At 49.2% G+C, this 126,877-nt stretch overlaps 2 protein-coding genes across 7 annotated transcripts; one reads left to right on the plus strand and one right to left on the minus strand.

Annotated features, from left to right (window-relative positions):
• Positions 1–289: 289 nt before the first annotated feature.
• Positions 290–90,719, plus strand: ZBTB47 (zinc finger and BTB domain containing 47). Of its 6 annotated transcripts, XM_075126047.1 has the most exons (7): positions 39,583–39,609; positions 63,432–64,805; positions 74,160–74,307; positions 76,634–76,749; positions 82,498–82,642; positions 84,290–84,459; positions 90,258–90,719. In XM_075126047.1, the coding sequence occupies exons 1-7, from the start codon at positions 39,598–39,600 to the stop codon at positions 90,315–90,317; spliced, it is 2,025 nt and encodes a 674-aa protein (XP_074982148.1). In that variant the 5' UTR covers positions 39,583–39,597; the 3' UTR covers positions 90,318–90,719. The 6 variants fall into 6 exon arrangements, with proteins under 6 accessions (XP_074982147.1, XP_048693369.2, XP_074982148.1 ...); XM_075126046.1 differs by lacking the exon at positions 39,583–39,609 and adding an exon at positions 290–344 and having other exon boundaries at positions 84,290–90,719; XM_048837412.2 differs by lacking the exon at positions 39,583–39,609 and adding an exon at positions 351–568 and having other exon boundaries at positions 84,290–90,719.
• A 13,655-nt stretch (positions 90,720–104,374) lies between these two features.
• Positions 104,375–117,129, minus strand: KLHL40 (kelch like family member 40). The gene is made up of 6 exons (XM_048837411.2): positions 115,743–117,129; positions 114,148–114,308; positions 111,229–111,336; positions 108,677–108,862; positions 107,476–107,622; positions 104,375–105,716 (listed from the first exon to the last, which is right to left on the minus strand). The coding sequence occupies exons 1-6, from the start codon at positions 116,886–116,888 to the stop codon at positions 105,605–105,607; spliced, it is 1,860 nt and encodes a 619-aa protein (XP_048693368.1). The 5' UTR covers positions 116,889–117,129; the 3' UTR covers positions 104,375–105,604.
• Positions 117,130–126,877: the final 9,748 nt, after the last annotated feature.

The raw sequence follows: 126,877 nt of genomic DNA on the forward strand, positions 1-126,877 counted from the left end.
GGGGTCTGTGACCTGACACATCTGTCAGAGGGGTGCGTACTTGGTGCGACTGGGCATTTGTGTCATACAGCCGATGTGTGCAGGGAGGGTAGGTCAGAGGGGGGTTGTGTGTCAGAGGCATAAGTGGCAGGCAGAGGAGAAAGAGAAGTGTGTGTGTGTGTGTGTTGGGGGGGGGGGTTAGTGAGTGTGACAGAGCCAGCAGAATAAGTGCCTGTCTCTTTAAAGGCCCAGACACAGCCCCATCTGATGCGGCGGCTCCAATCAGCAGCCCCTGGGCTCTGGCAGCAGCCTTGGCTCTGCATTCCTCCCTCTTCCTGAAGGGCTAACATGGCGATGGCAGGAGGGTGAGGTGAAGACGCAGGGGGATGTGAGAGCAGCAGCTGCCCAGACACACACGCGGGGCCGGACAGCGCAGCAGGGGGGACTGCAGCTGAGGAAAGGAGAAGGGGGAGGGAAAAAAAAATAAAACAAAAAAACACCCAACCCAACATTTTCATGGAGAGCAAAAATCCCATGCAAGCTGGGGAGGATCAGGACTCCTTTGAGCTGAGACCCTTGCATCAAAATGGTAGAGCTGCAAACCTTTCCTTTCTCTGATTCTTCCTCTTGTTGATTTCTCCCGGGCTTTGCAGACTTTGCAGGGGCCTCTGAAACTTGCCTAAATAATTGCAACCACGTTGGGGGAGGGGGTGGGGGAGGGCTGAAAAAGAGGTGCATGGTTTATTTTATGTGCATGCTGCAGCCACAGATTGTGTGAGGGGAAATACAGATCTATGCACACTATCTAGAGGCAGGGTTGGAGGGGAGTGCGCTCTTATTTCGTTGGGGGGGGGGGGGGGGGTTGGAAAAACGATGCCCAGAGAGGGGCATCTCTGGATTTTGAAAGTGGATTTGCAAAGTGGGAATGCAGCTGGAGCAACGATAGCTGTCTTGTTGCATGCAAAGAGTTAAATTCCTTCAGAGCAGGCTGATGCCTTTGCAAAGGGTTAGGTCACAATCCAAGCATTTTAATTATAAGTTGATTTTTTTTAATGCCCCGCTGCCCTCCTCCCCCCCCCCCAAAATGCAGCACTGAGAATTTTGCTTGTAGGTGGGTGCAATAAAGATAATGACACCACCACCCCATGCCCCCGAGGATCTTGAATTAGAAAGGGCAGCTGTTTGGGAATGAGACTTGGGCTGGGTTATTATTTTTTCGTTGGATTTATTTGCCCTCCCCTGTTTGTAACAAGGAGCAAGTTTGTACTGGGTCCCCCCCCCCCCCCCCTTGCAGGAGAGGGGAGGTGGAGGAACTTTGCATTGCAGATGTGAGCAAATGGAGGGTGTTGGGGCCTGGGGGGAAGGGGTCAGGTTTCTGCTCAAGGGCAGGAATCGAAACAGTTACTGTCTCTGGCTGTGGGGGGGTTTACTTTGCAAACGGGGGATCTTACCTGCAGGTGTCAGAGCTTGTTCTCTGGAATGTGGAAAATATTCAAGTTGGATTTATTTTGCCCCTTTGTGCTTAACACTCCAATAGAGAATTCATTCATCAGCAGCTTCCCCTGTGCCCCCACCCCTTCCAGATGACGCCCTCATTTAGACAACTTTCTTCCCTGCTTCATCCCCTTCATCTGCGGTTAGCATTTTTCCATCTGAGTCCTAAGTGCTGGGGAAAGTTCTCTTCTCTTTTCTCCCAGTGCATCTGTGGAGGTGTTTGAGATTTAAAGCCCTGACCGCCACAGGCTTGCTGCCCTGATCTGGATAGCAAGAGGGGCATGAACACTCTGCCATGGGTGGAATGTATGGAGTTGAATGTGGGTTTACATATATCCCGGTGTCATGCAGTGCATTTCACTGTCCATTAGTGTCTGATTTTTAAGTTGATGTGAGATTCGAATCTAATGTGTTGTTCCATAATGGCTGACTTAAGGGTTTCATTCTGACTTCACGCTGGTGCAAATCAGGAGTAAGCACAAGGAAGTTGGTGGGAGCACAATTGGAAATTGGAATCAAGTTGCAGATGTATATGAGTATGTATAGGCCAGGGGTAGGCAACCTATGGCACACGAGCTGATTTCCAGTGGCACTCATGCTGCCCGGGTCCAGGCCACCAGTCCGGGGGGCTCTGCATTTTAATTTCATTTTAAATGAAGCTTCTTAAACTTTTTAAAACCCTTATTTACTTTACATATAACAATAGTTTAGTTATATATTATCGACTTATAGAAAGAGACCTTCTGAAAACGTTAAACTGTATTACTGGCACAGGAAACCTTAAATTAGAGTGAATAAATGAAGACTTGGCACACCGCTTCTGAAAGGTTGCCGACCCCTGGTCTAGGCATTTATCACACAAGTGGTGCTGTATGGATCTGTGTCAATAGCTATATCGACTTGGCTGGGCCGTTTTGATTGGGGCTGCCAGGAATGCAGATTTGGGCCCAGTCCGAGCAGCAGTAAACTTCCTTTGGGGTTGGTGGGAGTTCAGGGTTTGCGAGGGGTGTAGGTCCTGGCCCCGTAGTGGTGACATGCTTGAGGTGCAGACTTTTACAGCTGGGTAGTTTATCCTTGCAGAAAGCAGGCCTTCAACTAAGTACTGAAACATGTAAACAGAAATCAAGTTCCCCTCATCTAACGACAGCTCAGCAGCGTATTCTCCGGGAAATCTGCTACGAATGAAGCCAATAATCCATGGATCTCACCAAACAAATACTCTCTAGCTCCTTTTTTCCTCTCTTTCAGTAAAAGTCTACTATTATGTTATTGCCAGAGCGATGGCATCATGCCCATAATAACACAGACGGCAATTTGAGTAGCTTTTAGGAAATAGCAATAAAGTGCTAGGTTTGAAAATAATAACAACTTGGGCATATGAGTGTGCCCTGCTCTGGTGTGTGTGAGATCATTATTGGGATGTGCCGAGTTCTTCCCTTAACAAGCCTGCTGTTGAACCGGCTCGGCAGTGCACTGACCCACACTACGGCCCTGATCCTGCAGTGGGGCCCACACAGAGAGGCTGTGTGGTCACTGGTGGGCTCCGTTGAAGTGGGTGGGTAGAAGGGTTGGTCCGTTATTAGTATTATAGTAGCACCTAGCAGTCAACCGAGAATGGGGCCCTATTGCGCTCAGCGCTGTACGGAGTAAGAGACAGTCCCTGAAGACACTGTCCTCTGTGTAGACAAGGCAAGAGTGTCAGAGCCTAATCGTAGTGCCTGATTCCTTGCTTACTAAAAATGACCACTGATGGTGCAGTGCAGGAGTGGCCTGGTGAGATTCAGTAGCTTCTTTAGGAGCAGCATTTAGAGGAACGCTGCCGGGTCCTTTCGTGCCCAAGGATAGAGTCCATGAGGTTTTACACAACAAATATGAATAATGTTTTACGACTTTTTTTAATAAACTGAAATGAGAGAAGCTGTTTTGGACCCTGATGCTGCAGTCTTGGCTTGAATGGGAGTCTTCGTGGGTCTTGGGCCCCGCCACACGGATCAGATTGCAGGCTTGGTTTGGATTGAAGCATTCCCCCTGCAGAGTCTGCCATCCAAACCCCAGGGATCCAGCTAAATCCCTGAGAACTGGGAAGTGAAACTGACCAGTTGCGTTTCACTGTCCGGCGGGAGTCAGAGTCAAAAAATAAGCAAATGGTGAAAAGTAAACCAGATTTAAAACACAAAATCTGCTTTATTCGCAAGATCATTAAGTAACGGGAAGGATTTTTTTCTAAAATCTTAATGTCCTTTTAATGTAATGTTTCTGGACCTGAAATAAAACTTTCTGCAATGCAAATACAATGCTAGCACTCCTACTGTTGCAATTTATCCAGTCAGTTGGATCTGGTTTTGAGCTGTAAGTAAATGCAGTGGCACAAGCTTGTGTTGGTGTGTTCCCAAAAGGTAACCTAGCAGACTTGTACAATCTTTTGCTTCCTTCTTAGAAACGCAGGTTATCTTTGTTCTCTTTGCAAGGACTTTATCACATATTTGAATGTTGTAAGGCAAATGCTAGAATAATAAAAGTCAAAGAGCCCAGTATTTCCATTCCCCTGTGTATAGGAAAGCCAGGTGATGTAGTTTACGAAAATAACATGGTGCTCTCTGTGAAATTTCTAGTGCATGAGAGATGGGGGAGATTGTTGCTTGTGAGTAGATTAAATATTGGTTATTTTTAAGATATGGAATTAATGTACAGGAGATCTGCTTAAGAAAAATAAGAATAAACCTTTTTGCATATGAACTGAATGTGTCAAAACATCAGCCGTTCTTTGAACATCTTGCATGAAACGCTTTCTGACTGCGTGTACGTGATCCACCGTATCTCACTAGACGATAAAACTGATCAGTCTTTGGGGCTGTTGCATTTCAGTTTGTCAGCTCAGAAGGGCATATGGGAAGGGTGCATCGCCTGGTCTCTCGCCTCTTTATGTATAAACTTTTTTCTTGTTTTTTTTTTTTTTTTAAATGCAGCCCAGAGGAAATGGGGAAGCTCCCACGTCTCTCCGTTACTTGTATTGCAAATTACCTGAGCCTGTGCGGTAGCCTCCTACCCTCTAGTAGTCCCTCTGAGGGCATGAGTGAAACTGAAGGATGGGCACGACAGCATAATGTTGTGGCTTTTAGGGTTTTTTCCTTCATCTGTCTTTGCCTGTGATAAAGCTCCTATTGACTTCCTTTGACGCTTGGAGATGAAATACTGTATGTGTGGGGAGAAGGGGTGCTGGGGAAACCAGGTATTGTCTGTAGGGTTTCCCCCCACCCCCCAACCTTGTGACCTATAGATTCTTCTCACCCCTTCTCCTGCCTGAACAACTTCAGTCTTGATCAGGCGTCTTCTGATGCCCACTTATATCCAGCAGTTAAGGGTCCATGAAGATGGGAACCCTGGGAAGGGTGATGTGTGTGAGTTGTGGGTGGAGCAAGGAAGATGTGAAAAGCCAAAAGCTCTGAGGGCTTGCATTTGCACTATTGAAATCGGAGAGAGTATTGCCCCTGGGCTCCATGGGAACAGGATTGGTCCTGGGAGAATCTGGCCCTAGCTCAGCAAGCTCTGAGCGCATGGAAACCCCCTTTGGAAAGAAAAGGTTTCCTTGGCATAGCTGGGCACCACTCGCTGTACTTACGTGTAAAATTCTCTTGTAGCAAAAATGACCAGCATCTGGTCTGAGCAGGGGGCAGGGTGAGTCGGGGACTCCCGAGATCAAATCCTGCCTTTAACTCCTTCAAGTCAGTAAGGTCTCGATCCAGCAAAACTCTTGAGCACGTGCTGAGTTCTAAGCATGTGAGTGATGCCACTGAAGTCAGTGCACTGCTCACAGACTTATAGCTAAGCCAGAGGTCCCCAAACTGTGGGGTGTGCCCCCCTTGGGGGGCGCTGAGGAACATTCAGGGGGGACACGGCTGGGGCATGGGCCAGCCCCCACAGGGGTAGGGAGGGAGCTCCACTCAGTTCTACTCCTGGCCCTGGCTGCCAGCCCGGGGCCCCAACTGCTGGCCTCAGCTCTGCTCCCGCCTCCGGCTGTGGCCCCAGCCTCAGCCCCCTTGCCCCTGTCCGTGACCCCCCTGCCCCTCCCCCTCCCCGGAGTTGCGGCCGTGCTCCCTGCTCGGGGGGAGGGGGCGTGCGAACCAGGGTAAGGTAAGGGGTGTGAGGTAAAAAGTTCGGGGACCACTGAGCTAAGCACATGCTTAAGTTCTTTGCTGGAGTGGAACCCTAGCTGCTCTGTGCCTCCATTCCCCCAGTCGTACAATGGGAGAGATGGTTTGTATTTGACTCGCAAAGGGGCTTGGAAGGTTAGTTCACGTCTCACAATGGAAGTACTTAGCGCTGGAAAGCATCACCGTTTATTATGCATTTGCTCTTTACAATGTGCAGCAGAAAACCCAGATGCTGAGGGATATGTAAAATGGTGAACAGCAGCTGGCTCACAGACACAGTGGCTGGAATAGAGAAATGACACCGAACCTTGAGGTGGGGGGGGCAAACTGGAGAGGGACGGGTTGGGGGAATGATGCTCCGGGGCAAATGCTCTTAACCAGCTGTGCAGAGTGGTTAATTGCAATCAGTAAGAGGCTTTTTTAAATTGTCTTTTCCAGTACCATGCGGCAGTCTGTCCTTTTCTGTGGAGCGAGGATTGTTAACCGATTTGATTAATGTCTCTCTTTCAGAGTTGCTGAATTTGCTGGACAGTGGCAATAAAAAATGTTACTCAATTTTTATGTGCCGTCATAAAATTGTTAAACCGTTGACTGGCAGGGGCTGGAGGGAGGACTGGATCATCTTCCAAATACTTCTGCATAGTGAAGGGAAATCTGATTTACATACCTTGGTAGAAAAGGGAGGCTGGATTTTGGATCCGAGCAGCTAGAGGTGGAAAATACCTATTAGGTTAACTCCATTCCACTCCAAGGGCACCTGCAGTCCCCATGTAAAGACGTATCCAATGTTAAATTAATACTCTGGTTGATCTTAGCAAACTGGTGAGTCAGTCCTCTGAGAAGCATCAGCCAAGGTGAAATTAAAATGATGATAAATGGTGTTAGTAGCTGAGACAGATTCCTGTTCTGGGATAGAAAGTTCTGAAGGAGACAAAAGGCCGTATGGAAACTGCAGGCAAGATACCTTTACCTGACACATTCTGTGCTGTAGCTGCGTGTCTGGGAAATTCTGCGCTCTGTCTTTTACCGCTGTAGCGATTTTGTGGCTCTTGAATAGTACATTTTAGACACCAGATAACAGATCTCGGCATTAACTGGCATCTAGCCCTAATCAGAGCCCTAATTAGGTTTGTCCAAACCTTTGATGAATGGAGACAAAATAAGAACATAAGAACGGCCATACTGGGTCAGACCAAAGGTCCATCTAGCCCAGGATCCTGTCTTCCGACAGTGGCCAGTGTCAGGTGCCCCAGAGGGAATGAACAGAACAGGTCATCATCAAGCTCATTCCCAGCTTCTGGCAAACAGAGGCTCGGGACACCATCCCTGCCCATCCTGGCTAATAGCCATCGATGGACCTATCCTCCATGAACTTATCTACTTTGATTTTTTTTTTAAATCTGTGGTTTAAACATATTTGTTTTAAAAGGACTGAATAATACAGACCATTCTTAGTTGTGATGATGATAAACAGCAATTTAAAACCAACCAACAATTGCGTCTCTGTACCCTGGGAGTGAAGGGAAGGGAGAGCTGTGTGTGTTAAAGAAACGTCTTTGTCTTGTTAAGGTTCTTGGATACAGAGTGACAAGCCCAGTATAACTCCTTAGCTAGAGGAGTAGTTAAGCCTCATTGCTAGTGGGGGTTAGGAATGAATTCCCTCTCCCTTGCCCCCGCAGCCCTGTGAATAGCAGCATGGTTTAGTGGATAGGGCATCTGGCTATGAGTCAGAAGATCCATAGTTTAGTCCCAGCAATGCCATTGTTCTGCTGTGACATTGGGCAAGTTAAGACCTTCTCTTTGCCTATCCTGTCTGTTTAACTTGTAAGTCCTTTGTGGGTAAGGACTGTCTTGTTACATCTCTGTACCCTTCCTGGCACTGTGGAGTCCTGGTCTTGCTCAGGGCTTATATAGACAATATCATAATACAAATTGACCTGGATCATTACACAGCAGGATGGGATTTCCTTCTTACCGTGCCTCACTGACGCCTCTTCCTGCTTCGTGTCTCATTCCTGTACTGAACAGGCTCAACCCTGCTTCGATTGAGATCCCGTTCCTAGACGGCCGGGCTACTGTGCTGTCAGAATTGGTGCCTTTGTCCGGTCCACTGGTGGTCAGCAGATCTGTAAGAAGACAGTGAGCACTGAGTCTTACCATGGCCTCTAGTTTTCTCCTTTACCTCCCATCCCTGGCATAAATTCCAACTTAAGCCACTGTAACGCCTTAGGCTGGTAACTAGAGGGGTTGGCATTTCTTTTTTCCGATTTCAGACCCTGACTAGCCAGTGGCTGATATGAAGAATGGAGCCCTTAATTGAGTACCCCGGGACAGCACTGTCCTCCTTCCCAGCAGGGAGAATTGTAAAATGAAGGCAGAGAGGGGATAGGATTTTGCTCTCTAAATATCACCGAGCAGGGCAGGGGAGCACCAGGGAGGGAGAAGAGATATGTAAGCTAAAGGACAGTGCTGGCACAAGAACAAATGGGGATAAACTGATTATGGGTACGCTGAGTCTGGCAGTCATAAGAAGGTTTCTAACTATCAGAGGAGTGAGGTTCCGTGAACGGCTTCCCTGTAGGAGCAGTGGGGATAAGAAACCTCGCTGGTTTTAAGATGGAGCTGGATCAGTTGTATGAACAGGATGATATGACAGAACTGCCTGTCAACTTGTGGAACTCATTGCCAGGGGATGTTGTGAGGCCAAAACTATAATGGGGTTGAAGAAAGAATTAGATAAATACATGGGGGGATAGGTTCATCAGTGGTTATTAGTCGAGACGGTTGCAACCCCATGGTTTGGGTGTCCCTAGCCTCTGACTGCCAGAAGCTTGGAGTGGACAGCAGGGGATGGATCCCTCTATGATTGCCTGTTCTGTTCATTCCATCTGAAGCACCTGGCATTGGCCACTGTCGGATGACCGGATTCTGGGATAGGTGAACCATTGATCTGACCCAGTATGGATGTTCTTGTAGCAGGGGACCTGATTCAGTGAGCCAGGAGGTCCCTTCCCGCCCTAGGGAGCTTTCAGCAAACCTAGTCTAGGCATGTCCTCAGAATTCATTGGCTAACGTATGCAGCAAACACCGCTGTGCAGCATTCGTCCAGCTTGATACCCTTAGTGGGCCCGCCAAGCTATGTTTACACTGCCAGTGACCATCTCACTGGAGCACAGGTAGGTTTTGATTTAGCTAGCACATGGAACAATTGTAGTGTAGACATGGCAGCATGGGCTAGCAACCAGAGTATGTTCCCAGATTGCTCGCCCATGCTGGATTCTAAATCCGCCTCTAGGCTACATTTGTTACCTGGCTCGTTAGATTAAAGCCAGCACAGGTGTGTCTACCTGTACTACAATCACCCCTTCCCTTGCAGTGTGGCCAGAGCCTACATGTTTGAATATATGGTTAGAAATACCAGTGATATTCAGCACACATTTTCAACAAATCTCCTTTCCTGCTTGTGGACGGTGGCTGGCCAGAAAAAAGGAATCATTAAAATTTTTTCCTCCAAAAACGTATATCTTTTCCCATTTTCTTTTAGCTGATTTTTTTGTTTTCATGGGTCTTTTCTAGCCAGCCCTGGAAAGAAGTTCCTCTTGATAAAAATGAAATAGAAAGTTTGATGCTAGTGTCTAATAATGAAGGCAAAGAACTTGGTTGAGTTTACAGAAGTGCCTAAGTGAGTTAGATGCACAAGTCACATTGACTTTCAATAGGGCTTGTGTGCCCAAATCACTTAGGTGCTCTTGGTAAACCTCACTCTTATGCGTTCGCTTAAGTGCATTGCTGAATCAGGGCTTCATGGTGAGACTCCCCCCTGGGCTGCTGGAGAGGACATTTTGTTTTAATCCCCTTTCTCTCTCACATCCCAGCCTTGGGGGAAAAGAGCCATTTCCCTGCTGACAGGTAGTGAGCTTATGAACTCTTCCCTCCTGTTTAGGGGGTGTGTGTGTGTGCACAGGGCTCTGGTTTCCCTCAGGAGAGGCTAGTGCTTCACACACACTCACAGGGTACGTCTACACTGCAATGTGGTGCCAGGTCTTTGAGCCTGGGGCAGCTGACTCGGGCTGGGGCTGCAGGGGACATCTAAGCTGGAGCCTGGCCACCCAATCTCCCTGCTCCTTGGTTTTCAGAGCCCAGGCTCCAGCCCAAGCCCGAATGTCTACACTGCTGTTATTAACCCCGCCCATTGACCTGGGCTCTGAGACTCAGCACTGTGTAGACATGTGTGCGCACACACACAGCCCTCATCCTCCCCAGCAGGGGGCAGTGCTGCTCACCTTGTTCCTGGCCGACTGACAGCAGGGAGGGTTTGATTTACCAAGGACAAGTCTACATTTAAGAAGTGTTTAGTTAGGGGTGCATGAGGCTTTTTACTGACACAGCTGTGCTGTCAAAACCCTCCAGTATAGACACAGTTATATCAGGATAGCTTAGGCCAGTCCATAAGCTATATTGGTGTAACCGTGCCCACACTAGAGGGTTTTGCTGGCACAGCAATACTGGTGAAAGCCACATAGATCAAGCCCTCCTTGTGTAGTCAGGATCTGCAGGGTTGCTCCCTCAAGCTACAGCCCCCGCGGGTGGCCCCATGACAGCCATGCTGCAGTACATCTCATGGTCCAGCCTGCTTTGCCCGGCTGGCTGGGCTGAGACCTGCACCGGGGTCTCTTCATCAAGTTGTCAGTGGTGAGGGAAGGCTGGTGTCCTGGTTCAATTTCTGGCTCGATTGACTGTGTGGTCAGAGTCTGCTCCTGTTCCCACTGAGACCAGTGGCCCAACTCCCCCTGACTGTGAGGGGACTGGGGATTAAATCCGATGTGCTCCCTGCACGCATTGCCTTTGCTGTACACACGTAGCCCCGCACTTGTACACGCAAGTCTGAGCAGCTTGTCTGCAGGGTAATGATGCTCACTTGGCCTGGCTGGGCTGGGGGCTTCTGGGGCCACTGGCCACGGGGATTTTCCCTGTCACCCTGAACTGCAGCCCCAGCTCCACTGACGTGAGGGAGCCATTCGTTTCAATGGGCCGCTGGTACAGCACAGGAGAGATTTGCTCTGCGGAGCCTGCCGAGGAGAGGGTAAAAGGACTGGGACGGACGACCAAGGGGGGGATATGATAGAGGTCTATACAATGACGGCTGGTGTGGAGAAAGTGAAAAAGGAAGTGTTATTTACTCCTTCACAGAACACAAGAACCAGGGTCATCCCTTGACATTCATAGGCAGCAGGCTGAAAACAAACAAAAGGCTTCTGTATTTCTTCACACCACGCGCTGTCAACCTATGGCACCCGGTGCCAGGGGATCTTGTGAAGACCAAAAGTGTAACTGGGTTCAAAAAAGAACTAGGTAAATTCATGGCGGAGAAAGGTCCATCAGTGGCTATTAGCCAACATGGTCAGGGATGCAACCCCCGTGCTCTGGGTGTCCCTAAACATTTGACTGCCAGAAGCAGGGACTGGATGACAGGGCATGGATCCAGGGGCACCGGAACAGGGGGCTAAGGGAACACAGCTGGGGTGGGGAGAGGGTGGAGAGGAGCGGATGAGGCCTCGGGAAGGGGTGGCATGGGGGTGGGGCCTTGAGGGGAATGGGCCATTCAATGGCGGAGACTCTGCGGGGAAGGGACGGTAGTTCGGGCACTAGTAGGACCTCCCACTTTTAGGGAGCTTCTGTCACTCCTGGATGGATGACTTGATAACTGCCCTGTTCTGTTCATTCCCTCTGGGGCACCTGGCACTGGCCGCTGTCGGAAGACAGGATCCTGGGCTAGACGGACCGTCGGCCTGACCCAGGATGGCCGTTCTTACGTTTTGATCCTTTTGATGCTTCCCTGTCCACTGTCTTGTTCTGCTGTCGCAGAGGCTACTTTGGTGCCTAATGGACCCTGCAGGGAGACTGTCACGGTTTGGGAAGCTCTAGGATGGCCAGGAGAAGGTTTGTCCCCTGTGGCGTAAGGAGGGAAAATGCTTGAATAGAAATAGCGAAGCCAAGAAATGCAGCTAGGAGAAAGGGGGAGGGAGGATCGCCAGCCGCTGAGCAGCCCAGCATGGTTTTGATTACAGCCCAGCCAGCGAGTGCTGCTCCCCTGTTCTCCACAAGCGCTAAGTGTAAGTTGGATGCAGCTTTTAAGTCACTGCAATAAATGGACCCCTCTCCAACTCTGGGCAGAGGGCCCAGGATCTTCCTTTGTCTGCCAGCAGCTCTGTAGATTAGACGATGCTTATCTCGGTGTGCGCTGTTAGTGCCCTTTTTAATGTGACTTCTTTGGTTTGGCCTTGGTGAGGGAGGATGTCGCACGCTGCCCCTTGCCTCGCTCTCAGATGCGTCGGGGCTCGGTAACGCTGCGCTGACCTGCTGGAAGAGCTGGGTGCTCAATACAGCTGTTGCAATCTTCCTGTAGTGAAATGAACGTGTTGGAATTCGTCCGGGCGCCAGGTTAAAGGCAGAGTCACGTGGACCTCATCGACTGAGGACTTTGTTGATTGCACGACGTGACAGATGCTACTTAGGCGGCTTCCAGGAATCCATTCAATTCCTCAGTGATGGGCGCAGTAGGAGAACCATAAATCTGTAAAAGCCACGGCGTTCTCCTCCTTTTAAATCCTTCCTTAAAATCTTCCTCGGCTCTGGTGCCTACGATTGCATCTGTTTAGCTACTGGTCAGGCAAGTGGTGAGCTGGGACTTACTTTGTTTGTTTCATTAGCTCACCCGCTTGCCTGTCTCTGCCCCCTTTGCCTTCTTGTCCCCCCTGTCATGTGCTGTCTGACCGAGGGTGACCAGATGTCCTGATTTTTATAGGGACAATCCCGATATTTGGGGCTTTTTCTCATGTAGGCGCCTATTTACCCCCCTGCCCCCGTCCCAATTTTTCACATATGCTATCTGGTCACCCTAGTCTGACCCCTCCATGGTGAACGTTCTGGGGTGGGGACTGGCATCTTTATTACATGTCTGTACAGCGCCAAGCACAAGCTAAGTTATCCTTGATGGGGATTCCTAGGTGCTACCCTACTACAAATAATAAGACCCTGAACAGAAAGGGGGTTTGCAAGAATGGGCCTTGGGTTTCGCTGCACAAGGGTTTGCAGCCTCTAGCCCCACATCCTCTTCCCCTGACTGTGAATTCACAGATCTCGCAGTAAAATTCGGTCTGGCTCTCAGAGTTCCCATCTGATTCTTGAGCTGAAACCATGTGGATCTGCGGACACAAGTGTTGTTTTGCTGCAAAACCCCGTCCGTTGGCTCCAGAGTCAGGAGCCTTTTGCTTGAAGCCGGCCTGCGGTTCGTGTGGCTAATGAAAGCAGGCAGGCTCTGTGTGATCTTCGCTTTCTTGGAGAGAGGAGAGCGCAGCTTTAGGTAATGTCCCTAACGGGACAACACGTCTCCAGGGTTCTCAGTTGGGCACCGTCCAGCGTTTGCTCACTAACAGCTGATCAGCACGGGGGTCATTGATAGGGTGATGGGCTGGGGATGGCGGTGAGCATCAGGCATGGACATCGCCTCAGCGTGCTGCTGTCTGGGCCCTCGTTACAAGGTACCCAGCTGGAGCCTGGGAAGGATTCTCCTCTGCTGGGGTGCACAGGCTCTGTAAAAACCCCACAGGGGATTCCCCAGAGCAGGCCCTTTGGCCAGCTCCTCCAGGGCTGCATGTGCTGTGACTGCTGCCAGCAGACCCAGAAATTCTGCCTCTGTAATGTGATGGGGGTGAGGAATGGGGTGGTGGTTAAACTGGTTGTGACTTTCAGAGACTTTCCTGACTTTGCCCAGGCTGCGAGAGAGCTGTGAGAGGCCTGGCCCCGCGTCCCTTCCTGGCCCATCGCTTTCCAGCATGGCCCCGGGCCAGCAGGGAGGGGCTGGCCTCCTGCCGCCTCTCCCCCGCTGGCCTTGGCCCGCCTTCTGTCAGGGATGGCTGGTGAGCCGGCCTCTCGCTCAGACACCTGGCCCACGGCCCAGGTGGGGGAAGTGCGTGTTGGGTTTTGTCCGCGTTTCCCCCCTTGAACTCCCTCTGCTGCTAAACCTGGTTTTTCTTGGTCCGTTAGGGACTGGCCTTTTTGCCATGGAAGGCAAAACGTCCGCTGCCCTTTGTGGGGGCAGGATCTGGGCCTCTAATGCAACAGAGCGGAGGGGGTTGCTTGGGGAAAGGGAGCACTGATTACCAGAAAGCCTGTGGTTCTCAACCCCCCCCCAGCCAGCAGTAGGGGAGAGCAGGATGATCATGATTCCGCCCCCCAGACTGAGCACCCCTGAATAAGTGGGTTAAACAGGAGGGATCGCTGCACCTTTAGGGCTCTGTCTGTACTGGCCTCCTCCCTTAAAATGTCCCGCGTATGGTAGCAGTGGGGCAGCTCCTGTGTAGACGGAGAGTCGCTCGTGTGTTCACCCTGTGTCGCTTAGCTTCCTTCAGCACCCAGCTGCGCTCCAGCGGCCAGATCCAAAACCCACGGAAGCCAGCCAGGTTCCTCCAATATCTGGAAGCAAATGCAGCTTCTTAATAGCAGCCATATTTAGCACTCCCATAACCGACTGAGTTCAGGGCCCTTCCTTGCCCCCTCCATTTGGCTCCTTACGTTCTGGGGACAAAAGCGTTGGCTGTTGAGGTCTGTCCTCTGTGTGCCACCCCGTGAAAGCTGGGTGGCGGCTTCAGGGGCCCTTTGCTGTCCAAGGGTTGTATACAGGAGCCGAAGCTAATGGGAGCGCTGCTGCAGATTCAAGTGGCATCTGGGTCGGACCCATGGTGGCGACTGCTCCCAAAACGGGGAATCTCTGCCCACAGCCGAGCTTACTGCACTGGACACAGGAGCATTCGCTGGCTTCCCCCCAAGGATACGGAGACCAGCGGCAGTTGGCATCCACGCCTGCTGATGGGTTCTGAACCCCACCGCAAGGGGATGGAAAGCCGCGCTGGTGCACACGGGACGTGAGGCAGCGATTTGGTACTGACTTTTGAGCCTGTTTCAGTGCCCTCAAGTAGAACTGTGAACCCTTCTTGTCTGCAGAGGGAGGGTAGCTCACTGGCTAGGGTGCTCACCTGGCACTGGTGAGATTGGGTACAAGTCCCTGCTCTGCCACAGGCTTCCTGTGTGAACTTGGGCAAGTCACTTAGCCTCTCTGTGCCTTAGTTCCCCATCTACACAATGGGGACAGTAACACTGCCCTGCCTTATAGGGGTGCGGTGAGGATAAATGCATTAAAGAGTGTGAGGGGCTCAATCCCATGCAATACGTACCAGCAATTTGTGTGTGTGTGTGGAATGGCTAAGCTGCCTGTTCTCAGGCATGGAGAATTCCCTTGGGATGCCAAAGGGGATTTGGGTTGCCTGTTCCAGAACGGAACAAATTCTTATTTCTTGTACACTCTCTGTGACAAGCGAGGAGTCCCAGCTAGAGCCAGCTACAGGCCCGATCCAGAGCCCAGTCAGGTCCGTGGGAGCCTTTCCATAGGGCTCGGTGGGTCTGGCTCAGGCCCTCAGTCAGAGTTCCTGGAGGATGGGCAGAAACGTGTAGCCCTGGACATGAGGAGCAGTTTCTTGTGTGGGGAGCATCTCTGTTGCTGACGAGACGGGGTGTTTCTCGGCTGCTGTGGCTTAAGGTTAATGTCACTTTGGCGACCTTTACAAAATACATTGCAGGCACCTGTAGCTTAGGGCTGATGTTGGACTCCCTGGCGCCTGGATTTCCCTTTCTCGGGGCTTTGGAAACTCTTCCTGCTGGCTCAGTCCTGGGCAGATCCTGCCAGTCAGGTACTTGTCACTGCTCCTTGTAGGGCTTATTTTGGGATCTGCACTGCAGGAGCTGCAGTTTTGGTCGGAGCTAGAATTCCGCCCCGACCGCTTCTCAGGGCCCTGCTCTTTGCATTGATCGTACTCCTAGCCCTCCCAAGAGCGGCGTAATCACAGCCCCCTGGAGGAAAGTCCCCGGGGGGGGCCTCTGGACACTGACCCATCCTCCCTCTCCTGTATGTGGCTCCCAGCCACGACAGGGCTTTAGCTGGGCACCACACTGGCTCTGCCCTGCTAGGGTGGGGTGGGTGCGTAGCCAGCATGTGCATGGTTCCGTGAATTCATTGCTTACAAACTCCCGTGTCTGGGGGGGTAAACGGGGGTCACAGCCCCGATTCCAGCAGGGGGCCCAGAGGGGTGGCAGGAGAGGGGCTGCAGAGCACTGCAGTACCTGGGGTGCAGCCCCCTCTTCCAGCTTGCGCAGGCCTGGAGCAGAGGGAGGGTCCTATATCCCTCCACGTTCCTATAGCGAAATTACAAAACTTGCCAGAGCTCGTGCTCTGTGTGCCGACCCCCAGCCGGTGCAGCTCTTTCCTCCACTGCTCGCCGGGGGCCGGCCCCCCCCAAGATGACTCTGGCCTCTCACCTTTCTGCTCTCGCTGCGTGGAGGCCACCTCTGAGCTCAGTCTCTCCCCCCCACCGGTCTCAGTCTCTCCTTACCTCTGGCCTCTCCAAGAGGGGGACCTGCAGGATCAGTTTATGGGCAGGGTTGGGGAGCCATGCAGCTTGCAGCCATGCAGCCATGCAGGCGGAGGGAGGGAGGGAAACAGCACCTCCGTGTAAAGCCTAAAAAGCCTGGGGGGAAAACAGGTTTCAGAGGAACAGCCGTGTTAGTCTGTATTCGCAAAAAGAAAAGGAGTACTTGTGGCACCTTAGAGACTAACCAATTTATTTGAGCATGAGCTTTCATGAGCTACAGCTCACTTCATCAGATGCATACCGTGGAAACTGCAGCAGACTTTATATATACACAGAGTATATGAAACAATACCTCCTCCCACCCCACTGTCCTGCTGGTAATAGCTTATCTAAAGTGATCAACAGGTGGGCCATTTCCAGCACAAATCCAGGTTTTCTCACCCTCCACCGCCCCCACACAAATTCACTCTCCTGCTGGTGCTAGCCCATCCAAAGTGACAACTCTTTACATAATCAAGTCGGGCTATTTCCTGCATAGATCCAGGTTTTCTCACATCCCCCCCACCCCCATACACACACAAACTCACTCTCCTGCTGGTAATAGCTCATCTAAACTGACCACTCTCCAAGTTTAAATCCAAGTTAAACCAGAACATCTGGGGGGGGGTAGGAAAAAACAAGAGGAAACAGGCTACCTTGCATAATGACTTAGCCACTCCCAGTCTCTATTTAAGCCTAAATTAATAGTATCCAATTTGCAAATGAATTCCAATTCAGCAGTTTCTCGCTGGAGTCTGGATTTGAAGTTTTTTTGTTTTAAGATAGCGACCTTCATGTCTGTGATTGCGTGACCAGAGAGATTGAAGTGTTCTCCGACTGGCTTTTAGGCCTGTCTTGCTCCCTTCCCAGGGCTTTCAGCTCCCAGTAACATTGTCAAGTGCTGCCCACCCACAGCCACCTCATTAGCAAGGGGAGTGTTACTGGATCAAACTGGAAAAGTCTCCCACCCCAGATGTCTCCCCCTGGGATATGAACTGTGATTGGGGAGGGGAACTTAATCGGGTCTCTGAGCTCTGGCTTGGCTTGAGCAGAGAAGTCGGAGCTCAAAGCTGGCCCTGCATTTGCAGCCTGAGAAATAACTTAGGGGCTTGTGAGATGAGAGGGTTTATCCCCATGAGTCCCAAGCCTTCAGAAATCCCGTGGTGTTGGCCGCTGGAGGGACGTTTTGTCCAGCTTTACGTGGATCCTGGCCTTGCGACAGGATCTCCCAAACGATTCTGTGGAGGGAGCTAATGTTGTTCCAGCAGCACCTAAAGGCCTCCGTTGTGCCGGGTGCTGCACACATGCAGAGCAAGTGACAGGCCCTTGTTTTTTATTACTGTAGCACCTAGGAGTCTAGACATGGGCTGGGACCCCACTGTGCTCGGCGCTGCACAAATGCAGGACTAAAAGATGGTCCTTGCCCCAAGGAGCTGACAACTCAAGATAGATGAAGGTTAGGAGACAGGAAGTATTAGCCCCATTTACAGATGGGGAAACTGAGGCCCAGGTTGCTGGACTGGTGACCTGTCCCCATCTCCAGAGAGTTTGAGGGAGTCTCATTCAGTCTGCAGAACCCAGACTGGTCTATCCTCTTGTTACTGCAGCCCCTCAGTATTGTACTGCCCTGCCTGGGTGTGTTCTGAATAACATACACAGACGGATAACTGTGGCTTGGTTGACAGCGGCCTCTGTTCTAGAACTTTCCTATGGGAGGAGGAAGGGAGAGGGAAACAAGTTTGTGGCGTGGTTTAGATGCTCTCCTGCATCCGGGAACTTTGAGGCCAGGGATCCCATGAGCAGAGATGGGCTTGTATGTGCCAGTCCATTCCTACTTGTGACCCACTGGTCCACAGTCCCTTTGAAAACAGAATTTAAACAAACCCACTCCGTGGGTTGAGGTGTTTCCCCCCCGCATCCCTGCACCCACATCAGCCATCGCCGCCTCCACCCCACACTTCCCCCAGCTACTTGTGTGCCTGACACACCATTATAATAACACCCATCCTGTTCACCTGGCAGTATCCAGAACCTAGGTTCAGCAGCACATTGGCCATCCGCACTTGGGAGCCTGCACGGCCCTCATAATTCTCCACAGGGCAGAAATGTGTGTGGTAATTAGTGTAGTGGGTGTGGTAGGACAGACTTCTCATGAGGCTGGGACTGCTGCATGCATGAATGAGTTATGCAGGTCACCCCAAATGAGTGTGAATGACACCTTTCGTACCACACCACGCTGCCATGGGGAGAGGTGGCAAACTGACAGAGCTGGAGACGGAAACCTCTCCACAAAACGAGTCCGGATGGACAACTGCGGTGTCTCCCGGATGCCATTGTGTTTCAGCACTGATCTGGAGGGACCACGTCTGTGGCTAAGCTGGATCAGACTCGGTGGCTCATTGAGTCTTTGGTCTCTGCTCCTTAGATGCAGCCTCCTGTACAGTAACCCAAACCGGGCATATTCGTTCAGCCCAGAACGGAGGGTTGGAAGGCTGGGAATTTCTGGATATAGGGAGGAAGGTTCATGTTTGGGTGGAGAGTGGCTGTTACGATGGTGGTGGATAAATATTGGGACAGGAGTCTTTATTGTCAGATTTCAGTGCTGAAAGCACCTGCTTTCCCAACTATACATATAAAATGATGGGGTCTAAAGTAGCTGTTATCACTCAGGAAAGAGATCTTGGAGTCATTGTGGATAGTTCTCCGAAAACAGCCACTCAACGTGCAGCGGCAGTCAAAGAAGCGAACAGAATGTTGGGACTTATTAGGAAAGGGCTAGATAATAAGACAGAAAATATCATATCACCTCTATGTAAATCCATGGTATGCCCACATCTTGAATACTGCGTGCAGATGTGGTCGCCCCATCTTAAAAAAGATATACTGGAAAAGGTTCAGAAAAAGGCAACAAAAATGATTAGGGGTATGGAACAGCAGCCATATGAGGAGAGATTAATAAGACTGGGACTTTTCAGATCACGGGGGATATGATAGAGGTCTATAAAATCATGACTGGTGTGGAGAAAGTAAATAAGGAAGTGTTATTTACTCCTTCTCATAACACAAGAAGTAGGGATCACCTGATGAAATTAATAGGCAGCAGGTTTAAGACAAACAAAAGGAAGTATTTTTTCACACAACGCACAGTCAACCTGTGGAATGTCTTTCCAGAGGATGTTGTGAAGGCCAAGACTATAACAGGGTTCAAAAGAGAACTAGATAAGTTCATGGAGGACAGGTCCATCAATGGCTATTGGCCAGGATGGGTAGGGTTGATGTCCCGAGCCTCTGTTTGCCAGAATCTGGGAATGGGTGACAGGAGATGGTTCACTTGATGATGACCTGTTCTGTTCATTCCCTCTGGGGCACCCAGCATTGGCCACTGTTGGAAGACAGGATACTGGGCTAGATGGACCTTTGGTCTGACCCAGTATGGCCGTTCTTATGTTTTCCATATGTACCTGGGGTGCTAAAAAGGAGTTTAATATAAAGAAGCAAATCTGCCAGCACCTATTTACAATATGAAACCACCTAGAATGACAAGCATTGAATCGACTGCTGTAAGCTCTTTGGGACAGGGAACATCCTTTTGTTCTGTGTCTGTTCGGCACCTAGTGTAATGGTCCCCTGGCCAGGACTGGGGATCCCAGGCACTGTGGAAATACAAATAACTATGTAGAGGTGCCGTCCTGCATTCTGCAGACTTGGGTGCAGGACTGGGCCCCACTGCTGACCGGTCTTTGCTCTGGCTCCCAAGAGGAATGGCTGGGGCAGTTAGATTTGGGGAGGGGAACTTAATCGGGTCTCTGAGCTCTGGCTTGGCTTGAGCAGAGAAGTCGGAGCTCAAAGCTGTCCCTGCCAGCCTGGATTGTTTCTCTGGCTCCTACCACAACAAAGCGTTACTGTGGCTCGGGTGCCCTGGGCTGTCCATGCAGAACAAAAGGAGAAAGATACACAGAAGAGCTGGCAAGGAAACGGGGCTTTAAAAAAAAAATGTAACCGACCCTAGTTAACCCTGTGCAGATCACACTGCTGCGAGATCTCAGTGTTCCTGCGGGCACTCCCAGCTGGAGTGAAGGGGTAAAGTTCCTTCCTCTAAAACCTTCACCCCCTGCTGTGCCTGCAGTTCTAGGGATGGACAAGCTGGCTTAGATAAATTAGCCCCACCGCAACTCCAGCTGTGTGTGAACCTTTCCCCATTTGGATCAGCAGCTCTGGCTCCCCCTCTCCCAGCCCCCCGAACAGGCCTCCTTGCTTTGTTGAGATGCCAAGCTAGATTGCAGCAGGGCTGTCAGCCTCTGCTGGGCTGGCAGATCTTGTGTGTCCTGGGGCTGCATGGCTCGGAGTGCTTGGCAGGAGCTCTCTGACTCACTGCGCAGGAGGGGAGGAGGGGGAGCATGTGTCCTAGAAAGGCCTCGCTTCTCAGGGCCTGCCCCGTGACCCTGTCAAAAGAGGGGAGGGGGCTTCTCCTGGAGGGTCCGACCTGAAGAGCCGGTGGAGCCGAGCCTGCCGGAGCACAGCGTTCTCTTCCCGTTCCCCTCGTGTCGCCGGTGCCCTTGTGCACATGCTGGCGGGGTGGCACTTTACACCCCCACCTTGCACGGGGGTAAGCGACTGTACCGGGCGAACAGCAGTGGAGGACTGGGCCCGCCGCGCCACTGTCCTGTCCTCCTTCACACAGCTTTGGGAGCTGGTTGATGCTGCACGAAAACGGCTTCCTTGGGGGGTTCGAATTCCAACCCTGTTCCCCTCCGTCTCTTTCCTGCTCCAGAGCTGCTCCAAGCCCTGCCAGGTTGCTTCGGAGAGAGCTCGGCCACCCAACTCCCCCTTCTGCACCCTTCCCACTCTCCCTGCCAGGCACCTGCTCACCCTCGATGGCAGGGGAGGTCGGCAGCTGTGCTTTGACTAGCGCCCCCCCCACTCCCCCCAAGCTGTGTGGGGAGGAGAACAGGGACCTGTCCAGGTTTTGCAGGAGACAGAACTCAATGGGCTGAGGCCAAGGGCAGAAAGATGGGACCAGTGACGAGCGACCCTCTTCTAGGAGCTAGATGGACGTGTTGAGGTTTTGGGGGTGGTAGGGTTAATCAGCCAAAATCCTTTTGAAGTTGGAGAACAGACTTGTCATGGCCAGACCCCAGCAGCCTATCTCCTCCTCTTCCCCTCTCCATGACTGGCGGGTGAGAGCCACAGAGTCCCCAGGCAAGGTGATCTCTGCAGTCCGGTTGTCCGGTTGTGGCTGCCCTGCGGCTGATCTCTCGGTGAAGAGAGCTCAGTGGAGGCAAGGTCCCTCCCAGCCAGCGGGGTGGGGAAGATCAGGGCTTCCAGCCTTCCGCAGTCCCACCTCTGGAAGCTGGGCAAGCCCCAAAGGCGCTTCAGTCTTTCTTGATCCCTGTGTGGGGTTCCCAGTGACACCTTCAGCCTTGGAACTCCCTAGCCACAGGGATCTGAACCCCTTCCTCAAGCATACCTTGAGCAGTGGCTCGCCACCTTGCCAGATTACGGTACCTCTTTCAGGAGTCTGGATGTGTCTTGCATACTCCCAAGTTGCACCTCACTTAAAAACTACTTGCTTATGAAATCAGACACAGCAATACGAGAGTGTCACAGCCATGCTATTACTGAACAGTTGCTGACTTTCTCATTTTTCTCATGTAGTTATAAAATAAATCAATTGGAATATCAATATTGCACTTACATTTCAGTGTATAGCTGAGGTGAAAGTGAGGGTACGCTCTGGTACGGCGTACCGGTAAGAGCCGGTGCGCCGTACCGGGACCGGCTTTCCGAGAAGGCAATTTAAAGCCCTGGGGTAGCGGCGATGGGGCTCCGGTGGGGATTTAAAGGGCCCCGGAGCTCCGGCCACTGCTACCACCCTTTAAATCCCCCCCAGAGCCCTGCCCCCGCTACTGCCCCGGCCCTTTAAATCCCCGCCGCCGCTACCCCAGGGCCCTTTAAATCTACCCCCCCCAGGGCCCTTTAAATCTCCACCTGAGCCCTGCTGCCCAAGCCCTGGGGTAGTGGTGGCGGGGCTCCGGAGTGGATTTAAAGGGCTGGAGCCCTGGGGCCCTTTATATCCCCGATGGAGCCCGGCCGCCGCTACCCCAGGGCTCAGGTGGGGATTTAAAGGGCTCGGGGCTCCAGCAGCCGCTAGCACAGCAGAGCCCCAGGCCCTTTAAAGCCCTGCCAGAGCCCAGAGTCCCGGGGTAGCGGTGCCAGCCGGGAGCCCCCAGGGCTCCTCAGTGATTTAAAGGGCCCGGGGCTCCGCTGCAGTAGCGGCAGCTGGAGCCCTGGGCCCTTTAAATCGCCCCTGAGCCCTGGGGTTCCCAGCCGCCTCTGCAGCTGGTAGCTCGGGGGTGATTTAAAGGGCTCCAGGCCGCCACTAACGTAGCTGGAGCCCTGGCCCTTTAAATCAAGATTTAAAGGGCCTGGGGATTTAAGGCCCTGCCTCTTCCGGTTGAGGCCACGCCTCCTGCTCAGGACTCCAGGGTACTGGTAAGTCCTCTAACTTACTTTCAGCCCTGGTGTATAGTATATAGAGCAGCATAAACAAGCCATTGTCTGTCTGAAATTTTAGTTTGCACTGACTTTGCTAGTGCTTTTTTATGTAGCCTGTTGTAATACTAGGTGAATATCTAGATGAGTTGATGTATCCCCTGGAAGACCTCTGCATACCCCCTGGGTGAGAACCACTGATCTAGAGTACTCAAATGGCACTGATCAAATCACTTTACCTGTTCCCATAGAACTGATATGGGGAGAGAGAGGTGTTCTCTGAGTAGTTTGCGCAAATAGGGGTGCTGATACCTGGCACTGATTAATGCAGGCTCAGATTTTCAAGCGTGCACGCCTATGCACCCGGTCAGCGTGCAAATGAGATCTGTGCATCGGGCATTGCAAAAGTACAGGCGGGCTGCGAATTGTGTCTCGTCCCAAAGTGCTCTGCCATGCCAAGCAGCCTGGCTTGTGTCAAGTGTGCTTACTTGCACGCATTGACTGCTGTGGCTCTGTGCTGGAAGGCTGAGACCACCTGGGTGAGCAGAGGTTGCAGGATTGTTCCCGTAACTTTCACAGCAATGACACAATGCAGCCAGTTTTGATGCAGGGCATGGCAGCGGCTTAGAAGCCCATAGCAATGCTGCGCAGTTTGAGAGGACTGAGAAGCACCTGAAACTGCAGTGAGGGATTTTGGGAAGCAAAGTGTAATTCCCCGAGTTGGGCGCAGGATCCTGAAGCAGCTAACCTCCTTTGCCCAACCCACAAAGGGATCTTCCAAGCGTCACCTCCAGCTGCAGCACCATGTTCCCGACCTGGAATGTCCTTGAAGAAACACTCCATGCTCAGTTCTCACACACCGCCTGGCGCCGTGATCCCCGAGCATGCGGGCGCATCACTAGACCTGGAGAGCGATCCTGTGCTTTGCTGACTCCTCCTTTGTGCTCTCCTGTGGGTAAGGTCTGGGATAGCCACTGCTGGCCCCTTCCAGGGGACGGATGGACAGACAGACAGCTGCTGTCATGCAGGGTCTGTGCTACACTGAGGAGGGAGTTCTCTCCTTTCTTCCTCCAAGCTGTACGTGGAGGGAAGTGGCCAGACCACTCAAGCCTAGCCCAGCTTGGGTGGGGGAGGAGGAAGGGACCAGCTTGCCGGAGGACGGTGCTGCTGTCACAGGAGACGGTCAGGCCGTCGTACCGCTCTGCTCTACAGAGGGCGAGGGCTGGTGCGGTTCAACTTCTCCGGCCATAGCGGGGCTCCGGCTCCTAGCCCATTCCCTGCCCTAGGGCCGGCTCTGGGCTGGAGGAGATCCTGGAAGGCACAGCCCCCGCTCACTCCAGTCCCACTTTACGACCTAAAGTAGCTTGACAGTTCTGCCCCAGCAGAGCTGTGTTTGCCAAACCAGGGGGTAGCCAAGAGCCACACCCGCCCCTTTCCATGCCATGTCCCCCGCTAAGAGGCCAGCAGGCTCCTCGCCTGGCTGGGGAATGCTAGACCCTGCTCCCTCTGGAACCCCGGGGGTTCCTTGAGTGGACTGGCCCCAGGGAATGGGGCTGCTGAGAGGCCAAGATGAGGTGTTTCCCCCACCCTGAGAGCCTAGGGTGAAGTCTGACCCCACTGGCCCCAGCTCTCTCCCTCCCTTCGCAGCTTCCTCTGTCACTGGAGTGAGCAGAACTGGAAGCGCTAGCGTAGGGCCGGCCATAGTGTCATCCAGGCACGTCACCTGCCCTCCTTGTACCTCAGTTTCCCCATCCGCAATACCTCGCTCCCCCACCGCAGGGGAGTGGTGATTCATTGACGCTTGCTGAGTGCTTGGAGATCTCCAGCTGGCAGGCTCTCTTAGGAGGGCCCAGAGTGTCACAGGAGAGGCACCCGCGCCCCGTCAGACCGTCCTGCCCCGGCCAAGTCACCCTGTCCGCTCGGCCAGATGAACTTTGTGCTGCACAAGAGGGAGAATGCCTCGGATTGGCTGCCAGGCTCGGCTGAGGCGGGCTGGCTGAACAGGCCACTTGGACCTCTCTCCCACTCCAGAGCCAGCCCTGCTCTCCAAAGGCTGTTTATTTTCACACCTGGGACCTGGCTGGAAAAGTTCCTGCTGCAGGATAGCTGGCCCGGGTCGAGTAAACAGCAAACCTGCTGGACTCGGCTTTTGCCTGGGGGTCGGGGGGAGGAGGAGGTTTCTCTTGGCGTGAGAGCAGGTGTCTGTTTCCAATCCGCTTACTGGAAAGACGTGTCTTCAGCTGAGCCCAGGGCTCTATAAATATTGAATTCTGGGAAGTAGTGTCCAGCCTCGCCCTGGCCAGCCGGGGTAAACCCAGCTTTCTGTAAAGCAAGGACGAGAGGTTGAGAATTGTTTCTTGTCGTTGTGCTATTCACGGTCAGCAGGCCCTCAATAGCCTTCCCTTCTCCTGCCTCTTATCCCCTTTAGCCATTCATGGCCAAAGGCAGGCTGGCTGAAACCTCCCTTCTGAGCCACTTGGCTTGGCCGCCGGGGGGTCACTGCAGAGCCTCCCAAAGGGTTCCTTCTCCCTGCTCGCCTGGGAGTGGAGCGAGAGGACCCCGGGGAGTGAAATAGCTCCAGGGTCTTCCACGTTCTCCAGAGGGCCAGCAGCTCTGCTTGGATCTTCCATGGAATCCAGCCCCAAAAGCTCGTACTGCCCGTAACTCACGCTGGCTTCGTTGCATCCCGTGTGAAGCAGCTGATGGCCTCCTCCCCAGACGCAGAACCTTGTAGGCACAGAAGTGGGGTGGGGAAGCACATGAAGGGGTGCTCATTCCCAGCACAATCTCTCACTCTGAGCCATTGCTCCTCCCCTGCTATCCCAGATCCACCTATGCTGTTCCCCATAACTTCCCACAGCCGACCTGCCCTTGGACCCCCAGGTCTAAGCCTGGACTGTGCCTGTCTGTGGGCAGCCGTGTCTGCGGGCAAGACCTGTGAGTGTGGAACGTCCTGCACTAGGTGCTGAGTGCCCCCCACTCCCCTTGATTTCCTTGGGACTCTGCAGGTGCTCAGCACTCCGCAGGATTGGGTCCAAGGTGGGTGCAAGTTAGGGGCGAAGGAGCAGTGTGTTACGTGGCTCAACGGGCTAATTGGTTTCCTGCTCTGAGATGCGAGCAGACCCCATTAATGGGGCTGAGGGGAATGGGGCATAAGGCAGCTCGGAAGGTTATGGCTGAGCTGCCTTCTGTATATCCCCTTTTTAAATCCAGTTTTTCTGGAAGGCCTCCATTGGTTTGTCTCCCCCCTCCCGTGTCCTCCCGTTCCCATCGATTCTGTCCCTTCCCTTCTATCACAGCCTCTGCAGGGGAACCCCGGCTCCCTGTATGCCCGTGCCAGCCCACACGAGATATAGGGTCCCAAACGGGCTGAGTGCCCTTAGCTCCCACTGGCTGCGTGGGCTGAGTGCCGCTGAACATCAAGCCCGTAGCTTGAAGCCCTGATACTTGTTAAAAGACGCCCCCAGCAAAACCCATAGCCAGCCATAGCTAGTCCGTAACGTGCTCCACTGTGTGTCCGCTGCCTCTTTTCCGACCGCCAAAAGTGGCTGACCTTGGCGTGACTGCAGAAGCGCTGAGCTGTCCCGTTTTAACGAGCAGCCCGTTGGTATTCAATCAAACTCCAGTGCTAGCTGCGTTAATGCCTTTCCCAATCGCCATCTATATGATTTACTTGTGGACCCATCAATCCACTCCTAAAACTTCCTGATTTTGATTTTCATGTTCAGCCCAGCTAGGATCCGATTCCAGCACACAGACAGGCTTGCACGCACTCCATAGCAGCTCTCTGTGGCATAAGAAATTCCCTTCAGCTTCCTATGAGGTGGTTGAAGAACATTTCACATTGAATGTTTTGCTGGTTCTGCATACTCTGTGGGGATGTGAGGGGTGGAAGCTGGGGTCCTTGCCTTGAATCCATGGCATAGTCAACCGGGGGGGTTGGTAGTCGCTGCTCCGAGGAGTTTTGATCACCTCTCATGTCTAGAGAACAGCTTCGGCTAGTCATTTAAGACTTAGGCCTCCAGCGCTTTGACTTATTTGATCGGTGAATCTGAATAGAAATTAGGAGTGGAAAAGGCCTATCATGGGGAGGATTGTTACCTGCAGTCTGTACTGAGGGCTAACAGAATTGTGGCGTATTCCCCAGGCTCTGCACCCCAGCAGGTGATGGGGACAGGGCAGGAGTTTCCCCTGTGGTGGATTGTCCAGTGTTTTGTCCAGTTTGGTTTTCAAGTGCTCTATGCTCTGGAAAATGACTGTGTCAGAGGCCCCTGGGCTCCATGCCTAGTGTCTCTCCGGGACTCCAGAGCCCGGGGTGTTCAGCTCCCATGTTTAATCAAACCAATCAGTCGTCCCCCTCCCCCTGCCAGCTCTGCTGGGCTGAGCTGAGTGCAGCCCCGTCCATCAACCATGGGTACCGGAGGGCAGGCTCTTCCGCAGGCTTCACTAACATGGGGCTGGAGCTGCCAGAGCCTTGTCTACACTAGAGCTTTCACACTACTGCTGCTGGTTGATTGGATGCAGGCCCAACAGGGAAATAACGCTCCACTCCCTTGCTGCCTAAACCCTTCCGTGATGAATGTGTGCAGCCCTCTGCATTGCACCAGCCTTCTTTGAGGTGGTGTCTCACTGAAAGCCCTGGCTGCGTGTCTCTAATGTACCCTTCACACGGCTGTCAGGATTGAAAAAGGATAGTCTTGTGGTTAAGACACTGGACTGAGTTCACGGTGTCGCTCTGTGTCTCAGTTTCCCCAGCTGTGAAATGGGGTGTTGTGTCTCACATGTCTCATATCCTTGTCTCCGGGGGTGTTGTGAGGATAAGTCCATACACACTTGGCAGGTATTTGGATCTTACGGTGATGAAGGGGCCTGGGCAGGACGTAGGTAGAACAATATAAAATTAGGGCTTGCTTCTGTCCACAAAGAATCCAGATTTGCACGTAGTGTGTTGAGCTATCAGAAATTACACTGGGCTGGTCTCTAGCCCTTGTCTCTGAGGGAGGGGGCTTGTGGGAATCTGTCGCATGTCACAAGCTATAGTGGCCTCTTCTGATCCTTCGCAGTCAGAGGCCCCTCTCCCTGCGTCCCAGCGGTTTCACCGGTGGCTCAATCACCCTCGGCATCCCCGCTAATGGTCTCGCAGATGATGCATATGACCCGTGAGGCATGTTGTTGCTGTGTCCTTAGACACTAGACACCCAGAGACTCCAGCTGAAATCAGGGTCCCATTGTGCAAGGCTAAATAGACTAGATGGAGGGTAAGGAGAAAGGGGAGCTGAGGTACGGAGGATAAGTGATGTGCCCATGGTTTGCCGCGGAGTGTGTAGCAGAGCTAGAAATCAAACCCAGCACTCCCGAGTCCCGTTGCTGTGATATAACCCCAAGACGACCCTTCGCCTCGGAACGCGGCTTGTGCCCCATGCACTGTTCCTACCCCCTGGGACAGCACGAGCTGGTTCAAGTCTGAAGACACTGTTGCTGCATTTGTGAGACTGAGACGAGAGCAACTTGGGCAGCCTTTAAAACGGCTGCAAATTTTGGCCTCTTGTCTGTGTGGACTTCCCTAATGTGAGCTCCAGCTCTTCCCTGAAAAGCAAAGGGCAGAATAAGCCAGCAGCCGCCGCGGCAGCTAGACTGGGGAGGGATTGAGAGTTACTAACTGTGAGCCACCTGCACGCGGGGGTGGGTGGGAACAGTTCACATCCTAGCAATAGAGACCACAGTAATTAGCAGACTTTCCACTGCTCTTCACGCTGGGTGCCTGTTCAGTCATGACAATAGCGTTCCCCTCGGAGCAGAGCTGGAGGGAGGCCGGGGTGGAAGTGACCTTGAATGCCACCAGGGGCTCGGCTGGAGCCGACTTTCAGCAGCCATCACCCCATCGCTGCTGTTACTCAGGGCTCTGAGGGGTGGAAGAAAGGCCTCAGAATCACTGAGAGGGTTTGCAGAATTTTACCCCCAGCGCTCTGTGGCCAGCACCTCCCACCTCAGCATCCGGAAGCGCTTTCCCACTGTTCATCAATGCTCCTCACCCTGCTTATGGAGGAGAAGGGCCGGAATCGTTATCCCTGTTTGACGGATGGGGGAAACTGAGGCCCAGCGAGGGGGAGTGACTTGCTGGCGATCACACAGCAGTTCTGTGGTAGCGTGGAACCCAGCAGTCAGAGGCGATCCTGGGTGGGTGGTACATGGCGTCACATGCCCCCCCAGATTTTTGCCAGGGTTTGCTGGCCCCGCTTAGTCACATGGTGCAGTGAGCCGGTCTCAGCAGGCACCATCATCTTTGCCAGGAGTCCTGCTGTGGTCTCCCTTTAGAATTGTTGTTTCCCTGTGTACTCAGTACCTGGTGCAGCTCTTGCTGCTCAGCCATTGGTTTTAAACCCTCTGTCCATCACTGTCCATCAACCTATGAGGCTGTGATGTTCCCCTCTGGTGTTATCTGGACCGGTGATCTGCTTGGTCACTCCAATCCTTGACTCTGGAAGCCAGCCTTACCCTGCTCTGCTGTGAGAACCCCCACTCCTGGGCTGGTCACACACAGCCTCTGGCATGTAAGCTGCTCCTTGGATCATTTTGTGCAACTGAATGACACTAGCCAATATCTCCCGTCCCAGACCCAACCCTGGGAACCTCCATCTTGCAGTGTCCAGTTAGGCCCCCTGGACGCTGCAAGCTTATATTTAACAAAGAAATTGATATGCACCAGGCTTCTTATCCCAGGGGAGTCTCTGACACACTTCAAACCAAACGCACTGCTTCAGGTACAATAAACAAACAGATTTATTAACTATAAAGACAGATTTTAAGTGATTATAAGTCAAAACATAGCAAGTCAGATTTGGTCAAATGAAATAAAAGCAAAACGCATTCTAAGCTGATCTTAACACTTTCAGTGCCCTTACAAACTTAGATGCTTCTCACCACAGGCTGGCTGGTTGCTCTTCAGCCAGGCTCTCCCCTTTGATCAGCACTTCAGTCGCTTGGTGTGGTGTCTGTAGATGTAGGTGGAAGAGAGAGAAAGAGCATGGCAAATGTCTCCCTTTTATCGTGTCCTTTCTTCCCTCTTGGCTTTGCCCCCGCCCTCGGCCCCGGCTGCAAAGTCATAGAATCATAGAATATCAGGGTTGGAAGGAACCTCAGGAGGTCATCTAGTCCAACCCCCTGCTCAAAGCAGGACCGATCCCCAACTAAATCATCCCAGCCAGGGCTTTGTCAAGCCTGACCTTAAAAACCTCAAAGGAAGGCAATTCCACCACCTCCCTAGGTAACCCATTCCAGTGCTTCACCACCCTCCTAGTGAAAAAGTTTTTCCTAATATCCAACCTAAACCTCCCCTACTGCAAGTTGAGACCATTACTCCTTGTTCTGTCATCTGCTACCACTGAGAACAGTCTAGATCCATCCTCTTTGGAACCCCCTTTCAGGTAGTTGAAAGCAGCTATCAAATCCCCCCTCATTCTTCTCTTCCGCAGACTAAACAATCCCAGTTCCCTCAGCCTCTCCTCATAAGTTGTGTGTTCCAGTCCCCTAATCATTTTCGTTGCCCTCCGCTGGATGCTTTCCAATTTTTCCACATCCTTCTTGTAGTGTGGGTCCCAAAACTGGACACAGTATTCCAGATGAGGCCTCACCAATGTGGAATAGAGGGGAAAGATCACATCCCTTGATCTGCTGGAAATGCCCATACTTATACAGCCCCAAATGCCGTTGGCCTTCTTGGCAACAAGGGCACACTGTTGACTCATATCCAGCTTCTCGTCCACTGTAACCCCTAGGTCCTTTTCCGCAGAACTGCTGCCTAGCCATTCGGTCCCTAGTCTGTAGCGGTGCATGGGATTCTTCCGTCCTAAGTGCAGGACTCTGCACTTGTCCTTGTTGAACCTCATCAGATTTTTTTTGGCCTAGTCCTCTAATTTGTCTAGGTCCCTCTGTATCCTATCCCTACCCTCCAGCGTATCTACCTCTCCTCCCAGTTTAGTGTCATCTGCAAACTTGCTGAGGGTGCAATCCACACCATCCTCCAGATCATTAATGAAGATATTGAACAAAACTGGCCCCAGGACTGACCCTTGGGGCACTCCACTTGATACCGGCTGCCAACTAGACATGGAGCCATTGATCATTACCTGTTGAGCCCAACGATCTAGCCAGCTTTCTATCCATCTTATAGTCCATTCATCCAGCCCATATTTCTTTAACTTGCTGGCAAGAATACTGTGGGAGACTGTGTCAAAAGCTTTGCTAAAGTCAAGGAACAATACGTCCACGGCTTTCCCCTCATTCACAGAGCCAGTTATCTTGTCATAGAAAGCAATTAGATTAGTCAGGCATGACTTGCCCTTGGTGAATCAATGATGACTGTTCCTGATCACTTTCCTCTCCTCTAAGTGCTTCAGAATTGATTCCTTGAGGACCCGCTCCATGATTTTTCCAGGGCCTGAGGTAAGGCTGACTGGTCTGTAGTTCCCCGGATCCTCCTCCTTCCCTTTTTTAAAGATGGGCACTACATTAGCCTTTTTCCAGTCGTCTGGGACCTCCCCCGCCAAAGAGTCAGGTGAGCATTACCTCATCGCAGTCCCAAACTGATCAAAGGAAGGGGGGTGACTCACTCGAGAGTCCAACAGATCCTTTTGTTGCTGCCTAGGCCAGCATCCTTTGTTCCTGTGAGACCGGGCTGGGTTTGTCCCATACATGCCCTGATGAGGTGTGAACTGCCTCTCTGTTCTTGGAGAGTTTTTGCCTGGACTTATTTTAAGCCATGAAGACACATTTTCAGCCTCATAACTATATTCATGAAATTATAACCTATAACATTACTGTAACAACAATGCTCAGTGCATCATGAGCCTTCCAAAGACTCCCGACATGACAAACTTTGCATTGGATACCACACAGTCATTTTACAAAGATGAACATGGGGGTGCTGGGTGTTCCCCTCTGGTTCAGAGCGTATCAGAGGCCCAGTGCCTCTCTCAATGCCTGGCTTGGATTGAGTTCATTCAGTTTCTTCCAGCCATTTGGATGACTGGGTTTAATGTTCACTAACTTTGCCCCTTAGTCGTTAGGGGGATTTGGGCTGGGGTGGCAGAACAGCCAGTGGCTGCTGGGAGTTGAGAAAGTGGCAGCATGGGTAGGCATTGGCTTGGAAGGTGGGAGAGCTGGGTTCTAACTGCAGCTCTGCCACTGGGCTGCTGGGTGGTCTTGAACAAGTTGCTTCATGGCTCTGTGCCTCAGTTTTCCCATCTGACGATGATGCTGACCTCCTTTTGTAAAGTTCTTTGAGATCTACTGATGAAAAGTGCTACCTAAGAGCTAATATGATCATCTGTGCTCAGGGTGGGGGGCTGCCTCTTGCTGTATATTTGTACAGCACCTAGCACAATGGGGCCTTGATCTCGGTTGGAGCCTCTGGGCACAGAGTCCAGAGGCAGGTGGTGTGCCTGGCTGAGCAGTGTTGACTCGGCTGGGGTGGTGGGCTGGCCCTGTGCTCGTCCTGAAGGCATCGAGGCTCTCGGCAATGACCCCCTCAGGGTGAGGAGCCTGGTTCTAAGCCACCAGTTGAAATTCCCAACCCCACGGAGCTTGTTGTGTGAGCAGAGCTGATTTTGTTCTGGCCTCCTCAGGCGACCCTGGCCTTGGCTTTCCCTGGGCGGCCCTGAGACTTGAACTGGGGGCGTGGAGAAGCACTCGATGCAGGGAGCAAAGAGGCAGCCCCTCAGCTGGGGCTTCCTTCCCTTGGATGCCATCCTGCTGCGGCCCCCTTTTCTAATCCCCATGCTCCCCGTTAGCCTGGGGATGCTTTTGTATTAAACATGGGGCAGGCACAGGCAGAGTCTCCGGGAGGTGGGATCTAGCTCACACCATGTCCTGGTGATTTACCCTGCACAGCTAATTGAGCGCAGGGAAAACCACCCGCTGCTCTGTTGTGCTACACGGCTTCCTTCAGGTTTCAGGCCTCCCACTGTGGCTGCCCAGGCCCTGGATTTCGCTGTAGACACAGAGCCCTGCCCTGCCCTCAGGATCCCATCAGACAATATTGGAAGGGCTCAGGCGTAAATCCCCCTTGTATTTTTTTTTCCCCATCCAACTTTTCTTCCTTTCCCTTTAAGCTCTCGGCCGCTCTGAGTGTTGTTGGTAAACATTTACCTGAGCGAGATCTGAAGCGAAGCAGCAACAGGTGTGACAATAGGGCGCACAGTTGAGCGGGGATGCCCTTGAACAAGATTGCTCTGGAGTGCTGCAGAGGAATCCTAGCTGAAGAGAGACTGATTGCTGACGGAAGCCGATCTCTCACTCCTTAATGAGACAGCTGGCTGTTTTGTAGGGGCACAGGCACCCAGTGTGGGATTTCCACCCCAGGATCTGCTCCCATGTGAAGCAAACTCACCCCCATTGTGCCCCTCCACATTCTGCTTTCCAGTTTCCCTTGCGCCGGTTCGCTTGTGAATTCATTGTGACTGTCCGGTGCAAACGTAATTCTTGCTCGGAGCAAGGCAAAGAAAGCCTTCATATGTAGGAAAGCTTGGGATGCTGGGAAATCCCAGCAAAGATATTCAGTCAGCTGGGCTCCTGACTTGCAATCTCAGCCCTGATGCTGGTCTCCCTCTGCCTCAAAACATACAGTTCCTTAAGAAGAAGGAAAATCCATAAGGGGGCGTTTTCCTTTGATTTCATTATCACAGGGAGAGAACAGGGTGAGCCAAGGCTGGGAGCCGGGAACTCCGCAACCCTGAGTGTCAAGTGCTGACCTTGGCCAAGTGACTTTTCTTGGCCCTGTCTCTGTTTCTCCCCCACCCTCCGTGCAGACAATGCTGATGAGGCCCGACTTCGGTTCTGAATCACTGTAGTGCTGGGAAGGTGCTTGGAGGAGGGAAAGATGCTGAAGAGGTACAAAGAGATGCTGCTTGAAACAAACCCTGTGACTGTGGAGTGAGCCTTGGGGGCCTTTGACCCTCAGGCCAGGAGTTTTTTTTACTACCATGGCAGCTAGTTACATGTGTCTTGTTTAGAAAGGCACTGATTTTGTTTTTGCGGTAGGTTCTAGCTGTAAGGTGTGGGTGGGAGGTGATCCAGGAGTGGGCAGGGGATTTTAACTTCTAAGTAGGATACTTTAGACTGTCTCCTCTTAATACATGCACAAAGCTTTCTGCAACCTTGGTTGCATGAGTCACGCTTCCTAAGCTTGAAATCCTGTGGAGTAAGCAGTAAAGAGCAGCAGGCCTGCAGGGGCCTGAGGTGAATCTGGGCCTTGCGGGACCCTGTGCGAAGGAATTCCAGCGAGGATTTTTGCTGGCTTTCCATTCCCTCTCCGTACCGGCCGTGCCGCACCATCCCCTCTCTTTGTCGTAAGCAGTCAGGTTGTTCCTTCCTGTGCTGAGCAGCTAAGCACAATTCAGGGTCCCCTGTAGCCTCCTCACTTCTCATCTGCTCCTTCTCCCACCGCGGCTTGTTCAAGTGCTGAACGCTGAGAAACCCGCCACCTGTGACCGGAACTCCCTGTCCTTTGTACAGCTGCGCTCTTTGTGCAAGGAGGAGGGTAGTTTTGTGGCGACAGCCCTGGCCTGGGACTCAGGAACTCTGGGTTCAAGTCCCAGGTCTGCTACAGATTTTCTGTGTGTTCTGGGGCAAGTCACTTAATTTCTCTGTGCCTCAGTTTTCCATGTGTCAAATGGGGATAGTACTACTTCCTTTGTCTTGTCGAGACTACAGCATGGACCAAATTAATCCCTGACAGCCGATTGCAAGCAGTGGGGTTATTATACCAGGAATGAATTTGGCCTCAAATCTTTAAAGTCTCTCTCTAACCAAACATCAGCTCCTCCCATAGCCAGAGCTATTAGGTGAGTGAATGACCAGGTTAACTAGCTGCCTCCTTCCGCTCATGGACTGTCCTATGGTCAGATCCTAATGATCTCAAAACTAGTTGCTGCCTCAGTCTGAACAAATGCTTGACACAACTCTTCCTCCCAGGATGGATCTTAGACAGTGTCCTGGTTCACTGGACTCAAAATTTCAGCTCTGCTGGTTAGCACTCCTTGGTGACATAAGTCATGTGCTGCTGTTTCGTTCTGTTTCGATCTTGAGAGCTGCCAAACTGCAGAATGCTACTAGGTCAGTGTCCACGACCCATTAAATCCTTGCTCTCCTCCCTAAGGATGGGGTGGGAATTTGGTCCTATTTGTGATCATGACTCTTAATATATGAGGCTGACATCTGCCCCACTGAGGGTTGGGACCGAGACCACCAAGCTAGTTTCGTTTAGGTGCGGGTGTATCATGGTGGTGGGTGCCTTGGAGACCGTCAGCATGGGCACCAGGTGCTGCTGTGTTGTCTTAAATTAAACCTGGTAGTTCACTTGGAAATATTGACTGCAACGGTGCTTGTGTTCCTGTCTCTTAGGTAATTGAATGGCCCCCGTTGCTTGAGTGCCTCGGTGTTTAATGTAACACCCCTGTGATGCAGGGCAGTGCTGTTACCCCCATTTTACAGATGGGGAACTGAGACACACAGAGATTAAGTGACTCACCCAAGGGCATACAGGAAGTTGGTAGCAGAGGAAGGAACAGACCCCAGATCTCCAGCTAGAACCCTACCCCTTGGAACGTTCTTGCTGTGTCAGCTGCCTCTTAGCCTTTCATGTTGTGGAGCTGTAGATCCAAAGGTCAGTAAGAGATGGGAAGGGACCTTTCAGCTCTGGGGTATCTGGTTTTCTCCATCACATTGAAACAGCCAAAAAGCTTCAGTGTCGCTCTCACTGCTGGCAGCAGGACAACAAAACCTGCCCTTGTCATGGGCAGCCTCTGTCTAAACGAGCCAGTGGCCTCACCTCTGACTTTCCCCTCCGCTTCCTTTGGTTTGTAGCTTCTGTATTTTGAGATCCCCTTGTCCTGGGAAGGCTTAAAAAAAAATCATCCCACGCACTGTGCTGCAGCAGCACTTACTAAGCTCTTAAAAGTTACTGAAGACCTAATGCTTTGCTTGTCGAATCCTGGCCTTGTTTGCCGGGTGTTCCAGAGCCAGCGCTGAAAGCAGCCTGCTGTGGGCGCTCTTCACCGGGAGCTCTGAGAGAACAAGGGTGAGCATGCCTCTGAGAGAAGGCAGGGCGATGCAGCTCTTGTGGTTGCTAGGAGATGGCGGGCCTAAGTGAAATGTGCCTCTGTGTTCCCACCTGTTTGCACCTGTCTATAATGTGTAAGGGGAAAACAATCTAAACTGCATGATCATCGGGGATTTCAATTTGAGAGACACATGCTGGAGGTCTCCTCGTGTCAGTGCTAAAACGTCCTTGGAATGTCTAAATATTAAAGATGACAATTTTCTACTGCAAAAAATTTTTACAGCCAATATGAGGACAGAGGTGATGCGTGGGAGGGGCCATGCGGGCTGGATGGCCTAGTGGCTAGAGCCAGAGTCAGAAATGAGAGTCATGGGGCAATCCGGGGTCAGGGTCTTTTCATGTACTTGTGTATATATACCTGCTACTGTATTTTCCACTCCATGCATCTGATGAAGTGGGTTTTAGCCCATGAAAGCTTATGCCCAAATAAATTTAAGGACTCCTCGTTGTTTTTGCTGATACAGGCTAACATGGCTACCACTCTGAAACCTGTTGGAAGACAGGATACTGGGCTAGATGGACCATTGGTCTGACCTGGTTTGGCCGTTCTAATGTTGTAATAAGCATTAGGAAAACATTTTCCTTGTGGCAGGTTATTCCATGACCACCTTATTCAGGATTTCTTGCACCATCCTCTGAGGCATTAGGTACTGGCCACAGTTGGAAATGGGCTGCTGGTCTGATCTGGTGGAGCACTTCTTAAGTCCCAGTGATATATATTTCAGATTAGGAGTCACTTAACTTTTACGTGCCTCAGTTTCTCCAGGGTCACATGTAAGTCAGTGGCAGGTGAAGTGTTTTCAGCTTTCTTGATATTTTGTAGGGTTCATTTTTTTTTTAATTTGTTTTGTTTTGGAGCCTGGGGCCATGTGAACATGTAAGAATCTCAGCTTTCATTTAAAAAAAGAAAAGTTAGTCTTTTGCCTTCATAGTTGTGACAAAATGCCTCATAACATGACCTAAAGGCTCAGAAAGGAGAGGACAAATAAAAAGAACCCCACGCTTATTGTTTTTTTAAAAGGTTCGTGGTTTTTTTTTTTTTTTTTAAATCCAATCTAATTTTTCAGGGCCTGACTCACGATTTTTGAATGCTGGGGGGTTGACAGTACTGTAGATGGTGCATGGATTTCCTTGCCTGAGGCCAGCTATGTAGTGGAGTGGCTTTTTATGCACATGCATCATACCAGGGAGAAATAAACTGCAACAGGAAATTGTATTTCTATTAATAAAAGTCCTGCTTATAGCACTAACAACTTGAGCCAGTTGAAAAATGTTGCTGGAACAGTTTTCTACTGAAAAATGCAGCTTTTGTTGAAATCAAAGTGTTTTGGCAGGAACATGGTCATTTCTATGACATTTTAGAAGAGGGGGGGAATCAAAATGTTTTGTTTAAATGTTCATGCTGTACATATTCATAATATATATAATTATAACATATTCAAGTAATAGTTTCATGTAATATAAAAGTCTAAATGAAGTATTTTGATGTGCCTGAATCGAAGTTTTTAGGATTTCTGTTCTGCGGGAAATTCTGAATTTCGGCTTTTCATTCCAATTCTGAATGGATTATTCTTCCCCTCCCCAGTAGGCAGAACTTCCTGGGGAACAGGAATTCTGGTTCCCGACCACCTCTGCTAGCAATTGTATTAAGAACAGAAAGTGCAAGTTCCGCAGCAGCCTACCCCTGTCTGTGGCACGGTGTTAAAGCCATAGCTGCACTAATTTTGCCAGGAGAGGCAAATTAATGTTACTCTTGGGTCCTAACTAGTGTATCCCTTTATTTTACCGTTTAATCCAATCATTTCATTTACCAAGTGGGGTATAATCTGGGCACCCTCTTTACAGGCAGTGTTGAAGCTTGTACCCCATTTAGTAACTTCTGATGTGACTCATGAACTCCATGTCAAGGGGTATTCATGATCTCAGCTGCCATGGTGATGAGTGCAATAGTCTCGGCTATAAATAAATAAATATGCAAGCAATGGAGATGTTTCATGGAGTTGCTCCACCTTTCATGGAGGTAGTATACCTGCTCTTATGTCTTGCTTTGTTCCTGCTGTTGAGATTCAATGATACTTGGGTTTGAGGAGGTTTTCTCGGGGTCACAGTATTTACCACTGGTCACAGACTCCTGTAAGGAGCAACCACAGGTGCTGGGTAAGCACGGTGGACCCACAGGGTATGATAACCCTTCATGTATTAGAGTGCAGTTTTTCAAAAGGGCCCACAATTGGCCTATCTCACGCACCTCCCATTGGATTCCCTGGGATTTTTACCACCATGGGAGAGGTTTGAAGCCGGGGCTGAGTGGTTTTGAAAATCCTGAAGTGTGAGCAGCACTTAATGTTTGCAAACTACTTTGTTGATACTTGCAGTGCTCCTGTGAAATGGGTAGGTGTCAGTATGTCCATTTGACAGATGGAAAAACTGAGGCACAGAGAGTGACATTTCCAGGTGACGTTTTCCAAGGGTGGAGAGGAAGCTGGTGTTAGAGCTGGGACTATAACTCAAGAGATCCTGGTTCCCAGTCCTGTGTTCAGACTGCTAAACCAGGCCTGTCTCCTGTGAAAGAATAAAATCCTTTAGGAGAATGTATCAGTTTGTGTTTAAATTTCAACTCTTCTCAATGCTCTAAAATCTGCATGGTTGCTTGGATTGCCTTGAAATTTAGTGCGAATCATAGAGCTGCAGGGTTCTGTTAGCGATCCAACTTTGGGGCTATTTAACTAAGGGGTTCCTGAGATACAAACCCCTGAAAAAAAACAGCTTTTCTTTAAATGTATATAATGTGCCAGTCGGGTCACACCTGGGCTTTGCTTTCTCTGCACCACTAGCAGGGGTAGCTTAGGTCTGTCAGTGCTGGAGGGGCAGCCCCTGCCCAGGGCAGGCTCCGATCACAAGAACTCAGTTGTGGTTTCAGAGCTCGCCTGTCCCCTTGGCAAAGCGTTGTCTAGTGCATCCCCTGCGGCCACTGCAAGAGCGTTTCCTGCAGTGCATTGCCTCCTGCTCCCAATGCCCTAGCATGGTGGAAGCACTGGGGTGACTTCTGCTTCCCCAGGAGAGACTCTTCCAGGATCAAATACGTGTCTCTGGTAGCAAACATTTCCCGATATTCAGCTTTTGCTTTTTCCCTTGTCATCCTGTCGCTCCTGGGTTTTTCTCCCTGTAAGATTAATAGGAACCAGCCTCCTCAGGCCTCCAAGAGAAGGAAGGAAATCTGGGACTGTCTGTACATAAAAAAATGAAGGGCAAGAGAAATGTGAGTCAGAGCCTGCTCAGCAGTCTGTCCGTAAGTTCACAAGGAGGGTATGACCTTAGCTAACCCCTGGTTGGCGCCCCTCTGCCACCCGAACGCTCTGAGGTTACCCCGAACGTGCAGCAATATTTGGCTTGGCGTACTCTTTCCCTCCACCCTTCTGTGTGTTTCCCGTCTCTCTCACCCTGCCACGCTTACATAACGCACATGCATGCATGGAGCTATGGATTGTTTCTCTGCCGTTGGGTAGCATGAATGTGGAAGGATGGTTATTGCTGGCTCTGATCTGGGTCCCCTCAGTTTCCCCATCTGCAATTAAACCCCCCCCTCCGCCTCCCACCGCAGGGTGCAGGCGGTATGTGATCCAGGCTCTGCAACGCTGCAGCTTGGGACTCAGAAAGCAAAATGCAAGCAGCTGGACTCACTCAGCTGCCTGCTGATCCAGGGGCTTCAGGCTCCCTTCTCATCAGTTGGCTTTGTCCACGCTTCCTCTGGGTCCTAGAGACTGTCGTTTTTCCAGGTTTGACCTGCTGGGTGTTCTCTGGGTGTTAGCGTCCATGTGGTAAGGAGAGGAAGAGTCGGAGATGGTCTGGGACAGACAGTCAAAGAAGGTTGCACAGATTTGAGTGGGAGGATGGCTTGGAAATGCTCTCACAGGTAAAACTAGAGCTGCAAAGCAGAGGTAAATGGATCTTGAGAAAGAGCGCTTGAGGGTCACTGGGTCGGTGCCCTTCCCCTCCGCCCTTCCCTTTGGATCCAGGCTTCTATAGTTTGTTTATTATTGGCTGCCCCTGGGCACGGCGCTGACAGTCCCTTTCAGGGGACTTCCATGGTGCTGTCACTTTGGAGACGGAAGCTGGAAGTACTCGTCACCTTTGACAATCCAGCCTCCAGTTTTGCTGAATTGGGGTTAAATTCCCACTGATTCCAGTAGTGCAGGGTTGCTAGTGAGTTGGAGGGGAGAGCAGGATTTAAACGAACAGTGCTGGCTGCCCATTTCAGCCTGGTTGGCGTGGAAGTGCTGGGTCTGTCGGTGCAGATCAGGGAATCTGGAATCTATGCCAAGCTGCCGGGGTTTTCAGAGAGTTTGTTTGGTTCATGCTAGTGTGATGGACTGGGAACAGCTCTGTAATAAAGCGTGGGTTTGACATGTTCTGTCTGTCATTGCGGTGTTTACTACATGCATAGAGCGAGTGAATTCAATAGCAGGTTCAGCAGAAAATGCAGGCAGGTAGCCCAGATAACATCATCTTTGCAAACACCCATGTCATTCGTCTTGATGCCCTGGTGCAACCATGTGGGAAGCTCGCCAAACTGGTTTTGGGTCCCCAGGCCAAGCGTGGGAGCTCTGGCTGGATTTGAAGAGGCCACAAGGATTTGTGGGGCGGAAGCAGGTTGTTGGGGAACAGACTGATGCCCTGTGGTCAGGGCCTGGGGTAGGATATCCTTGCTCTTATGTCTTGCTTTGTTCCTGCTGTTGAGATTCAATGATACTTGGGTTTGAGGCTCGGGGTTACAGTATTTACCACTGGTCACAGACTCCTGTAAGGAGCAACCACAGGTGCGCAGGCCTGCTGGGTAAGCACGGTGGACCCAGAGGGCGTGATAACGTGCAACATGGCCTCAGAGTGGGAGATGCAGGACTCCACTGAGGGGCACAGAAGCATGAAGCCTCTGACTGTGTGTGGGGTGGACTCAGAGAGACCAGGGAAGGGGTCAGAGGTGCAGCTAGCCCGGTAACCATGATGTCAACAGTAGGCCTGGCACCACACAAGCACAGTATGGAGAGAGAGTCCCTGGCCTCAAGAGCTTGCCACTTGAGGCAGGTGTGACGTTATCTGGTTAAAATATGACCATGCAAATCAGCCTGTAACGATCCACTCCCACTCTCAGCCGGGGGCCCCTTGTGACTTGCCATTTCTAGAGCTCACAAGAAAATAAGACCCAAGATTCTCTCAAGTACCTAGTGATTTTTGGGTGCCTCATTTGAGATGCCTTTAAAGGGGACTGGCTATCCAAGGGGGGTACTAAGCACTTTCTGGAAATCAGGCCCTTTTAAGGTGTCTCATGTTGGGCACCCGAAATGATTAGTCCCTTGAGAAAACCTTATATACACTGGCATGGTGAATCTGCTTGTCTTGCTGTGTATTTCCTAGTCGCTACCATGCACGGACACCGAACAGCTCCCCTCTTTGTTCTGTATTCAAGAAAAACTCCCACTTGTTCAGTGTGTGCTCTTGAATGTGGCTTTGCCTTTGATTCTTTAGCAAATGTATTTTTCCACTCTGTAGGTTTCCATTAGTAAATGTACTTTGGCCCCATGTCAGGCTGATATTCAGTAACTGGGCCTTTGCACACTTTTTGTGCACCTGTTTTCATGCACGCTGCTGTACGTGCATTTGCAAATTGGGAATTTGGGGAGGCCAGGCAGGCATCAGTCCAGGCTTCTGCAAACCCATTTCCTTTGCAGGCTCGGGAGTGTTGGTGTGCAATCCACAGAAACAAAGCATTTTTCTCTCTCTCTAATGACTGGTCTGTGTTAGTCCTTTTGCTCAAACAGGGAAGGCTGATGCTGTTAGCTCTGAAGGATCTGGGTTCAAATCCTGTTGTCAACTAAGCATGGTCAATTACACATGCAACTTCAAGGGAAAGCAAAATCAAATAGAAATGTTTTCATTTATTTAATTTCTTAGTCCAATAATATTTTAAACCGTCTCCCTCCAGCACTGGCTACAAACAAAACGACTACCACAGGACATGGCTACAAACAAAATGAAACTGCCGAGTCTTGTTTCACTCTCCAGTGCACAAAGAAAACTGCCTCTGATAAGTAAATTGTCCAGTGCAGTTCCACTCTGAAAAGCGACCTGGGGAAAAGGTATCAGGGGAATCCACATTGACTGGACCAGATCGTCACCTCGTGTCTGTTGGCACAGTGCAGTGGGAATCACTGGCGCTACGCTGGTTTTTTGCACCAGCTGAAAATCTGGTTCATTACGTCTCTGTAACTCCACATCAGACGTGTTTAGTTTACAAGTGAAGCCATGCTTTGTGATAGGGTTTAAATCGCCAGGCCTGGAAGATGTGAACGCCGAACTGTGCTCTCTCTAGCATGTAGGTAGCAAAGATTCTGCAAGCCAGATGCTCTGTTACTCCCGTGCAGACCACACAACCACACAAAATATGGGCTGGGTGCCTCACCGTGACAAGTGCTGTCACGGCCCTACCCGAAAGAGCGTGCTAACGAAATTAAACATTGCCGGTGAGGATCAAAGACAGGCACGTGAGTGCCGAAGTGAGACGGAGGTGGCACTCCCTAGCGGTTAGGACGTTAGATCAGGGCTTGGAAGACCTATACCTATATCATACCAATATTAGATAATACCAAGGATACAGTGGCAGTCAGACCACATGGTTACTGGGTCAGGCATGTGCCCATGGTGACAATTCAGTTCTTTGTTCCCTGTCCTCCCCTTCTCATAGGGTTAGCCACAGATGTGAGTTTTCAGCAGGGATCTGAATGACACAAAGGAGGTGGCTTGACCTAAAGGCTTCGTTGAAAGCCTTCCAGTCATAAGGGGGTGGTGTGGAAGTGGGTATGGTGATCCCTACATGAGGCCAAGATGTAGGGTAATGAGGCTGGCTTGCTTGGGGAAGGGAGGAAAGACTCCATGGAAGACCAGGTGGGAGCTGGAGGCAGGGGCCACGTGACATAGGGCAAGGACAGGAAGAGTGAAGCTGAGTGCCATACAACAGGGAGCCAATGCAGTGACTCCTCATTGATGGGACGTATGCCATGGTCTATGTGACGCACAAGGAAGCAGCAGCATTATGGATTGTCTGGAGAGGCAGTCAGCCAGGTATCAATGACCCGAAAGAGGGAGCTGTGGCTGTGGATGAGCGATTTGGCCGTCAGGACAGGGAGGAAGAGGCAGAGTTTAGCAGTGTGGAAATCAGTGACCTGATTTGTGAGTGGGCCAGGAGAGGAAGGAGTTGACGATAACACTGAGGTGCTGAGCCTGGGTGGCAGGTAGGACACCGGCATGTTCAACTGGGAGGGAGGCTGGAGGAAGTGGAGAAGGCATGGGAGGAAAGCTGATGAGCTTGGCTTGAGCCACGTTGAACTTGAGATGATGATGAGCTAGGTGAGGAGAGGTAGGGACAGAGGGATCTGGAGGCGAGAGGTATATTTGAGGGTCAGCACAAAAGTGCAAGCAGGTGAGGTCACCCACGGGTAGGGAACAGACGGGGGCTGAGAACCAAGACCTCTGGGATTACTGCAGCACGGGGGAAGAGGAGGAGGAGGAGCCGCTGAAAGGATGAAGGGCTTAACACACGGGAGCCTCCCATCCACCCCCATCGTGCCCTCTAAAGTCCCCTGGAGCAGATCTTCAGCTGCTCTTCATGACCATAGCCCTACTGACTTCAGTGGCGCTGTGGCCAATTTGCACTAGCTGAGGCTCTGGCCCTCTGGCTTTAGAAATGTTCCCTTGTAACAGTCTGCTCTTGAATCTCTCCTGACTTGCAAAGTAGCCTCCTCTTCCCATGGATCCAGCTTGATGCAAACTGCCGCCTCTCCCCTCCCAAGCCAGCGCAGTCTGGCTCCCTGTGCTCCAGGAGAGAGAGTTCTAGCCTTGTCCTCTTTCACCCCTCTTGATGTTAGTGCTCCATGCCTGTTACTTCAGCTGTGCGAATTAGTGAAATCTGGTGTTTCCAGTGAGGGAGTCCAGATGCCTAGATTGGGTGATTGGTTACAGTTTTCATATCATTGCCTGCCACAGTAAAGCTACCTGTGCAGTGGTCAGTAGTAAGACTGCTTAGGGCTTGTATTGTTCATCTCCGAGTGCTGCATGGAGATGAATGCCCCCCAGCGATAGGTAAGGAAGCAGCATGACAGATATTTTACAGATAAGAGACCTGAGGAAGGCAGGTTGAGGGCCTTACAGAGGCTCCAACGGTGATGTGTATCGGAGCTGGGGCTGGGAGTTCCTGGATCCCCGTTTCCTGTGCTTGGATCACATCAGATCCTCTGAGGGGAGGGAAGAAGAGTTGGGGAACCCCTCAAAACCAAGGTGTAGTAATGCAGGGCTGCCACGAGCATGTCTGTTGGCCAAAGTTGTCACAGCCCATCAGCCCGCTTGTGGCCCAGCCACCACGGGAGGCTGAAGGCGCTACACCGAGCGGGTTATGCTCACTGATCAGAGGGTGGCGTGGGTGATAGCTAGGGCTGCTGATTTGGCAGAAATCACAGCGCCCGCATGGAAAATTCAGTCAGAGTCACGGGGTCTGTGACTGCTTGATAAAAAATACCCTGACAGAGGAGGAGGGACTGACTGCTTCAGCAGTGCCCTCTTCCCCAGCAACCTTAATCCCAGCCCCATGCTGAGGGGAGAGGTGGCCCCGGAGTGGAGAGGGCTGGATTGTGAGCCTGTCCCGCACTCACTCAAGGCATGGGCAGCAGCAGCTCCTGTGTTCCCCCCGGCTTGGGTCCAGCTCCCCACTCTGGGTGTTGCGACCCTGGGCCCTTCATGGTAGGGGGCAGCTGGGCCAAACTTGAGATGGGCTGCGACCCTGAGTGCCAAGTCACAGTGCCTGGAGTGGGGAGCCGGCAGGACCCCTGCAGGACAGGAGCTGCAGAAGCCACTGCTGTGGGGTGAGTCATGCAAAAAGGTCACAACCAAATGGGAAAATCTCACTATATGTGACTCTCTTCCCCACCGTGACATACTTGCAGACCTAATGATATCTCTGGTGTCCCTCAGCACCAGACACGCAGGTCTCTAATCCACTGGGATAACAGAGCTGCTTGTCCTACCCATCATGGTGATATCATCACAGATGTTGGGCTGAAGTTTTATTCATATACCAGGCTGCACCTAACTCCTGTTGATTTCAGTGGGAGCTAGGCACCTAAATACCTTTGAGGATTTGGGCCTTCTCTATCTGAGACATCTTAATAACTTTCCCAACCCTGCAGAAGGAGTTAAAGGCAGGGTTAGAACTTGGGATGCTCCCAGTACCTAAGAGCTGTTTCCAGCTACATTAGTGAAATCTGGTGTTTCCAGTGAGGGAGTCCAGATGCCTAGATTGGGTGATTGGTTACAGATTCTGTCCACGCCCGTGCAAATGTATCATGTTTCCAGGATTTTCATGATCCTTTCAAGGTTAGATCGAACTGGCATCAGGAAAGGCCTGCTCAGCAAGTTTGACATAATCCAGGGGCGGGGGATGAATATACAGATCAAGAGTTAAGAACAAAAATTATATGGTATTTTTTTCTTTTATAAGGCACAGTGTGAAAAAAAAATATCTTTCTCTAACCACAAATGTTCATTGGACATCCCATCAGTGCAGACAGAGTCACCTAGGCTGCTTCGGGAACAAATTTCTCCTGGAAGGAGAAAGTAATTTACTGTCAGAGGTGATTCCTTGGTTGAATCCCTCAGTCCTGACTGTTCCTTGATACATATTCATAGGGCACCAGTTGCCATGCTGTCTGTTTGCTAATGAGGAGCTCATTGTTTTCTACTGAGTGCAGCGAGTGATGGTTTGATCTGATTGTGCGTATAATAATTTTTTCCCCTTTTATTTTTATATTGTTCTGTCAAAACCTGATTGCAGATTCTTTTCTGTTGTATCCAGCGCTGCCTGAGGCAAACTGGCCATAGATCCTGCTGTGTGGTTCTTGTTTGGAAAAACAGAATAAAAATTCTTCTTAATCTAAAGAGAAAAAGAGGAATAGATTTGTGGTCTGGGGTTGCCGTTGGCCGCTATTGGCCATTTGATCTGTTAGAATCCATGTGATCGCTTACCGGATAAATAATTATAGTTCCTTTATCTACACAGAAATATGTTGTAAAGAAATGTTCTGTAGTGACATGGAAGTGGTCAAACTCAGTGTGAGCTTATGTTTTAACTAGAGCTAGTCGGAAAATCATTTGGGGTGTTTTTCAGTGAAAATATGAAAGCTGAAAAATTTCAATTTGGAATTGCTTCTGCAGTACCTAGTGATTTCCTTCCCCTCTCTAGGCTGAGCTGCCTGGTCTGACTGCATTTCCCAGGATGTAACTCAGTGCACCCTTTTAGAGAGAAGAGGTGGTGCATCATGGGAGTCCCCAGTTGTGGTGCATCATGGGAGATCTAGTCCAGCTAGGGAGCCTGGCAAATCGAGGAAAATGGGGCCACGAGACAAACAAACTACAATACCCATGAGTGACTAGCAACATATCCAAATAAAAATATTTTGGATGTTGGCTGCATTATTTAGGTTTTCAGGCTTCGATTTATTTCAAATGTATTTTTCTGGTGGAAAGCAGACACTTTGCACAAAAAATACTTAGTTTAGTCGAAAACCTAATTTTCCATCAAAAAATGGTTTGGTCAAAAATTTTCAACCAGCTCTAGTTTTCACTTAAAAATGGCAGAGAGCATCCTTGGAGGTGAGTGAAACAGTAAAGCAAGGTATTGCTGAGCCCAGATCTCAAACGCGCTCGAGCGTCTTTCTGGGCAGCACAGAATGCTGGGAAAGCTGCTCCAGTTTTCATCCTGTGCCAGAACACCTCTTGCGGATGGTCCCTTGTCACTGGACTTACCGGGGATTTGTGAGGCGTCCATTCAAACAAAGTCAGGGTCTGAGCCTGACTTTCTGAGCACCCCGCAGCTACCCCGGGACGCTGATGAGAGCTCTGAGGGCTCTAACCTTCCCGGGATCAGGACCACTTCTGCATTTCAGGTCCCGGAACTGTGCCCCGTGACTATAATAAACACAAATGTCCCTTGGCTGAAGGATGTCCAGAGGGGCACATATTCTGTGATGCAATGGGACTGGCCAGGAGGAGTTAGGGCCTGTGGCTGTGAGCTTATCTCCTCCATTTTCAGGTGCTGGCGAGCTACAGTTATGCCGCTGCTCTTTCTTGTGGCTCGTTTCATAACACATGCTGGCGGCGGCTCTTTCTTTCTGCAGATGGCTTTAATAATTCCCTCCCGTCTCTCCGGGTTGAATGTATTCAACCCTTCCCTCCTGCCCAATATTTAACGTATAACATCGGTTCCCAGCAGAACAGAGTTATTAGGGCTCCTGGGAATAGCGCTGCAGATCTGGGCAAGTCATAAAGTTTTGACGGTGAAGTTAAGTCAGGCCAAGGGGGGAAAACTGGCCCAGCTCCCTCCAAATAAATTGCCAGCAAAGCTCTTAGCTCCAATGCAGGAGGCATAGTGAGCTCAGAGGTCGCTAACTGCCAGTGAGAGATGCCAAAAAACTGCTTGCCCCGGCTCTTCCTTGCTTTGCCTTTTATTCATAGAATATCAGGGTTGGAAGGGACCTCAGGAGGTATCTAGTCCAACCCCTGCTCAAAGCAGGACCAATCCCCAACTAAATCATCCACATTTTTTTTCTTTTTGCCCCAGATTCCTAAATGGCCCCCTCAAGGATTGAACTCCTTGAGCAGGCTAGTGCTCAAACCACTGAGCTATCCCTCCTCCCCTGCCCCCCATAGACTCAAGCCAACGCCAAGCACTGGGCTCAGACCCTGATTTAGTTTGGTCTGTCCTGCACCTACTGGCAAAACCTGCCTTTTCAATTCGTTTGAAGCTAGTTGGGCTTGAGTTGGTGGCACTGGATTGGGAGTGCCCCAGGACGAGGGAGGGTGAGTCGACAATAAAAATAGCAGCACTGGTATTTTGGGATGAATTAAGCGGAGCTGCACCGGTTGTATCTCCTAACAATAAATAAGTTAAAAGTAGCTTCTCCCCTCCCATTGTTTCCATGACCTGTATGGGTCCTGGAGATTGGAATCAGTGTCTCTCCAGGTCATGGTGTGGGGGGGATTTGTGGATTGATCGTAACACTGCCCCAGTCCATGATGTACTTGCTCTGTGGATAGAGAGCTCTTTGGTCTCTGGGGCTATCAATCCAGGCACTGATTTTTTGTTGGTATTGCCAGAGGCTGGCGAAGTCCATTGCATAGAACACAGGTATATTCCCTCACCTGTGAAAGTGACGGGAGGGTGCTCCAGCCAGCTTCCACCGCTTCACCAGGGTTGTTGCTTCTCTCGAGTCAGTTGTTTGGTTTATGGACCGGATGGAGGTTCCCTTCTGCCAGGGTCACCGTGTTCCTGCCAAACTGAAAGACGAATCAAAAGCAGGAGACGGAGGCATAACAAGATCAGTGGCCAGAAAATGAAGTCAGTAAATGCCAAACTAGAAACAGGACCCATGATTTTTTAACGGTGAGTGTCATTACCCGTTGGAACAGGTTATCGGATTGTCCCTCACGTGGGTGTATTCCAAATGGAGTGCAATGTCACAGAGACCATGAAAGCATCTGATATTAATAACGAGCAAATCTGTTGCTGAAAAGCAAAGCTTAGGTCAGTGGCAGGACGCAGCTAAGATGTGCGTTGTCATCGCTGATTCTGGGACTGTTTAGAGCGGCCTGGTGGGATAAAATACGAGCGGGGGTTGCGGATTTCACGTGTGCAGAATGAATTTGTTACGAGGAACAAGGCAGCACCAAGATGGCTGCAACTGTGGAGGTCGACTTATATCGGCATCACTTGCTTGTTAGTTTCATCCTCACTCAACAGGAGGTTGGCTTATATGTGGGGTGAGTTTTACACAGGTCCATTCAGTAAGGTAGGGTCCCCCTCCACAACTCACATAGCATTCCAAGTGTTTCCCTGGCAAGCAGTCTGCATTCTAGATTCTAGTGAATTCCTGTTTTAGTAATGACACAGCGCCTTGCACACGCACAGTGCTATCCAAATAACGATCCTTTTTTTAAAAAAAATACAGTTTATCATCATAGATAGATCCACAGATCTCACCGTGGGTCTGCAGCCTGGTTGCAGCTTTGCGGGCAAAAACCAGAGCTGTCAGGCACTGTCAGTGAGACCTGTCGCTCTCCTAAAGAGCCTGCCCATCTGCTTCTGCCTTCATAAGCTGCAGTGGGGTGGATGATGGATGCCACCCTGGCCCTTTCCCTGCTCCCCCACAGGGCCCTCGGGTCTTTCTTTAAATCCACCCCAATATTTTCAAAACAATTTCTTAGTGCGGTTGGGCTCGGATTGTTTTTAGTTTCTGGGAGATTTAATCAGACTCAGGTATTTTGCTTCCGTCGGTAAGAGCCTGCTGCTTCACGTTTCTGGCACCTCTTCCACGCCCGAAGCCGCTAAAGGAAAACGGGCAAGAAAAGCTTTGTTCTTCTCCACTAACTGAGAGTACTGGTCTGCCGCATGGACACCCCCTAGATCTTCTTTGTACGGGTCAGAGTGGAGCCAAGCAGACGTGGAATGGGTCGGCCTGTCCTGTCCCCGCTTGCTGGCCTTCACGCTCGAGCTGCTCAAGAGATGATTTTTATTCCCACCAAAAATGTTGATGAAAAAGTTCGAGTCGTGGAGTTTAAGGCCAGAAGGGACCTCCAGTTCTTCTAGCCTGACCTCCTGTAGATCACAGGCCACCACTGCCACCCAGCACCCGCACACTGAACCCAACAACCAGAATGAGACCCAAGTGTTATAGCCCACAGAAGGCTATTATGTGCCACAGGAAGGACTGAAGTGCCTGAGGCCCCCGCAGTGGCAGGGGAATCCTTAAATGAGATGTACCCAGATAATCCTGGCAGGCAACACGCACCCACACGCTGCAAAAGTGTTTCATTGAAAACCCGACAATTTTTCTGCCCCAAAATCGGAATTTTTCAGGTTTGTGGTTTTTTTTCAGTCAACACTCCCTCCCCCCACCCAAATTCGCACTGAAATGTCTGTTTTGACCAAAAAGCCATTTCTTTTGTAACCCCCTTCCTGCTCCAAACATTTCAAATGAAACCTCTGCTTCATATGTTCTTCTGTCAAATACGGGAGACAGTGCTGTCTAGTGGATAGACACTGGCCTAGAGGGAGAGGGGTGTTTCTATTCCCAACTCTTAAACTGCACTGCAGTGTGATCTTGGGCTGTTTCCCCCCGACCCGTTACCTGTCCTAACTATTTATGTCGTGCACTGTTTGGGGCAGGGACTGTGTCTTATTACGTGCTTCGCAGAGCACCAAGCAGGAGTACTTCTAGGCATTACTGTAATGCAAATGAGTCGTAAAGGGCCTCAGAGCAGGCCCACCCAGAACAACTGTCCTTTTATTGGCATATGAGAGGGTCTCGCACTCTGCAGTAGGCAGCGCTGGTTGTCAGTAGCAGATTTGAAGGTGATAAGGAAAAGGCATAATGAGATTCTTTGGCTGGAAGCTGAAGCTTCAGACTAGAAATAAGGTGCAGATTTTTAACAGCGAGGGAAATGAACCATTACATAAGAATAGGAGCATAAGAACGGCCAATATGGGTCAGACCCATCGTCCATCTAGCCCAGGATCCTGTCTTGCGACAGTGGCCAATGCCAGGTGCCCCAGAGGGAATGAACAGAACAGGTAATCATCAAGTGATCCATCCCCTGTCATCTGGCAGTCAGAGGTTTAGGGACATCCAGAGCATGGGGTTGCGAACCTGAACATCTTGACTAATGGCCATTGATAGATCTATCCTCCGTGAACTTATCTAGTTCTTTTTTGAACCCAGTTACACTTTTGGCCTTTACAACATCCCCCGGCAACGAGTTCCACAGGTTGACAGTGTGTGGTGTGAAGAAATACTTCTTTCTGTTTGTTTTAAACCTGTTGCCTGTTAATTTCATTCAGTGACCCCTGGTTTGTGTGTTATGTGAAGGGGTAAATAACACTTCCTTAATCACTTTCTCTCCACCAGTCATGATTTTTCCTCTGTTTTTTTTCTGCGCCTCCCCTTTCTTTCTTTTCCTTCCCCGTATATCCTCCCAAGTCCATCGTTAGCCCAGTGATCACCATTGAGTTGCTCACAATCCCCCAGCAGAAAGTGTTCAATTGCTCATAGCTGAGCCTGCAGCCTTCTTCATGCTGCAGCAAGGTCAGGGACCAGGGCGCTACAGTTAGTGCCCTGTCTCGGCCTCTGACAGCCTCTTTTACTTGGCTGCTTAGCCAGGGTGGCATGTTTGGCTCCCTTACTGGTTTTGTTGATTTGGTTTGAGCCTCTATTTTGGTGTATTTAAAGTTTCCATGCAGCTCGCAGGCATTTCACTCTTGTAACTGTTCCTTTTAATTTCCGTTTATCTGGCTTCCTCATTTTAATGGAGTTCCCCTTTTTGAAGTTAAATTCGACTGTGCTGGGTTTCTTTGGTATTTTCCCTCCTACAAGGATGCTAAATGTAATTACATCGTGTTCACCTTTACCGAGCAGTTCAGTATCTTGGACCAGATCCCGTGCGCCACTTAGGACTAAATCAAGAATTGCCTCTCCCCTTGTGTGTTCAAGGACTCGGAGCTGCAAGAAGCAGTCACTCATGGTGTCTAGAAACTTTATCTCTGCATGCCATCCTGAGGTGACACGTACCCAGTCAGTATAGGGATAGCTGAAATCCCCCATTATTATGGAGTTTTCTGTTTTTGTAGCATCTGTAATCACCCTGAGCATTTCACAGTCACCATCGCCATCCTGGTCAGGTGGTCAGAAGTATATTCCTGCTGCTACAGTCTTATTATTCAAGCATGGAATTTCTATCCATAAAGATTCTATGGTACAGTTTGGTTCATTTGGGATTTTTGCTATATTTTACTCTATGCTTTCTTTCATATATAGTGCCATTCCCCCACCAGATCGATCTACCCTGCCATTCCTGTATATGTATTTTGTACCCTGATATTTCTGTGTCCCATTGATTCTCATCATTCCACCAAGTTTCTGTGATGCCTGTTATATCTATATACTCATGTAAGATCAGAAACTCAAGTTCACTCATCTGAGTATTTAGATGTCTAGCATTTGTATACAAGCACTTATAAAATGTGTCAGTATTTAGTTCTCTGCCTTCATGTGATGTAATTGAATGGGACTGTTTTTCATTTGATTGTTTCTCTTCAGTTCCCACCTTTACATTACCAATGTCTATCCTCTCCTCTTTACTAGAATACAGAGTATCCTTTTAATAAATCCTCCCCAAAGGGATGTCTTTGTCCAAACCATGTGATCCTCTGCACCTGTCAGCATTCCCTAGGGTTGCCAATTTTGATTGGGTGTATTCCCAAAGGTTTCATCATATGACACCATCTTTAATTAAAGATTAATCTTTAATTCCTGAAGACTCCAGGGCAATCCTGGAGGATTGGCAACCGGGCTTTTTAATTTTACATGTCAGGAATCTGTTGTTTTAGTTTAGGTGGTGCCCATTGTTCCAGAGAGACTCCTCCTTTCCTAAAATGTTCTCCAGTTCCTAACAAACCTAAATCCCTCCTCCCAACACCATCATCTCTTCCACATGCTGAGACTCTGCAGTTCTGCCTAATAGGCCCTGCGTGTTTCACTGGAAGCATTTCAGAGAATGCTACTATGGAAGTCCTGGACTTTGCTCTCTTACCTAGCAGCCTAAATTTGGCCTCCAGGACCTCTCTGTCCTACTTTAGGGTTGCCAACTTTCTACTCACACCAAACTGAACACCCTTGTCCTGCCCCTCCTCCTAGGCCCCGCCCCTTCTCCAGGGCCCCGCCCTCTGCTCACTCCATGCCCCCTCCCCCCCATCGCTCACTTTCCCGATCCTCATTCACTCGCTCATTTTCACCGGGCTGGTTCGGGGGCTGGGGTGCAGGAGGGGGTGAGGGCTCCGGCTGTGGGTGCGGGCCCTGGGGTGGGACTGGAAATGACGAGTTCAAGGTGTGGGAGGGGGCTCCGGGCTGAGGCAGTAGGTTGGGATGCAGGGGGGGGTGAGAGCTCTGTTCGGGGATGCAGGCTCTGGGGTGGGGCAAGGGATGAGAGGTTTGGGGTGCAGGAGGGGGCTCCAGGCTGGGGGGGGGTGGAGCCAAGGGTTTTGTAGTATGGGAGGGGGCTCTGGCCTGAGGCAGTGAGTTGGGATGCGGGAGGGGGTGTGGGCTCTGGGCTGGGGGTGTGGGTTCCAGGGTGGGCCCAGAAATGAGGGTTTTAGGGTGCAGAAGGATGCTCCAGGCTGGGACTGAGGGGCTTGGGGGGCAGGAGGAGGATCAGGACTGGGGCAGGGGGTTGGGGTGCGGCGGGATGAGGGCTCTGGCTGGGGGTGTGGGCTCTGGTGTGAGGCCAAGGATGAAGGGTTTGGGGTGCAGGAGGGTGTTCCAGGCTGGGACCGAGGAGTTCGGAGGGCTGGAGGGGGATCAGGGCTGTGCCACTGACAGGACTTTTAACGCCAGGGTCAGCTATGCTGACCGGAGCCTCCAGGGTCCCTTTTCAACCGGGTGTTCTGGTCGAAAACCGGACGTCTGGCAACCCTACATGTAGCATGACCACTGGATCCTCTGCAGCACTGCACATAAGTCTGTCTAGATGTCTCAAGAGGGCTGCAACCTTGGCACCCAGCAGGCAATTCACCATGCGGTTCTCCCCACCATCACAAACCCAACGACCCCATAACTATTACCAGTCTCTTCCTAATAATGGGGGTCCCTTCCCCAGGAGGGGTATCCTCAGTGCGAGGGGATACCATGACATCATCTGGAAGGAGAGTCCCAGCTGTGGGATCCTTTCCTCCACTCCAGCTTGATGTTCTTCCTCAAGACTTTTATCCTCCCAAACAAGCACAGAGGCTGTCAGTCTGGGGGTCGGACCACTCAACAGCGTCCCAGAAAGTCTCCTCGGTGTACCTCTCTGTCTCCCGTAGCTCCTCCAGTTTAGCCACTCTGGTCTCCAGAGCCTGTGCTCGGTCTCTGGGGGCCATGAGTTACCTGCACCAAATGCACACACCTGCTGCCTGCCCACAAGACAGGTAATCACACATGCTGCATTTGGTGCAATAAACTGGACTGCCCCCACTCTGCTGCGGGACTTCTGCCTGCATTATTTTTACGCTGGCAGGGGTCTTCTTTGTTTGTTTGTTCTTTGTTTTGGGGGGCGATTATTGGCCTAAGTTGAGAATTTGTTTGTTAGGTGTATCTGCCTCCCTCGCAGAACTCCCCTGTTTGCTGCTCCTGTTCGCTAGCCATTGGAATAACTTATCTAGGAACACCAGGGAGTCTCCATGGCTTGCAGTCTTTAAGTCAAGACTGGTCTCTCTCTAAAAGAGTTCCTGTAGCTCAAACAGGGCTGGATGCAGAAATTGGGTGAGGTTCTATGGCCTGGGTGACGCAGGAGGTCAGACTAGATGATTGTCGTGGTCCTGTCTGGCCTTAGGCTGCATGAACGTATTCCTAGAGTTGCTGCTTAAATACCCTGTGCTGTGCTAGCTGTGGACAGTCGCAGGTGGCGGACGCCTAAGATGGAGGGGTTTCTCTCTCGCTGGGGGTGATTAGATCCCTGTCTGGCAGTGCCCCAGAGCTGCAAGACACATTGTAGGATCTAGGGACCTTGACCTTCAAAAGAAAAGCAAAGTACAGCTCGAGAGGGAGCAACCAATTACACTGTTCTCCAGCCTCGGGCTGCTACTAAACAGCTCCAGCCTGGCTTTAAATTTTTCCAGGTGATGCCTTGCCTTAGGCAACAAGAAATACAACAGCTTAAATCCTCCTAACCAGGGCTGATAATTAGTTAAATAATGGGAGTTGGAGTGTTGTGTCCTGTAATTGCGTAATTGCCTTTAACAGGTGTGTGGGTTTGGCAGGCAGAATGCAGCACCTTTTGAGAGACCGCTGCGGGAACTTTTGCTGCGCCCTGTTCTCTGTCCAAGAACATAGAGGAAGCTAGGCCAGCTGCTCTTCAAGTGAGCAGTAAAACCCCCACTGACTTCAATAAATCCATCCTGGGGCTGACCTAGGAGCCCTGAGTGAAAATGTTCCCAGGCAGGTGGCTAAAGAAACCAGACTTGACTCATGAGGCTGAGCAACATCGGCCGTATTTTCCATTATTTTCCATTAGCTTGAGAAGTCGCTATTGATTTGTTCCGATGGTTTGCTGACCCTGCTGGGCAGAGGAGCGGGGGACGAGGGGATGAGTTATCCCAGTTGCTTAACAGCACAGCTTTCATTCCCTGCTTACAGCTTTTTTTCTTTTGAGTCTTCATTTAATGGATGTGAAAAAGACCAACCTTTTGGTTTTGAACTCTTCACCGTGCCGGGGCCCTCTCATTCTGCAAGGTATGTACTTACGGCTAGGGGGTCAAGAAGAGAATGCCATCTTCCATAACAGTGAGAGAAACCGTGTTGGATAGAGTAGCTACATAACTTAGCACTGAAGTGAAGGGGCGGGGGAGGGAAATGGGAAACATAGCCTAGTAAAAATTAGAAGCTAGTATACATTGTGATGTACTAGCGTTGGGTGTATGAGCAAGTGACGTTATCCTGTGGGCTCGTTGTAGACAAGGGATGTATAACTTCTGTCTGAGGTAGCACAGTGCAGTGGTTAGGGGGCTAGACTGGGACTTGGGAGATCTGCATTCAACTTCCTGCTTTATCACAGATTTGCTGAGTGACCTTGGGCAAGTCGCTTTGTCTTTCTATGTCTCAATTCCCCACCTCTAAATAGAGAAGGCGATTAACCATTGGCACAATTTACTAAGGGTCACGGTGGATTCTCCATCACGGGCAATTTTTAAGTCAAGATAGGATGTTTTTCTGAAAGATCTGCTCTAGGAATTTTTTTGTGGGGGGGTGGGGGCGTTCTCTGGCCTCTGGGATGCAGGAGGTAAGACCAGGTGATCACAGTGGATCATCTTCCGGCCTTGGAATTGACGAAAGTGAGGATGTCATGGTTACAGGGCAAGCTGCACTTCTGGCCCCCCTGAGGGCAGCCCCTCAGGTTCTGGGCCTCTTGCCCTTTTCCTGTCCCCGGGTGGAGTTCCCCGTTCTTCCCCTCGCAGACCATGATCTGGTGACACCACCTCTTCCTTTGCAGGTCCAGCTGGGTGCAGGCACCTGATTTTCTTCCTATGGAGAGCCAGTGACCTTCTTAAAACCTTGTGATTTTTATTTAACAGTAGGAACAAGCACTAGACAAAAAATGATTTTACATTACCAAACAGCATATACACGTCTATCTTACCTAAAGGTCTACCATCCCAGAAGGGCTGCCTGGCCTAGAATCTCCAGACACGCCCAGTGGGTTCCTGGGTCTGATTCTAGTTGCCGTCTGGTTTCCCCTGCACTCCCCAAGACTCTGTCTGTCCTGTTAAATCTTGCCAGCCTTCTTCGTCCTACAGGAGGCTTATTCAAGTCTTGGTGAGCTTTGACCCGTGCTGGTCCATCCAGTCAGGTAGGCTCAGTGTGGGATTGAGCTAGCATCACTGGACTAATAGTCCTTGCATTGTCCCTTTAACAGTCTTCAGTGTCAGCTGGTAGTTGTCTAGGTCATCTTCTCCATCTTCCCTCTACTCTCGGCTGAGTAAGAATTACTTAAACCCAAACACGGAAAACACCATCCTGATAGCCAGACCCAACATGCAGCAGTAATAAATTCTCACAGGGCCGTTCCATATTCACTAGAGGGGATAATATGTTCCCTACCTTACAGGGGTGTTGTGAGCAGAAATACAGTAAATAGTGCGAGGTTCTCAGATACCCCAATGATGAGAGCTGCATAAGTGCCTTAAGGGCTTTTCTATGTGGGAAAGTTTTAGCAGTTATCCGGGTATCGTGATACTGGTAATAGAACATCATCTTCAGTGTATAATTGCTCTATTATTCTGCTATATAAAAGGGTTGTTCTCAGTTTAACTTACACGCTGTCCCAAGCAGCGTGAGCTAAACTGAAAAAAAAAAAAAAAAAAAAAAGTACTCTTACACCAGAATAAGTGAATGCCCACACAGGGGGTTACACCAGGATGGCTATTTCTGGTTAAATTCACACCTTAGGTTATATAGAAAAAACTTTCCCATGTAGACTGGCCATGGATGGATGAAGTGAGCTGTAGCTCACGAAAGCTCATGCTCAAATAAATTGGTTAGTCTCTAAGGTGCCACAAGTCCTCCTGTTCTTATTGTCACCTGTGGGCGCTCTGAAGTAATAAAGGCCTGTAATTTTTATCCCCTAGAACTCTAGCCCCAGCTCCCCACGTGTGTGTGTTTTAGACCATCATTGTTTCTTGTCTGCAGCCTTTGGGTTTATCTCACTGTAACCTGTGTGGGTGTGTGTACGGTGCAGTACTTCGCCGCAGGATGCAGGCTGACTTGCCGTATGGAACGCTGAGCGCCGCTGAGGTCTGATCGTGCTAAGCTCAGAGACGCTAAGTAGTAGCAGGGGAGGGAAGCAGCTGAAATCACTACAAGCCTACATGCTTGTCTGGTTCCTTTTGTGGTTTGAGGAAAGAAGCCAAATTGACCCTCAGGACTTTTTACTATAAATTCCAGCTCTTGGGTTGAGCAGGAACGCTGTGTCTGCTGCAGCCCGCGGTGATGGATGCCGAGGGCACGCTGGCTCTCTTGTGACTTTCCCCAGACTTAGTGTGAGAGGTGTGTGTTGTGTGTGCCCGGTGATGCCTTTCCCCCAGATCCCGCTTTGTCACAGCCCAGGTGAAGCAGGAAGGAACATAGCACTTGCATGCTGCCACTCTTGTCGAGTAAATTCTCATTTACGCCAATGCCCCTTGGCATCGCTCTGGCAGTGTATAGGAGCTTTCAGGTGGATGTAAGCTTACTCTCCTTGTAAGGCCCCGTTTACACTGCCAGTGTGGGGCCAAGGGGACGTTCGTGTAGAGGAGAATCGCGCCTTTGGTCTTCAGAGCTGCTTCTGAAACAGACAAGGCTTGTGTGAAATGTGGTCTCCCCTCTCCATACACCCACATAACACCCGTTAATTCCCAGCTGGAGGGGCTGTGCTCTCGCAGCTGGAAAATCACGCTGCCCCCCTGCTCAAGCGATTTAATTGGGGATTGGTCCTGCTTTGAGCAGGGGGTTGGACTAGATGACCACCTCCTGAGGTCCCTTCCAATCCTGATATTCTATGATTCTATGATTACCGAGTCGGGGGGAAAAAATTCCCGTCTGTCCATCATCAGAACCATTTATAACCTTGCTTATAAATGTACCCTCCAGGAGCTGTGTGGAAGGCCCTGCAGTGGGAGTTCTTTCAGCTGGCCACAGACCAGGAATGGCGGAATGCAGAACAAACTGCACCCACGCTGCCCTGCCAGCCAACATGCTCTCGAAAAGCCAGGGGCTTTTCACGAGCCGGGAGGGGAGTTCAGTCCTCTGGGCCGATTCAGCTCTTGGAGGCTTTGCTAAGACTGCTGACAAGGGTCGGTGCTCTGGATGACTCTTTCTGTGCAGGAAGGGTCTTGCTTACCTGGGCACTCCATATACCTGGGAATGTGGCCACATCCTGTGCTGCTCTCCAATTTTAATTCCTTTTAGCCTCCCAATGCAATTGATGCGTCACTGAGCTAGTGGCTGAAAAACTTCTAGCTCTTAGAAGAGCTCAGCAGGTGCCGTGGCGGATGATCTACTACTTGGAGTCTTGGTCGGTGCTGCCTTGTGGATAGACTATTGACCTGAGAATCAAGAGACCTGGGTTTCAATTCTTGGCTCTGCGGCTGGCTTGCTAGTGACTTTGGGCAAGTCACTTTACCTCCATCCGTCTCAGTTTCCCCATCTGTAAAAGGGGGATATTGATACTGACCTCCTTTGCAAAGGGCTTTGAGATCCACTGATGACAAGCACTGTGTCAGCGCTGAGGATTGTTACTATTTGATTTAAATCCGGATAGGAGGTCTCTCTAAAAGTAAAGCTTTAGCAGCTACTGGGCTTGATTCAGGAATTACTGGGCGAACTATGGTGGCCTGTGTTACGCAGGAGGTGAACCTAGATGATCACAAAGATCCCTTCTGGCCTTTCCACCATGAACGTGAGCCATTGGCTTGCTCTGGATCTCCTTGTGGTTTGGTTTTGTTCTCCCCTGGCATTACGGCCAACTTGCCTCAATTTTGATCTGATGGCACTTTCCCTGTGTCCGTTCATTCAGTCTCTGCTGTTCTACATAGGTTCTTATACTGCGCTCATCACTGTAGTATCTGAATGTCTTCCAGTCATGCATTAAGCGACTAACATCTGCCACGTGTTGTTTGTTCTCTCAGCCTCTCCCCGGGGGAGAAGCGTATGCAGTTTGTGTAATTTTTTTTTTTTTTACTATCGATACCTGTTGCTCTGTGTTTTATATTACAGAAGGCCAGGTCTAAGAAATGCTCCTCGCACTGGAAGCAGAAGGTGGTGAGGTTTGTAACGGCCCTTAGTTCCTGGGGGAGTTCATTTCACAGTCTCGAACTAGCCCCTCAGAAAGCTGTCTCCTGCAGACGAGCTTTACCCTGATCATAGAGAGTTCCATTATGCCAGAGGAGCAGCGTTGTCGACCACGGTCTTCATTGTGGAGCTTTAGACAGACTTCTAGCTATCCTGGGTCCAGGCCATTGAGCGCCTTGAAGATAAGGACAGAGACTTTGAGCTTGAGTTGCTCTTCTCCCGGTGTAGAGAGCAGAGGACAGGCTGGATGGTTCATGGTAGTCTGTGTTGCAGCGTTCTGTACTAGTTGGAGTTTCCAAAGCACTGAAGTTTTCATGCCCAGGTATATCCCATTGCTCTCGACCAGCTGAGAGGTGATGGAAGGGTGAATAACTGAGGCTAGGTCACCGTCTGCTAGGATAGGACCGAGTCTCAGCACCAACCAGAAGTGATTGAAAGCATTACTCATGGATGCTGCTCTGTGAGAGCTCAGCATCAGCCAGGATTTCAGGAGTACTCCTAAACCACAGTCTGAATTGACCAATTGTGGGGATGTACTTTTAACCAAAGGAGACTGCACCGTGCTGGCAGCAGACTCTTCAGAATGCTTTCCTCTGCCCACCAGCATGACCATTGTCTTGCTCGGGTTCAGCTTCAGACAGCTGTTCTTCATCCATGAACTGACCTTGTCCAAGCACTGGGCCATCTTGGTGGCAGTGGTGTGGTCATAGGTGGTGAAGGATGAGGTAGAGCTGTGTGCTTCTCCAAAAGCAAGAACACTGCATGAGGCACCTAGCCAGCTGTGCAATGCTGTGCTCCGGGGTGGTGAAATATTTTCTTCCTGACCCTGGTGGTCAGCCCTGAAGCATGAAATCTGATCACCTTGATCTTCTCCTGCATGCTTGTAAAACTTGTGGGTCATAAGAATGACTTAGCCCTTCTTAAAACAAGCTAGCTGTAGTATTTGACTTGCTCTCCTGCAACAGTGAGTTCCACAGGGTGAGTAGGTGGCACACATGTGTGTATGTTTGCTTTCCTTTATTTGTCCTAAGGCTAACGAGTAAAATTTGAAAATGTCTATTGGACTTAGGTTTCTGCATCACTTTGGAAAGTGGGACTTAGAGGCTCCTTTGGAAATTTTACCCAAAATGTTCAGATTTGGGTATTTAAAGTTAGGTTCCTAAATTCTTATTTAGACACCTGATTTTCAGAGACTCGGCTCCTCATGTGTGTGACTTAGTCCTCATCATCTCAGAAAATCAGGTGTCTGCAATAAGAATTTAGGTGCCTAACTTCAGACCACCCAGGTTAGAAATTTTTGTTAGGCTTAAAGTCACCAGTTCTTAATTGAATTGAGTATTTAGGCTGTTTCCCACACACACACACACACACACACGTACCTGGGTACCAGGAAGATCAATGCCTTAGTGATACCTTGTACCTGGGGCAGGGAAAGGGTTAATCTTTCGAGCATCTGAAATCTTCATCCAGAGTTCTAGGTTACTTACACATTCTGACTAAATCTCTCCCCCACTGCCCCTCTGCCAGGACCACAAGAGCCTGGAAGGTAATTGCCGCTCACAGATACGGCTGGAATTACTTTCGCTGGGAGCCCATTGCTGCTTGCGTTTCTCAGAGCAGTTGTTAGGAGGCATCTTTAATCCACGGGTTGCGAATAAAAAGCACAACAGTTCTAATAACGGAGATTAGTTAATGCTGCATGTTGGGGTGGGGGAGGCCAGCAATCCGGCATGCATGCCTCTCTAGTAGCTAGGCCTAGATTCTCCTGGGCACGCTCTTATCTCATGACTTTATTATGGTGGATTTTTGATCGGCTGAAACAGAGAACCAAGGGGCTAAAGCTATAAAGTGCTCTGAAGACAGCAGGCCTGACTTATGCTAAAGATGCTTTAAGCCACTCTAGTAGCATAGAGGGAGCCTTAAAGTGGTTGGAACAAGCTCTCCTGTGCAGCGAGGCTGCCTGGCTGGTATGTAGTAGCTCTCCGACAGCCTAGCTCACAGCCCCAGCATCGGAGGACTGGGCTGGTGGAAAATTTTCCATCAGAACTGTTTAGATGGAAAATTGGGTTTTCAGCTGAATTCAGTTTTTCACAGAAATTGTCTGCTTTCTACACACACGCTTTTGGGGGGGGGGGGGGGTCAAAAACTCGCAGACCCAAAAATTGAAATATTTTGACTGAAAGCCACAAATGGCATCATGGGAATCATAGAATCATAGAATATCAGGGTTGGGAGGGACCTCAGGAGGTCGTCTAGTCCAACCCCCTGCTTGAAGCAGGACCAATCCCCAACTAAATCATCCCAGCCAGGGCTTTGTCAAGCGGGGCCTTAAAAACCTCTAAGGAAGGAGATTCCACCACCTCCCTAGGTAACGCATTCCAGTGCTTCACCGTTAGACCAGGCAGGCCGGCCTAGGGAGGAGAAATAAGAGCATGCGGTACCTGAACTACAACTCCCATGAGGCACCAGGGCAGTGTATCCAAAGTGGAATATTTCTGTTTTTCGTTAAAATATTTTGAGTTGTTGCTTTTTTGCCAAGGAGTCAAATTTTTCTGTTGAAAATGTGGGGTTTGGGAGAAAATTATTCTTTTTTTCATCAAAATTTTCTGTAGAAAAAAGCCCATTTTCTGACCAGCTCTTAACTAGGAAGCAGTTTGGAGGCGTGATCAGAGAGCACTGCCCCAGGACTATTCTGTTTTTTGTACAGCCCCGAGGCTGCTCTGCCATACGGTGGGAGCTCGGCAGGTCCCTGAGCAGCCCCACAACACAGGCAGCAGAGCAGGTTGGGAAATGGTCTTTTGTTTCTGCAAAAATTATGGTGAAAATAACTCTTGTTTCGTTTTTTCGTTGAAATTTTTCTGCAAAAGAACTTTTTCCCCAAATTTTCATCAAAAAACTGGAAAATCCTAATTTTTTGGCCAAAATCTGGATTTTTTTTGTTTTGTTTTCAGATGTTTTACAGAAATACTTTGATTTTGGGGCTGAAAACTTTCAGGTTTTGTTTTGACATTTGAGAACCTGAAGAATGTTGTTGGCAACCGATACATCCCATGGAGGTTTCTGTGTTGACAACAAAGCCATTTTTCATAGGAGGGGAAAAAAAAGTTTTGAATGAAAAACGTTGACCAGCCATAATGGGGAGTGCAAAGGTAGCTTAAAGTCCTCTTTACCCCCTATCTGCATTCTCTGTCCCTCCCTCAAGTGCCGCAAGAGAGCAATTGGGAATTGGGCCCATTCCTTCTGGGCATTTGGGGCATATCAGGGATGAAGATACTCGTATCTAATGTGCTATAGTGGAGATGGACCTCAATCCGAACCCAAATCCCCCCCCACCAGTTGGGGGCATTCTGATCTGTGTCTGAACCAGGCAGCTCTGGCCACGTCTCTGCAGTCATAGTCCAAGTGACTTTGCCCCTTTGCTTAGTGGCTCAGGTGCGCCTTCGTCTCCATTTCAAATGATCATTTAAGCCTGTTCAGGGCTGCGTTGGAATGGTAATGACTGAAAGTTGATGGAGTGAGGGTGGGGAGGGCGTTTTGCCATTCGTGGTGGCCTAGGTTTGGTGTTCTCAATCCAGTTCCTAGGGAACAGGCATCCGTTGAGCCGCAAATTGCGTTTGTCACAAATCGTTGACAGTTTCCGCAGACGGACGAACGGTTGAACTGGCCTGAACTCCCCTTTCACACTGTGGATGAGACTGTGTAGCCAAATTCTTGAAGAACTCATATTAACATCAACCTGGGGCTTTGTCTCCCTCTAGTGGCTGGACCTTGTAAGGAGGTTTGAGTCAGCTATTGCATTTATGGACCTGGGCTTTCAGCTCAGGTAGCAGAGCTTCATGCTTTTGAATCCGGAGGTCCCAAGTTCAGACTGCACAGATAACCAGAGCAGGGTGGGTGGGTAAGGAGATGGGGACAACCCATTCTCTCAGGTCAAAGACCCACGGCAGCGGATCATAATAAAGCCTGACACTTGCAATGTGCTTGTCATCCAGGGATCTCAAAGCACTTTATGGAAGTGGGCAGATATTATTGTTCCCTCTTCACAATTGTGAGGGGACAGACGGGGGAGGTGGTGGAGCCCAGGGCCATGTTACGGAGAAGTTATCAGTCATGGAGTAGAGCCAGGTGTATTTGTTATCAGTGTGGTGGTCTGACTACTAGGTTAAGCTGCCTCCCTTGGCATCTAGCTTCTGTTGAGGGAAGGGAAAGGAGGGACCATTTAAAGGGAAAGGTTTTTTTCAGTCTTGAATTCTTGCATCTCCTTTCTTCTCTCTCCCTGCAGCTGATAGTTGAAAAGACAACTGACTACCCTTCCGCTGAATACTCTCTGGTGGAGGATGTAGCCCTCCACTTCACGTGTTTGATGGACAGACTGAACGAGCAGCGCCTGTTTCAGCCGGACCTGTGCGACGTGGACATCGTCCTAGTTCAGCAGAAGAGCATCTTCCCCGCCCACAAGGGTGTCCTTGCCGCCTACAGCCCGTTCTTCCACTCTCTCTTCACCCAGAATAAGCAGCTGCAGCGGGTAGAGCTTTCCCTGGAGGCCTTGACTTCCCAAGGCCTCCAGCAGATCCTCAACTTCATCTACACCTCCAAGCTGCTGGTGAACGCCTGCAATGTGCAGGACGTCCTGAGCGCCGCCACCGTGCTGCAGATGAGCAACATCGCCTCCTCCTGCCAGGAGCTCATCAACACCAGGTCCCTCAGCCTGGCCATGGCCAGCGACATGGCCCTGCCCCCCGACGCCTGCGGCAACGCCGTCCCCCCGCGGTACTACTGCGAGATTAAGCAAGAGGTGGACTCTCCGCACCCCAAGATCTATGCCCGGGAAGGTACCGATCCCTACTCGGTGCGAGTAGAGGACAGGGTGGGTGGAGGCGCCAACCAGCACCTCCCGACTGTGGCTGCCAAGCAGTATTACAAGGAGGAGAAGGACGGTGGCCTGGCCACCATGTGTAAAATAGAGGGTGGGGAGTCGGAGGAGGATCTGGACAGCCAGGGCTCTTACAACCGGGAGCAGATCATTGTGGAGGTGAACCTCAACAACCAAACCCTCAATGTCTCCAAGGGGACGGAAGGGAAGCCCACCGCCAATGAAGCTGCCGCCATGATCACCCGACCAGACGGGGATGGATGTGACACTGAGGAGGAAGGGGAGGAGGAGAATGAGGAAGTGGGGGAGGAGGAGGAGGATGCTGAGGTGGGGGAGGAGGAAGAGGAGGAGCACAGCGAAGAGGAAGACCTGGAGGAGACCACCGAGGAGGAGGAGGAAGAGGAGGACGACGAAGAGGCGTCTGAAGTGAAAAGGGAAAAATCTGGGCAGCCCCACAGGGGGAGCAGGTCGTCCAAGGCCACCAAGTCCACCATGTCCACCAGGTCCCAGGATCTAGCCAAGGTGGTGGAGGAAGAGGAGGGCCAGCGTGGGAGGAAGAGGAAAAAGGAGCAGGATGGGCTGGGCCCGAAAGTCAAGCTGGAGGAGAAACAGCAATACCCCTGCAAGAAGTGCCCCCGCGTCTTCAACAACCGCTGGTACTTGGAGAAGCACATGAACGTCACCCACAGCCGCATGCAGATCTGCGACAAGTGCGGCAAACGCTTCCTGCTGGAGAGCGAGCTCCTGCTGCACCACCAGACGGACTGCGAGAAGAACATCCAGGTGAGCCGCCGTCATGCCCCGCCTGGCCCCAGAGTGCTGCAGAGGGGCCTGGGCGCTCTGTGCCACCGCCTGGTGACATGCCAGAAGTATGCGGGGACTGGGCATGGTACCCTCCCAACAGAGCCTCAAGTGATGCTCCAAGTACTCTGAGGTTGCGGCTGGTGGGGTTTGTGTGTGTTGTCCTGGGGCTCTAGTGGTACCAGATCTCACTTTAGCTCCCAGTTACCCAGCACAGCCCGATCCCTAGTGGGTGCGGAGGAGAGGCAATAAGTGATCTACACTGCATGGCTCTGACCACCTTATAACAGGAACAAAAACACTGAGGTAAAGTAGAGGCGTGGCCCAGGATACTGCTGTGTCCTGTGGGGTTACTATAGCCTTCTGAGCTATTGCTGGAGAGCTTTGTATTTTAAACAAGGGCCGGCAGAGGTGGGGCTCTGTCCAGTTTTCCTGACTGAAAGACTTGGAGGGCTGGGGGGTGGGGATGTCCCTAAATAACAGGGTCTTTGAGTGGCAGGAATAAAAATATAAACATGGGGGTGAGGGTAGCGGGTAGGGAATTGAAAGAATCCTGGAAGCTACATGCCCTGAAATGCTGTTAGAGGGGCTCATAATGAGCATTAAAGGATTGGCCTAGTGTCAGAGAGCACTGGTGTGGCATCTTATAGAGGGCAGGCTGTGGGCACAGAGAGAATATGGCATAGAAATCTAGGAGACTTAAGGCTGTGATGAATGGCTGGCGCCAGTGTGTTTGAAGCCCGTGTTAACAGTGGCATTGCAGATCCATAGCTCTGACACCAGAAAAGTTCCCACCAGAAAACATCCCACCACTCCGACATCAGACCCACGGGAGTTCTCTTACTTTAGGGCAGTGGTTCTCAACCAGGAGCACACGTACCCTGGGGGTACCCAGTGATCTTCCAGGGGGTACATCAACTCATCTAGACATTTGCCTAGTTTTGCAACAGGCTACATAAAAAGCACGACCGAAGTCAATGCAAACTAAAATTTCCTACAGACAATGACCTATTTATACTGCTCTATATAGTATACACTGACATGTAAGTAATTTTTATATTCCAATTGACTTATTTTATAATGATATGGTAAAAATTAGAGAGTAAGCAATTTTCAGTAATAGTGTGCTGTCACGCTTTTGTATTTTTACGTCTGATTTTGTAAGCAAATAGTTTTTAAGTGAGGTGAAATTTGGGGTACACATGACAAAGCAGGCTCCTGAAAAGGGGACAGTACTTTGGAAAGGTTGAGCATCCGATGAAGTGAGCTGTAGCTCATGAGAGCTTATGCTCAAATAAATTGGTTAGTCTCTAAGATGCCACAAGTCCTCCTTTTCTTTTTGCGAATACAGACTAACACGGCTGTTACTCTGAAAACTGCTTTAGGGTGTTGACAAATGTCAGTTGTAGAACTGCAGTGCCAACTTCTGGAAAGAAACTAAATTGCAGCACTGCAGCGAGTGGACAGTGGTGTGCATCCTCATGTTATTGTGTAAACGTGAAATATGAGCAACAGGGAATCAAGGAAAACGCTGGGTTTCTGTTACCCCAAACCACTCAAGCATTTCTCTCCTGTTCTGCAGTCACTGCCCCCTGACCCCCAGAGTGTTACACTGAGACACAAGGAAATTCCTTATCTACCGGTGTGAGTGTCTGGGCAGCAATGGGTTTGTCTGGTACAATTGGAACCTCGAGCAGTAATGACCAAGGATTTTATCAGGGTTGTTTAGTATGTAGACGTGAGGAAAAAGTAAAGCTGATTTCTTTGTGTATACATACGTGTGTACACACACACACAGCATAACCCCACAAACAGAGCACAGCCCCCTCCCAACACACACACAGCACAACCCTTGTATCCAAATGCCCTGATCCAAGGAACTGCTAGCAGGTCTGTTTCCGATATTCCCTCCCAATTTACCCAAATACATGCAGTGTCACTCAATCAGTTCGGATAATCCATGATGCTACTGTATATAGGTACTTATCTAACGTTTCTTGTCATTTTTATACGTGTACTTTTATGTACTTAGGCCTTGTCTATAGTAGAAACGTTGCACCAGTTTATTCAAATTGATTTTAAACATCGGTCAATCAATCCAGTTACGTTGACACAAACTCCTAACATAGACACACGTCAGCCAATTTAACCCTGTCTTAAATTGATTTAGCTTAATTTGGAAATTTGCTGCGTGACATAAAACAGCTTTAATTCTTGCTGTACATCGGTTTAGCTTTTGTGTCGACGCATTTCTGAATTCAGCTAACCTAGTTTAATCCTTTTTGAAATCACTTTAAGTATGTCTGCTTTAGAGGTTTGTACCAATTTAACTAGATTTAATGGATTCTTAAAATAGATTCAGTTAAACCAATGCAACTTTTCTAATGTAGACCAACTCTTCTTTAAGACAGGTTTCAGAATAGAAGCCGTGTTAGTCTGTATTTGCAAAAAGAAAAGGAGGACTTGTGGCACCTCAGAGACTAACACATTTATTTGAGCATAAGCTTTTGTGAGCTACAGCTCAAGTTTAAGCTCAAATAAATTTGTTAGTCTCTAAGGTGCCACAAGTACTCCTTTTTTTTTCTTCTTTAAGAGTAATTTATTGGCTGGCTGCTACATTGGAACGTTACAGGTGACATGAACCAATCAGAATCCAGGAAAAGTTTAATAATACTGAATGCTGCAGCTTCATTGGTTAAGCATTTTTAAAAAATTCTCCAGTGAATCTTCTAATCCATGTTGAACTGACATCATCTTACAAATGTCATTTTTTTTAATATAGATAAGAAAACCCTAGACGGTCCCATGTTATCCTTCCAGTGCTTGAGTGATTTCTTTTTAAATTAATCCAGGTCTGATTTTGTGTGGGTTATCCCTAAAACTGTAGCTATGGGCCATGAGGTTGGTGAAGCTGCCTAAAATTCAAACTCTTGCCCTTCCACTACCCACGTGTGAGGGATACTGAGGGATAAGGACTTGGCGTAAAAGATGCAGGAAGTATAGGAGTGCAGAAGGCTTAAAATAAGATAGGTTCACTCCAAGCATAAATAACATTGCTTATAACCAACTTCTTGTGTCAATATTTCTGGGGGAAATAGGGAGGCTCAGTATAGGCCCACCATGGTTGCGAACCTCCCACAATGGAGAAGCCACATCAGAAGGAGAAAAAATAAATGGTCCATAGTTATGGGTAAGGCTGCGATTTAGTCACAGGTATTTTTAGTAAAATCATGGACAGGTCATAGGCAATAAACAAAAATTCACGACCCTGACCTGTCCATGACTTAGACTATAAATATCCTTGACTAAATTGTGGCGGGGGGGCAGGCGCACTGGGGAGTCGCTGCTGGGGGGAGAGGCGGGGCCAGCCATGACACCGGTGGCCGGGGCTGCCAGGGTAGCGCTATTCTGGCCACCCTGGAGATCGCTGCTCAGGTGGTCCCCAGAGCCTGCTGCTTGGGTTCAGCCGCACTGGCCGCAACAGAAGTCACAGAGGTCGCAGAAAGTCACAGAATCCGTGACTTCCCGCAACCTCCATGACAGACACGGAGCCCTAGTTATGGGCCACGTTCTGGTATCCTTACTCAGGTTGAAGAGTAGTTTATCCCAAGCGTTCCTATTGAAGTCAGCAGGCCAGATTGTCACCTGTTATAAGTCAACATCGCTCCACTGAAGTCAATAGCTACATCAGCTCCACCAGCTAAGGTTCACACCCATTTGCATCCACTCGTGGAGTAAGGCACTGCTCAATGTGAGTTTGAATATCCGAACCTGGTCCTAAGGTCCTGAAACTGAACTTAAAGCAGAATTTAAACTTCAGTGTACTGTATGAATTACACACACAAAAATCTAAAATATTAATATTAAAATATTAATATTAAATTATTAATTAAAATATTAATATTAAAATATTACAGTTGCAATCTCCATCATTTGAAAATGTCAGAATTAAGGTTGCCTGTGCAACCTTAATTCAGCCCCTTGCATGTATGCATTATGGTACAATCTTTTTAGATGATCAGATACCATTTTTTTTCCACAGGACCTTTGCCTCATTCCGTGCACAGGATAGTTATTCAATATTTGGTTTTCTCCTCATTGTTCAGAGTGCACCCCTGTGTTATTTTACTGCACACTATTCAAACCCTGCTATGAAGATGAAATCATTAATGCCCTTATGGGCTTTTCTGTGGCCCGCATCACTGTCTATCCAAGTGCTTCACAGACAGTCACCAGTCTATCTTTCCATCACCCCTGGGAGGTGAAGGGATGGTATTATTCCCATTTTACAGATGGGGCATTGAGGCAGAGCGAGATTAAGGTTAAAAGTTTTCAGTGATTTTGAGCAACCAGACTGAGGCAGCTAGGACCTGATTTTTCAGAGTACTTTGCATTAAATAGCAATTTATGTGTTTAGGGCACAGCTCCCACTGACTTCACTGGCAACTGTGGGCGCTCAACACTTCTGCCAATCTGAAGATGAACCCAGAAAATGAGGACACGCAATTAGTGGCTGCCTGTGAAAAGTTTGATTGAAGTGATTTGTTCAGCATCACATAGGAACTGTGCAGGGATAGAATCCAATTTCCAGGGCAGCATTCAGCTGCCTTAATATTGTAACCCCGGGTATGTCTACACTGCAGTTAAACTCCCGTAGCTGGCCTGTGTCAGCTGACTCAGGCTCCTAGGGCTTGGGTGGCGGGGCTGTAAAATTGCAGTGTTGATATTTGGGCTCAGGCTGGAGCCTGAGCCCTGGGACCCTACGAGAGGGAAGAGTCCCAGAGCCCAGACTCCAGCCTGAACCGGAATGTCTACACAGCAATTTTTAGGCCCACAGCCTGAGCCCTGAGCATGAGTCACCTGACACGGGCCAGCAGCGGCCATGCTGCTCGTCTTTTGTTCCAGTGTAGACATACTCAATAAGGCAGAAGTCCCATGGAAAAATGGTAGATGATCATGTAATTAAAGATTGTATCATAATGCATACGCACAAGGGAACAGAATTAAAATTGTACAGACAACCTTAATTCTGGCATTTCCTAACATTTGAGTGCTGGACTTCAACCAAAATTGCCACTTTTCTGAGAATTTTCAGGCAAATATTTTGATTAGTTTGAATTTAAACTAATCTATTTTATAAATCTACGTACAAACTATTGTGCATGTGAAGGATTTTGCCTGGTACTGTTTTCTTGTACAGTTGAGCCATTATTTTAAAATCTTAGTGAAAATCTATAGAAGTTTTTGTGCATTTTTGTGGTAAAATAAGTATTTTGAGCGAATTTATGTTCTTTCTGTGTCTGACAGTGATGCAAAGCTTGTACAGCAGTGAGACGTTCAGTTCTTTGATCTGTGGATTGAGGGGAATAGCATTGTGGAATATGAAGAGTGTTGTGACGTTGTGCCAGGTTGGGGAAAGTACAAGTATCTAACAGGAAGGAGGTTAGAGAGTAGGGCTGATTGAAAACATGCGGGTGACATTTTTTTTCAACAAGAAAATGGCTTTCTGAATAATACGAATCTGCTGGACAGTGCTCGGAGCATAACTGGGATTGTGTAGTTAATGAGGTTGTTCTCTGTGGGCCATCCGGAAGCTGCAGAAGTTGTGTAGTGAATGAGGTAGGGGACTGCAGGAAGAGAAAGGAGGGTCTTGTGGCTAAGGCAGATGCTGCCCTGAAGAATTGGAATCAGTCCCTGCCTCTGCTACTGAGTTACTACTTGATGCTGGGCAAGTCACTTAAACCAAACTTCCCAGGTGGCCATTGTGTTGTCTTTAGTTCTTTCTTTCTGGGTTGTCCACCTTCAGACACTTGGGGCGTGACTTGCCGAAGTGCTGAGCACGCCCAGTCTGAAGTCAGTGGGAACTTTGCTTTGGACGTATACAGTGCTGCTAGCTAATGTAGGGGAAGGAAAGCTCGTTCTCGGGAAGGGCTGAGCTACGCCTTGTGGCTAGAGCGCAGAACTGCTGAAGATGAGCTGTGAAGGCACTCGGGTAGCGTGCAGGCCTGTTGAAGATCCTGGGAGAAATATGGGGAACTGAAGCAGCAGACACATCTGATACCAGCCCTGAACGGATCCCACAACACTTTACACACATGGCTAACGGATGTCGAGCGAGTTGGGCAGGAAAGGGAGAACAGTTTTCCCTCCACACTGAGAATGCAGATACACTGGGATTGACAGAATAAAATGGCCAAAACTGGAGTGAAGCCCGGATGCTAGATTTACCACATCGGTGATTACACAAAGTGCCCTGGGGGTCTTCAGTGACCACATATGTTTGATTTTACAAGCCCCATCCAAATTACAGCATGTGCCCCCTCTGCTGGGGCTTTGATTACCTTGGTGAGTCAGTACTTTGTCACGTCTTTCAGCAGTCTCCAGACCTTGGGGTTTGGGGATTTCCCATCCAAAACCTTGGGGGTTTCCCATCCAAATGCTGGCCACGTCCAACCCCGTTTAGCTTCTGTTCTCACCAGCCCTGGCGGCCAGAGGTGGCGTGGCAGCGGAAGCGGACTGAGCTGGTACCGTGAGAAGCAGAGAGTGGGTTAATCCCTGCAGTTTTGGCCGTGCGTTGAGCTGTGCTTGTTAAACGGGTCTTGAAACCAAATTTGCAGTCAGTCTCCTCGTGGAATGTGACGGATACAAGCTTAGGGGACGAGATAGGGGTGGGGATTAGCAAAAGGAGAGGGACTTGGGAGGCCAATAAAAGAGAACTGCTGCCTGTGAAATGTGAAGGGGCGCTGTGTTCTTGTGTCTCAGTAAATCATTGCTGCTGGGTAAACACAGCGAAGGGATTATAGCAAGCGGCACTATCCTGTTTCTAACTCCTTCCTGGTAAAGGTGTGTACAGGACACTGGGATGCTTGATCATCCGAAGTCAGCGATTCCTTAGCAGTCCTGTGACTTGCCTATTCCAAGGGGTAGCTCTTTCCCCCTGGAAAGTTTATCGCCTGGAAACGGAGCAGAGAGAACTAGAGCCAGGTTATGGCTCTGTGAGCCACTGACTGTTGGGTAGGGCTAGTGGGGAAATGCACGTCGTTCCTGAGCAGGGTGGAGCAGGGTGATGTGTGTGTGCTCAGCACCCTGAGCAGCTGATGCGGTGGGGCAGCTCGTATCTTCGCTCTTCCCTGTTGAGCAGCAGTAGATCTCCAAGAGACAGAGGAGCCGCAGGGAGTGGTGTGGTAATCCAAGAGGGGCAATCTTCTCTGGGCGGTTGGTGCTGAGCCAGCGCCCAAGCATGGCAGTAGGGGCATTGTGCTGAGAGAGGCCCTCGTCTGAATGTGACATAAAACTGAAGCTGTAGCCGACTGGCCATTAATGATCCCAAGGCAGCTTTTTGGTCAGATTCCCCTGAGCTAACTATATTCAGCCTCCGTAAATCCCTCCTCCAGTGACAAGTGGGATCGGTATTCTGGTGTTATACTGTGTTAAACGTCTCATCCCCCAACCCAGAGAAGGCTGCAATTCAGCGTGGGGGCGAAGTGCTCCCTGCGTGTCCTGTAGCAACGAGTGGGGCTTGTCATGAAAAAGTTTGGTGAAGCTGTGTCAACTCCTGCCCTGCTCGCTCTTGCCCTCAGCGACGGTGCTGCTCATTCACACTGTCATTCCCCTTCGCAGCGATGGCTCCTCGTGAAAGCATTCAGGGGTGCGGTGAAGGTGAAGCCTTGCTCATGGGGCCTGACAGGTCAGTTCCAGCCGAGTCCCGTAGTGAATGAACTCTGGAGCTGCAATGCCTGCTCCTGCAGGAGGGCTGTAATAAGAGGCAGATTTAGGACTTTGTGGGGTTCTTCGTGATCCAATGCTAGCTGGAAAGGCAGCGAAGGAAACCTGGGCGTGTGCTGGGCTCTGATTGCGAGGCTATAGGCGGTTATGCCATGTGAGCGTTATTAGTTACATTACGGTCGTGCCTTGGAACCCCAGTCAAGGATCAGGGCCCGCATTGTGTTAGGTGCTGTATGGGCAGGTAACACAGACAGTCCCTGCCCCAGAGAATCCATGGTCTTGGCGATTCTGCGCCCAGCTGATGCTGATGTCTGGCTGGACTCCTTTGGGATGGCTGCTGCTTTCATGCTAGGTCTGAGCCAGCATGGGAGCTGGTAGGGCCTCAGGGGAATACAAGGAGCTTGCATGCAGCAGGAGACTAGCACTCATTGCATGCTGGGATACCACCATCCCCAGCTGGCAGGCAGCCCCAGGGAATCTAGTTCCCAAGGACAAGCTGGTCCTGGTGCAAGTCCCACACTGTAGTGCAGCTAGCAGCTGGAAGGGTGTCTCCAGGCTCTCTCCGTCCTCTGCCTTCCCCCTCCCTAGAGTATGTACAGCCAGGGCACTAGCCTGAAGCTGAAGAGGAAAGAGAGGCTGAGTCAGGCCAGTCTAAGAGGTTCTGGCTGAGGTTTGCTCCGTCTTTCGGTTCATTTGAATCCAAAGCGAAGCTCAGGAGGGTCCTAATCAATCCTGCAAACACCACTGGGTTTTGCGTCGATTCCCCCCAGCATTGCTGATGGTTTGAAGACACATAGCCTATGGCTTACGTTCAGAACGACACCCCAGGCTTGCTGTGGTCTAGGATATCCATCCCCCTACCCACATGCTGCTGCTTAGTCTGTTCACCGTAACTCTGTTTCCCTCTCTGCTTGCTAAAGTAAAGATGGTAGCGTCCTCTGCCCAAGGGAGGAAAGGGAGGATCCACACAACAGCAGATGCCCAGCCCCACCACCACGCATGTCCCACTCCCTGGGATCCAGCCTGCATGCATCAGGATCTGGATCTACAGCACAGGCCCTCAGCTGCACCCTGTAAACGAGGGCCAGTCAAGAATTTTCCATCAAAACTTTTCTGACCGTAGATTGGATGTTCCGCTCAAGCCGAACGAATACTTCTGGGTTTTTCAACCAAAGGTCACCGTTTTCTGAGAGAAAATTTCAAGAAACTCATTTGTTTTCATTTTTGTCAAAAATGTTCCGCGGTTATCCCATTTCCCGAACTGCTCTGCTACAACCACATCGCCCCCAGTGTGGTAGCCATCCCCATTGGCTGGTGCAGAACGGCTGGGCTGAGGTGTTGCTCTTCCATGCATTCTCCTTCTCCGTTGGAGCACGGTTGACCTTGTATCACACAAGTGGGCAAGAGGAGTGCGATTGTTAGGAGTGCACAGGGGAGGTGCATAGAGTGAAAAAATTCTGTCCGCACCCCCTATTGTACCACCCACTGTAAGGCGACAGTTTGTCCCATGATGCTACATTTAATTTTGTAAGCTGGGGCTGTATATTTTCCCTGTATATTTTCCCCTTCTGGCATATTTCAGCCCCGTCTTATTCCTCTCTTCCCTTGCAGTGTGTGACATGCGGGAAAGCGTTTAAGAAACTCTGGTCTCTCCACGAACACAATAAAATTGTCCATGGCTATGCAGAGAAGAAGTTCTCCTGTGAAATCTGTGAGAAGAAATTCTACACCATGGCACATGTGCGGAAACACATGGTTGGTGAGTGGATGGGTGTTTGTGCTTAGGCCGCAGGGGCATCACGCTTAATGGAGATGCAGTTTAACCCTACCCCCATACTGCGCTGAAGAGGTTTCCCACGTATCTCTTAAAAAACTGAAATTAGAGCTGGGCAAATGACAGATTTTTCAGTTCAGTGGCAGTTCTGAAAAGTCGGGAAAAAATAGATTCCGGTTGAATTAAATGTTTCATTGGACAAAATCAAGCCATTTCAATTCTGACCATTCTTAATGTACTTGAAATTTTTAAATAAAATTTGTTTCAAGACAAAACATTGAAACCGTTTGGTTAAAAAATGTCTAAACAAAACGTTTTCATTTTTCTGAATTGCTTTCAAATGAACAGTTCAGCAAAACTGACACCTGAATTCGTGAAACGTTTGGGTCTTGTCAAACCTGCGTTTTTGCTTGAAAAAAAAGAATGGCCAAAAAATTTCTCCCTGCCCTGCACTAAATGAAATGTAAGTGTTCTCCAGAACTAGTTTATGGAGGAGATGAGAGACGGGCATTTTAGAGACAGTGCTGTTTTCCTTATGCTAATAAAGTTCCTCATTTAGTGTTAAAAGAAAGCAACTCTTACGGTGAATCTTTAGTACTGGCAGGTTGTCACACTTTCAGGGTAACTGCACCTGTACTTTCCCTCTGAGATCCACTTCAGAAGTGCCCAGTCTGGTCTCTGGCCTCCAGTCATCACCTGTCTCTGGGCAGGGACCCTGGTCCCACTCCCTTCTGACTGGCGGTTTATGGCTGCACAGCCCCCTGGCACACCCTATGATATCTCCAGCGGATCTGACAAACTCCTTGTCCCCCGGTGTTTAGTTTCTCTCCAAAGATAATGACAGGGTTGTTGTTTTTTTACCGGTGACCACACAGCTCTTCCAAAGCAAAGTACATTTATTCTTAGGGCAAAAGCATCACTAAGAAAACATATACCAACCAATAAAAAGATTTAAACACTCACCAGACATACCAGGAATCACCCGCGTTCCACATGGAGGGAGCGGTAGTTTTTCCAGTCCTTCCACCAGGTTTGGGGCTGCCCTAAGACCAAAGGTCCTGTCTGTCTGCTGAATCAAAAGGAAGCCTCTTTAAACTCAACCTTTTATACCCGAAGTCTTGCTTTGTCTCCAGCCTCCTGAAAATGGGTAAAATCAGTCGCTCCCCCAGTGCCCCAGGAGCTCAAGCTTCAAAGGCTGGGAATCTACATAGCCAGTTTTGAGATTTTGCATAAATCACTCTCTGGTGAGTCCGTATTCTGCAGGAATCCAACTCAACAGGCCAAGAACACTCAAATACACGTTGCCTGTATCAGTGCAGAGGGCTATGAATAGTCTATAGTTCATACTGTTTGGTCCGTCTCAAAAGAATGCCTTTTTGAGGTTTTCCTGATTTAATCATAAAATACAATATGTCCGCCCCAAAGATGATGCATGTAGTTGTAATATCTGTCACAGGTCTCAAGTGGCTTATACAGAATTCAAGTGGGGGTCTGCTCAGAAAGGTGACTATATAAATGTGACCCTTTCTTTCCAATGGCTCTCAGTCAGAGTCAGAGGAAACTGAGGCAGGACGAGCTTTTGGTGCTTGTTAGCCCTGCAGAGCCAACACAGCTATGGGAGGGTGAGCTAGGGTCTCTTCCTCCTCGTGCATGATCAACAGGATTGTTAATTAAGTTACATGGTCAAAGGCTGCTCTTCAGTCATTGAGGGCAGTGGTGCATGAAAGGAAGTAGGGCAGGCAAAATTTGGCCCGTTCGTTATATGCATGAGAAGGAAAGAATCCAGCTGGACTCTGAGATCCCAGGAAGAGTTTTCAGGGCTGTTGGTTAGGAAAAAACCTCTTTACTGAGCAAGTTTGATCTGGATTTATTGAAAGACAGTAGTTATTACTCTTTATTAAAAAGAAACAAAATAGGAGACAGCATAATTTTTTGTTTCATAAATATTGAAAGAGGGTGATGAATACAAATGTTCAGAGAATACAGTGGCGGCTAGGCAGCACGGCCAGTGAGTTATGGGAGGTGTGCGTATTGTTTCATAAAAGTTATCACTGTTTTTTAAAAATTACTTCATGCCATTTGCCCCATCTTTCTGAGCTAGCTCAGCTATTAATCTTACACAGACGTTAAGTAGCTCCATTTCACGTACATTCACATGGCAGCCCTCGGAGGCACGAAGTCCAGATCGCCTTGCTTTGGCGTGCCAGCAATAGGCTCCATCTGGCGGGAGCACCAGCGCGTTCTCACTATTACGGTCATGATGTAACACCTCCCCCGTCAGGCCTTATTGCCTTTTTGTCTTCATTTGTAGCTCACACCAAGGATATGCCGTTCACATGTGAGACGTGTGGGAAGTCATTCAAACGCAGCATGTCCCTGAAAGTCCATTCTCTTCAGCACTCTGGAGAGAAGCCTTTTAAATGTGAGGTAAGAGAAGAAATTCTGCAGGCACCCCCTCCGCAAAAAAAAATCCCTCCCCTCACACCCTCAACATGGTGAGTCACCTGCTTTCTGCTGGAGACTTCCAGTCTGAAATTAGCACACACTCATGCCTGGCCCCCACCAGAAGCCCTTCTGCATCTGAACCCTTTCGTACTAATCTCTTCCATTTCTTGTAACCCAGAGGATCTTTCTGTCATCCAAGCCTCGCCATATGCTTAACAAAGGCTAATTTAGCCTTCCATAAGGCCCCTGGGAAAGATATAATACCTAATGAACCGGCTAGTCATCACCAGGGATCCTAGTTTTCCGTGATAAAAAACCCAAAATTCTCTAATTAAAAAAAACTAGGGCTGTCAAGCAATGAAAAAAAATTAATCGCACTGTTAAACAATAATAGAATACCATTTATTTAAATATTTTGGGATGTTTTCTACGTTTTCAAATATATTGATTTCAATTACAACACAGAATACCAAGTGTACAGTGCTCACTTTATATTTATTTTTGATTACAAATATTTGCACTGTAAAAAGCAAAAGAAATAGTATATTTCAATTCACCTAGTAGAAGTACTGTAGTGCAGTCTCTTTATAATGAAAGTTGAACTTACAAATGGAGAATTATGTACAAGAAATAACATCATTCAAAAATAAAACAATGTAAAACTTTAGAACCTACAAGTCCACTCAGTCCTACTTCAGTCAATCGCTCAGACAAACAAGAATGGTTACAATTTGCAGGAGATAATGCTGCCCACGTCTTGTTTACAATGTCACCTGAAAGTGAGAAGGAGGCGTTCGCATTGCACTGTTGTAGCTGGTGTTGCAAGATATTTACATGCCAGATGCAATAAAGATTCATGTGTCCCTTCATGCTTCAACCACCATTCGAGAGGACAGGCGTCCATGCTGATGATGGGTTCTACTTGATAACAATCCAAAGCAGTGCGGACCGACGCATGTTCATTTTCATCATCTGAGTCAGATGCCACCAGCAGAAGGTTGATTTTCTTTTTTGGTAGTTCGGTTTCTGAGGTTTCTGCATCGGAGTGTTGCTCTTTTAAGACTTCTGAAAGCATTCTCCACACTTTCTCCCTCTCAGATTTTGGAAGGCACTTCAGATTCTTAAACCTTGGGTCGAGTGCTATATCTATCCTTTGAAATCTCACATTGGTACCTTCTTTATGTTTTGTCAAATCTGCTGTGAAAGTGTTCTTAAAACGAATATGTGCTGGGTCATTATCCGAGACTGCTGTAACATGAATATATGGCAGAATGCGGGTAAAACAGAACAGGAGACATACAATTCTCCCACAAGGAGTCCAGTCACAAATTTAATTAATGCATTATTTTTTTAACAAGCATCATCAGCATGGAAGCATGTCCTCTGGAATGGTGGCTGAAGCATGAAGGGGCATACGAATGTTTACCATATCTGGCACATAAATACCTTGCAATGCCAGCTACAAAAGTGCCATGCGAATGCCTGTTTTCACTTTCAGATGACATTGTAAATAAGCAATCAGCAGTATCTCCCGTAAATGTAAACAAACTTGTTAGTCTTAGCTATTGGCTAAACAAGATGTAGGACTGAGTGGACTTTTAGGCTCTAAAGTTTTACATTGTTTTGTTTTTGAGTGCAGTTATGTAACCAAAAAAAAATCTACATTTGTAAGTTACACTTTCACGATAAAGAGATTGCACTTCAGTACTTGAATGAGGTGAATTGAAAAATACTATTATTTTGTTTATCATTTTTACAGTGGAAATATTTATAATAATATAAAGTGAGCACTGTACACTTTGTATTCTGTGTTGTAATAGAAATCAGTATATTTTAAAATGTAGAAAAACATCCAAAAATATTTTAAAAATTTCAGTTGGTATTCTATTGTTTAACAGTGCAATTAATCGCAGTTAATTTTTTTGAGTTAATTGCATGAGTTAACTGCGATTAATCGACAGCCCTAAAAAAACCCCATACGTATCCGGGTTTTTCTGTGATTAAAATGAAATCTGATGGCCTGAGCCCTGCCGTCCGGGGCTGATGGCCTGAGCCCCTCCAGATTCTCTGTAAAAATTCAAATTCCGTGTTTTTCCGGAGCAAACGGATTTTGAGGATCCCTGCTCATCACTAGTGTGAGTGTTCATCACTGCCCCATTTTGGGTGTAAATTGAATAGCCAACAGTCTCCTTCTAGCCCAGGTAAGCTATGGTCTATGTGGATGGCTACTCTTGCCATCAGTAGCCATAGCAGGCAGCAGACTAGTTACATTAGTACTGTGCTTATTTTACAGGCAGGGAAACTGAGGTTTTAGAGGTTCTAACTTGCCCAGACTCTCATGAGTAAGTAGCCAGGCTGGGGAAGGAACCCAGGAGTCCTAGCTCTCAGTACTGCATCTTACTCACAATCCCATTACTTCTGTCTGCTACCAGCTTTCACTCATTGTCCTGTGGAGCAAATTAAGGGCTTAAGCCAACCTGTAACTATTGGGGGTCAGGAAGAAACTTTCCCAGGAGGGCAGGTTATCCCATAAAGTACCTACCTGATGTACCCTCTGAAGCAGCTAGTGCTGATCACTGTTGGAGACAGGATACTGGACTAGATGGACCGTGAGACTGATCCAGCTTGGCAATTCCTGTGTTTCGTGGAGGAAAGCAGCGGGATGTTTTGGGGATTGGTATTGAGATACAGAGGTTTACACCTCCCAGGTCACCAGTCCACAACCACTGGCTGTTTTATGAGGGATCTTTGCCCAGTTCTTATTGGACAGGCATCCATGCCACAAAATCAGCACCACAACTGGCACTAGTCGCTACCCTCAGTGGATATAGTGTATTTAGGTTTTCAGAAAGCCTTTGTCAAGGTCCCTCACCAAAGGCTCGTCAGCAAAGTAAGCTGTCATGGGATAAGAGGGAAGGTCTTCTCATGGATCGGTAACTGGTTAAAAGATAGGAAACAAAGGGTAGGAATAAATGGTCAGTTTTCAGAATGGAGAGAGTGGTGTCCCCCGGGATCTGTACTGGGCCCAGTCCTATTCAGTATATTCATAAATGATCTGGAAAAAGGGGTAAACAGTGAGGTGGCAAAATTTGCAGATGATACAAAACTACTCAAGACAGTTAAGTCCCAGGCAGACTGCAAAGAGCTACAAAAGGATCTCTCATAACTGGGTGACTGGGCAACAAAATGGCAGATGAAATTCAGTGTTGATAAATGCAAAGTAATGCACATTGGAAAATTATACATATAAAACTATGGGGTCTAAATTAGCTCTTACCACTCAAGAAAGAGATGTTGGCGTCATTGTGGACAGTTCTCTGAAAACATCCCCTCAATGTGCAGCATCAGTCAAAAAAGCGAACAGAATGTTGGGAATCATTAAGAAAGGGATGGATAATAAGACAGAAAATATCATGTTGCCTCTATATAAATCCATGGTACGCCCACATCTTGAATACTGTGTGCAGATGTGGTCACCCCAACTCAAAAAAGATATATTGGAAAAGATTCAGAAAAGGGCAACAAAAACGATTAGGGGTATGGAACGGCTGCCATATGAGGAGAGATTAATAAGGCTGGGACTTTTCAGCTTGGAAAAGAGATGACTAAGGGAGGATATGATAGAGGTCTATAAAATCATGACTGGTGGAGAAAGTAAATAAGTTATTTACTCCTTCTCATAACACAAGAACTAGGGGTCACCAAATGAAATTAATAGGCAGCAGGTTTAAAACAAACAAAAGGAAGTATTTTTTCACACGACACACAGTCAACCTGTGGAACTCCTGGCCAGAGGATGTTGTGAAGGCCAAGACTATAACAGGGTAAAAGAAGGAGGACTTGTGGCACCTTAGAGACTAACAAATTTATTTGAGCTTAAGCTTTCGTGAGCTACAGAACTCGATAAATTCATGGAGGATAGGTTCATCAATAGCTATTAGCCTGTATGGGCAGGGATGGTGTCCCTAGCCTCTGTTTGCCGGAAGCTGGGAATGGGTGACAGGGGATGGATCGCTTGATGATTAACTGTTCTGTTCATTCCCCCTGGGGCACCCAGTATTGGCCACTGTCGGAAGACAGGATACTGGGCTAGATGGACCTTTGGTCTGACGCAGTGTGGCCGTTCTTATGGTCTCATTGCCTGAATGAGCAGAGGGAGCCAAGGATTGAATGGGCACAAGACTGAATGACCGTCTCGCCCACTGAGTGGGTCCTCCTGGCTCTGTGTTGAAGCACCTTGAGAAGGCAGCACTGGGGATAGTTTGCACCACCTCTGCCTATGCAGTTGCTACTGGGTGGATGCAAAGAGAGCCCCGCGCTGGAGGCCTCTTCGCTCTGGCGCTCTACCGTGCTTCTCCATAATGTTTTTTTTTTAAATGGTAATAAACATAACACTGTTTGAATTAAGAACTTGTGGTGCTTAGTGCAGGGCTTCCTCTTTGCTCTAGATCGCAGTGCCTGTGCTAATAGTTGCTTATGTTTCCCTGTTACTGCTCTGATCTCAACTTTGGTGCTTAAGTGCAATCCCATCGAGTGGGACAATCTACAGAGGTTAGCGCAACTGCCCTCTTTTTGTTTTAGGAGTTTTGGTGTAACCCACATTGATACCAGGATCTTTGTCCCCTCTCTAGCGGCTGGATGACATATAGGCAGTTATGGACTCCTTCCTTTAAGTTAATGGACCAGGTCCAATAGCTCAGGCAGTCGAGGTTAGTGCTTTTAGATCCAGAGCTCTTAGGTTCAATCCCTGCCAATGACCCACCCAGTTGTTACTTAAATGGTCCTGACATCAGTAAAACACTGCTTCTCCATGTGGTTATGGCTGCTCAAACCAATAAGCAGACAAAATCTCTGCCCTGAGGAGCTTACAAACCACTCTACAGCCAGCGCAGACTAAGCCATTTGGGTACCAGTGTGAGTTGAAAGCAGAAGAATAATCTTGCAGCGGTAGCTTTGGAAATGGGATTTATATACCTTTCCATCCACCGCCACCTCTTAAAACTACCTCCCCCTCTTCCCCACCCCCCAGGATATTTTCCCGTAGGATCAGTTGATCTGCTGATTTAGGATGGTGCACGTCAGCAGGCTCTCTGGGTATGTCCACCCTGGAGTCGGAAGGTGTAATGTCCACCTTGAGCAGCCATTGCCATGCTAGCTCTGATGGAGCTAGCGTGTGAAGTGTATCCGTGGAAGCACAAATGGCAGAAGGGGCAAGCCACCTGAGTACGTACCTAGGCTCTCAGACGGGATCGTACGTGGGTCAGCGAGCCCCTTCCGCTTTTAGCTCAGCCCAAGAGGGATTCTTTCTGGGAAGCTGGAGCCCTTTCAGGATTTAGTGCACTATGCATGGCTGAATTATTATTTGACCTATTAATCTTCAAGTCTTTTTAGGAGAGGTCTTAATAAAAACCGAGCAAGGGCTTAATAGAAGTTGAGTAAAGGCATCAGGGTTTGGCCCCTGCTCATAAGCCTAGTTATTTGGAATGGGTCATGATAAAATTTAGTTCATATCTAGGAGTCCCTCTTCTGCCACTGACTCCTCGTGAACCTTGGGCAAGTCACTTAATCCCTCAGCGCCTCAGTTTCCCCTCTGTAAAACAGAGATCACCACCCATGACTGAGCTTGAATGAGTGAGAGACTGCTGCAGCTGAAAACCTCTCCACTCCTGTTCTGGGCTATTGCTGTTCAGCCACCTGCCTTTGTCTCTCACTTCCTCCTCTCCCTTCCAGAACTGCAATGAGCGATTCCAGTACAAGTACCAGCTGCGCTCTCACATGAGCATCCACATCGGACACAAGCAGTTCATGTGCCAGTGGTGCGGGAAGGACTTCAACATGAAACAGTACTTCGATGAGCACATGAAAACGCACACAGGTGAGAACTCCCCCGACATCCCACTTCCCCACCCCCAGGTATCGGGGGCACCCTGCTTTAGCTTCTGCCTCCCCCAAGAACCTCTTGGGATGTGGAGCAAGGAATATCTTTGCTGCTCCCTGTTAGGGGGCTTATTCCTTCACCCACTCACTTCCCTGGTCCTTCTCGCATGAACAGAGAGCAACAACACCCAAAGTCCAAAGGTGCAAACAATTCGATGTTTATTGGGGTGAACTTCCAGCAAGCATGATTCCAGTTTCCTTCCTTAGTATCCTCCTTCCCAGCTCTGACACCACAAAGCCTTACACCTGTGTCCCTGTTCCCATTCCTACCCTTAGCCAAACATGATTCCAACTTCCTTACTCCCATTCCCTGTTCCCATTTCCCCCTTTAGCAAAACATGATTCCAATTTCCTTACCCACATTCCCTGTTCCCATTTCCCCCCCACACACACCAACCCCGATTCCCTGTTCCCATTTTCCCCACACACACTCCCCCCCCCCCCACTTCCTGATTGACTGCAGACTATACAGTAAAACTTGAGTTCTGCTTAGCTATACCTTAACCAATCACTTCCTGAAATTTAACTAACCAATCCTAACATATTGTAACATGATTATGTAACCAGTTATATCCCACCACCTTAATTAGTTTACACCCAGCAAAATTAATTATACAGCAGACAGGAACAATCACAGAACCAGACAGAGATTATACAGACAAACAATAGCAAAGTGGGAACTGTAATGACAAAACAATACAGAAGTGAGGATTTCACATCCCAGCTATTGATAAGTGAGTTCTTGCCAGACAGGATGCTATCAAACTAAGTTTTCTTTTATGATTTTCTAAGCACTTCCCTTTCTCTGGAGGTGATAGGCACTATCAGGACAGGATTGTATTCCTAAGAGCCCAAAAGCACCTTCTTTCAATGTGACTAGTTTGGAATGTGAGGAGGTGACCGGTCGCTTCCCAGCTTATGGCTGCCTCTGCTGCTTAGCCAAAGGCCTTAGCCTAAGAACAGGGCCTCAGACTGTCGCAGTAAGAGAAGGAGCTTACACTGGCAGACAGTGATTTTGATTCTTTCCTTTATGCCTCTATAACTAGCCAAGTGATAAGAATACACCTAAATTCTTAAAGTACAGGCCTTTGCAGACAGGCATGAATATCTATATCCTAACACTCCCCTTCCCCCCCGCCCCAATTCCAGTGTGTCGGGTCAGGTTCTGTTCTGTGATGGGCTGTTCACTGGCACCTGGATAATAATGAGATGGGAACATTAGCGATGCCTAGGAGCTATAGCCAATGAGATCCCGGGATAGCCCTGCTGCTCCCGTCGAAGGGCTGGGTGATCATAAGCAGGCCCAGCGCAAATCTGGCTGTAGGTGGGAAATGGAGCTTCGGATTACTCATCCACCCTACGGAGAGGAGGAACTAACCTCCTAGCCGGGGAGGGAGCTCCCCAGTCTGGGCTCTGTTGGTGAGCTGGGAATGGCATTGATGGGCTTGGGGGGAACTCCAGCTCTCCCGAGCTAAGTGGGGGAGGCTATGGGTGGCGAGGGCCAAGCCCTCCATTGAGGGGGAGATGGGCACCCCCACGCAGAGGTGGGAGCGGTCCCTGAACCAGCCATCCCCTCATCCCCCAGGTGAGAAGCCCTACATCTGCGAGATCTGCGGCAAGAGCTTCACCAGCCGCCCCAACATGAAGCGCCACCGCCGGACCCACACGGGAGAAAAGCCCTACCCCTGCGACGTGTGCGGCCAGCGTTTCCGCTTCTCCAACATGCTCAAGGCCCACAAGGAGAAGTGCTTCCGGGTCAGCAACCCCCTGGCTTCGGACACCGCCAACCCCGCCAACAATGGCGGCAGCCTCTCCACTCCCCAGGGTGCCCCCTTGCCTCACTTGGCGCAGCACCCCCACGCCCTCCCTTTGCCGCTGCTCCACCCCCTGCCTCCTCCTCCGCACCTGCCGCCTCCACCTCCCCTGTTCCCAGCCGGGCGGGTCAATTCGAACAACTAGGCCAGCGTGTGCACGGACTGCTCTGCCACGCAGGGGGTGCCCAGCGGGCTGCTTGTTCGCATGATGCCGGGAGAAGGAGGGAGGCGGTTAATTCTCTCTCTTTCGTTTTTTTACCTCCCCATGGTTTTATGATGAGCCCGTCAGCCTTCCGTCAAAAGGACAGGTGCTCTGGGCCACAGCAAGCTCCCAGGCAGCTTGGCGTGCCAGCGTTCAATCAGGGTGTAGACAAACGGCTCTTCCTTCCCTCCTCGTTCCATGGCTTTAGTGTTTCCCAAGCCCTGCTCAGACTCCTCCTCCCACCTCACGAGGCATTGTTTACCTCTGCCGCCTAGTGCACTATTGTATGAGGGTAGCCCTTGCCACAATGTCTTCCCGCTTTTGTGTGTACCTGCATGTTTCGTGCAATTACGTTAGACTAACGAAGTGCACAACTCACGCTCAGCTCCATCAAGCCATTTCCACTAGTTCCTCACAGCAGCAGTAAGGTTTTTTTGGGTGTTTTTGTCTCGTGAGGCAGCACTTTTAGCTTTGCCTCTGGCTATTAGTCAGGAACTTGTCCGCGATGCATCCTATGCGAAATGTTTAATCAGGGTTCCGCCCCTCTTTAGGATGCTGCTGAAACAACCTGAAAAGACTACAGGTCCCAGCATGCAGTGCTGTCCAGCATGGCTTTCTGCTGGGAGAAGGAAGGAACAGAGCATGCTGGGAGCTGTAGTCTTTGCTTGCTACGCATCTGTGGTAAAGATAAGGGTTGCCACATTGCACGCTTTGGGACGTCTGTAGTGCTGTCAGAGGTGTCACTGCGTCACCCGTCGACGTACCTGAGATAGCTTTGAGCTAGCTAGCTTGATGAACGCTCGCAGTGAAACTGCAGGGGCACGGGCTCTGCAAGCCCATCCAGGGTCCTGATGAGGTGCTCAAACAGCTAGTCTGTACTGCCGTAGCCTCACCTCTGTTGTTATTGGATCTAGCTAGATCAAAGCTAGCCTTGGGCATGCCTACATGTGCTGCCGTCACACCCCTCTGATTGCAGTGTAGACCAACCCTTTGGTAACCCTGCTCTAACCACCGAAATGGAACTTTCAGCCCAAATCATCATCCTCTGGGAAAATGGCACAAGGCATGGGCACACAGAGATGCACGGAGGCACGGGAACTAGACTCCCTTTGAGATTGGCCAGCGGGCTATTTCACACAGTGAGTCAGCCACAGGAATAGTCACAAGGAAAGGCAGAGATGCTACGTTATTCTGTGCATTGTGGGCGGAGGGGGGTTTCTAAGTGACACAGGCTATGAAAACAAAGGATGGTAATGTTTCATGGCAGCTATGCAGATTAGAGGCAGTGGCTGTTATAGGTAATCTAGCGTATTTGTGCTTGAGCCCGTCCCTTGTCCTGAGAGGCTGGTGCTGCAGGAGAGATCTTTCGATGAGTTCACCACTTCATTACAGGAATCCAAGCCAGGTTAGGGAGGACGAGACGTTACCACTAGCTGGCATCTCCAGTGGCCCACATGACATGAGTTAGGGGGCTGTGTATTCGTGGGCAGTGGCCCACGTCTCAAAACCCACCATCACAGCCTGCTCTCGTTAGCAGCCCTTGTTATGTCTTCCCTCCCAACCGGGATTCCACACCCTGCCCCCCGCTTCCTCTGCAATTTCTTAGACTAAAGCCCCAACCCAGACAGCTGGGTTTAATAAAAGGATTCACTAGCTGGATATGATTTTTTCCCCAAAGGGGTTAAGACCCATGATAATCCCAGCTCCAGTGCTAGAAGTGAGCTCCATATTTCTAGGAGACGGGCTGGAGCTGTCTGTGGCCGTGGCCATGGAGCTGCAGCGTTCCCGTGGTGAGCGCTCCATTGGTCTTTAGACTAAAAGAGAGGTTGGAAAGTCGCTGCACTCCAGCCTGAACGGAGCAGCAGGATCTAGTCCTAGGCTGAACTTCCCTGGAAGTTACTCTTCTTAATAGTGCCTTACAGTTACTGAAAGTAAGCTCCCGGTGTGTGCTCGGGAGTCTGGTTAGCCTGAAGTCTGCACATCAGATCTGATAACCTCCCTGTAGTACCAAGGAAGGGCAGTGGCTCAGCTCCTTCAATCTCCTTTTCCTCCTTTCATGTCTTATCTGATAGGCCCTCGGCCCCAGTACTTAACTCTCCTTTAGGAATCTAGTTTTGCCTTCAGTCACAGCACTGTGAGCCTTTGTACACAGGGAGTGCATTTGAGGGCTTTAGCATGGAGTTGGCAACTAGAGTTCAGTGGCCCTCTAGTCAGAGGCTGCCTTATTGGTGAAGGGGCCTGGCAAGAAGGACAAGCACCTTGTAAAATGTTGCAAGCCCATGTGAGCTTCAGGCCCGGCAAATTTAACTCCCCCGCCTGGCTCCAGGATACTGCTCGACTGATGTGGGATTGTGCCATGTTACTTTGAGTGCCATTTCAGGCTAGGGAAGCCTTTTTGCATTGGCCTCTAGGGGGAGATAGCTCAGGCCACTGAAGTTCGGCCGAACAGTACCGATCCCAGCCTCTGCTGGCTCTGTCTGAAGCTGCATCATTCATGTGGGCTTTTCTGTCTCTTACACTGACAATTCTCATCTTGCATTTCACTTGTTAAGGAGCGTTTTGCGCTTGTGGAGTACAGCTTATAACCCTGATGGCAGGTGCCATCATCCCGGAGTGGCAGATCATTTAGACCCTGTCTAGAATGGCTTTCTTGTTACCTGCCATGGCCTAAAAGTGGGGCTCGCAGTTGTGTGACTTACCCCAGGATAAGCCCTGTTTTGTAGCAGTTCGGTGTCCTGTACTTTAGAAGGTTGCAACGGTGTAACCACACTGATGTAATTACCCTCGTCTAGTGGCTTTCCCTAGTCCAGACAAGCCCTCAGGGCTAGATCCTGCAAGATTCTAAGTACCTCCTAAGTTGAAGTACTAACTAACTCTAAGTACTAACCTAAGTTGAAGGCAACTCCTTCAACTCCCATTGGTGTGTGTTGGAGGGTGTTTTGCACCACTCTAAGAGCTGCTCAGCACCTTGCCGAGTGGCAGAGGGCAGTGCTGACTGTGGTCATTTTATTGCCCCTTACGTGTCTACTTAATGGTCCCAGTGTGTGGTGGAGCAGGATCTAGGAGAAAAGTACATTGGCCAGATTCATCGTTGGCAATGTGAGCCTTGCCACTGGGATATGAAGAAGGGAGGCAAGAGGGAGAAGACATGTAGTCAGCTGAAGAAGCCCTTTCTTGTTAGCAGTTTGTTCTGTTGGCTTTATAGCTTCAGTTGAGACACCTACATGCGTGGGGATTCTGAGCCGTGTCTGGCTAAGGCAGAAGCTGCAATGACGTGTCCTTGTAGCCACAACTCATCACAGCATTTAACACATGCTGAAGGCCATCTTTCTTTAACAGCCATGTGTTTAAGCCTCATTGAAGTCAATGGGATTTAACCATGTGCTTAAAGTTAAGCATGAGATTAAGTGCATTGCTGACTAGGGCAAGACTGCTGACTTGTGACTTTAAATGACTGACCCACTTTTAAATGACTGATCCACTTCCCTCCTGCTTGGCATCCCAAGCGCACCTCCTGTGCTGTCCCCCACGGCTGGCACCTCCTCGTTCGAGCACGAGCTGGCACTGAAAGGCACATCGCTTTTCACATCCATTGACCACTTCTCTCGCCTGTGTCAGCCGCAGCCTCTATATCGCAATCAGTTAACGTCGTGTATTGCAGATTCTGTGCTCACAGACAGTCTGGTTCTGCTTCATGTAAAGTGAGGCGGCCGCTGAATGGGCTGCCGGTATGGCTGTGAGCACCTTGCAGCTTCTCAGATCAGTGGCAGATATCCCATGGGACAGGGTGTCCAACTCAGCTACTTCCAGAGGTCCAGCGTCCTGGGTTTTGTTAGGACTGTCCAGCATCTTTCAGATATCACATGTGTCTGCAAGGAGACCTGATGGCTCAAGAGCTTGGCAATGAGCTAAGACACTCAGGCATTTAGGTCACTGGTGTGAACCCAACTCACTTTGGTCATGACTGGAAAGTCTTATCCTCTGAAGATGGCTGGCTGAAGGCCTATGCCATAGGGGGTTTGATGGTCTCATCCCAGTGGCTCGGCGTTCGTGTCATTAAAAGCCACCTCCATCATTGTCCCTCTTGCCTAGCTCTTGTGGGCAGTCTCAACAGAGGTCATGGAAAGAAAGGGTTGTGCACACTGATTTCCCCTGCCACTCCTGTTCTTCCACGTCAGGGTTGCGGCAGGTGGGCAGGGCGCCGTGAGGAAAGGTAGCACTGCCCGTAATGGGGCTGTTCCGTGGCCAGAAAATGTAAGTCTCCATGGCCGAGAAACCGGTCCCTTTCCCCAGCACTGAATCGACTCACCCAAGTGCACGCTATCCAAAAGGGAAAGTCACTAATTGCCTAGAATCTGATCAGAATCGCTTACTTCTCCCCCAGCCTGCTGCAGTTTCTCAGTGTGCCTGTCTCAGGGGCCTGTTCTTCCCCACAAGCGGGGGTAAATCCAGTGGGATGCCGTCTGTGTACGCAACACATGCATTGCGTGCACAATCGGCTGTGTATTGTCCAACTGGCAACCCGAGGGATGCCCCCCCGCGGGACCCCATTCTGTAAAACAAAATGGCATCCTCCGTCCAGTGTGCTCTCGCCCATGCGAGGTCACGGCGCGTGGAGGGCGCTATTTGGGATTGCCTAAGATGTGCAAGTGAGTTGTTGCATGTCTTACTAAAGCTGCCACAGCATGCCGCTAGGGGACCTGGACGTGACCCCACCGAAGGCAGCGTCAAACGGGTGTAAGCGGGAGGAGAATTCTGCCACTTGGTGATTCGGCTGCTGCAGCTGCCCGGCTTAGACCCTGGTGCATAAAGAACCCATCCACGCCTGTTTGCCCATTTGGATTCATTTTAAAACGTTGCCCAGAGAGCAGCCTGGAGACAGCAGAGCAGGGCATGCACACGAAACCCTGGGGAGTCAGATCCCTGGTGCCCCAAGGCCAGGACTGAGAGACGCCTCCAGGAATCCTGCGCCGTCTCCAACCCTTTTGTCTACACCCTTATTGAGTCTGAATGTGTCGATTTGGGTATTTTTGTGACCGTACCAAGAGCTGAAGCGAATGGTTCCAGAAGCGTATTGGCCCCTGTTCATCCCTGGTAGAACTCCTGCAAAGCCTCTTGAGTTTGACCAGGGGAGAAATTCGGCCTGTTCTTGTCAAGCATTTTATTCTTTGAATTCTTGCACCTTAACCCCTCGCATCCCTCCTACAATGCACCATGAGTATGAGAGGGGCTTTATTTCCACTAGCAGTTAATGAACGTTCAGCAAACAACTCTACGCACACACACACACACACAACCCTGCCCACTCGCCCTGCCTCATTTTCTTGTGTTGAACTTGCAGGGAGGGGGCAATTTCCCAGGAGCCTGGTAGGCCAGACCAGTTTGCCTCATAGTGTTCATAAAGCAGGGCTGGCCCCCTGGCCGACAGCCATAACGAGAACGCAGCCAGAGGGGTAAGGGACTGAGATGGCTGTGACACAGTGCAATAGCAAATTGGCATCAGCTGCTGGACAACCTTGATTTTTAACTCTTTGCAGACAGACAGACACCTTTGGTCCGCATGGATGGAAGCCGCTTTCCAGCACCGCCCTGCCTAGAGACATGTCATCCGTGAAGGGAAGGGGTGGGTAGAACCTAATAAAAGAACAACCTCGGTAGCGTGGAACTTAAAGGAAACAAATGGACAGAAAAAAAACCCCACAAGCACTTCACTTGCCTCAAACTAGTTTCTAATGCCTGACGTCTGGCTGTGTATTATTTTATGGCATTCAGTATCTGTTGCCCAAACATGCCAAGTAAAGAGTGTATCGGTGGCTCTACTAGTTGTGAACAAAATAAATGAAGCACTTTATTCTGTGTAGACGCGGGGAAGGGGGTCGGGGGAGTTTGGATGCTTTCCAAAAGCATCTTAAGTAATGTTCTAGGAAATGTATTATTACAACGTTGTTTTTTTTTTTAATGACCAGGTGTAATCAATATATGTTTATCTTTAACTCCAAGTTCGGCAGCACTCTCTTTGGGATGGTCTGATGTACGGGGAGGGTGGGAAAGCAAAGGTTATCCTCTCTCGTGTGGGAGGAGATCACGATGGCCATTGTGCCAGCAGCTACAGCAGGCGCATACCGATGTGGCTCAGCTGAGAGCCACGTGGGCAAGTTGTTGGGAACCTGCAAGGGTTGCACCAAATTGCCTGAGATCGGAGGGAAACCTGTGACGAAGACCCCAGGGTGCATTTCCATCCAGGTGGTCTTTTGTTCAGATCGAGGTGCACCACCGTGCTCTGGTAGCTGCCAGCTGCAGTTGCTCAGGAGGAATGTGCGCCGCATTGCGCATCTCCCTGGGCTGAATTTGTGGTCACCCTTTGAGACCTGACTCTGACCTCCCACCAGGGCAAATGGGGAGTAAACCCATGGACGTCAAGGGCGTTGCACTGGTGTGCGAGATCAGAATCAGGCCCTTGGGTCTGCACCCTACCAGCACAGTAATATTCTGACTGTTACCAAAGAGGTCGCAAGAGGAAGGCCTGAACCAATAAACAATCTGCCTTTTATAAAAGAAAGCATTAGCTGTCATTCAAGCCCATCACTTTCTGTCTCTTGCCCCCTTTTCAGGAAACCCTGTGGCGAAGAGGGGCTCTGGAGGATTGGCCCGTTTGGTACTTTGTGGCCCAATCCTGCTGCACCCACATCACAACTTCTGGGTCGGGCCCTGAAAGAATAGTGTGTACTGCTAGCTGGTGGCTTGAGAGAGAAGGAGACAGATGCAGACATATTTCTCTGGGGCATTATTGAAAGTGGCTGTTGAGGGGGACAGTGGGTGGGACCGGCGCATTGTTGTGCTGCTGAGTGGCTTAATGTTTTGTCTCCATGTGCAGCTGTGCCTGGAATCGTGTTGGAGCTGGAAAGTGAGACCAGGCAGGTTATTTCGTCTGCCCGTCTGGCCAGCAGCGGGTCAGAATGTTCCTGTTTGAATAACAGCATTGGCCTTACCTAGCCTGTTGGTGCCAGGAACCTAGCACCTCTGGGGAGAATGATCATCTTGTGAATGACAGGTTTCAGAGGAACAGCCGTGTTAGTCTGTATTCGCAAAAAGAAAAGGAGTACTTGTGGCACCTTAGAGACTAACCAATTTATTTGAGCATGAGCTTTCGTGAGCTACAGCTCACTTCATCAGATGCATACCGTGGAAACTGGCAGTTTCCACGGTATGCATCTGATGAAGTGAGCTGTAGCTCACGAAAGCTCATGCTCAAATAAATTGGTTAGTCTCTAAGGTGCCACAAGTACTCCTTTTCATCTTGTGAATATTTGTTGAGCCATGTCCTCAGCTGGCGATGTGAAGCAGCACAATTCCACTGACGTCAGTGGAGATACATTGGCTTCCACCAGCTGAGGATCTGGCCCTCTTATCTGTAAGACCATTTCTTTTCTTCTTTGGGGGCGGGACTGATTCCTTAGCTGAAAAGCCCTAGTCTCCTTTCTGGCCCCTGGCCCTGACTCCTGGAGCTGTACATTGAATTTGAAGAGCAAGGGAATCTGCTCGGCACTCATCAGCAGTTTCCATTGCAGGACAGAATTACAGGGTGAGCCGCTGAGGACACTGAAGCTGCCTTACTAAGTGATTCTCCAGCCATGATCCAGGGACCACTGGTGAGCTAAAGAACCATGGGATAAAATATTTTAGGAACCAAGCGGTGTGGAATCGACTGGCTCGTGACGTCACTCAAAAACCTGGTTCTTATTAAGTGGTCTTTGGTATCCCAGTGCCAGAAAGGTGTTGGTGGGAATTAACCCTCTTCTAAGGCAAAATGTATTGCACAGAGATCTACTTGATATCATGTACCAGGCTTGGCCTAAGATAATAGCATAGGGAAGGGGAAGGAGATTGGCTTGACTGGCCCACAAATAGCTCTTATTAATGGAGTCTGATCCTCAGTTATCTTTTGCTTTTTTTCTCCACCAATTATAGCTGTGTGAAGTACTCCCCGGTTTATGTTGGAGTGCCCAACAGCTTGTGCCAGTGTGTACTTCAACATGTGTTTGGATCCACAAAGGTATGGGGGCCCCAGGTGGGATGAAAAGCTTTTTTTCTGAATGCAAACATACGCACCTGGGCTGGGAACGGCAGGAGGAAGCCAAGAACTGATGCTGCACCGGAATGCTGCTGAGACAGAGTCCAAGAACGTCAGTCATTGAAAAGAGTATATCTGTGTATGGAAGGTGGAGATATTCACTAGACGCAACCTTGCTTTCTGGGATTAGCAGTGTGTGTGAGAGAAGGAGTGCCTGCACTATGTCACTGTCTTTGAGTGTCGTTTCGTGTGTTTTTGGTGGTTTCTATGTAGACCACCTGTACCACCAGAGGAAGCCTCATGAATCACCACAGCCAAAAGCATGAGATACATATTGCAGACAGTGCCTGGGAGCTGGTTGGAATCCAGCTTCGTCAGCTGCATTGGCAGAGCAGGAAACGTGGGATCCTGTGTACTACATACACATCTAGCCCCTCTCTGGAATGGATTTGCACATGGGCCCATGTGGCAGGGTTTCTTGGAGGAGGTATATGAAGATCTCGCCTTGGGTGAAGACAATCTGAGATGAAGTGGCTTGGGAGAATATGAGGAATTTTTGATAACGCTTAGAAATTGCACCTTTTGCACAGCTGGTAGAGTAATCACCTGAGAATGCCAGTGATTCTAGAAGTTGCTGGTGCTTCAATGGTTTGTCCCTGTGAATTTATGTTCTTAAGCTATCTCCATGAATAAGCCCTATAGAATTGAATGGAGAATTCTATCTGTGCTGTAGGACTGATTAAACATAGCCTTCAGGAAGGACCTCACTGTCCATTAAAATCTATAGGATTTCAAAAGTGGTTTCTACAGCCCCTACCAATTTCTGCCCTAATACATTCCATAGGACTTTTCCACAAGTGGCCCCTTAGCAGGACATTCTTGAAAGTTCCATAACGCAGAACACTCCTGACCCCCTCCGGTGTTGAACAGAGGCTGCCTCTTCCAGCTGGTGGGACATATTTAGGATGAGAAAGTCCACTTCGCAACCATTGCCGTGTTCCATTTTGTGACGTTTGAGGAACGGGAAAGTTGTTCAGTTACATCTGAGCTTTCTTGATCAGAGCCATTGAGAATCTCTCCTGGGCTGCATTCCAGATTTCTAAGTATCACCTCGGTGGGGTGGAGAAGGTGCCTTGTTCTTGCTCTGGGCTGTGGGAAAGTCACTGGGAGTCATGGCCCCAAGAGATTAGCATGTGAGCTGCTCGCTGGGCCTCAGTTCTACCCCAGGGATGTGAATTGTGGAGGCTCTTATGAACTAAGGACCTCGTCCAGTGCCTGTTGAAGTCAATGGGAGTCATTCCGTTAATGTCCGTGAGTGATGGACAATTCTTGAAAGGCCCCATCCTTCAGACACTGCTAAAGTACAGTAGTATCATCCCAAAGGGTCTTGTTCTGCCACTTTTGCCATGCTCCACACCTCGTCTTGTTGATTTCATCAGGAAGACTTGGAGAGTAAGGTATCAGCATGAGCACAGGTAGGAAAACTGGGCCACTGACTTTGATGTAGCGTTCACACTAGTAAGCATTATGCTCAGTAGTTTTCAGGAGGCCTGTGTCCAATTCCCAGCTGGGCATAGTGGGTTCCAGTGTGTGACCTTCACATTGGACACCTCCTGGCTGTGCAGTCTGTTCTGGAAGCAGTCACTTGTCATCGGCACAGTGGCAGTTCTGAACTGGTAACGAGGAGAAGGAGCTGCCTTTTCCTCCTTGGGGAGTGATCCAGTACGTGCGAGAAGGGTTATGACAACACACAAGTGGGATAAGTGCAGAAAATCCTGGGTCTGCTTCTGATCTCTTGCCGGCATGTAGATCTGGAGTCACTACACAGAAATCAATGGAGTTACTCACTGGAGCTGAGAATCAGACCCACTAACTCTGGGACAGTGATAGGGGAACAACATTAGGATGGTCTCTAATCCATTTGTCATATTGGTTGGCTTGTGGGTGCTTCATGTGACTCTCCTGTAGCTCACAAAAGCAGATGCTCAAATAAATTTGTTAGTCTCTAAGGTGCCACTTTCTTTCTCCTCCACATGTTACTTATGTCAACCCTTTCCTATCAGTAGAGTTGCTATTCATAGATTCATAGATTCATAGATATTTAGGCCAGAAGGGACCATTATGATCATCTAGTCTGACCTCCTGCACAATGCAGGCCACAGAATTTCACCCACCACTCCTAAAAAAGACCTCACACCTATATCTGTGCTATTGAAGTCCTCAAATTGTAGTTTGAAGACCTCAAGGAGCAGAGAATCCTCCAGCAAGTGAGAGGTACCTGTTAATTGCGATGCCAACGGGTGGCCTCTGATCATCTGTTTGCATATACACAACATCACAGTGATGGTTTGCATGTCTGTGTAGCCTCCAGCATAAGGAACTATATATATATTTATACCTTATTGCCAACTGACTTCTTTTGAGAGCCCAGCAATAAAAATGAGTGGTTGTGTCCAAATACCCCACAGCTACAGGTGCTCTTCTGCTTTGCCAGGAAATGACTGATTGATGGATTGATTGATTTTATGCTATGCACAGGAATTTTTCTTTCCTGCCAGGAAGCTATTGTATATGTGACGTTTCTTCTCCAGTTAGTTTTGGAAGTCTTCTGTGTCCTCTCGGGAAAAGTCCTGTAGAATTTAATAGAAATTAACCTTTCTGTGGATTTTATTGTTAACCATCCTGTAACATTTAAAAAGACCCAGTCAGCTTGGGTTGGTTTGTTTGTTCATTTGTTTTTAAAATGTTTGTTTTTCTGATTTGATTTCCCTTTATGTAGACTGTCATGGAATGTTTTAAAGATATCCGTGGAAGAAAATCAGGGAGCAGATGCTGATACACTTACATATGCTGAGTTGTATCTTATTCCATAGGTGGACCCACTGATTTCAAGGAGATTATATCTGGAGTAAAAAGAAAAGGAGGACTTGTGGCACCTTAGAGGTGAACAAATTTATTTGAGCATAAGCTTTCATGAGCTACAGCTCACTTCATCATCAGATGCATTCAGTGCTGTAGCTCATGAAAGCTTATGCTCAAATAAATTTGTTAGTCTCTAAGGTGCCACAAGTCCTCCTTTTTGTGAATACAGAGTAACACGGCTGCTAGTCTGAAACCTATCTGGAGTAAGATACTCAGTGTTGCCAACTCTTGTGGTTTTTATTATGAACCTCGTGATATTTGGTGGGTTTTTTTTTTGTTTGTTTAAACTCCTTGGTCCCGCTGTCATGATTGTGAGAATCTTCCTCTTCTAATGTATTTGTAGAACGTTTTCTTGTTACTCTTTCAGTCATCACGGGAAAGGAGGGCTTTAGGAAGATAATGAGTTAGTTTTGCAGATGTTTACGGGGAGCTCCTCCCAAGCATGAGGGCAGCATAAAAGAAAGTGGGAAGGTGCTTGTTTGAATATAACACATAGCAATGGAGGATGACGTGGGCCGATCAGAGGTGGGAATTGACCTTTTGATACTGAATGAGAGAAGGTAGGTTAGGTGTTACCTATAAAAGTAGTCGGTGACCACATTTTCAAAAAGAACTTGATTTTCTGAGTTGAAGTTTTCTCCTGTAACATAAATGATACCCTTGCTGTAGGCTGGATTTAAAAGAAGCCTATAGAAAGGATCTCATTCTTTATTGAATTCTGTTGGCTTTTGTTCTGTAGAACCCCATTATTCCTCTGATTCATTTAAGCGCTTAAGCAGGCGCCAAAGTCTCCTTGAAGTCAATAGAATGGGAAAGGCTTAAGAGAGGTAAGTGCAGTTCTGAGTACAGATGGACTTTAAGATGGAGTTTAAAGGCTCTACTGATTTGGGGCCAGTGATGGGGTGGGACTCACCACCATGGCGCCCCATGCTGGATGTCCCGGGGATCAGCTCTGCTAGCCAGTGCGCCCTCTTCTGGTAACGACTCGCCGCCGTCACTTCTGCTCCAGGCACCCACGTTACTCCCAGGATCGTGGTGTCGTCTTCATGACACTATTAAATTCTGTAGGATGTTCCGTAATGGATCAAGCTCCAGGTCTTCTGTCCCATTTTTTAGGTGCATTGGTTGTGTGCTTATGTTTGCATGTCTGCCTGAATAATTTGTTGCTTGAAAATCTGGATTAGACAGCTGCAACTATCAGTATCTTGCCAAATCTAAGGAGTACATTTGTCCCCTTTCCGTATGCACCAGTAACCAGCATTGTGTTATCAGTGGGGATGATTATTATTATTATTTTATTTAATTTGTTGTAACACTTAAAGATCACACCAGCTTGGACTCCATTGTGTTAAGTGCTGTACAAACACATCTTAAATGACAGTCATGGGTGCACATGAGAAGGGGGGGAATCACAGTTGGGTTTGAATTTTGCATAAGCTCATCAGTCCAGTTTTAACTTTTCAAAACAGGGATGGTTTGCAGCAGAGTTTGCACTACAAAATTGCAGTTTGTACAATTTAACTCACTGTACAGAATTTCAGGGGAAGGGTGAACTGGGTTAGGGTCAACTGTTCAGTTTTTAGACTGCTTCTATAGTGGAGGGTGTGAACTGCCATTCCCACCTCCAAAGGGTTTAACAAAGGTTTCAGAATCCTTTACATTCGATAAAATGAACATGTAGGATAATAGGTGTGTGTTATGTGCATGTTGATACACACACATACACCAGAGCTCTGGAAAATACACACTTACTAATTGCAGAATCTCACATGACAGTTTTCTCCAGTTCAACCAGTTTCATAGCCCTTCAAGTTCTATTTTAGTTGCAGGATTTGTTTTCACTTAGGCAAAAGGATGGAAAATGTTGCATGAAAAACTCAAAAGAAGTGTGTGCTTTTTTTAAAAAAATTTGTTTTATACAAAGGCTGCTCTTGCTCACCAATGGTTGTATATTTGCTTGGGCACCATCCCTAGTCTCACTGGAAAACGGGTTTACAAATTCTTTTTCTTGAAGCTTTGCATTCTGTAGTAAGATTTTCCAGAAAAATGGGATGATTTTTGAGTTTGTAACAAAAAGGGAACCCTCCCTCCCAAACGCTGAAGATTTTCATTTGCTAATAGATATTTTGCACACCTCGAATGGGACGCCCTGCGGTTGTTCTCTGCTCCTGCAAATCATGTGCTCAGCTGGATGTAAAACACATGAGTGAAGATCTGAAAGTCTAGTGCATCTTTCCTTCTCCTCCCCTCTGCCCCCATCGTTTTATCTTGTACATCCACCATTCCAACACCAGTTGGATGAATTTAGGCTTTAAAGACTCATTGGAGACAGTTTTCATTTTGTTATGTTTTAAAGAGCGTTGTATCAAATGATCATCTAGGAGACTGGAGTGAACATGCTGCAATTGGAGATGGCAGAGGACTGAATTCACCACCAGTGCTGTCAATTTTTGGCAGTTGATTTTGTCCCATTCCCCCAAATTTGTAGCTACAACACCTGGAATTTTTCACCTGATTTCAGGGTGTTGAGGTGGGATTCCTGTGTAAAATATGCTCTAATTCAAACAGGAATTATTTCAGAGAAGTTCTCTGGCCTGTATTATACAGGAAATCAGACTAGATTATCACAATGTTCCCTTCCTGGCTTGGAATCTGTGAATCTATACCTTATTAACTGTGCTTATTCACTGTGTCCTACTGAACAATCTCCAAACAGGAGCACACGCTTCTGTGTGCATGTGTCACTGATGCTCTCCCAGACTTTTCTTGTTTCCCCAGTTTCTTTAACAGAGTCCTAGCCACCAAGGATAGGTGTGGAAGGTGGGAGAGATAGTCCAAAGATCTGAGTTTTTCAGGAATCAACCACACCGCTGTCGGGGAGGAGAAAGAGGAAGGAGATGGCTTCCCTGGTTCCTCACCTAGAGCTGCCTCCAGGACCCTGGGTTCACTCCACCCTTTTGTGCCAAACTGTCCATCCTCAGTGTCAAGTACTTGAAAACCATTTGTGTGTAGATTGCTTTGGGGATGGGGCGGGTGCACTTTAAGAAAGGGCAGGTTGTTTCACATGAGCAGATTTTACCTTCTCTTTGTAAATCAACTCTGCACCTTGGCCCAAATCTTCATCTACTGGGACGCCACATAGCCTGAGCGGTTTCGTCTCCCGATTTACACCAGCGTAAGTGCCGCTTTATAAAAGAATGGCTACAAAACCAGATCGGCGTAGTCACATGGGACCTGATCTCCCACCACGGAGAGCTTTGCCATTGGCTTCAAAGGCTGCAGAAGAAGCACTTAAGCACATGCTTAATTTTGAGCAAGTGGCCAAGGGCCTGATCCATGCCATGAAGTCAATGGAAAGTCTCCCAGTGATTCCAATGGGCTTTGAATCAGGCCCTTAGGCCCAGATCCTCAAGTTAGGCGCCTAAATTTGCTTCCACGGATTTCAGTGTAGTTTTGCTGAATAGGGATAGAACTACGCATGTGCTTAAAGTTAAGCAAGCAGTCACACCCTGTACTGCTCCAGGATCTCACAGTGCCCCTCCCTAGTTTAACAAAGAAGCCAGTCGGAGGTATGTATCCATGATTAATAATTTTCCCTCATAACCACAGACTTGTGTACATAGCATTATAATGTTAGACTCCCTGTAGCTGTGCTTAGACAAAGAGCAGTGGGGGAAGGCATCTCTGGGGGGGGGAAGCAGTGGGGGAAGGCATCTCTGGGGGGGGGAAGCAGTGGGGGAAGGCATCTCTGGGGGGGAAGCAGTGGGGGAAGGCATCTCTGCGGGGGGGAAGCAGTGGGGGAAGGCATCTCGGGGGGGAAGCAGTGGGGGAAGGCATCTCTGCGGGTGGGGAAGCAGTGGGGGAAGGCATCTCTGGGGGGGGAAGCAGTGGGGGAAGGCATCTCTGTGGGGGGAAGCAGTGGGGGAAGGCATCTCTGGGGGGGAGCAGTGGGGGAAGGCATCTCTGCGGGGGGGGGAAGCAGTGGGGGAAGGCATCTCTGCGGGGGGGGAAGCAGTGGGGGAAGGCATCTCTGCAGGGGGGAAGCAGTGGGGGAAGGCATCTCTGGGGGGGGAAGCAGTGGGGGAAGGCATCTCTGCGGGTGGGGAAGCAGTGGGGGAAGGCATCTCTGCGGGGGGGGAAGCAGTGGGGGAAGGCATCTCTGCGGGGGGGGAAGCAGTGGGGGAAGGCATCTCTGCGGGGGGGGAAGCAGTGAGGGAAGGCATCTGCGGGGGGGAAGCAAAGGGGGAAGGCATCTCTGCGGGGGGGGAAGCAGTGGGGGAAGGCATCTCTGCGGGGGGGAAGCAGTGGGGGAAGGCATCTCTGCGGGGGGGAAGCAGTGGGGGAAGGCATCTCTGCGGGGGGGAAGCAGTGGGGGAAGGCATCTCTGCGGGGGGGAAGCAGTGGGGGAAGGCATCTCTGCGGGGGGGGAAGCAGTGGGGGAAGGCATCTCTGCGGGGGGGAAGCAGTGGGGGAAGGCATCTCTGCGGGGGGGGAAGCAGTGGGGGAAGGCATCTCTGCGGGGGGGAAGCAGTGGGGGAAGGCATCTCTGTCCACTGGTGCTAATAATTACTAGTGGTCTGTGTTCGTTCTGTTTCCTCTGATAGTACTGCTGAGTGCATAGCATCTATCATTCACAAGACGGAAACAATACATTCTTTCAGCATTAAATAATGAAACTAATGACCGTATATTCATTAAATGGGGTGCTCGCTTTCCTTTCTTTCCTCCTCAATTCAGCTTCATTTTGACTCCGGGTAAGGACTAAAAGTCACAAAGTTACAAAAATAGTTATTTTGTTTTTGTTTTTAAACTATCCTCTGGGTAGGTAACGTAAATATGGCCACAAATAAGACTCATTTTCTTTCTTTGGTTTTGAATACCGGGACAACAAGAAACTGCTGAGAACGTTGGCAAAATTTGTTCAGTTTTTCCCGCAAAATCTGTGTGATTTTGTTGTGGTTGTGGAAGTTTTAGGTACAATCCATACAATTTAGTCCTGGATTTTCTCACTTGGAGCCCAGTCCTGGAATATGGTGATCTTTCTCCACCTTCATCGACCTTGATGTGAGTTTCCAGTGCTCAGCAGTTTGTGGGATCGGGCCCTTACATTTTAGCCCTGCTTCACCTAATTCTCATATTTTAACACTGGATCCTATTAGAAGATGATACATGGGAGCGGGAGTCCTGATTCCAGCCTCTCACTCGTTCTCCACTAAAGTAAATCTCTTGTTGCCACTTCTGGTTTATGCTGGTAGAAGAAGTAAGATAAGAATGGGCCCAAGGAGAGTGGCTCAAGATATTGGATTGGAGCCACCGAGCAATCATGGTTCCTCTGTTGGGGGATCAAGCATCTGGTGCCATCCTGCCTCTGTCAGCATGAGAGAGGAAATTAGCTGAAGTAGCCAAGAATCTTCATCTCCTTCTCTCTGCCTACCATTGATGCATCTGCATGCTAACCACCATGCAGCTCAGCAGAGGGCACCCCGTAGCATTGGCCAGCTGGGGGAAATGGGGAGGGAAAGCTACACGTGGTCTATTGATGGGGCTGGGCAGGGAGACTGATTGAAGGGGCAGGGGCAGAGCTGAACAGAAATAATTGGTGGCTTCCAAAGGCTTTGTTTTTCCGGAAGAAAAGAGAGGGAGATGAGAGGAGCAGAGCAGGAGCTATGGTGAGTGGCTGTTAGGCCCACACCTGACCCAGTGGCATGCGCTGGGTGGTTGGGGGCGAGGCACTTTCCTACCTGCTCTGTTCTGGGTGACGTTCTTTTCCCCATGGCCGGCTAGGCCAGGGGGCGACGCGGCTGAGGTGGTAAATCCCGACCGCTGCTTCTCGGCCACGTTTTATAGACCCCCCCCACCCCCACCCCTCCAAAGCGCCAGGAGCCCAACGCTCTGGCACGGGCTGTGCTGTATGTGTCGTTCAGTGGACAGGACACGGGACGAGGACTCAGGAGACCTGGCCTCTGTTTGTGAGACAAACCAGAGCTACTCGCTCAGGTGCTGCGACGAGTCAGCCCTCAGGCAGGCAGCAGCTACCTAACCCCGAGCAGAGCCTGGGTCAGATGACCCCTGGCCCAGGTATTTCCACAGCCCTGGCAGAGCTGCAGATCAGTCTGAGCAACAGCATTACTTGCCCAGGAACCGTCCTGCTGCTGCCTCGCTCCAGAGACTCGCAGCCTGCTCCTGCCCCAGCCTTGCCTGAGCCCTGCCCTGGCCCCGCACTAACCTCATTCCAGCCTCGCCACTGACCTGCTCCTGCCTGGCCTCCGCCTCCTGATTCACCCGACACCCTCTGGCTTTTGACATTTGACGCGTATCTGGACCCTGGCTTCGGTCCCAATTTGGCCTGTCCCTGGATCTCGATTCCAGGTCCACCCTTGGTTCAGGCCCAACCCTACACCTCACTGTGACCCATGCTCCAACCACTAGGCCTGATTGTCAGAGGCAGTGCCTAACACTGTCCCCAGCTCAGCCACTGGACTGCCTGTGGGTCTGGGAGCAAGATACTTCACCTACCTGTTCCCCCTCCCTCCCTGTGTCTTGTCTATTTAGATTGCAAACTTTTTGGGGGTAGGGACTGCCTCCGGCTATGTACAGCAGCCAACACAGTGGGGTCCCAAGCTCCACGGGGGCTTCCAGTTGCTACTATGATGCCACCGATAAATATAATAATAGGAATTAGGTTGGTATAAAAGCTTAGATAGATGATGTGTTCTCCTTAACGTGTGCATGAAGGAAGGGTGACCTCAGATAATCAAGGTCAAGGTTGCTGGCACAATAACCAATGCACTGAACTGACTTTTATCATACTAATGTAGGCTGCCGGGTGTAGGTGGCTGATCTAGTGGATGGAGCAGGGCCCTGCCCGGTGGGTGTGGCGGCAGTGTGGAGGAATGGTGAAGGTAGATCCAAGAGTCAGGTCCCGGCCTGAGGATGAAGCCAGAGTCTGGGCCGAGGAGCCAAGCCGAAAGATCAGAACCAGAGTCAGGATTGGGAACCCCAAGCTGAAGTCAGGTGAGGAGCCATGCCAAAGGTCAGAGCCTGAGTCAGAATGAGAGCAGGAAAGGAAGGACTAGACTGAAGTGGGCCAGGGGCAAGGCAGGAACAGGGCTGGAGCAGGAAGTGGAAGCAAAAGCAGGGCACGGAATGGTACACGTTGAGCAGCCACCGTGCTGCTGAAGCTGCCAGACTCAAGTAGCGGGCTACTGGCTCCTGTGCCCAGTTAGGAAGCAGGACCATTTGAAGAAGGCTCAGTGGGACCAGATGAGCTTGCTGGGTTGCCTAGCACCCAGGCTCAGAGCCAGCTGAGCTCATGACAATTAGTTTCCAACCTGTTCAATGCAGCTGCAATTTGATTCTAATGTTTAGTTGCTATGAAATGGTCACAGAATCATAGAATATCAGGGTTGGAAGGGACCTCAGGAGTGCAACCTCCTGTGCAATCCTCAAAGCAGGATCAATTCCCAACGAAATCATCCCAGCCAGGGCTTTGTCAAGCCTGACCTTAAAAATACCTAAGGAGGGAGATTCCACCACCTCCCTGGGTAACCCATTCCAGTGCTTCACCACCCTCCTAGTGAAAAGTTTTTCCTAATATCCAACCTAAACCTCCCACACTGCAACCTGAGACCATTGCTTCTTGTTCTGTTATCTGGTACCACTGAGAGCAGTCTAGATGCATCCTCTTTGGAACCCCCCTTTAGGTAGTTGAATGCAGCTATCAAATCCCCCCTCTTCTCTTCTGCAGACTAAATAATCCCAGTTCCCTCAGCCTCTCCTCGTAAGTCATGTGCTCCAGCCCCCTAATAATTTTTGTTGCCCTCTGCTGGACTCTTTCCCATTTTTCCACATCCTTCTTGTAGTGTGGGGCCCAAAACTGGACACAGTACTCCAGATGAGGCCTCACCAATGCCGAATAGAGGGGAATGATCACGTCCCTGGATCTGGCAATGCTCCTACTTATATCTCTCATCTCTGTCTGTCACACGCACACACACACACTCATAAACACACTGTGTGTCTTTCACATTTTTTATTGTAAAATACAACACTGGTCAAGTAACATAAGAGTCCTTAGACTTTCACTTCAACAAAGATTTGTGTCTACTAGAAGTATAATTGTGTTTCTACCAAAAATTGTTATCGGCGCCTAAAAAATGCACATTTCATTGGTAGGATGCTTCCACTGATTCAAAAGCTGCTGAGATCTTGATTTTTACTGATCTATTTTGCAAACTGTGATTTAAGAGAAAATAAGGAAAGGACATTACAAATTTCCGTGACATCGTAAATATAAAACAACCCCATGAAAAATGAAATTTGATGCAACAAAGCCTTTCAAAGTTCTGTGTGTGATCATTGCAGTCTGTGACTTGTTGGTTCTATTATTGTGAAGAACAGGGTGATGCAGACTCCAGGTAGTTAATCAAACTGAACAGAAATAAAACTACCGGGACTATAGGGACAAGTCAACTGCTTCTGCAGCTGCTACCACAAATATAGAGGATTTCTCCCACGTTGTAGCCCTCACCTCCTTGGAGCAGGCATCAAAGTACTGCTCTTAAGCAAATAGATATATCAACTTGTTATAGATCTTTACCTTTACTTTTTACGCATTGATGCAAAGGAAAGATAGAAAGAATAGTAAAAAGCCAATATGGCTCCATCAGGAGGTCTTTAATGACCGGAACATCAAAAAGGAATCCTACAACAAGTGGAAACATGGATGAATTGCTAAGGAGGAGTACAAAAGAATAGCACAAGCAGGTAAGGACAAAATCAGAAAAGCTATGATACAAAATGAGTTACACCTAGCAAGGGACATAAAAGACAATAAGAAGAGGTTCTTTAATTACATTAGAAGGAAGAGAAAGATGAAGGACCTCTACTTAGTGGGAAGGAGAGCTAATAACTGACGACATCAAGAAGGCATTTTTCCCCTTCTGCCTCTGTAACAGTTGTTCAAAGGAAGCAGAAACTGAGCATCTGAATGCAAAGATTAAATGAGGCCCAGGAAATAAAACTCAAAAGGCAGGTGTGGAGGTCAGTCTGAGGGTGTGTGTCTGTCCTGAGACATCTATCACCATGGTCTGGTCTGGTCTGATTGCATCTGTTCTTCAGTGCTCACTCCTTTTAGCCCTACCTTTCTCGTGCGCTGTTTGCTGTTCCAGCATGCAAAATCCCCCTACCCACTCCAACACTTACTCTTTTCTTTCTATGGTGAGTTCCGCTCAAAAGAACGGCCAAGACTTCTCACTTGGCTTAACGCTACATGCTTCAGACCAGCTCCAAATGCCTACAGCACAGACCTCCTGCTTCCCTTGCTGCTGACAACTGACCCCTGTGTGGTAAGGCTGGCTACGGGGTGTGGGGAGGAGCTGAGTTTGAGATTCCCTTGCATGGGTGACACTTGTGCCATTCTGGCTGGCTCCATTCTTTTGGGATCGGCCTCCAGCCTTCCCCATTCAGAAGCGTGGTTGAGATGATGAAGGGCCTTGTTGGATGGAGGGAGAAAATGGGGAAGGGGAGGATGTGAATTCCTGAAAAACAGAGGATTCTACCCTGAAGGGAAAATGTGGTTACTGTTCCTTTCCTGACCAGGAAGAGGGAAACAAATCTGTTCCGAGAGATAGAATGAGTCCAGTGCTCAGGCCACCACAGCTCCTTGCGTTCTCCAGATCTGGGTTCTAAGTAGTGCTTTAGCCTTTAAGCTCCTGTAAGGGTCCATTCTAATTCTTTCCCTTCCCCTTTCCCTGCTGGGTGAAGTGAAATGGCAACAAATCACAGATATAATGTTTCTCTGGCTTAACCAATAAAATCCCTCCCCACCCTATTCACATCAATAAATGCGAACTTAGAAAAACCCAGGAACAACGTAAATCATCACGTCATTTACATCTTTGTTAACCGTAAAACATTCATGCGCACGGGAAGGAAGGTGGCACCTGAGGCATACTGGATCTCTCTGAGGACGCCTTCCCACTTCTTCCCTTCTTCGTCATACCTGAAGGGAGGGAGACAAAATATTATGGTCAGCAAAGAACTCTATTCTCAACTGTGTTCCCCATCCCAGCTTTGGTTACGACAAATAGTCAGATTCAGTGTTGCTCTAGTGATGTGTTTACTTGTAGTATGTTATTCAGCCACTAGATGTCTCTGTGTGTAGAGTTCCAGACAGAGTGCGGTGTCTGGTAAACAAGAGAGACAGAAGTGGAACTCAAGCAGTGTGGAAACCTGTTTGATTGTGTCAGTAGATGTAGTTTGTTTTCTTTAATACATGCCTCTGGTTTAAGGACTGTGATTCCATATATCATGACAGCTACCAAGATTGGCAGGAAGGACTTGTTTGGTCAGTATCTGTCATTTGAATATCGACTTAGGCCTTATCTAAAGTCCATTGAAGTCAACAGACTTTGAATTTGGCTCTTAGAGCTGATGAAAAATGACAGACTGACAGTTCTGGAGGCTTGAGTCCCCTCCACAGAACTGCTACAGTACAGGCATCAACTAGCAAATTTCCTTATGGTACCCTGCCAGTATACCTGCCCCCCTGTCCCTGATGGGGCACATTTAGTGGGGAGGGATAGGTCACTTCCTACGGACTGAATGGCAGTGGTCTCTCTGCTGAGACTGCTGACGAGGGTGCCAGTTAGAGCGGTCTTGGGGAAGTAGGTATTTTTCCACTGGGGACTGGACTGAGGCCCCCAAGACTCAAACAACCCCCATCACTTGGTAAATACGCACCTAGCTTTGCTATGATCCCATGCCAGAAAAGTGACAGACCCAGATCCTCAGCTGGTATAAAATGCCGTAGCTCACATGAAGTCAGTGGAGCTCAGGGAATTGACACAGCTGAGGCTCTCATCCCATAGATCCCTCTCCTCCCAAGTTTGTTAGGTCTTGACAATCAACCTGCTTTGGAAGCGGTCTCGCATTTCGTCTTGGTTCAAAGCAGATTTGGTCAGCATTGCACTTAGAACACTGAGTTGCCTTTTGGCACCAAGATTAAGCACATACCAGTGGGACTCAACCCCAGAGTTAGCAATAGCGGGAAACTTTGTGCAAAATTTCTCTAGTGCAGACAAGGCCTTGGTTAAAGGGTGATTTAATTTCCAGTTTCATAGACTTTGAGGTCAGAAGAGACCTTTATGATCAACTAGTCTGACCCCCTGTATAACACAGGCCATATACTTTCACCCAGTTACCCCAGTTTTGAGCCCAATAACCTGTGTTTGGCTAAAGCGTATCTTCCAGAAACGCACCCAGGCTTCATATGAAGACATCAAGAGATGGAGAACCACCACTTCCCTTGCTAGTTTGTTCCAGTGGTTAATCACCCTCACTGTTCAAAAACAAAAATGGTGCCTTATTTCTGGTTTGAATTTGTCTGGCTTTAACTTCCAGCCATTGGCCCTTATTCTGTCTTTCTCTGCTCAATTAAAGAGCCCTTCAGGACCTGGTATTTTCTCCCCATGAAGGTGATACCCTGTGCTTGTCATTTCCCAGTTTTCTTTTCTATAAGCTAAACCAGCTGAGCTCCTTAAATCTCTCACCGTGAGGCATCCTCAGCAGCCTCTGAATCGTTTTTGTGGCCCTCATTTCTGTACCCTCTTTCATTTTTTAAATCTTTTTAAAATCGCTGGGGAGAAGTGAGTATTGCTTAAAGGCAAGAGAATAATGGATTTTAAACCGTCACTGGTTAAAACCCCAGAAGAACTCAGCCCCCAGCCATGCCCTTTGCTCGCAATGGCTACGTCCCTTACCTCCAGATGTCATTGAGCTCGGTTGGCACCAGTTCTCCTGACTCCGTCTCCACTGTGGCAAATCCACCAAGTAAATACAGACTGCCAGCCAGACTCACCAGGCTGACAGAGCTGCGCTCCTGGGGGAATTCAGTGAAGGGCTCCCACCTGCCGGGCAGAAAGGTTAGACTCGTTAGCAAGATGTTCTAGCCACCCTCTATCAGTGCAGCTACATCAGCATCGATGTGGGCCTGGAATCTGGTGAGTTCGGAGCGCTAATCCCAGTAGTGTGACTCGCCGGCTTGTGTGGCCCTCAGACAAGCTCCTAGGTCCAGTTTTTTCAAAAGCAGCCTCCAGTTTTGGGTGCCCTATTTCAGACATCCACAGCCTGATTTTCAGGAGTGCTGAGCCCCCACAACTCCCCTCGGTAGATGCAGAAGACCCTGGAAACACCAGAAACAATCTGTCCTATTCTGATCTGTATAGGTTCTTATATGCCCTAGTAAGGAGTGCAGCATGAGTGCCTGCCTGTCATGCTTTACACAACGTGACTGGTGGGCTTCTGCTGAGTGTGTGTAGGCGGGGAGAGGGGAGAGTTTGCACCTCCTTGCATACTACAGAGCACCAAACTCACCAGGGGCTTTTGGGGTAGGGCAATGGAGTGGATCTAAGACTACACAAAACCATGGAGGGGCAGCGTGGTCAGTGTGAGGGCTACTACAGCCCTGGGGAGGATTCCTCCCCTTCCGAGTTCCTAGAACTATATGGCCTGTGCACGGAGCGCTCTCTGAGGGTTGATCTCCCCTCCCAGCTGAGTTTCGTTCAGACCCTCGCCAGGCTGAGAAGTGAGAGTTGCCCCTGGAAATTGCAATATATCCTGATATCCAGACAGGAAGGCGACCCCATCCCAATGCTTGGGGATGCAACGGCTCAGGCCTTCCGCCTCCATCCTGGTTGAGTGACCCCACTCTCCAGGCTCTCTGGGCATTCAAGCTATTGATATCACCCCAAGCCTCTGGAGCTAGACAAATGCCCCTGGCCCAGCACTGGCAATTGGCAGTAACTAACATCAGATGAAGAGGTGCATCAGTTGCACAGGGAACTGAATGGATGGAGCCAAGACAGCTTCAAATCATTGGCTGATTGGGGGCAGGTTGTTTCCTACATTCCTGCAACTGCTCCCTAGAGCATTTTCATCCCAAGGATGAGCCGTGGTACGTACTTGTTAGCTGCAATGTCATATGCTTCCACCGAGTCAGTCAAGCCAGAGTCGGTCACGCCAGTTGCCACATAGATCTTGCCATTGTGTACGGTTGCTCCAAACAGAGAACGGGCAGTTTTCATGGGAGCCAGCTCCTTCCACTCAAACTTCTTCGGGTTGTAGACGCACATCTTGTTCAGGCACTTCCTGCGAAAGGGCAAGAGGGAAAAGCAACCTCACTGAATTATTATATGGAATGGTTCCATTGGGCCGAGGGATGGGAATTCTGGAGTATCGATCTAAGTCGGCAGCTGGTTGTAACTTTCAGACTCTGCTGCTACACTTGAAATTGGGGTCGGTGCGTTTTACTGTTGAGCCCAGTTCAACAGATGCCTTTCCTTTGTACAACATGCACCTTTCTTGTGTACACGCTATTGACCACGAGCACCCTGGTGTTGTGTATGTAACATTTCACTCCATATTCTTCATGAAAATATGCTCATGGTCTGGATATGACATAACTGAGATGTACTTTATGCAAGATGGGTCTTGTAAGATATCATTGGAAAGGTTATGATTTACTGAATGCAATTATCCAGTTTACATGCCTGTATCATTTCTGTATCTGAAGTTAGGAATATTGACTATGTATCTGTATTTCAGCTATGCTGCTGTTGGTAATGCCCACCACTAACACTTCAGGTACAACAATGGAAAAGCCAGACAGGGCTGATGGCCCATCAGAGAGGACAATGAATTGTGAAAAGGCTTGGCCTTCCAGCGGACCTTCCACACAGCCACTGACTCATGGACGCTGTGATTCTACAGAGTCAGGTGGTCTTGTCACCTGATACTAAACATTACCTTGGACTTCTTGTAACTTTCCACTGGAAGGGAAGGGGGGTCATCTTTGGGAAACAAAAGATTCCCGCCTTATGTAAATCCTATTTAAATGGGGGGAGGAAGGCAAATGGGACTCCTCCTCTCCAGACCTGTCTGCCCAGGAAGAAAGACTGAAAAAGACACCTGAAGGGAAGACAAGGAGGAGTCCAGACTGAGCCAGGGGTGACTGAGCCAGTCTGAAAAGGAATGTAACTGGAACTCTGAAACACAGAAACTTTGCAATCTGCCTAAAATAACATTTAGGGTAAGAAATTACATTTTGTAACCTGTTTCTTAAGTATATTGAGCTTAGCTTGAATACTTTGGTTTATTTGCTCAGTAATCTGCTTTGTTCTGTCTGTTATCTCTTCTATTCACTTAAAATTCACCTTTTGTAGTTAATAAACTTATTTCTTGTTCATAACTCAGTTTATGTAATTTCTAACTGGGGGTGGGGGGGAGAAGTTGTGCATATCTCCATCCACATTGAGGGAAGGGGCAAATTTCATAAAACCTTTGGGTTTGTACCCCTTAAAGGGAGTGGGCACCAGAGTGCTGGGGCGAGCACCCTGAATCATCCCACAATGGATCTCTGTCTCTCTGTACAGCTGGGCATGGCCCTGCCTGTGTGCTTGGCTGGAAGAGGCATGTGAGCCTAGCCCAGCAAGGCCAGGTAAAGGGGACCCAGGCTGGCAGAATAGGGTGGCTTAGTGGCATCCCAGCACATCAGGTAACACCCCAAAGGGTCCAAACCCATCAGAGTGTACACTCATTACTAGCTATGTGTCTGTCTAGCTATATGCAAATCAGGGATCTGTATGCATGCACCCAGCAGCAGGCCTTATTTGTTAAGTACTGATGATGAAATTTGATACTGTACCAGAAATTAATAAAAAGAGTTCCTGCCCCAAAGAGCTTACAATCTAGGAGGTATATGGCTGTGTGTATATACCCTCTTTCCAGACTGTAATCTCTTTGGTGCAGGGCCTATCTTTGCTGTGGTAGGCCAGGCTTATTTTGTCAATATTTATTTTTGCTGTTTTACAATGGCTGGAATTTTCATTTAAGGCAGGTTATGCTGAGGCCTTGCTCCCTGCAGATAATAAATGGCAACTGGGAGTGAGGGACTGTTTTGTGAAGTTGTTTTCTACCGCTGCGGCTGCGACAGCTGGATCTTGCTATGCCACACCAGCCTTCTCCCAGGCTGGGCTCATTGGTTTGATGACAGGCAGCTTCCCTGCTAAGGGATTCTCATGTCTCTTCTGTCCTCTCCTGCTATTTGTTATGCTTGTTAACATGGGGAAGGAGGAGGATATCCTTTCTCCATTGTGGCCTTATATTGTCCTTTTTCGTTGTGCAGATCACCCATTGATCTCAATGGAGTTAGACAGGTGGTCCAAGGGCCCTGAGAGAAACTTTAGCAACAGAGTCAAGGCTGGACTCAGACCAGAAGCCTGGAAGTGAAGGGTTCCATGTCTTAGGCCCCCCCACAGTCCCATTTGATTCGTCTGTTCCCCTCCACTCCTTAATCTGCTGGTTACCCTAGAATGCTACTTATGTACCCAACAGAGCTCCTTCCACAACTTCCTTCTTGTAGTCATGACCTAGGGTATGAAAGCAGTCAAACCCACGTGCCATCAGAGGTGTTTTGTCCCTCCCACTCCTTTTATATCCCTTGCTCTTTCACTTACTTGTCACTTCTTTTGCCTCCGATGACATAGATTAGATCCTTGTCTGATACCACAGCATGGCCATAGACTGCGTAGGGGAGCGGATCTGACTCGCCCCATTTAAATGACCTGTATAAGGATTATGAAAAGCAAGGGTATTATATTGTTTAGATGGGGGTAGCATCCAGAAGACACGAGGGGCTTTCCAACCCCGTAGGTGGATGGATGCAGTTCCTGCCCAAAGTGCATGGAGTCTAAAAACTCATTAACAAAAGTCATAGTCAACCACTAAGAAAAAGAAACGCCATATGGGATACTTGCTATAATACGCATTCTTTTCTGTAGCATCCTCTCGGCAGCTTAGCTTGTTATATTTGGCTTCATATTTATACAGCATCTTCTATCCCAGGATCTCAAACACTTTGCAAACATTCATTGATTGATACCTCTGTAAGGTAGCTAGTCCTGCATTATCCTTGTTTTACAGAGGGGGAGGCGCTGATGTACAGAGAGGTTAAGGGTCACATTTTCAGAAGTTACCGCTAATTTGGGGGTAGCTCAGTTTTCAGGTGCCCTACATGTGACGCTCAGTTGGGGTTTTGGGTGTTCGGCACCTCTTAAAATCAGGCTCTCGTTTTCTAACGTTGGGCACCCACATATGGAGGCACCTAAAATTCAAGCCCGCATCTGAAAATCTGGACCTAAGTATCTCACCTGCGTTCCCAAAGCAGGTCACAGTCAGAGCCCTCACTAGAATGGAGATCTCTTGACTCCATCTTGTTCTGTAGCCACTCGACCATTCTGTACGAACACTGCACACACGACTCCACCATGCTGTACAAACAATCCCTCACACACAAGGACAAATTTCTCTTTCTACAGACTGAAGACCAGAGAAAGGCACTTCCATAGAAACCAAAAAGTTCTGGATTGAATTGGCCTTAGATCTACCAAGTCTAACCCCCTAATTCAAGCAGGAATAATCCATTCATCAAAAGATAAGACTGTTTGTTGAAATTTCAGCTGTCAATAAAGTGGGGCCGTGTATGATTATTGTGCTGGTCACTTTGAAACCCAGTTGCATAGAAGACGGTCTGAAAGCTCTCCCTGGTTATAATCTTTTTCAGCTACATGCACTTCAGGCCACTTAGCAAAGAGAGCCCCCGCCCCCAAGAGAGTTTTAGGGCACAGATAAACACCATGGTTGATAGGAATGGGAACTGGTTTGAAATCTCTGCCTATGAAACAGACATGCCTAAATAAAACAGCTCAGACATGTCTAAATATAAATTGAGTAAAAGACTCCAGCTCACTAGCTATTCTAGCTTATTGCAGGCCGACAGGGAGATTGTTTGGCATTTCTGTTTGCCTTTCAGTGAGATTTAATACTTCAGGCAGTTCATAGTGCAGTATACAAAGCATATGCTAAGATTAGTCTTAACCACTGTGAGGAAGCCGGGCAGCTCCTGTAATTCCAGATTAGTGGGAAAAGACAGTTTGATGCTTTTTTCCAATGAGAAGAACTTACAGTGCATGGGACATGTGGCTTTCTGCAGAGTAGATTAAAGCTAGGTGTTGGGAATAGATATGTTATGATTCACAGATTCCTAGATGATAAAGCCCAAAGGGACCATTGTAATCATCTGGTCTGATCTCTTGTATAATACAGGCCATAGAACTTCCCCCAAATAATTCTGGTTTGACCTAGACCATATCTTTTATGTGCTATCCTTGTCTTGGATGGAAGTGGATGAACCTCCATCTTTCCAGATCACTCATTGCTTCTTGCTTTTTAACAGCTGAGTCCATAATGGGTTGTACTGGATGACTGGATAATGGAAAATATAAGAGCCGGAGGGGTGGGTGTACGCTTAATTTTTCAAACTGTGCATCATGGCTCTCAACCTAACTGGAATGCAAATACCTCGAAACAGAGAAAGGGAAATACTTTCCACAATGTATTATTAACCCTGGGAATTCCCTGCTGAATGATATTAATGAGGCAACTAGCTTTACAGGGAAATGACTGGTATGACACCACCTTCTCTGCTCCCACAGATGAAGGAGAATTTGGTAGGGTGCACTCTCCCTTTCTGGTCTCATTGCCAGAGGGGAGGGAAATCAGGCTGGTCCTTTTGGTGCCAGATCAGCCCTAAGCAGTCACTTGCATCGCTTATTCTTGTCCACAGCTACGCTCACTGGGACTGAGATGGCAAGGGCAATTGATGTTCATGCTTCTGAGCATATGATGTTCAACAGCTGGGTGGCAAAGGATAGCACCCTATGGGGTGTATTGGGGTCAGGGGCTGCAATCCTCCAGGAAAAGGGTCATTTCAAGTTTGGTTGTAAATAGAGGCCAACAGATTCTCCATGAGCCTGATCCTCTGAGTATCCTCCACAAAACCTTGAAGGATCTGGACCCTTGAGAGGTCTGGGTTTGAGAGATTCTGAATCCCTTTATCGGCATCATTCTAAAAAGCGGTTGTGACCAGAGTCCAGTTTTGTTGCCCGTGACCATCTACCAGGGGCATGTTTGCTGATGGCTGCCCTCTTAGGGCTGTTACACACCCATGAGACTGCCCCGGTGCCCAAAACATTAAGGGCCATATCCTGCCTTCTGAGATCTCCGGGCAGTTCCTGTGTGAATACAGCCAAAGGCACAGTCTGGCCCTTGATAAAATTAGTGTTGATTGGCTGCCCCTTAACGGCCTCAATCCCCTTTCCCTTGGAGGTTTCAATTGCAATAAACCCAACAGATGGTACCGGAGATGGATCAGAGCCGCAAGGGAGGGATTTGGATTTGGGACAATTCCACTTGCTGGGGTGACTGGATCTAGCATTCAGAGACTGTCCCTAGATGTTACGTCAATTTTTAGGTCCCTGTACAGATGGATTCATTCTCACACCCCAGCCTAGCTGCTTCGCTTCTCAGGCACTTACAATCGGTCGTAGCACATAACGGAGTCCAAGGTCTGTTCTCCTTCTTTCAGTTCTTTCCCTCCTACCACGAAAATGGAGTTTTCTGCGTCTCCCAGGCCAAAGAGGCAGCGGGGGGAAGGCAGAGGGGGCATGCCCAGCCAGTCAGAGTCCAGGTGATCATACTGCAAGGAAACGAATAGCCATGAGGGTACAGTATGCACTGATTTAGTTGGTGTTGGTCTTGCTTTGAGCGGGGGGTTGGACTAGATGACCTCCTGAGGTCTCTTCCAACCCTGATATTCTATGATTCTATGCACCAGTCCCTCTCTGACGTATAAATGGATTTGCTTACTCTGTCAATTTGTTAAATTAAAATAAAATATCAGGGGCCAAGCGTGCAGTGACAAAGCACTGAGCCCATTCCTACAGGTACCAAAGGGCACGCCCAGTTCTGCAGCCTCCTGCTAAGCAGCCCCAGGGTGGAGATTCTCTGCGGGTCCTTTCCTTGCTTGTTTCCATGTGCTCCAGTTGTATCCACCTGCTGGCTCTTGTCTTATACTTAGCTTGCAAGGTCTTTGGGCAGGGACTGTCTTTTTGTTCCGGGCTCATACAGTGCCTTGCACAGTGGGGTCCTGCTCCATGATGGGGGCTCCTACACGTATGGTGATAAACAGGACCCAAGTGCCCTGTAGAAATGGCCTCTTCTCTTTTCACGGAAGGCTACTCGACGATGACTTTGCACGTTTCTATACAGCTCAGTCTCCTTGGGCTGAGCTGGTCTCAAATTTTTCGGTTACTGAGCAATCATTGTGCCAGGAGGAGCTCTGATACCATAACCACCTCAGCTTTAGCTCCGTCTCCCAGCCTTCAAAAGAGATTTCATCAGAATAGTTTTTGGCAATGGGAGTTAACTGTGCATTTTCCATAATGCAGCCCACTCCCCCGAGTAACGTAAGAATAAAATGATGGTTCTGTGCTTTTCCCACCCCAGCACTGCTCACCAGGGCTGCAAAATCAAACAGGGCTTAGCCTGCTGCCAGCTCACAAGACAAGTTGCTGTTAGAGAGGGACAAACCAGCTTTGAAATAAAAACCTCCCTGATAGATGTCAAGGCCAGCAGAGACCATTATGATCATCTAGTCCAACCTCCTCATAACACAGGCCAAAGATCCTCACCCAGTCGTCACCACATTAGCCCTATTTGGAAATTCCAAACTTTTTGCAACACATCTATCTATCTATCTATCTATCTATCTATCTATCTATCTATCTATCTATCTATCTCCATACACTCTCTCTCTCTATCTCTCTAATTTGTCTGTCTCAGAGTTTTCTATAGTACCATCACATGAGTATCTAAATATTTTCATGGCCTACATATTACTATGTAACAAGTCATTGACTTAATGCGTAACAGCGAGCCATATTCAATCAGTCTCTACAATGTCTGACAGAGCAATAAAATGCTTGTGGCATGCATTTGTATAAGGGACACACAAGCCAAATACAACTAACACACATGACGGTGAGTTGCATTGGCTTTGTGCTATGCAGAACCTAAAAATCAGCGATCCTTCTAGTGGACCATAGAAGCAAAAGAGTAATGAAGCCGGTACCTGTAAGAAGTAGGAGCTCATGGGGTCCTCTTTGTTGTCCTCATTGTAGTACAGTCCACCTGCTATGAAGATCTGGTTCTCTTTGGTTACCAGACTGACATGATTCTTTGGGATCTGAGCCGAGATGGAGGCAAAATAGCACTCGTTGGCGCTGGGATCATAGGCCACCGCCCCAGCACTGCTCACCATGAAAATGAGGTCCTGGAGGAACATCCCAAAGCGCATTGTGTCATTTAAGATCCCTGGGAGGACATCCTCCTCATTATCATCCCCCTCGGCCACTTCTCCATTGACAGCGTTGTCCCCAGCTGTTTTCTCACTGCTCTTCTTCACCTTCTTCTTTTTCACCACCATGAATTTGCCTTCGCTGGCGTCCTTCACCACCTGGAGTTTCTTGAGCAGCTCCGGGATGGACTTCACAATGGGGTGCTTCTCCACGTGGTCCCTGATGTAGTCCTGGGGCAGGAGGCGGAAACGGATGCTCTCGAAGACCACCGGCAAGGCCTGGATCCGGCTCTCGCGGTCCTTGGCTTCCACCCACTTCATCACCGTCTCAAAAACCGCCTCCTCCTTCTCAGTGTTAAGGGAGTCAGTGGATATGACAGCAATGAGCTCATCAGGGGAGAGTTTGTAGAACTCCTCATCCCGGGAGACCAGGGCAAAGCGGTCGCAGATGAAATCCCGGGCGGACACTGCCAGGCGGGCACAATCCAGCATCAAGCCTAGCCTGAAGATCGCCAAGCAGTTGCTGAGGCAGAGACGCTTCTGCAGGAAGGAGACACAGACTGTGAAGATGGAGGGGATCTGGAACATGTTGGCCACGGAGAAAATGTCCTGCACGTTCTGCTCGGTGAGCTCCAGCTCGGAGGTGTAGATGTAATGGAGGATCTTGCGCATGACTTCGGGGTCCACGTCCTCCAGGTCGATCTCCCTCTTCTTACTCTCTTCCATGTCTGAAAGGAACATCGCCCGGAAATAGGGGCTGCAGGCTGCCAGCACCAGCCGGTGGCAGGGGAATTCTTTCCCCTTGACTTTCAAGACACAATCCAGGAACTTGTTGTGGTCCAGCATGTCTTTGAGCCCATCCTGGAGGAGCGTCTGCTGGTAGAGGCGCAGCTCTTCTGCTTGATCTATTGGCAGTGTCATGCTTGAAAGTAATAGCTTGTTTGCTCTTCTCCTTTTTTTCCCCCCCTATCTCCCAGCCGAGAGACTTCCCCGAAGCAGTGCAGCTCTCCCTTGCTTCCTGACAGCTGGAGCCCTAAGAATGTGAAGCACTTGCTGCTAATACAACTGGCTGTCTGCTGCGGCCTCAGCGAGGGGCTTTATATATAACCGCAGCCTCACAAAGCTTAAGGCCCCCATATTGGAGCATGTGTAAGCCGATCACCCTCTCATAGGACACATTGGACAACCGGGAAGGGAGGGGGCTGGAGGAACAGCTGTACGTGCAGCCTGGACCCATCGGGAATGGTCTGTCCGCTCATGAATCAGTGCTGGGCTTTTCCGGAAGGCCAGCGTGTGACTGGCAGCCTTCCTCATAGCGCAGGTGAAAAAGCTTTTCCTTCAGATGAATCAGAAAGGAAAAAAAACCAGCCCCCAAGCCGGTGAACTGTAGGGTTTGTTATCCCTCTTCCCCCTCCCTCTCTTCAACCTCGAGTGCAGGACTCACCTGGCTAAAAATACACTATGACGCTAAATCTGGAGATATGCAATGAGGTGTCGTATCGTGCTGTCATTGTGATGCAGCTAAGGCTGTCCCGGTCATTTGGACAGTTGATTTTCTGGGGGGCAGAGGGGAAGGGAAGGGAGACATTCCAGTGACCTGCTCCAGGGTAACTGTTGGTGGGGGGAGGAGTGTTTTACATACTCAGCTGTGTGTCATAGCCCTCTACTGGAAGCAGCTAAAGGAGGTTCTCCCACAGAACATGTGGTAGGGTCCCTGTGGTTTTGGAGGATGCGGCTCTGGGGTCTGTTCTGTCTGTGGTATTTTTATGGAACCCCGTCACTGTTGTGTCAGAACAGGCCCCACGGTTTTAATGTATTTTTCCTCCCATCCTCTCTGGGAGGCAGGGCAGTGCTACTATCCCCATTGTACGGAGGGGGAACTGAGGCACAGAGAGCTTAAGTGACTTGTCCAAGGTCACACAGAGTCTGGTGGAGCCGGGACGCAAGACTGGCGCCCTACTCACCGGGCTGTCCTCCCTCTCTGTTGCCCACTATTCCCTGCTATCTAGAGCCAGCTGGAAAAAATTCACAAATTTTCAATGGGAAAAAAGGGCCGCACGTTTCATAATAACTTCTGAGGAAGATGATCCAGCCTGGGGGCCAGCTCTGCTGCTGTCTCTGTGGCGTTCCCAACGGCCAGGGTATGTAGCATCACGACCCCTGCGGCGCTCCGAGGTGGCTGCCAAGATATAGTGACCATAATAAAGCAAAATTGTGACAGCTCAAAAAGCTCATGGGAGCATTTTACAATGGATGAACCAGGCAGGGGAACCGTTATAAATACCAAAAAGAAAAGGAGGACTTGTGGCACCTTAGAGACTAACCAATTTATTTGAGCATGAGCTTTCGTGAGCTACAGTCACTTCATCGGATGCAACTCTGAAACCTGTTATAAATACCGTTATGTTATCACTATATAGTGATAGTTTTTACTTTCAGACATCAATTTGAACTGCAACGTTTCCGTTACAAAGGTCAATCCCTGCCCCCTAACCTGCACCTCTTTCCCTCCCCCCTCCCAACTATTATGACCGGTGCGCCTACCTTGTACAGTTAACCCAGGCTTTTATCCAGATTTTAGCCCGAACCCCTCTCCCATCCGCACAGAAAATCCTTTGACCCGGGTCTGGAGGTGCTTGGCACCTGAGCTAGCTTACCCAGCAGGGGGTGGGGCTGGAACCTGAGCTCCGCTTCACCTCAGCCTGCCTCCGCACTGCAAAATGGGCAGTCCCAGCCTAAGTCCCTCGGATACTGATGGTGCTTTAGTGCCTTCCCACAATTCCCCCAAAGGACAGACAAGTTTGCTGGCAATGAACACAAGAATCCTGGCTCCAGAGGGGTAGCCGGGTTAGTCTGGATCTGTGAAAGCGGCAAAGAGTCCCGTGGCACCTTCTAGACTCACAGACGTATTGGAGCATGAGCTTTCGTGGGTTTTCGTGGCATCCGGCGAAGTGGGGGTTCACCCACGAAAGCTCATGCTCCAGTATGTCTGTGAGTCTAGAAGGTGCCACAGGACCCTTTGCCGCTTTTACAAGAATCCTAGAGCATCTCTGCACAACCACCCTTGGGATAGGCCCCCAGACACCAGTGAGAGCAGAAGCAGTGAGGACTCAGTAATTTGGGCAGGGCTTGGCCATGGGGCTGCTCACGCCTGGACTAAGCTAACCTCTGTGCTCAGACCTGGGTGCTAATAACCTGGGTTAACTGTGCAGTGTAGACCTAGCCTGAAAGACACAAAGGCCCTGTCTGAACTGGGGACATTTGTATCAATATACGTAGATGTGAACCCCAAGTGCAGATGTGCTGCGTTAGTGTAATCTAGAGTTTGCAACGGTGTGGTCTACCCCTATTGGAAGTGGGGCTCAACCACAAGAGCCCTGCGCGGATACAAATTTATATCTGCGGATGCGGATATCGGCGGATATCAATTGGTATCCGCAAAACCGCAGGGCTCTCCTGGGAACCATAGCGGTGAAAGGAGCAGAACATGGGGCTGCCGCTCCCAGGAGCCAGTGCCCCATGCTGGCAGCTCTTCCGGCATGGCAGCCCTGGCCCCAGCCCTGCCCCCCATCTGTGTCTCCCGTCTGGGGGAGTGTGTGCTGCTTGAACACGAGAGCGCAACCAGGGACAGCTGCTGGTGAGCCTGGTGCCTGCCCCAGTGGGTGGGGTACTGGGGGCGGTACAGCCCTGCCGGAGGAGCTGCTGGCGTGGGGGATGAAGACGGGCCCTGGCTCCTGGGAGCGGTGCCCCCACGTTCTTCTCCTTTCCCTGCTGCGGTTCCCGGGAGAGCCCAGCGGGTCCACAGACACCGATTTATATCCGCGGATGTATCCCTGGATATAAATTTACATCCACGCAGGGACAGTGCGTGGGTCAGGCCTTGGGGGCAGCCCAGTGCACGGGGGCGGGGGGGGGGGCAGGGTCACGATTTCGGTACCTGTGGTCCCCCAAATTTTAGGGTGCTTCTGCCACTCCTACTTTCTAGCCTTACTTTATGTTTATGAATCAGTACAAATACCCCCAGTATAGACAGGCCCAGAGAGGAGAGAAGATCTCCTCTTCTCTCGGGGTAAGGGGAGGGATAGCTCAGTGGTTTGAGCATTGGCCTGCTAAACCCAGGGTTGTGAGTTCAATCCCTGAGGGGGCCATTTAGGGATCAGGGCAAAAATTGGAGTTTGGTCCTGCTTTGAGCAGGGGGTTGGACTAGATGACCTCCTGGTCCCTTCCAACCCTGATATTCTATGATCTTGGTTTTCACTTGTGTTAGGTCTTCTCCATTGGGACAGAACATCCTTCTGGCATTGTCACATCAGGGGAACAGAAAAAAGCCTGATTGAAACTCATGGGGATACATGCTGGCTTCTCAAAGCAGTTCTTGTAATGGAATAACAACGTGTGAACAAGACAAAGACAGGTAGAAGGAAAATTGCTGTGTACCTGAAGATTGTGACAAGGTAAATTAGTTTTGACAGACTGACGTGAGGAGAGTAACTACAGTATAACAATTCATAGCTCTTGTAAAATTGGTACATAAGTTTCTTTTATTTTCTTCCCTTAATCTATAGCCTCAGAGGTGGTCTGCACACAGAAATTGCACCAATTTAATTAAATCAATGTAATTAAATCAGCACAAAGATATCAGCCACTCTTACTGGTGTAGTTAAAGCAGTACAACCCACTCCCTGCAGTGTGGGCATCGTTATATTCGTATAAAATTGCCTTATGGTTATTCTCCGACCTGAAGGGGGGCAGCTATCTATACTGGAATAACTACAGCCATGCTACTGATATAACTATTTCAGTGAAAAATCACAGCCCTCACCGAAATAGCAATGCCAATAAAAAAACTGGGGTAGACCAGGCCTAAAATGGTTTAAGAGTGTCCACACAAGAAGAGTGCACCGATTTAACTAATTTTACGTAGAGACAGGTTTTCTTAACTCGGTGCAATTTCCGCATAGACTGGGCTTTAGATTTGAACTTACCACTGTTGTATTGGAATCTGGATGGCTCCAGACCGAGGAGGGCCTCTTCTCCTAGATTTAATCTGGGTGCAGTTTAGAGGTGGCAGAGCTCTTCTGAGTTTTCTATCATTGATGGTGGAAGCCGCCTAAGATCAACTGATCTCATCAAAGTGTTGTCATTTGGGGATGGAGGTCTGCGAGAACAGCTCTTGAGACTTCGGTGCCATCAAAGCCAAAACCCTGGTTTGGCCTGGAGTCCAAACACCGGACCCATTATTCAGAAAGGAAGCAGCTGGGTGGTTGAGTGTGTGTGAAAATCTGGAACTAGGTGACCCACCCAAGGTTACACAGGAAGTCTGAGGCACAGCCAGGAATTAAGCCTCAATCTCCATCTTATTATCTGTGGAGCAATTTGTCCATCCAGAAGATGGAGGGAAACATCCAGTTGATAATGAGCTGAAATGAATGGAAGACAACAGAGACTCCTCAAGATACGGGAACCTTGCAAAGTGTCACCGAGTTTGTGATAACAACAGTCTCAGATATGACCCTATCTGTCTCGTCAACTGACAATCAGTTTTTATTACAGACCAAATACAGCTGCACCCCATTCTGCTCATGCACCAAAGCTGATGGAAACGGCACACTGTCCCAAGGGCTGCCCCTGAACTGGCAGAAGCTCAAGGAGTCTGTAAGCCAGGGACCTGGATGTTTCTCATCTGCTGCTGGGGGACTGGCTCCGTTTGGCTCAGGTGGGTTTAAGCTATACAAGCAAGTTCCTACAACTGTACGGTGGGAAAGAGGGCATCGCTGTAGAGCTCTTCATCTTCTTTGTTTCTATTGTATGGTTTTGCATCTTGGAGTTCGAGAGAGACACAACCCATCACGATGCAATGCTTGCTTTTTAGCCGGCTGTGCATGGGCTGCATGGCCATTTTACACACAACATCGCTGATGCCATGGTGATTCCTGCATGCCCAGCAGCCCGCTGCCTCTGCTCAGCTACTTTGATTGTCTTTTTCAGGCAGCGTCTTCTCTGGCTTTTAAACTGCAGCATTTTAGGAGCTGGTTTTGTAAGCTGCGTGTCCGTTGGAGTGTTGCTTTTTGGGGCTGGGGGCTGTGGCTGCTCAAAGCCAGGTTCCAAATTCTCCCTGCCACTGAATATCTGGGTTTTGGATTATTTTCCCCCTTATGCATTAGTTTCGACTTTGCCAAGATGAATCTCATTTTTTACCCATGTCTTTAATCTCTCTAGATCCTGTTCTTTTCTTTATCCCTCTTGAATGGTATCATCTCAGTTTTATTAGTGTGTTGTTTATTTATGCTTCCGGGTCATAACGTGAAGCAATTCATTGAGACTGGACCTAACCCAGTTCCAGAGAGCAGCACATAAGAATGACCACACTGCGTCAGACCAAAGATCCATCTAGTCCAGTATCCCGTCTCCTGAAAATGGCCAATGCCAGGTGCTAGAGGGAATGAACAGAACAGGTCATCATCAAGTGATCCATCCCCTGTCGCCTATTTCCAGCTTCTGGTAAACAGAGGTTAGGGACACCATCCCTGCCCATCCTGGCTAACAGCCACTGATTGACCTATCCTCCATGAATTTATCTAGTTCTTTTTTGAACCCTGCTACAGTCTAGGCCTTCAAAACATTCTCTGGCAAGGAGTTCCACTGGTTGACTGTGCATTATGTGAAGAAATACTTCCTTTTGTTTGTTTTAAACCTGCTGCCTATTAATTTCATTTGGTGCCCCCTAGTTCTTGTGTTATGAGAAGGAGTAAATAAGTAAATATGGAGTAAAATGATTCTGAAATATACATAGGTCATGGTTTCTTTCACTCTAGTGTCCCACATGGGGTCACAGTGACATACCGGATCAAAAGCCGAATTGAATTCTCCATTGATTTCAGTGGGTTTGCATAGGGTATAAGAACCTAATCCAAAACCCACTGAAGTCAAGGGGGGTCTTTCCATTGAGGTTTTGGATTGGCCCCTACATCAGTGCAGAATGTTGGTGCTAATGGTATAATCTGGCTGCTGTGAAAAGTTTTTGTCCTCTGATGATTGTGCAATGGTGGAATTTGTTGGGATTGTGCAATGGTGGAATCATTTTGGATTTTAGCCACATGTAATTAAAGCAGCGACTGTTTGTAACGACGTCTCCTGGTGGAGACTGCCTTTCTCGGTCCTTTGAGAGAACCTGATCACGGGAGGAGTGAAACACGAAAATGCTTAGCATTGACACCTGGAAGCGAGCCTCACAACACCTCTGTGAGGGAGATGGGCAAGTGCTAGAATTCCCTATCCCTACAGAATTGCATAGGTGAGGAAACTGGGACCACATGTGACTTTGATTCATAGACTCTAAGGCCAGAAGGGACCATTGTGATCATCTAGTCTGACCCCCTGTAGAACACAGGCCAGACGATTTTCCTCAAACGATTCCTGTTTGAACTAGAGCAGATCCTTTAGCAAAGCATCCAATCTTGATTTAAAAATGGCCAGGGAATGAAACATTGTTCAGCCCCAGGCTGGGCACTGAGCCGGGATTAGAACTCAGGCCTTCCTCATTCTTTCCCCTACACCAGGCTGGCTTCTAACATCAGCTGTAGCTTAGCAAGACAGTAGTGGGGTTAACCTCATGTGGGTTGGGGGGTGGGGGGAGAACCAGATCTTTCATTAAGTGTCTCTCCAGCAGATTGCTCCCTCAGCCGGCTTCTAAGATTAGCTCCGGCTGAAAGTTCCAGCAGGTGCAGCTGCACGTTAAATTTAGCCTCTTAGGGAATGGATTCTTTTTTCTCCAAGTGCACCGAAGGCAGAACTGCCCTGCACGGTCACACACAGCTTTGCCACTTGAGTCGTTCATTCTGACTCCCGTGGCTGGCTGAGCTCTGACTGCTCTTGCCCGAATAGTCTGCGCCCTGACTCGAACCTCCTGGGGACAGTCCAAGGGATCAGCACAAAGCAACTCGATACATCTTCAGCCTCCTTCTGGAGGAGACTTGCATTTCATTAAGAGGAGAAGTGACTCTTCTGACTGTGTTTCTGTCACTGATGGGTAAATTTTGCATCTCTGGGGCTGTTGGCTTTGCCAAGAAACATGGGCCAAGGAGGCCCAGCAGCAAGAACGTATGTTCGGTAGCTGGCATCTGAGTGGGTTATATGAGATTATACAAGGGAGAGACTCCACCAAAAGACAGTGCCCGTCCTCATTCCCCACGACTTTGGACCAGATCCTCAACTGGAGCACATCAGCCTGGCTCCTCGATTGTCTTACAAGACATCCTGACACTATGGGCAGGCGTCGTTCCAGTTTTATGACAGTGTAACTCCTTTGACTTCAGTGGCATTACAGCAGCATGAAACTGGAGTAACAGAGAGTGTGTGTCTGAGTCAGATCTATGTGTCACTCTGTGGGGCCTGATTGTCCTCTCGGGCCTGCTGGTGTCAATTGGAAGTCACTCCAGTAACGTTAGTGAAGTTATATCTTGCGTAAATGAGTGTGAGTGGAGAATGAGGGCCTGTGGGCTCCTGTATGGTGGTTTTACCCTGATGCATCAGTGGAGTTACACCAGCGGAAGTGAGGTCAGAATCAGTCCCCTCCATGTGTGTCCAATCACATCACCTTGTCCCTGTACACAGGGAACTTCATAAAGTCTCTTCCCCCCGAGGATCACAAAGCTCCTCCAGAAATATTAATGAAGTCAGCCTGAGACTGAGAGGGATAGGAATAGCCCCTGGGGAATCTGAACTGCCCCAGGGTTAAGTGACTTACCCAAGGTCACAGAGTGGTACTGAGTCTAGTCTCACTTACACAGATATGAATCAGGAGTAAGATCATGAAGTCATTGGCATCTACATCAACATGTGTGAGACCAGTGTCAAGCCAAGCGATTCTATCAGGGAGCCAGGAGTAAGACCCAGATCTCCTGACTTCCAGTGCTTTAACTACAGGATACATAGATTCCAAGGCCAGAAGGGACCATTGTGGTCATCTAGTCTCACCTCCTGTATAACCCAGACCATAGAACTTCCCTGAAAAAATTTCTGTTGGAACTAGAATATAATTTTTAGAAAAACATCCACTCTTGACTTACAAATTGCCAATGATGGAGAATCCACCACGACCGTGGCAAATTGTTCCAATGGTTAATTACATTCCCTGTTAAAAATGTATGCCTTATTTCCAGTTAGAATTTGTCTAGCATCACTTCTTAATCTTCTCTTTGTAAGGCTAAACAGATTGAGCTCCTTGAGTCTGTCACTGTAAGGCAGGTTTTCCAATCATTTAATCATTCTTGTGGCTCCTCTCTGAACCCTCTCCAATTTGTCAACATCCTTCTTGAATTGTGGCCACCAGAACTGGACACAGTATTCCACAGTGGTCACACCAGTGCCAGATACAGAGGTAAAAATAACCTCTCTACTCCCACTCAAGTTTCCCCTCTTTATGCATTAACCCAGTGGTTCCCAAACTTTTCCCCTTCACGACCCCATTTTCAGATATATTGCTTCCCGTGACCCCAGACAGCCTAGAGGACTCGTTTTTAAAATGGCGTTCTCCACACAGTGTGAGCTCACACACGTCCTGTACACAAGGTCATGCTCCATGGAGGATGCCATTTTGTAGAGCAAAATGACATCCTCCATGCGGCGTGACCTGGCGAACGCCATATTGCACGCTCATGCTGTGCAGAGGATGCTATTTTACAATCCCGCACACTCAGGATTGCTGCACCCCCATCCGCTGATGGCGTGACACCCCTCCTCCCCCCACTTGGGGTCGCGACCCATAGTTTGGGTACGGCTGCATTAGCCCTTTCGGCTGTCGCATTGCACTCGGGGCTCTGTTCAGCTGATTATCCACCACAACTCCCCAGATCTTTTCAGAGTCACTGCTTCCCAGGATAGTGTCCCTCATCCTGTAAGCAAGGCCACCATTCTTTGTTCCTGGTTGAATAAATTTACAGTTGGCCCTATTACAAAGGCCTATTGTTTCCCTATGTCCAGTTTACCAAGCGATCCAGATTACTCTGCGTCAGTGACCTGGCCTCTTCGTTGTTTGCCCCTCCCCCAAGCTCGGTGTCATCTGCAGACTTTATCGGTGATGATTTTATGTTTTCCTCCAGGATCATCGTCCCCTCTGATGTAGCTGTGTGTATAAAACACATCCACATGCACTGATTCAATATATTTCAAAGGAGCAGTTTCCCAAAGCCACACAACATTTCTCAGCTGATCAGCGTGTGTGTTTGCCCATCAACTTCATTCAGATTAAGCCCCTTGATTCACATCACCGGCTCAGACTGTGAATCTGTCGGAGTCACTCAAGCATTATATGGAGCGTCTCAGCGGCTGAGTGGTGGGAGTTTCTTACTTCTCAATCACTTGTCTGAATTTGATCCTAAGCCTTTTCAGTGGCCAGGACAAAGTAAACTAGTGTGTCTCTGTTTGGTTCCTTGGGGACAGGTATCTGTGTCACAGAAACCAACATCAAAAATGTCATGGAGGTTGCATTACTCTCCTAGCCCCATGGGTGGTGCCCTTCAAGTCAGGCTCGAGGCATATTGGTGGAGCGTTGGGTGAGATGTTTGCACTATGGTTGCTTGTAAGTGCCCATTCTGGAGGTCAGGACAAGGCCTCGCTCTCCCAGGGTGTCATTCAGGCACCTTTCACCAGCACTAAGTAGACGTAAAAATGTAATTGATGTTAGAGGAATTTAAAAAGAAAGGCTAAGGGCCTGTTTTGCTGCAGAGTTGAGCACTCACTGATGCTGACTTCTTTGCATCTGTCTTCAGCACAGAAGATGTTTGGAAACCCCTGCTCTTTTCAGCGCTGCTGCTGGCCCTCTTCATTTATGTATTCATTCATAGAGTCTTAGAATTTAAGGGCAGAAGGCACCACTAGTCTGACCTCCTGTATAGCAGATGCATGTCTCC

The sequence above is a fragment of the Caretta caretta genome, chromosome 2 (genome assembly GCF_965140235.1).
Source record: "Caretta caretta isolate rCarCar2 chromosome 2, rCarCar1.hap1, whole genome shotgun sequence".
In the NCBI taxonomy this organism is placed as follows: Eukaryota; Metazoa; Chordata; order Testudines; family Cheloniidae; genus Caretta; species Caretta caretta.

Bases quoted from the DNA above. Each gene is read 5' to 3' on its own strand.
- ZBTB47 (XM_075126045.1), top strand. The intron at 64,806-74,159 runs GTGAGCCGCCGT...CTTCCCTTGCAG, and splicing joins ACTGCGAGAAGAACATCCAG to TGTGTGACATGCGGGAAAGC. The intron at 74,308-76,633 runs GTGAGTGGATGG...CTTCATTTGTAG, and splicing joins TGTGCGGAAACACATGGTTG to CTCACACCAAGGATATGCCG.
- KLHL40 (XM_048837411.2), bottom strand. From the start codon at position 116,888: ATGACACTGCCAATAGATCAAGCAGAAGAGCTGCGCCTCTACCAGCAG. The intron at 108,863-111,228 runs GTAAGTGAAAGA...GCCCTTTCGCAG, and splicing joins GGAGGCAAAAGAAGTGACAA to GAAGTGCCTGAACAAGATGT. The intron at 107,623-108,676 runs GTACGTACCACG...TCTGCCCGGCAG, and splicing joins TATGACATTGCAGCTAACAA to GTGGGAGCCCTTCACTGAAT.